The sequence below is a fragment of the Ranitomeya imitator genome, chromosome 4 (genome assembly GCF_032444005.1).
Source record: "Ranitomeya imitator isolate aRanImi1 chromosome 4, aRanImi1.pri, whole genome shotgun sequence".
NCBI classification, from domain to species: Eukaryota; Metazoa; Chordata; class Amphibia; order Anura; family Dendrobatidae; genus Ranitomeya; species Ranitomeya imitator.
The window spans coordinates 456,394,246-456,538,424 of record NC_091285.1 but is presented as its reverse complement, the minus strand read 5'-3'; the positions used below and the strand labels follow the sequence as shown (position 1 = coordinate 456,538,424).

The 144,179-nt window shown below is 41.7% G+C and overlaps 2 protein-coding genes across 4 annotated transcripts; one reads left to right on the top strand and one right to left on the bottom strand.

The window, feature by feature from the left end:
- Positions 1–26,497: 26,497 nt before the first annotated feature.
- On the bottom strand, positions 26,498–59,216 carry DUOXA2 (dual oxidase maturation factor 2). Of its 2 annotated transcripts, none has more exons than XM_069765803.1 (7): positions 59,101–59,215; positions 55,078–55,249; positions 48,108–48,165; positions 46,434–46,568; positions 43,187–43,400; positions 36,682–36,896; positions 26,498–27,067 (listed from the first exon to the last, which is right to left on the bottom strand). In XM_069765803.1, the coding sequence occupies exons 2-7, from the start codon at positions 55,222–55,224 to the stop codon at positions 26,901–26,903; spliced, it is 936 nt and encodes a 311-aa protein (XP_069621904.1). In that variant the 5' UTR covers positions 55,225–55,249; positions 59,101–59,215; the 3' UTR covers positions 26,498–26,900. The 2 variants fall into 2 exon arrangements, with proteins under 2 accessions (XP_069621904.1, XP_069621905.1); XM_069765804.1 differs by lacking the exon at positions 26,498–27,067 and adding an exon at positions 33,522–33,695 and having other exon boundaries at positions 59,101–59,216.
- A 139-nt stretch (positions 59,217–59,355) lies between these two features.
- LOC138676470 (dual oxidase 1-like) lies at positions 59,356–139,866 on the top strand. 2 transcript variants are annotated; one of them, XM_069765800.1, is made up of 35 exons: positions 59,356–59,427; positions 59,893–59,967; positions 66,150–66,216; positions 67,746–67,829; positions 69,764–69,928; positions 70,762–70,949; positions 78,346–78,547; positions 79,947–80,113; positions 81,725–81,785; positions 84,145–84,241; positions 87,695–87,785; positions 90,747–90,849; positions 90,984–91,147; positions 92,389–92,552; positions 95,334–95,452; positions 96,830–96,967; positions 97,081–97,197; positions 98,939–99,141; positions 101,110–101,295; positions 101,640–101,856; positions 104,070–104,163; positions 108,908–109,074; positions 112,437–112,518; positions 113,883–113,951; positions 114,032–114,216; positions 115,352–115,582; positions 115,672–115,771; positions 117,361–117,410; positions 120,527–120,654; positions 128,622–128,775; positions 129,847–130,076; positions 130,367–130,525; positions 131,269–131,424; positions 136,288–136,416; positions 138,343–139,866. In XM_069765800.1, exons 3-35 carry the CDS (start codon positions 66,165–66,167, stop codon positions 138,463–138,465), a joined length of 4,575 nt encoding a protein of 1,524 aa, XP_069621901.1. In that variant the 5' UTR covers positions 59,356–59,427; positions 59,893–59,967; positions 66,150–66,164; the 3' UTR covers positions 138,466–139,866. The 2 variants fall into 2 exon arrangements, with proteins under 2 accessions (XP_069621901.1, XP_069621902.1); XM_069765801.1 differs by lacking the exon at positions 59,893–59,967 and having other exon boundaries at positions 59,385–59,427.
- The last annotated feature ends 4,313 nt before the right edge of the window (positions 139,867–144,179 follow it).

The window sequence follows — 144,179 nt, the reverse complement described above, 5'->3', positions numbered from 1 at the left end:
CAGAATTCAAAACTGCATGCAGCAGCCAATGAGGAATGAATGGAAGTGTGGGCACATCCTGTTTAGCATGGTGGGCATGTAACTACTGGCAAGGCTGTGATTGGCTGCTGAAATGATGTCACGATGCACTATAAAAAATGCTGCCGCCATTTTGCGCTCACTCTGCTGTGATTTCAGTTAGGAACAGGACGCTGTGTTCTAACTGAGGGCCAGTTGAGATAGCGAATTGCTTCATTGCGCTTTTCCAAGGCTAATTTAGCAAACGCTGTGTGTTCACCTTGATCTTGCCTTGCAGCGCTGTTTTAACAGCGTTCTGCAAGGTCTCTCTTGTGTGTGTGTGTGCAGCTCACTCTGTAGTCTGTGTGCAGCCATATATCCGGTTGTATTCAGCTCAGGGGGGGTTCACACTGCCTCATACTGTTCTATCCATTGTCCTTTTTTGCTCATAGTGCAGCCTGCTGCACATTTTTTCTAAAATTTCTTAATAGTGTCTTTCCACCCGTCTCTAGCTAAATTGTGGAAAAACACTACATAGGATAACCTATAGGAGGGTTTTTGGGCCTTGCAGCACCGTTTATGGCTGTCTGCACGGTCTCCATGTGAGCGCAGCTCGCCCTGTAGTCTGTGTGCAGCCACAGCCGGTTGTATTCAGCTCAGGGTGCGTCACTGCCTCATACCGGTAAATAAGTTGTCCTTTTTTGCTCATAGTGCAGCCTGCTGCAATTTTTTTCTAAAATTTCCTATTAGTGTCTTTCCACCCGTCTCCAGCTAAATTGTGGAAAAACACTACATAGGATAACCTAGAGGAGGGTTTTTGGGCCTTGCAGCGCCGTTTACGGCTGTCTGCACGGTCTCCGTGTGAGCGCAGCTCGCCCTGTAGTCTGTGTGCAGCCACAGCCAGTTGTATTCAGCTCAGGGTGCGTCACTGCCTCATACCATTAAATAACTTGTCCATTTTTGCAAATAGTGCAGCCTGCTGCACATTTTTTCTAAAATTTCCTATTAGTGTCTTTCCACCCGTCTCCAGCTAAATTGTGGAAAAACACTACATAGGATAACCTAGAGGAGTGTTTTTGGGCCTTGCAGCGCCGTTTACGGCTGTCTGCACGGTCCCCGTGTGAGTTAAACTCGCTCTGTAGCCCGATCTGCACAAAAAAAAGTAAAGTTCACCAAACATCACTTAACACTTGTGTAGGCCATATTTTATCAATAATAAAGTCTAGTCCACACTTTACAAAATTAGTGTTTCTTACACCTGTTAGGAGGAGCATTTCAGGAATAAGCACACTAAGGCCTTAGTACTTTTCTGCTTATCTTTATCTGTCAACCAAGATGAAGAGGGCAGGGAGTAAGGCATGTGGGCGTGGGCGTGGAGCAGGGAGAGGAGCAGGGAGAGGACGTGGTGATTCTGTGCTTGCTGCGGGCACCGGTGACTCATCATCACCCAGTTTCAGCAGGGAACAATCCTTCATGCGCAGCTTTGTCGGAGAGCGCCGTGCACCGCTGCTGCGTGAAGATCAAATTGAAGCCGTTGTTGGATGGATGGCAGCTAACGCATCGGCATCGACTTCAATTAGTGCCACATCCTCTCAGGCACAGACCACTGGAGAGCAGCCATCTGTCTCTTCACCACCTGCCAAATTGGCCAGGCAGTCAGAGAGCCCAGGACAGGAGCCGTCTCTACTTCTGTTCTCTGAATCTCTTGGCTTGGAAACAGGGGGCCAGCCAAGCAGCATTGGAGAAATGGAAGAAGAGGCAGTGTGCAGCGATGCCCAACAGCTTTGTCTCTCTGACTCTGAAGAGGCGGGTGGGCCAGTGCCTTCGGTGACCACAGCACAGTACGCATCTGATGATGAAACTCAGGTGCCGCTTTCTGGTGCGTACTGTGCTGCCGAGACTACCCAGGAGGAGCAGTTGGTGGCAGAGGGTAGAGGAGATGATGAGGTCCTTGACCCATCGTGGCGTGAGGAACAGGAAGGTGGTGGGAGCAGCTCTGAGGAAGAGATTTCCCGAACGGGCCAAAGAGGGAGAGGGAGGGGGAAGACTGCGGAGCCTGTAGCCTCCACTTTGGCACCCATTAGGAGCCTGTCTCTTCCAAAAGCCAAAAAGGCCGCTCCCAAGACTTGCAGTGCCTGGTCCTTTTTTGACACAGTTGCAGATGACATTTGTTTTGTCAAATGCAAGCTGTGTCATCAGAAAGTCAAAAGAGGGAAAAGTGTCAGCAACCTCAATACCACAAATATGTGGAAACATGTGCGGACCAGGCACGCGGTGGAGTTACAAAACCACACTGAAGACCTAGGCCAACCAACAGCGGCAGCTACCACCACTTCAGCTCGTGTTGCCTCTTCCTCCAGCTCACACACAGCTGGTTCAGCTTCCTCCCAGGATCGCCATGGAAGAACCTCTGGCACTGTAGTCCAGAGACCTAGTATAATTCCACCCACAGCACCACGTTCCCAGTCATCCTCACACTCCCAGCCTAGTCTACAGCCATCGGTAGTACAGGCATGGGAGAAAAGGCGGGCATTCTCGGCAAACCACTCCCGAGCACAGGCTCTGAATGCAGGCATTGCCAAACTTCTGTCACTGGAAATGCTCTCATTCAGGCTGGTGGAGACTGACAGCTTCCGTGACTTGATGGCATTGGCAGTCCCACAGTACAAGGTGCCCAGCCGCTTTTACTTCAGCAGGCAAGCTGTCCCTGCCCTGCACAAGCATGTGGAGGGACACATAAAACACGCGCTACTGAACGCCGTCAGTAGCAAGGTCCACCTCACCACCGATGCGTGGACCAGTGAACATGGACAGGGGCGATACCTTTCCCTCACTGCCCATTGGGTTAATGTTGTTGAGCCAGGTACAGATCGTGCGAGTGGCGCAGGACGTATCCTGCCCACTCCAAGGATAGCAGGAATCCAATCTGTACGCATTGACTCCTCCTCATACACAAGTGTTGTGAATTCTGTGGCAGAGCTCCCTCCTGTGGTCACAAGTGGTACTTCGGCTGGTTCTCTCTGTGAGCTTCCGTTGGTGGAGGAAAGTGGTACTGCGGCTTCTGAGTTTCCTTCCTCAGGTGATGTGGTGAAGTCGTTAGGTGCTGCTCTATTTAACTCCACCTAGTGCTTTTATCCTGGCCTCCAGTCAATGTTCTAGTATTGGACCTGTTTCCTCCTGGATCGTTCCTGTGGCCTGCTGCTCTGCATAGCTAAGTTCTTCTTTGCTATTTGTTTGCTGTTTTTTTCTGTCCAGCTTGTCAATTTGTTTTTTACTGCTTGCTGGAAGCTCTGGGACGCAGAGGGTGTACCTCCGTGCCGTTAGTTCGGTACGGAGGGTATTTTTGCCCCCTTTGCGTGGTTTTTGTAGGGTTTTGTGTTGACCGCAAAGTTACCTTTCCTATCCTCGCTCTGTTCAGAAAGTTGGGCCTCACTTTGCTAAATCTATTTCATCTCTACGTTTGTCTTTTCATCTTAACTCACAGTCATTATATGTGGGGGCTGCCTTTTCCTTTGGGGTATTTCTCTGAGGCAAGGTAGGCTTATTTTCTATCTTCAGGCTAGCTAGTTTCTCAGGCCGTGCCGAGTTGCATAGGGAGCGTTAGGCGCAATCCACGGCTGCCTTTAGTGTGATTGGAGAGGATTAGGGATTGCGGTCAACAGAGTTCCCACGTCTCAGAGCTCGTTCTTGTTTTTTGGGATATTGCCAGGTCACTGTATGTGCACTGACCTCTATGTCCATTGTGGTACTGAATTACCTTTCATAACAGTACTGGAGGCCTAAAGTACTAATGATTCTCAATAGAGGGAAAAAAGAAGTTCTGAGACCATTTTTTTTTCTTTGCACTGTGTTTTGCCTTTTTTTTCCCCTAGACATTTGGGTGGTTCAGGACACAGGTGTAGCAATGGACATTAAAGGTCTGTCTTCATGTGTGGATCAGCTCACGGCAAGAGTACAAAGTATTCAAGACTTTGTGGTTCAGAATTCTATGTTAGAACCGAGAATTCCTATTCCTGATTTTTTTTTTGGAGATAGAACTAAATTTCTGAGTTTCAAAAATAATTGTAAACTATTTCTGGATTTGAAACCTCGCTCCTCTGGTGACCCAGTTCAACAAGTTAGGATCGTTATTTCTTTTTTGCGTGGCGACCCTCAGGACTGGGCATTTTCTCTTGCGTCAGGAGATCCTGCATTAAGTAATATTGATGCATTTTTCCTGGCGCTCAGATTGCTGTACGATGAGCCTAATTCTGTGGATCAGGCAGAGAAGAATTTGCTGGCTCTGTGTCAGGGTCAGGATGAAATAGAAGTATATTGTCAGAAATTTAGAAAGTGGTCCGTACTCACTCAGTGGAATGAAGGTGCGCTCGCAGCTATTTTCAGAAAAGGTCTCTCTGAAGCCCTTAAGGATGTCATGGTGGGATTTCCTATGCCTGCTGGTCTGAATGAGTCTATGCCTTTGGCCATTCAGATCGGTCGACGCTTGCGCGAGCGTAAATCTGTGCACCATTTGGCGGTATTACCTGAGCTTGAACCTGAGCCTATGCAGTGCGATAGGACTTTGACCAGAGTTGAACGGCAAGAACACAGACGTCTGAATGGGCTGTGTTTCTACTGTGGTGATTCCACTCATGCTATCTCTGATTGTCCTAAGCGCACTAAGCGGTTCGCTAGGTCTGCCACCATTGGTATGGTACAGTCAAAATTTCTTCTGTCTGTTACCTTGATCTGCTCTTTGTCATCGTATTCTGTCATGACATTTGTGGACTCAGGCGCTGCTTTGAATTTGATGGACTTGGAGTATGCTAGGCGTTGTGGGTTTTTCTTGGAGCCCTTGCAGTGTCCTATTCCATTGAGAGGAATTGATGCTACGCCTTTGGCCAAGAATAAGCCTCAGTACTGGACCCAGCTGACCATGTGCATGGCTCCTGCACATCAGGAGGTTATTCGCTTTCTGGTGTTGCATAATCTGCATGATGTGGTCGTGTTGGGGTTGCCATGGCTACAAGTCCATAATCCAGTATTAGATTGGAAATCCATGTCTGTGTCCAGCTGGGGTTGTCAGGGGGTACATGGTGATGTCCCATTTCTGACTATTTCATCATCCACCCCTTCTGAGGTTCCTGAGTTCTTGTCTGATTACCGGGATTTATTTGATGAGCCCAAGTCCGATACCCTACCTCCGCATAGGGATTGTGATTGTGCTATCGATTTGATTCCTGATAGCAAATTCCCAAAAGGTCGACTGTTTAATTTATCTGTGCCTGAGCACGCCGCTATGTGGAGTTATGTGAAGGAGTCTTTGGAGAAGGGGCATATTCGCCCGTCATCGTCGCCATTAGGAGCAGGGTTCTTTTTTGTAGCCAAGAAGGATGGTTCGCTGAGACCTTGTATAGATTACCGCCTTCTAAATAAGATCACGGTTAAATTTCAGTACCCCTTGCCATTGTTATCTGATTTGTTTGCTCGGATTAAGGGGGTTAGTTGGTTCACCAAGATAGATCTTCGTGGTGCGTATAATCTTGTGCGTATTAAGCGAGGCGATGAGTGGAAAACTGCATTTAATACGCCCGAGGGCCATTTTAAGTATCTAGTAATGCCATTCGGACTTGCCAATGCTCCATCAGTGTTTCAGTCCTTTATGCATGACATCTTCCGAGAGTACCTGGATAAATTCCTGATTGTGTACTTAGATGACATTTTGATCTTCTCGGATGATTGGGAGTCTCATGTGAAGCAGGTCAGAACGGTGTTTCAGGTCCTGCGTGCTAATTCTTTGTTTGTGAAGGGATCAAAGTGTCTCTTTGGTGTTCAGAAGGTTTCATTTTTGGGGTTCATCTTTTCCCCTTCTACTATCGAGCTGGACCCTGTTAAGGTCCAAGCCATCCATAATTGGACTCAGCCGACATCTCTGAAAAGTCTGCAAAAGTTCCTGGGCTTTGCTAATTTTTATCGGCGCTTCATCTGCAATTTTTCTAGTATTGCTAAACCATTGACCGATTTGACCAAGAAAGGTGTTGATTTGGTCAATTGGTCTTCTGCTGCGGTGGAAGCTTTTCAAGAGTTGAAGCGTCGTTTTTCTTCTGCCCCTGTGTTGTATCAACCAGATGTTTCGCTTCCGTTCCAGGTCGAGGTTGATGCTTCTGAGATTGGAGCAGGGGCTGTTTTGTCGCAGAGAAGTTCTGATTGCTCGGTGATGAAACCATGCGCCTTCTTTTCCAGGAAGTTTTCGCCTGCTGAGCGAAATTATGATGTGGACAATCGAGAGTTGCTGGCCATGAAGTGGGCATTCGAGGAGTGGTGTCATTGGCTTGAAGGAGCTAAGCATCGCGTGGTGGTCTTGACTGATCATAAGAACTTGACTTATCTCGAGTCCGCCAAGCGGTTGAATCCTAGACAAGCTCGTTGGTCGTTGCTTTTTGCCTGTTTTGACTTTGTGATTTCATACCTTCTGGGCTCTAAAAATGTGAAGGCGGATGCTTTGTCTAGGAGTTTTGTGCCCGACTCTCCGGGTGTATCTGAGCCGGCGGGTATCCTCAAAGAGGGAGCAATTGTGTCTGCCACCTCCCCTGATTTGCGGCGGGTGCTGCAAAAATTTTAGGCTAATAAACCTGATCGTTGCCCAGCGGAGAAACTGTTTGTCCCTGATAGGTGGACGAATAAAGTTATCTCTGAGGTTCATTGTTCGGTGTTGGCTGGTCATCCTGGAATCTTTGGTACCAGAGAGTTAGTGGCTAGATCCTTTTGGTGGCCATCTCTGTGGCGGGATGTGCGTACTTTTGTGCAGTCCTGTGGGATTTGTGCTCGGGCTAAGCCCTGCTGTTCTCGTGCCAGTGGGTTGCTTTTGCCCTTGCCGGTCCCGAAGAAGCCTTGGACACATATCTCTATGGATTTTATTTCAGATCTTCCCGTCTCTCAAAAGATGTCAGTCATTTGGGTGGTCTGTGATCGCTTCTCTAAGATGGTCCATTTGGTACCCTTGTCTAAATTGCCTTCCTCCTCTGATTTGGTGCCATTGTTTTTCCAGCATGTGGTTCGTTTACATGGCATTCCAGAGAATATCGTTTCTGACAGAGGTTCCCAGTTTGTTTCGAGGTTTTGGCAAGCCTTTTGTGGTAGGATGGGCACTGATTTGTCTTTTTCCTCGGCTTTCCATCCTCAGACTAATGGCCAGACCGAATGAACCAATCAGACCTTGGAAACATATCTGAGATGCTTTGTTTCTGCTGATCAGGATGACTGGGTGTCCTTTTTGCCTATGGCTGAGTTCGCCCTTCATAATCGGGCCAGCTCGGCTACCTTGGTTTCACCGTTTTTCAGCAACTCTGGGTTCTATCCTCGTTTCTCTTCAGGGCAGGTTGAGTCTTCGGACTGTCCTGGTGTGGATACTGTGGTGGACAGGTTGCAGCAGATTTTGACTCATGTAGTGGACAATTTGACTTTGTCCCAGGAGAAGGCCCAACGTTTCGCTAATCGCAGACGCTGTGTGGGTCCCCGACTTCGGGTTGTGGACTTGGTTTGGTTATCTTTTCGTTATATTCCTATGAAGGTTTCCTCTCCTAAGTTTAAACCTCGTTTTATTGGTCCATATAGGATTTCTGAGGTTCTTAATCCTGTGTCTTTTCGTCTGACCCTTCCAGATTCTTTTTCCATACATAATGTATTCCATAGGTCATTGTTGCGGAGATAAGTGGCACCTATGGTTCCATCTGTTGATCCTCCTGCCCCGGTTTTGGTGGAGGGGGAGTTGGAGTATATTGTGGAGAAGATTTGGGATTCTCATGTTTCAAGGCGGAAACTCCAGTATCTGGTTAAGTGGAAGGGTTATGCTCAGGAAGATAATTCCTGGGTCTTTGCCTCCCGATCTTGTTCGTGCCTTTCATATGTCTCATCCTGGTCGTCCTGGGAGCTCTGGTGAGGGTTCGGTGACCCCTCCTCAAGGGGGTTACTGTTGTGAATTCTGTGGCAGAGCTCCCTCCTGTGGTCACAAGTGGTACTTCGGCTGGTTCTCTCTGTGAGCTTCCGTTGGTGGAGGAAAGTGGTACTGCGGCTTCTGAGTTTCCTTCCTCAGGTGATGTGGTGAAGTCGTTAGGTGCTGCTCTATTTAACTCCACCTAGTGCTTTTATCCTGGCCTCCAGTCAATGTTCTAGTATTGGACCTGTTTCCTCCTGGATCGTTCCTGTGGCCTGCTGCTCTGCATAGCTAAGTTCTTCTTTGCTATTTGTTTGCTGTTTTTTTCTGTCCAGCTTGTCAATTTGTTTTTTACTGCTTGCTGGAAGCTCTGGGATGCAGAGGGTGTACCTCCGTGCCGTTAGTTCGGTACGGAGGGTCTTTTTGCCCCCTTTGCGTGGTTTTTGTAGGGTTTTGTGTTGACCGCAAAGTAACCTTTCCTATCCTCGCTCTGTTCAGAAAGTTGGGCCTCACTTTGCTAAATCTATTTCATCTCTACGTTTGTCTTTTCATCTTAACTCACAGTCATTATATGTGGGGGCTGCATTTTCCTTTGGGGTATTTCTCTGAGGCAAGGTAGGCTTATTTTCTATCTTCAGACTAGCTAGTTTCTCAGGCCGTGCCGAGTTGCATAGGGAGCGTTAGGCGCAATCCACGGCTGCCTTTAGTGTGGTTGGAGAGGATTAGGGATTGCGGTCAACAGAGTTCCCACGTCTCAGAGCTCGTTCTTGTTTTTTGGGTTATTGCCAGGTCACTGTATGTGCGCTGACCTCTATGTCCATTGTGGTACTGAATTACCTTTCATAACACACAAGTTCCTCAGAATCATCGCTGCAGGAGCCGTCACAGTCCACCTCCACATGGACCCGTGAACGTTTACCTCTTACGACCGACATGAGCACAGCCGTGGCCAAACGTCAACAGGCTGTCTTGAAACTAGTTTCTTTGGGGAATCGAAGCCACACAGCGCAGGAGCTCTGGAATGCCATCAAGCAGGAGAGCGATGTGTGGTTTGTGCCAGCGAATCTCCAGCCAGGCATGGTAGAGTGTGACAATGGCCGAAATCTGGGGGCAGCTTTGGCCATTAGCAACCTCACTCACATCCCATGTCTGGCACATGTGCTCAATTTGGTTGTGCAGAGTTTTCTGAGGGACTATCCGGATCTTGATGCACTGCTGCACAAGGTCCGCCTAGAGTTTGCTCACTTGCGGCGTTCCAGCTTGGCAAGATCCCGCTTTGCTGCTCTGCAGCGCCGATTCCGCCTTCCGGAACACCGCATCATATGTGACCTACCTACCAGGTGGAATTCCACGTTACATATGTTGGAGCGGTTGTGTGAGCAGCAGCAAGCAGTAATGCTGCACAAGGAAAAGGTAGCTCTTTTAGTTTGGCTCCTTGCACACCCAGAACTTAACACTTATAAAATGTGTTCACTGATACCGTTATACCGTTTCCGGGGCTGGGACTTTCCTACGTAATGTGACGTAGCACAGCCGTCATTCCTACCCCCTTGGTGCCGTGCGCTGCCTCCTCAGCGTTGTTTTAAGCTGTCACGGACCCTGCGCTGTTCTGTTATCCCTTGGCCATGCCCAATTTGCGCTGCCTGTCTTCTGACATAATTTGGTGTCAGGCTGGTTGCACCTGTGCGGCCGCGCTGCCCGAGATCCCGACTCGCAGTGTCTTCTGATTGAGTCACACTGCGGGCCTGGGATCCATGGGCATGCGCAGTGCATATCTTCCCCTCAGGCTCTCGCTCATCTCCCTCCGCCTTCTTCAGACTGTGCGCCGTCAGCTGATCCCTAATAGCATGCCACGGCCGTGACGCCGCACAGTCTGAAGAAGAGGGAAGGAGGGGAGTGAGAGTCGAGGATATGCACTGTGCATGCCCATGGATCCAAGGCCCGCAGTGGGATTACATTAGGCGACAGTGCGAGGTGGGATCTCGGGCAGCGTGGACGCACAGGCACTGCCAGCCTGACACGTAAATGATGTCGGAAGATGGGTACCGCTAAGTGTGCATGGTCAAGGGATAACATAACAGCTCAGGCTCCGTGACAGCTTAAAACAATGCTGATGAGGCAGCGCACGGCACCAAGGGGATAGGAATGACAGCTGTGCTGCGTCCCATTACGAAGGAAATTCCCAACTCCGGGACGGTTTTACGGTATCAGGGGACACATTTTAAGTGTTTACTTCTGTGTTTGCAAGGAGCATAATTAAAAGAGCAAACTTTTCCTTTTGCATCCTTAGTGCTGCACAAGATGGCTCTTTCAGCTACAAACGTCTTGGGGGGGTTAAAGGTTCCATTTCAACTTGCTCCAATCAGGCTTCGGCCTACACTCTGTTCCTCTGCTACTCGTGCTGTCCCTGGGCTCTAACACCGACAGTTGGTGCCTGGAACTGCTGTCTGCACAGTCAACAGTCGCTCCTCTGTTATTGGGGTTCAGTAACGTCAGCTGATCCCCAGCTGTGTGTGCGGCAATACCTCCAATCTGCTCCTCCTGCTGTCCCTGGGCTCTAACACCGCCAGTTGGTGCCTGGAAGTTCTGTCTGCACAGTCAACAGTCGCTCCTCGGTTATTGGGGTTCAGTAACGTCAGCTGATCCCCAGCTGTGTGTGCGGCAATACCTCCAATCTGCTCCTCCTGCTGTCCCTGGGCTCTAACACCGCCAGTTGGTGCCTGGAAGTGCTGTCTGCACAGTCAACAGTCGCTCCTCTGTTATTGGGGTTCAGTAACGTCAGCTGATCCCCAGCTGTGTATCCGGCAACGTGTCATGCAACCGCCACGCTGGCACAACTAAAATGTAAGGGAACCTGTCCCCCCCCCTAGGCGTTTGTTACTGAAAGAGCCACCTCGTGCAGCACTAATACTGCACAAGGAAAAGGTGGCTCTTTAAATTATGCTCCTTGGAAACGCTGAACTACACACTCATGTAATGTGTCCCCTCACACCGTCAAACCGTCCCGGAGGTGGGACTTTCCTTTGTAATGTGACGCAGCACAGCCGTCATTCCTACCCCCTTGGCTCCGTGCGCCGCCTCCTTAGCGTTGTTTGATTCTGTCATGGACCCTGCGCTGTTATGTTATCCCTTGGCCATGCACAGTTTGCGCATCACATCATTTGTTGTCGGCCTGGCTGCTCCTGTGCGTCCACGCTGCCCGAAATCCCACCTCGCAGTGTCATCTAATGTGATCCCACAGTGGGCCTGGGATCCATGGCCGTACGCAGTGCATATACTAGCCTCTCACTCCCCTTCTTCACGCTTCTTCAGACTAGGCGGTTTCAGTTGATCCCTAATAGCATGCCACGGCCGTGACGCCGCACAGTCTGAAGAAGCAGGAAGGAGGGGAGTGAGAGGCGATGATATGCACTGCGCATGCCCATGGATCCCAGGCCCGCAGTGGGATTACATTAGATGACACTGCGAGGTTGGATCTCGGGCAGCTTGGAAGCACAGGCACTGCCAGCCTGACACCTAAATGATGTCAGAAGAAGGGCACCGCTAAGTGTGCATGGCCAAGGGATAACATTACAGCGCGGGCTTCATGACAGAATCAAACAACGTTGAGGAGGTGGCGCACGGCACCAAGGGGGTTGGAATGACGGCTGTGCTGTGTCACATTACAAAGGAAAGTCCCACCTCCGGGACGGTTTAACGGTGTGAGGGGACACATTATATGTGTGTAGTACCACGTTTGCAAGGAGCATAATTTAAAGAGCCACCTTTTTCCATTTGCAGTATTACTGCTGTACAAGATGGCTCTTTCAGCAACAAATGCCTGGGGGGGCTTAAAGGTTCCCTTTCAACTTGCTCCAGTGCAGGCTTCGGCTTACACTCTGCTCCTACTGCAGACCCTGGGCTCTAACACCGCCAGTTGTTGCCCGGAAGTGCTAGCTGCACAGAGAAAAACACCCGCCAATGTGTCAGTGGGGTTCAGCAATGCCAGCTGTTCCTCTGCTGTGTAAAAATACCATCTAAACACTGTTGGCGATTCATTAAACAGATAATTACACCAGGAGAACCAAGAGTCAAAACTAGCCAAAATAATTCATAAAAATTTTTTTTTATTGAAAATCAATTACATAAATACAATAATAACCGACATAAATCAATAGTATATGAAAATGATAGCAACTGTATCCTTAAGTACATCCGGTCATCCAGGTACAGAACCGCTAAAGTAACATGACCATATAATCACAAGTGTCAAGGCATGTGTTACCCACACTTGAGCAATGTTACTGTAGATGTGTGGCAATCAACCCCAATAGTGAATTGCTGATGGCCGTACATAAAGGTAACCACACATCTCAAAGACGTCAAACAACATAATCTGAATAAAATCAGAATGGTAAATTACCCATGTGTGCAGGACGGTCCCGTATCGATCCTGGGGTACGTGATCCAGGATGTGGGGTTGATTGCCACACATCTACAGTAACATTGCTCATGTGTGGGTAATACATGCCTTGACACTTGTGATTATACGGTCATGTTACTTTAGCGGTTCTGTACCTGGATGACCGGATGTACTTAAGGATACAGTTGCTATCATTTTCATATACTATTGATTTATGTCGTTTATTATTGTATTTATGTAATTGATTTTCAATAAAAAAAAATTTTATGAATTATTTTGGCTGGTTTTGACTCTTGGTTCTCCTGGTGTAATTAATGTTCCTCTGCTGTGTAGCCGGCAGCGTGTCCAGCACAAGCCACGTTGGCACAATAACAGACATTTACCTGTCTCCAGTGCAGGCTTCGGCCTACACTTTGCTCCTCTTTGATTCCCTGGGTTTCAACACTGTCAGTTGTCACATGGAAGTGTTGTCTACACAGAAAAAACACTCGCTGATGTGTCAGTGGGGTTCCGCAACGCCAGCTGTTCCCCTGCTGTGTAGCCGGCAACGTGTCCTGCAAACGCCACGCAGACACAACAGACCTAAAGTTGCCACCAGTGCAGGCTTCGGCCTACACTCTGCTCCTCACCTCCTGCTGACCCTGGGCTCTAACACCGCCAGTTGGTGCCCGGATGTGCTAGCCGCACAGAGAAAAACACCCGCCAATGTGTCAGTGGGGTTCAGCAATGCCAGCTGTTCCCCTGCTGTGTAGTTGGCAACGTGTCCTGCAAACGCCATGCAGGCACCTGAACTGAAATTAAAGGGAACCTGTCCCCCCCAGGTGTTTCTATGTATAACAGCCACCTTGTACAGCAGTAATGCTGCATTTGTACAAGGTGGCTAACTTTGTCTCCTTGCCCACGTGGAACGCAACACTTGTGTCTCATTAGAGACCATTACATTGTCCCTGAGGTGTGACTTTCCTTTTTAATGACACGCAGCACCCCCCTTGGTAGCACTGCCCGTCTTCTGACATCATTGGCTGGCTGGCTGTGCCTGTGCGTCCGCCCTGTCCGACACAACGACCCTCGTTGTCTGATATATTTTGACTGCGAGGGTGTGATTGATGGGCATGTGCAGTGCATATATTCGCCTGACTTGACTCATCTCCTTCCGCCTTCTTCAGACTGTGCGGCCTCATGGCCGCGGCATGCGATAAGAGATCAGCAGAGGCCACCCAGTCTGAAGCAGGTGTAAGGACATGTGCGAGCGGCGAACATATTTACTGCACAAGGCCATGAATCCAAGGCCCGCAGTGTGGTTTTTTTAAAAGACACTGCGGGTCTGGGATTCATGGGCATCGGTAACCGCAACGGTCAACATGAAATGAGGTCAGAAGACGGGCAGCGCTAACAGGGCATTGCCAAGGGATACCACAAGAGCGCAGACTCCTGTACAGCAAATAACGACGCTTATGAGTCTGTGCTCACCACCTAGGTGTAAACTTTGACACCTCTGCTGCGTCTCCTTAAAAAGGCAAGTCAGTCACGCCTCCAATACAGTTTGACTGTATAATGGGCTAAATTGTGTACGTGTTTCATTCAGCGTGTGCAAGTAGAAAAATTCATAGAGCAACCTTTGACTTGTGCAGCATTAATGCTGCACAAGGTGTGGCTCTTGTACTTTGTAACACCTGAGGGGGGGTTAAAGGTTACCTTTGAAATGGGTTCTACTAGGCTTCGGCCTACACTCTGCTACTCTCTTCCTCCTGCTGACCCTGGGCTCTAACACCGCCAGTTGTTGCCCGGAAGTGCTAGCTGCACAGAGAAAAACACCCGCCAATGTGTCAGTGGAGTTCCGCAACGCCAGCTGTTCCCCTGCTGTGTAGCCGGCAACATGTCCAGCACAAGCCACGCTGGCACAACAGACCAAAAGCTGCCACCAGTGCAGGCTTAGGCCTATACTCTGCTCCTCTTTGATTCCCTGGATTTCAACACTGTCAGTTGTCACCTGGAAGTGTTGTCTACACAGAAAAAACACTCGCTGATGTGTCAGTGGGGTTCCGGAACGCCAGCTGTTCCCCTGCTGTGTAGTCAGCAATGTGTCCAGCACAAGCCACGCTGGCACAACACCCCAAAAGCTGCCACAAGTGCAGGCTTCGGCCTACACTCTGCTCCTCTTTGATTCCCTGGGTTTCAACACTGTCAGTTGTCACCTGGAAGTGTTTTCTACACAGAAAAAACACTCGCTGATGTGTCAGTGGGGTTCCGCAACGCCAGCTGTTCCCCTGCTGTGTAGCCGGCATCGTGTCCAGCACAAGCCACGCTGGCACAACCGACCAAAAGCTGCCACCAGTGGAGGCTTTGGCCAACACTCTGCTCCTCTCCTCCTCCTGCTGACCCTGGGCTCAAACACCGCTAGTTTTTGCCCGGAAGTGCTAGCTGCACAGAGAAAAACACCAGCCAATGTGTTAGTGGGGTTCAGCACCGCCAGCTGTTCCCCTGCTGTGTAGCCGGCAACGTGTCCTGCAAACGCCACGCAGGCACCTGAACTGAAATTAAAGGGAACCTGCCCCCCCCAGGTGTTTCTATGTATAACAGCCACCTTGTACAGCAGTAATGTTGCATTTGTACAAGGTGGCTGACTTTTTCTCATTGCCCACGTCGAACTCAACACGTACAAAATGTGTCTCATTAGAGACCATTACAGTGTCCCTGAGGTGTGACTTTCCTTTTTAATGACATGCAGCACCCCCCTTGGTAGCGCTGCCCGGCTTCTGACATCATTGGTTGGCAGGCTGTGCCTGTGCGTCCGCCCTGCCCGACACAACGTCCCTCGTTGTCTGATATATTTTGACTGCGAGGGTGTGATTGATGGGCATGTGCAGTGCATATGTTCGCCTGACTTGACTCATCTCCTTCCGCCTTCTTCAGACTGTGCGGCCTCATGGCCGCGGCATGCAATAAGGGATCAGCGTAAGCCGCCCAGTCTGAAGCAGGTGTAAGGACATGAGTGAGCGGCAAACATATTTACTGCACAAGGCCATGAATCCCAGCCCTGCAGTGTGACTTTATGAAAATACACTGCGGGTGTGGGATTCATGGCCATTGCTAACCGCACTGGCCGACATGAAATGAGGTGAGAAGACAGGCAGCACTCACAGCGCATGGCCAAGGGATAACAAGAGCGCAGACTCCTGTACAGCAAATAACAACGCTCAGGAGGCTGCGCCCAGCACCGAGGCGTTATTTTGGACACCTGTGCTGCGTCTCCTTTAAAAGACAAGTCACGCCTCCACTACAGTTTGACTGTACAATGGGCTAAATTGTGTACGTGTTTCATTCAGCGTGTGCATGTAGAAAAATTCATAGAGCAACCTTTGACTTGTGCAGCACTAATGCTGCACAAGGTGTGGCTCTTGTACTTTGTAACACCTGAGGGGGGGTTAAAGGTTACCTTTGAAATTGGTTCTACTAGGCTTCGGCCTACACTCTGCTCCTCTCCTCCTCCTGCTGACCCTGGGCTCTAACACCGCCAGTTTTTGCCCGGAAATGCTAGCTGCACAGAGAAAAACACCAATCAATGTGTCAGTGGGGTTCAACAACGCCAGCTGTTCCCCTGCTGTGTAGTTGGCAACGTGTCCAGCACAAGCCACGCTGGCACAACAGAACAAAAGCTGCCACCAGTGCAGGCTTCGGCCTACACTCTGCTCCTCTCCTCCTCCTGCTGACCCTGGGCTCTAACACCGCCAGTTTTTGCCCGGAAGTGCTAGCTGCACAGAGAAAAACACCAGCCAATGTGTCAGTGGGGTTCAGCACCGTCAGCTGTTCCCCTGCTGTGTAGCCAGCAACGTGTCCTGCAAACGCCACGCAGGCACCTGAACTGAAATTAAAGGGACCCTGCCCCCCCAGGTGTTTCTATGTATAACAGCCACCTTGTACAGCAGTAATGCTGCATTTGTACAAGGTGGCTGACTTTTTCTCCTTGCCCACTTCGAACTCAACACGTACAACATGTGTCTCATTAGAGACCATTACACTGTCCGTGAGGTGTGACTTTCCTTTTCAAATGACACGCAGCACCCCCATTGGCAACGCTGGCCGTCTTCTGACATCGTTGGTTGGCTGCCTGTGCCTGTACATCCGCCATGCCCGACACAATGCCCCTCGTTGTCTTACTTATTTTGACTGCGAGGGTGTGATTGATGGGCACGAGCAGTGCATATCTTCGCCTGTCTTCACTCCCCTCCTTCCGCCATCTTCAGACTGTGCGGCCTCATGGCCGTGGCATGCGATAAGGGATCAGCTGAGGCCGCCCAGTCTGAAGCAGGTGTAAGGACATGAGTGAGCGGCAAACATATTTACTGCGCAAGGCCATGAATCCCAGCCCTGCAGTGTGACTTTATGAAAAAACACTGCGGGTCTGGGAATCATGGCCATTGCTAACCGCAGCGGCCGACATGAAATGAGGTGAGAAGACAGGCAGCGCTCACAGCGCATGGCCAAGGGATAACAAGAGCGCAGACTCCTGTACAGCAAATAACGCTCAGGAGGCTGCGCCCAGCACCAAGGCGTTATTTTGGACACCTGTGCTGCGTCTCCTTAAAAAGACAAGTCACGCCTCCAATACAGTTTTACTGTATAATGGGCAAAATTGTGTACGTCTTTCATTCAGCGTGTGCAATGAGCAAAATTTAAAGAGAAACCTTTCACTTGAGGAGCATTACTGCTGCACAAGGTGTGTCTCTTCTACATTGTAACACCTGAGGGTGGGTTAAAGGTTACCTTTGAAATTGGTTCAATTAGGCTTCGGCCTACACTCTGCTCCTCCTGCAGACCCTGGGCTCTAACACCGCCAGTTGGTGCCTGGAAGTGCAGGCTGCACAGAGAAAAACATCCGCCATTGTGTCAGTGGGGTTCAGCAACGCCAGCTGTTCAGCCGCTGTGTAGCCGGCAACGTGTCCTGCAAACGCAACGCAGACAAAAAGCTGCCTCCAGTGCAGGCTTCGGCCTACACTCTGCTCCCCCTGCTTACCCTTTGCTCCAACACCGCTAGTTGGGGCTCTAGGAAGACAATCTTGAATAGGCAACGCATCTGGGTTCCAGCACCGTCAGCTGGTTCTCGGCAGTGTCTTTGTCATGGGTACTCCCTCCTGCCCAGCCTGGTTCCAGCACCGTCAGCTGGTTCCGGGTAGTGTCAAGGTCACTTAGACGCCAATACGTTATCCCATCGTGTTGCGGTCGGGTTAGCCAACTCTATGGTGCCTCCAGTTTAGGAGCTTCCTATGTGGGCTGCGGGAATTGGCATTCAAGGCTGGTTCTGTAGTGCCAGTAGGCCAAGCTCCCCCTGTAGGACTGTTGGTGTTCGGTAACTGCGGCAGCCTCACGGCCTAGCTGTTCTCTCCTCTCCTGTTGACATTCTGGTCCACATCCTGGTTCCAGCACCGTCAGCTGGTTCCGGGCCGAGCCTTTGGCTTAGGTGCCTCCTTCTGGGTATCCGAGTTCCACCAACGCCAGGCGGTCCTTGGTAGTGCTTTTAAGCGCGGGTACCTACAGCTTTGTAACCGGGTTCCAGCACCATCAGCTGGTCCTCGGTGCCATTCGCTCTTGCACACTTGGGCAACGCATCCGGGTTCCAGTACCGTCAGCTGGTTCTCGGCAGTGTCTTTGTTATGGGTACTCCCTCGTGCCCAGCCTGGGTCCAGCACCGTCAGCTGGTTCCGGGTAGTGTCAAGGTCACTTAGACGCCAATACGTTGCCCCGTCGTTTTGCGGTCGGGTTAGCCAACTCCATGGGGCCTCCAGTTTAGGAGCTTCCTATGTGGGCTGCGGGAATTGGCAATCAAGGCTGGTTCTGTAGTGCCAGTAGGCCAAGCTCCCCCTGTAGGACTGTTGGTGTTCGGTAACTGCGGCAGCCTCACGGCCTAGCTGTTCTCTCCTCTCCTGTGGACCCTCTGGTCCACATCCTGGTTCCAGCACCGTCAGCTGGTTCCGGGCCGAGCCTTTGGCTTAAGTGCCTCCTTCTGGGTATCTGAGTTCCGCCAACGCCAGGCGGTCCTTGGTAGTGCTTTTAAGCGCAGGTACCTACAGCTTTGTAACCGGGTTCCAGCACCGTCAGCTGGTCCTCGGTGCCATTGGCTCTTGCACATTTGGGCAACGCATCCGGGTTTCAGTATCGTCAGCTGGTTCTCGGCAGTGTGTTTGTCACGGGTACTCCCTCGTGCCCAGCCTGGGTCCAGCACCGTCAGCTGGTTCCGGGTATTGTCAAGGTCACTTAGACGCCAATACGTTGCCCCGTCTTGTTGCGGTCGGGTTAGCCAACTTCATGGTGCCTTCAGTTTAGGAGCTTCCCATGTGGGCTGAGGGAATTGGCAATCAAGGCTGTTTCTGTAGTGCCAGTAGGCCAAGCTCCCCCTGTAGGACTGTTGGTGTTCGGTAACTGCGGCAGCCTCGCGGCCTAGCTGTTCTCTCCTCTCCTGTGGACCTTCTGGTCCACATCCTGGTTCCAGCACCGTCAGCTGGTTCCGGGCCGAGCCTTTGGCTTAGGTGCCTCCTTCTGGGTATCCGAGTTCCGCCAACGCCAGGCGGTCCTTGGTAGTGCTTTTAAGCGCGGGTACCTACAGCTTTGTAACCGGGTTCCAGCACCGTCAGCTGGTCCTCGGTGCCATTGGCTCTTGCACACTTGGGCAACGCATCCAGGTTCCAGTATCGTCAGCTGGTTCTCGGCAGTGTCTTTGTCACGGGTACTCCCTCGTGCCCAGCCTGGGTCCAGCACCGTCAGCTGGTTCCGGGTAGTGTCAAGGTCACTTAGACGCCAATACGTTGCCCCGTCGTGTTGCGGTCGGGTTAGCCAACTCCATGGTGCCTCCAGTTTAGGAGCTTCCTATGTGGGCTGCGGGAATTGGCAATCAAGGCTGGTTCTGTAGTGCCAGTAGGCCAAGCTCCCCCTGTAGGACTGTTGGTGTTCGGTAACTGCGGCAGCCTCGCGGCCTAGCTGTTCTCTCCTCTCCTGTGGACCTTCTGGTCCACATCCTGGTTCCAGCACCGTCAGCTGGTTCCGGGCAGAGCCTTTGGCTTAGGTGCCTCCTTCTGGGTATCTGAGTTCCGCCAACACCAGGCGGTCCTTGGTAGTGCTTTTAAGCGCGGGTACCTACAGTTTTGTAACCGGGTTCCAGCACCGTCAGCTGGTCCTCGGTTGTGCCATTGGCTCTTGCACAGTTGGCTAACGCATCCAGGTTCCAGTACCGTCAGCTGGTTCTTGGCAGTGTCTTTTGCTCTTGTACCTTCTGCTCCCCATCCTGGTTCCAGTACCGTCAGCTGGTTCCGGGCAGAGCCTTTGGCTTAGGTGCCTCCTTCTGGGTATCCGAGTTCCACCAACGTCAGGTGGTCCTTGGTAGTGCTTTCAGGCACGGGTACCTCCTGCTTAGTAACCGAGTTCCAGTAACGTCAGCTGGTCCTCGGTAGTTCCATTGGCTCTTGGACCTTCGGCTACCCATCCGGGTTCCAGTACCGTCAGCTGGTTCTCGGCATTGTCTTTTGCTCTTGTACCTTCTGCTCCCCATCCTGGTTCCAGTAACGTCAGCTGGTTCCGGGCAGAGCCTTTGGCTTAGGTGCCTCCTTCTGGGTATCCAAGTTCCGCCAATGTCAGGCGGTCCTTGGTAGTGCTTTTTAGCACGGGTACCTCCTGCTTAGTAACCGGGTTCCAGTAACGTCAGCTTGTCCTCGGTAGTTCCATTGGCTCTTCGACCTTCGGGTAGCCATCCGAGTTCCAGTTCCATCAGCTGGTTCTCGGCATTTTCTCAGCCTTCTTGTACCTTCTGCTACATTTCCAAGTTCAAGACCCTAAAGACGATGACCCGGAAGACCACCCCTAAGATGACAACGACACCAGAGACGACAACCACTGAGATGACGACGACCCTGGAGACGACGACCCTGAAGACCACCCGGATGACGACGACGACGGCGGAGACGACGACGGCGGAGACGACGACCCTGGAGACGACGACCCTGGAGACGACGACATGGAAGACCGAGAAGCAGAGGAACAAGAGGCTGCAGAACAAAGAGCAGAAGAACATTAAGCATAACACTTAATATCAGAGCAAAAGATATTATCTAAATTATATGCAGAAGAAGACTAAGCAGTGTATGGGGGTGAGTCCTTTCTCCCTCGTGGTGCCCCTGGATAAAGCCTGATGCTGCAGGCCAAACTGAACGCGGACAAATGTAACTTTTGTGACAGGCAGAACGGAAGGTGTAATCTTCAAACTTTTATAGATAACAACTATGGGAATGCCTGTCACAAATGAGAATATGATGAAGAAGTAGAATAGGAAGAATAATAATAGTTGAATAAAATGAATATGAAGAATGTAATAAAAAAAAAATGTAGAAGATGAAGAAGATGAATAAGGTGAAGAAGAAGTTGATGTCAAAGATGCTGATGATGATGAAGATGAAAGTGTGGGAAAAGTAAAAAAAAGAAGGGGAAGGGCGTGGAATAGTGAAACATCAATATCTGACAAAATTAAAAAAATCTTAACATAGTCAATATCTTTGTAACTCCGAACGTCTTTAAAAAAAATTAAAATTCCTGTTATTCTATTTGATTGGGCTAAACCTCTATGCCTTTAATGTCTCCGCCACCTCCCCATCCTGCATTATTCTTAGTTGTTTTCCTTCATGTAGAATGAACCTACAAGGAATGAAAGGGTTTATTTTAATTCCGATATTTTGGTCCCATTGACTTGTATTGGGATCGGGTATCGGTATCGGCGATATCCGATATTTTTTGAATATCGGCCGATCCAATCTGATACCGATACTTTCCGATATCGGAAGGTATCACTCAACACTAGCCGTGGCACGCCTAAAATGACTCCTAGATAAACAATCTTTCAAGTTCCTGGCCCTTCTAGCTACAACCCTTGGCCTCTCTGGAATAATAGTTTTGAGTCTCGAGTCACTTAGCAGAATATCCCAGTTCTCATCCAGGATATGACGAACGTCACCGCACTGATTATGAAATTTTGTTATCAAACTTAGTTGGTTGTGAGCGGTTCTCTGTCGCGTTTCCAAGACCTCCTCCCTTGATCTCTGACGGGCATTTTTAAATGCCCCAGCTAAAATTTTATGGGGGTACCCACGTTCCTGGAACCGATTAGTGAGTGACCTTGCTTCCGTCTGAAAGTCCGACATGGTACTGCAATTCCTACGGAGACGTAGAAATTGCCCCTTGGGGATGCTGTTTCGAAGGTGGCTAGGGTGAAAGCTTGAGTAGTGTAATACATTGTTCGTGGCTGTGCTCTTGCGAAACAGGGTGGTGTTGATCCTGATGTTCCGGACCATAATCCTAAATCAAGGAAGTCAACTGTTGTAGTGGAATAATGCGATGTCAGGCGGATGTTGCATTGGTTCGTATTTAGTTCTTCCACAAAGTTCTCCAGAGACTCAGCTGTACCTGTCCACAAAACAATAATATCATCAATGAATCGGTACCATTTAAGAACATGATTTCCAAAGTACCGATTCTTGATCACTTGCGTTTCTTCCCACCACCCCATAAAGAGGTTCACATAGGGGGTGCACACCTAGCACCCATAGCTGTGCCCGATACTTGTTTACAAAAAACCCTGTTGAAAATGAAATAACTTTTCTCAAGAATGGTTCTTAGAAGGTCCAGAATAAATGAATCATGGCCCCTATTCCCTGTTGAGTATTTGTCCAGGAAATAGGTCACAGCTGCTATACCTAAGTCGTGGTGGATGTTGGTGTAAAGTGCTTCCACATCCAAAGTAGCCAAAATGATGTCATCAGGTAGTACCAAGGGGTCCAGTTGCTGAATCAGAAACGAAGAGTCTCGTATGTAGGACTTCAATCTAAGACCAAGGTTTGCAAGAAAAAGTCAAGGTAAATGCAAGATTTTTCGTACAAACCTCCGATACCCGAAATGATGGGCCTCCCCGGGGGTTCCGTCACAGATTTATGCACCTTCGGTAACATATAGAAGGTCAGAATGACCGGGTGCTTAACCGTGATAAAGTCCAGCTCTTTTTTGTCAACAATGTTCTGCATATAGGCATTACCCAGGAGTCTATCAAGACCTGCCTTAAAAACATTTGTTGGATCTGAGGGTAGGGCAACATAGTGTTGTGTATTCCCCAATTGCCTCCTTGCCTCCTTGCAATATAGATCTTTGGGCCACAACACTATGTTGCCCCCCTTATCCGCCTCCCTGATCTCAAAAAGATCATTCGATTTAAGACTGGACAAGGCATGTTTCTCTTCTTTAGAAAGATTATTCTGTCCAAACTTATCCACCTTCAATTTTTGGATCTCCTTGCTGGTTTTTTCAAAGAAAATATGAACCGCCGGGAATAAGGCGAGTGATGGAGTGGCTTGTGAGAGTATTCTACCAATAATTTTGCGCCTACCTTGGTAGTTTTCGTTCTCCTCCAACAGGTCCGTCAGATCTCTCAGCAGGAGTCTATCCGTCTCTGTAGCACCATCCATAATTGAAGGGTTCTGATGCAACAGTTTAAAAGTTAATTGCCTACATAATAAGTACAGATCGTTCGTCAGTTCAAATTTGTCCAGTGTATTCATCGGGGAGAAGGACAGTCCCCTAGATAAAAGCCTAATTTCAGCATCAGATAGTTTATATGAGGAAAGGTTAATGATATTCAACTCACCACTGTCCGGTTCTATCGTCTGCGGTTGTTGAAACCTGTCACTTGCTTGAAGCTTGGTGACCACTCTCTGTGGCGCCCTGTTCTCTTCTTGCGGCCTACTACGGATCCTTCTCCCCGGTCTGTGCCGCTTTCTCGGTCGCTGGTATCCGTGGATAAAAAATCACTCGATGCCATCTCACGATCTCCATTGCTAGTGCCATTATTCGGGAATTGTGGCCTGCCAAAACCCGGTTTCCTATTGCCATGATGTGACCATCTGAAGGCCCTGCCCTCAGCATAATCTAGCTTGTCCCTTTGGAACTTATCTTTCTTTCTCTTGATTATGTCCTTCTCAAAACGCTCGATAATCGTTTTGAGATGTTCTTAAAAGGGCACCACTTTTTCCTTTTTATCAAATGAGTCCAATTTTAACTCCTTGATCCTGATCTCCTTCTTCAAACTGGCCAACACCCGCTGATCATGTTCTATAAGTAGATCAATCAATATGTAACATTTGTGCAGACCTTTTTCCCATGCCTCTTTAAAACTGCTATCAACTTCCCATGCGGGAAAAATCTGAGCCCTCAACCCTCTCGTACATATTTGATACTAGCGCATGGCCGTGCGGTCATGAAAACCTTTTATAGCTGCAACAACTTCAGGACCTTCCCAGAAGGACCAATTGAATGCTGCCACAGAACTTGATCAGGTACAGGGCCTTCCTGGAGGACCAATGGAAGTTGCTGCAGTATCTAAGCTTGTGACCTTAGACCTCCACTGAGAGATCTTACCCTGGGCATGCTCAGTGTGTGCAAAGCAGGACTTAGTCCCAGAAAAGCCTGCTCGCCGCAGACCAGTGCAGGGTACAATAGCAGAGCCTGGAGAGGCAGCAATAACCCTTTGCACAGTATCAGATTCAATGAGATGCTGGGACCGACGTCTCCGCTGAGCAGGCTCCACTGTGGCCAATGCAGAATGGGAGACCGCAGCAGACAAGGTTCGAGATTCCCCCTGTGCAGCGGTGAGAACTCGACTCCTAACAAACCACATCCTTTTTTAAATCAAATTATTCATTTAGAATGCAGGCGCTGGCTGATGAATACTCCCATCAGCCACTCCAACTTTCGCTGTTATTAGCAGAAGTATGCATATAGGCTGATGGGAGCAGAAGTCCCATCAGCAGATGCCAGTGACCGGAGGTGAACATTTTACTTCCCATCACAGCTGCGGGCTCACGTTGCTATTTGACAGCATGGGAACTGTGTCTGTCTGATGGGCAGTAATGATTTTACCGCCGATCAGAGGCAGTGCTTGGCGCTCTGTCATGCACATGACAGCGTGTAAGCACTGGGTGTTCGAGCTGCAAGCTGGATGTTCGAGTGTTCAAGCTCCCCATTCAAGTGAACGGTTTCAAGAATTGAGTCCAGGTACTGTTCTGGTACCTGAACCCAAACTTTTTTAAATTTTTCAGCCTAAACCCGCCGGACCTGAACATTCAGGGGTTCGCCCATCTCTACTGACTGGTATATGACTGGTAACTGTCCTACCACTATTGTATTTGCACATCTGACCACTGTATATGTACCTTATAACCATTGTGTATACAGTTTATTGTCTAGTGTGCCCTTAAGGCAATTAAGTATATAATTCAACTTTGAGTTCCTCTTTTATCTCAATCCACAAATCCACATGCCTGTTTCTCGCTTTAACTTTTAATGCTACCAGGGCAGGTTTATTTCACTATATAATCTCGGTAACGTATCGGGCATATATCTAGCTAGTCCTACCAGGCTGACCAGGTGCTGTGAGAGGGGCTTCTGAGCCTTTTAGGGTTGTGAGCGAGTGTGATGTCACATCAGTGACTGCGTGGGCCACAGCCTCCTTAAATCCATGTGGACAGGGGTTGTCGGTGTTAAAGTATACTAAGCTGACCTTATGTGTCCTCATGGGGCATGGAACATCATGTTGGAGAAAGTGGGAAGACTGCATTTCGTGATCCTTCTAACATAATAGTCACATCAGGAGAGTTGTGGGTTCATCACACCGTCAACTTAATTTTAACTTCATCAATCAATATTACCCATGGAAGAAAGTAACTTTGTAATATATCTTATCAAAGAAATCTGCTTCTTTCTCCTCCTAGACTGATTAATTATTATCAAAATTTTCAATTCTGAGGTAAAATTTGTAATCAGTGACAACAGAGTTTCCCATTACTGAGATAGGAGATGACAGTTACTACTGATGAGATTCTATCCAGAAAGGAGGGAGAGGAAGGAGGAGCTTTATCTTTAGGTCTTCCTTCCTCCAGTCTAGATAGAATTGTCTGCATTGCAATTGCCATCTCCTATCTCAGTAATGGGAAACCCTGTCTTCACTGAATACAGATTTCACCTCTGAATTGAGAATTTTGATAATGACTGATTTCTCTGATAAGATGTGTTACAAAGTTGCTTGTTTTCATGTGTACAATTGATTTCTGAAATAAAAATTCAAACAATAATTTAAAATCCATTTTTTAGTAATTAGATTAATTTTTACTTTTTATAATTTAATATGCAAATTGCCTCTTCAGAAAGGAAGAGGATTAGAACTCGAGTGCCACCTATTGGAAGTAGCAATCCTAAAAATGAATATCGACCTTTTGATGAGCCGTGTCACATGACTTAAACTTTCAATTTCCAATAGGTGGCACTAGAGTTCTAGTCCCTTTTCTCTCTGATGAGGCAATTTACATATTTATTTTCCAGAGAAGAATAGAAGCATTGCAGTGATTTTAAGCCTCCTCACACTGGCATGCCAGGCATGTCACACTCCACAAGGAGAAACATTACCCCCCCAGATTTACAATTTAAGTGATTATTTTATGTATCATTCAAGTGATTACTCATCATGACTAGAATTCCAGCACATAATAATTAGGAATCCAGGCATATTGAACATAAGAGATGGTGGTTTATTCTCAACGCGTTTCAAAGTCAATTGGACTTCTTCCTCAGGAGATACCACAAGTGTCCAGGTATTGAGAATAAACCACCATCTTTTATCTTCAATACGCCTGTATTCCTAATTTTTCAGCAGCTCGGATGTTATCCACAAATTTCCATTTTTAATGCTCTCGATTTGGTCACTGGTCTGACCCGTGGATCTGCAGCAGCTGTCAGCTTTATCGAGTTATACATGCCCTATTTTTGAGAAATATCAGGTGAGTGCAATCTGATTACACACCATTGAAGATCCATTGGATAAGACCCTATTCACTCTTTTCTCTCCGATAGTCACTTTTTAGGACATAGTAACTGGAAGAATACACATACAGTTCTTAAACCTTTATAAAATGACAAAGGTGTCTTATAAAGTGCAAGGATTTGGCAAGGGATTTTATGAATAATATGTTCTACTCTTTTTATCTTAATCTTTAAATTATTTGTTCTTAGATTCACCCTTTTTAGTGACGGAACAGAATAAAGCAATATAACATAAAGTAATATGACATACATATATAATAATATGCAATAAAGTATGTTTTTTAAGTTTTGTTCCAAAAAGAACATGTATTTATTAAATTATTTACAAAGCATGACCAATATAAATAATTAGCCAAAAAATGTGGGGTTTTTTTTCAGTATTTCTTGGTCTTAAATACTTCACTTTAATCTGATATTAAATATCTATGGTAAACAATCTCCTGGCATTTAGTGCATTATGTCCTTAAGTATGAAACGTCCATATAGATCCAGTTACTACAAGTGACTTCATAGACTTGAAGATTGATGATGATGATTGGTCCATTCATTTCTTCATCTTTTTCTGGCAGCTTGTGCATAATAGGGAAATATTCCACACCAAACTTTAGGTTGCTTTGTGTGATTGCACTTAATTTTTGAAAGTTAATTCCCATAATAATAGTCCATGAAATGTTTGGCAATTCCTTGCAATCATACTTGCTCAAAAGCTAAATTATTGTGACAGTAGCCATTATCACAGGGTTTTGAAGTTAAGTCTTCTTCATCCTCCTCAATAGCATCAAAAAATAACTTCAATTTTTCAGGAACACACCAATGTAAAACAATTAATGTTATTCCAATAATGAAGCACAGGAGACCTGAAATGCAAAATAGCATATATAAATGCACAAATAGTCTTGTGACGAGTCTAGTAATGTCATGTTTCTATTGAGCAATGCAACTGTGTGTAATGGCTTGCTATAAAACTATAAACAATGGGAGAAAAGCCAATACTAACTCAATGTGGTAGCAAATTTGTTAAAATGTTTTTCTTTTTCAAACAAATTTTTACACTGTTCACACTGACATGACCCATAAACATTTGAAACACTTTAATAAGTTTAGCATCTCTAAACAAACATTTAAATGTCTCAGCCCCCAAAAATGTCAATTTCATAATATATGTAGATCTGGGGCATTTCATATTTGTTTTGAAAGACCAATCAGAACAATAAGTGACGTTCAATTTGTAGATAATAACTTGGTGAATTCTAATCTTGTCAGATCCACTCAACTCTAGTAGTTAACCCCTTCCCGACCCATGACGCCACGTAGGCGTCATGAAAGTCGGTGCCAATCCGACCCATGACGCCTATGGAAAGATCGCGTCCCTGCAGATCGGGTGAAAGGGTTAACTCCCATTTCACCCGATCTGCAGGGACAGGGGGAGTGGTGGTTTAGTCCAGTGGGGGTGGCTTCACCCCCCCGTGGCTATGATCGCTCTGATTGGCTGTTGAATGTGAAACTGCCAATCAGAGCGATTTGTAATATTTCACCTATTATAACTGGTGAAATATTACAATCCAGCCATGGCCGATGCTGCAATATCATCGGCCATGGCTGGAAACACTAATGTGCCCCCACCCCACCCCACCGATCGCCCTCCCAGCCCTCCGATCTGTCCGGTACACTGCTCCGGCTCCCCTCCGTCCTGTGCTCCGCTCCCCCCCGTGCTCTTGTCTGCTCCCCCTGTGCTCCAATCACCCTCGCCGTGCTCCAATCACCCCCCCTGCACTCCGATCCACCCCCCGTGCTCCGTTCCACCCCCGTGCTCCGTTCCACCCCCCCGTGCTCCGTTCCACCCCTCCCGCGCTCCGATCCACCCTCCCATGCTCCGATCCCCGCCCCCGTGCTCCCCCCCACCCCATCATACTTACCGATCCTGCCGGGGTCCGTACGTCTTCTACCTGGGCGCCGCCATCTTCCAAAATGGCGGGCGCATGCGCAGTGCGCCCGCCGAATCTGCTGGCCGGCAGATTCGTTCCAAAGTGCATTTTGATCACTGAGATAGATTATATCTCAGTGATCAAAATAAAAAAAATAATATATGACCCCCCCCCCCTTTGTCACCCCCATAGGTAGGGACAATAAAAAAATAAAGAATTTTTTTTTTCCCACTAATGTTAGAATAGGGTTAGGGTTAGGGCTAGGGTTAGGGGTAGGGTTAGGGGGTAGGGTTAGGGGTAGGGTTAGGGGTAGGGCTAGGGTTAGGGCTAGGGTTAGGGCTAGGGTTAGGGTTTCAGGATGTGCACACGTATTCTGGTCCTCTGCGGATTTTTCCGCTGCGGATTTGATAAATCCGCAGTGCTAAACTGCTGCGGATTTATGGCGGATTTACCGCATTTTTTCTGCGCATTTCACTGCCGTTTTACAACTGCGATTTTCTATTTGAGCAGTTGTAAAACCGCTGCGGAATCCGCACAAAGAAGTGACATGCTGCGGGATATAAACCGCTGCGTTTCCGTGCAGTTTTTCCGCAGCATGTGTACAGCGATTTTTGTTTCCCATAGGTTTACATTGAACTGTAAACTCATGGGAAACTGCTGCGGATCCGCAGCATTTTCCGCAGCATGTGCACATACCTTTAGAATTAGGCTATGTGCACACAGTGCGGATTTGGCTGCGGATCCGCAGCGGATTGGCCGCTGCGGATTCGCAGCAGTGTTCCATCAGGTTTACAGTACCATGTAAACCTATGGAAAACCAAATCCGCTGTGCCCATGGTGCGGAAAATACAGCGCGGAAACGCTGCGTTGTATTTTCCGCAGCATGTCAATTCTTTGTGAGGATTCTGCAGCGTTTTACACCTGTTCCTCAATAGGAATCCGCAGGTGAAATCCGCACAAAAAACACTGGAAATCTGTGGAAAATCCGCAGGTAAAACGCAGTGCCTTTCACCCGCGGATTTCTCAAAAATGATGCTGAAAAATCTCACACGAATCCGCAACGTGGGCACATAGCCTTAGGGTTAGGGTTGGAATTAGGGTTGTGGTTAGGGGTGTGATTAGGGTTATGGCTACAGTTGGGATTAGAGTTAGGGGTGTGTTGGGGTTAGTGTTGGAGGTAGAATTGAGGGGTTACCACTGTTTAGGCACATCAGGGGTCTCCAAACACAACATGGCGCCATCATTGATTCCAGCCAATCTCGTATTCAAAAAGTCAAATGGTGCTCCCTCAATTCCGAGCCCCGACGTGTGCCCAAACAGTGGTTTACCCCCACATATGGGGTACCAGCATACTCAGGATAAACTGCGCAACAATTACTGGGGTCCTATTTCTCCTGTTACCCTTGTGAAAATAAAAAAAAATGTTTGCTAAAACATCATTTTTGAGGAAAGAAAAATGATTTTTTATTTTCACGGCTCTGCGTTGTAAGCGTCTGTGAAGCACTTGGGGGTTCAAAGTGCTCACCACATATCTAGATAAGTTCCTTGGGGGGTATAGTTTCTAAAATGGGGTCACTTGTGGGGGGTTTCTACTGTTTAGGCACACCAGGGGCTCTGCAAATGCAACGTGACGCCCGCAGACCATTCCATCAAAGTCTGCATTTCAAAAGTCACTACTTCCCTTCTGAGCCCCGACGTGTGCCCAAACAGTGGTTTACCTCCACACATGGGGTATCAGCGTACTCAGGAGAAACTGTACAACAACTTTTGGGGTCCAATTTCTCCTGTAACCCTTGGGAAAATAAAAAATTCTGGGCTAAATAATTATTTTTGAGAAAAGAAAACGTATTTATTATTTTCACAGCTCTGCATTATAAACTTATATGAAGCACTTGGGGGTTCAAAGTGCTCACCACACATCTAGATAAGTTCCTTTTCGGGGTCTAGTTTCCAAAATGGGGTCACTTGTGGGGGGTTTCTACTGTTTAGCCACATCAGGGGCTCTGCAAACGCAACGTTATAAACTTCTGTGAAGCACCTGGGGGATTAAAGTGCTCAATATGCATCTAGATAAGTTCCTTGGGGGGTCTAGTTTCCAAAAATGGGGTCACTTGTGGGGGAGCTCCAATGTTTAGGCACACAGGGGCTCTCCAAATGCGACATGGTGTCCGCTAACAATTGGAGCTAATTTTCCATTCAAAAAGTCAAATGGCGCGTCTTCCTTTCCGAGCCCTGCCGAGTGCCCAAACAGTGGTTTACCCCCACATATGAGGTATCGGCGTACTCGGGAGAAATTGCCCAACAAATTTTATGATCAATTTTATCCTATTGCCCATGTGAAAATGAAAAAATTGAGGCGAAAAGAATTTTTTTGTGAAAAAAAAGTTCTTTTTCATTTTTACAGATCAATTTGTGAAGCACCTGAGGGTTTAAAGTGCTCACTAGGCATCTAGATAAGTTCCTTGGGGGGTCTAGTTTCCAAAATGGGGTCACTTGTGGGGGAGCGCCAATGTTTAGGCACACAGGGGCTCTCCAAACGCGACATGGTGTCCGCTAACGATGGAGATAATTTTTCATTCAAAAAGTCAAATGGCGCTCCTTCCCTTCCGAGCCTTACCATGTGCCCAAACAGTGGTTTACCCCCACATGTGAGGTATTGGTGTACTCAGGAGAAATTGCCCAACAAATTTTAGGATCCATTTTATCCTGTTGCCCATGTGAAAATGAAAAAATTGAGGCTAAAAGAATTTTTTTGTGAAAAAAAAGTACTTTTTCATTTTTAAGGATCAATTTGTGAAGCACCTGGGGGTTCAAACTGTTCACTATGCATCTAGATAAGTTCGTTGGGGCGTCTAGTTTCCAAAATGGGGTCACTTGTGGGAGAGCTCCAATTTTTAGGCACACGGGGGCTCTCCAAACCTGACATGGTGTCCGCTAAAGAGTGGAGCCAATTTTTCATTCATAAAGTCAAGTGGCGCTCCTTCCCTTCCAAGCCCTGCCGTGCGCCCAAACAGTGGTTTACCCCCACATATGAGGTATAAGCGTACTCAGGACAAATTGGACAACAACTTTTGTGGTTCAGTTTCTCCTTTTACCATTGGGAAAATAAAAAAATTGTTGCTAAAAAATCATTTTTGAGACTAAAAAGTTAAATGTTCATTTTTTCCTTCCATGTTGCTTCTGCTGCTGTGAAGCACCTGAAGGGTTAATAAACTTCTTGAATGTGGTTTTGAGTACCTTGAGGGGTGCAGTTTTTAGAATGGTGTCACTTTTGGGTATTTTCAGCCATATAGACCCCTCAAACTGACTTCAAATGTGAGGTGGTCCCTAAAAAAAATGGTTTTGTAAATTTCGTTGTAAAAATGAGAAATCGCTGGTCAAATTTTAACCCTTATAACTTCCTAGCAAAAAAAAATTTTGTTTCCAAAATTGTGCTGATGTAAAGTATACATGTGGGAAATGTTATTTATTAACTATTTTGTGTCACATAACTCTCTGGTTTAATAGAATAAAAATTCAAAATGTGAAAATTGTGAAATTTTTGCCAAATTTCCATTTTTATCACAAATAAACGCAGAATTTATTGACCTAAATTTACCACTAACATGAAGCCCAATATGTCACGAAAAAACAATCTCAGAACCGCTAGGATCCGTTGAAGTGTTCCTGAGTTATTACCTCATAAAGGGACACTGGTCAGAATTGCAAAAACGGCAAGGTCTTTAAGGTCAAAATAGGCTGGGTCTTGAAGGGGTTAAATACACCTTATGTGAATATGTGAAGAAGTGAGGTATGCCTTTAAACCGATGTTTAGGTTTGGTTAGCTTTGCATTTTTTATTTTTTTTGCACAATTTTTGCAATTTACTCATTATTACATTTGCATCTGTTTATTAGTCTTTTTCTTTTCTTTTTTTGCGCTCTAATTATGTTTGCCTTTTATATGAGCATTTTTTTAAGTTTACTTTAGATTAGGGTTTTTTGTTTTTCTTTTTAGTTTGCCAGACACTCTGGGATTGATTTAAGGATTACCAAATGTATTTTACTGATTCATCAATTGTGTCTTTTCAAAAAGTTGCAAAATTTGTAACAAATGTACTCCAGCCTGCCCCTAAAGTAATTTTATGTGGCAAATGTTTGCATCATTTTGCAAACCGAGCAACCTTTTTGCACTAAATAGTTGCAAAAAAGGTTAAAGACAAAAATAATGACTATTTTTGAATTTGCGCAAAATTTATGGACAATATGCGCTATTTTTAAGAAATTGGCAAATAAAATGGCAACAAATGCCGCAAAACACCAAAGAAAAGGGTCTTAAAAAATGCAAATGATGAAACGGGACTTGTTTGTAACAAAGTCAGATAATTAAAAATTGTCCTCAGGAGGAGATGCAGATCTCCTTTATAGTTAATAAAGTAGGAGTAATAATCATTTAATCATTAAACTAAAAAAAAGTAGACAGTTTGTAAATGGAACTGCAAACAGCCAACAACCTATGTCTGTCAGGCAACCTTTTTCCCTCTCAGAGATGAACTTTTCCATTATAAAATACAGTAATTACTAATGATGAGTGGATCATTTGGAATTCGAATTTGCCTGCTTTGCCAATTTTTTTCAAGAATTGAATGTTCTTTATTTTGCTCTCTCCACACCACAGAGTATAATAAATGTAAGATGTAGAAACAAAAATAATAATAATACTTTATCACTCATTTCTACAGAAGCTCGACTGCTCGCTGTCAGCTATTCAGTCTTCTTTCTGCTCTTGCATCCCTGTTCTTTTCACTATGGACCAGGGATTCTGGGTCGGATACTCCGTGTTGTTAGGTGGCAGCACATGTTAGCACATTATGATGACCTTACCATGCGCACTGACCACAAAGGCCTGACTGCACCAAGAAATCCTGAGTAATAGTGAAAAGCCAGGATATTTAATGGCAGAAAGAGGATGACAGCATGGCAGCAAACAGCTGGGTGGATGAAGATCGATTCACCCATCTCTAGTAATTACTATATGTTGTTATGCAAGAAACTTAAATTATGGTAAGGAATAATCACAGGAAATCATTAGTTTATTACACACACACATATAGATGCATATATTTATATATAAATGCATGTATATTATATATATATATATATATATATATATATATACAGTTAGGTCCATATATATTTGGACAGAGACAACATTTTTCTAATTTTGGTTACAGACATTACCACAACAAATTTAAAACAAAACAATTCAGATGCAGTTGAAGTTCAGACTTTCAGCTTTCATTTGAGGGTATCCACATTAAAATTGGATGAAGGGTTTTGGAGTTTCAGCTCCTTAACATGTGCCACCCTGTTTTTAAAGGGACCAAAAGTAATTGGACAATTGACTCCAAGGCTATTTCATGGACAGGTGTGGGCAATCCCTTTGTTATGTCATTCTCAATTAAGCAGATAAAAGGCCTGGAGTTGATTTGAGGTGTGGTGCTTGCATTTGGAAGGTTTTGCTGTGAAGTAAACATGCGGTCACAGGAGCTCTCCATGCAGGTGAAACAAGCCATCCTTGAGCTGCGAAAACAGAAAAAACCCATCCGAGAAATTGCTACAATATTAGGAGTGGCAAAATCTACAGTTTGGTACATCCTGAGAAAGAAAGCACTGGTGAACTCATCAATGCAAAAAGACCTGGGCCCCCACGGAAGACAAGAGTGGTGGATGATCGCAGAATAATCTCCATGGTGAAGAGAAACCCCTTCACAACAGCCAACCAAGTGAACAACACTCTCCAGGAGGTTGGCGTATCAATATCCAAATCTACCATAAAGAGAAGACTGCATGAAAGTAAATACAGAGGGTTCACTGCACGGTGCAAGCCACTCATAAGCATCAAGAATAATAAGGCTAGACTGGACTTTGCGAAAAAAACATCTAAAAAAGCCAGCACAGTTCTGGAAGAACATTCTTTGGGCAAATGAAGCAAAGATCAACCTCTACCAGAATGATGGAAAGAGAAAAGTATGGCGAAGGCATGGTCCAGCTCATGATCCAAAGCATACCACATCATCTGTAAAACACGACGGAGGCAGTGTGATGACTTGGGCATGCATGGCTGCCAGTAGCACTGGGTCACTAGTGTTTATTGATGATGTGACACAGGACAGAAGCAGCTTAATGAATTCTGAGGTATTCAGAGACATACTGTGTGCTCAGATCCAGCCAAAAGCAGCAAAACTGATTGGTCGTCGTTTCATACTACAGACGGACAATGACCCAAAACATAAAGCCAAAGCAACCCAGGAGTTTATTAAGGCAAAGAAGTGAAATACTCTTGAATGGCCAAGTCAGTCACCTGATCTCAACCCAATTGAGCATGCATTTCAATTGTTAAAGACTAAACTTCAGACAGAAAGGCCCACAAACAAACAGCAACTGAAAACCACCGCAGTGAAGGCCTGACAGAGCATCAAAAAGGAGGAAACACAGCGTCTGGTGATGTCCATGAGTTCAAGACTTCTTGCAGTCATTGCCAACAAAGGGTTTTCAACCAAGTACTAAAAATGAACATTTTATTTAAAATTATTGAATCTGTCCAATTACTTTTGTTCCCTTTAAAAACAGGATGGCACATGTTAAGGAGCTGAAACTCCTAAACCCTTCATCCAATTTTAATGTGGATACCCTTAAATGAAAGCTGAAAGTCTGAACTTCAACTGCATCTGAATTGTTTTGTTTCAAATTCATTGTGGTAATGTCTATAACCAAAATTAGAAGAATTTTGTCTCTGTCCAAATATATATGGACCTAACTGTATATAAATGAATATATATACAGAACAGAAATTTGGACACACCTTCTCATTTAAAGATTTTTCTGTATTTTCATGACTACAAAAATTGTACATTCACACTGAAGGCATCAAAACTATGATTAAACACATGTGGGTTTATATACTTAACAAAATAAGTGTGAAACAACTGAAAATATGTCTTATATTCTAGGTTCTTCAAAGTAGCCACCTTTTGCTCTGATGACTGCTTTGCACACACTTGGCATTCTCTTGATTAGTTTCAAGAGGTAGTCACCTGGAATGGTCTTCCAACAATCTTGAAGGAGTTTCCAGAGATGCTTAGCACTTGTTGGCCCTTTTGCCTTAACTCTGCAGTCCAGCTCACCCCAAACCATCTCGATTGGGTTCAGGTCTGGTGACTGTGGAGGCCAGGTCATCTGGCATAGCACCCTGTCACTCTCCTTCTTGGTCAAATAGCCCTTACACAGCCTGGAGGTGTGTTTGGGGTCATAGTCCTGTTGAAAAATAAATGATGGTCCAACTAAACGCAAACCAGATGGAATAGCATGCCACTGCAAGATGCTGTGGTAGGCATGCTGGTTCAGTATGCCTTCAATTTTGAATAAATCCCCAACAGTGTCACCAGCAATGCACCCCCACACCATCACACCTCTTCCTCCATGCTTTACGGTGGGAACTAAGCATGTAGAGTCCATCCGTTCACCTTTTCTGCTTCGCACAAAGACATGGTGGTTGGAACCAAAGATCTCAAATTTGGACTCATCAGACCAAAGCTCAGATTTCTACTGGTCTAATGTCCATTCCTTGTGTTCTTTAGCCCAAACAAGTCTCTTCTCCTTGTTGCTTGTCCTTAGCAGTGGTTTCGTAGCAGCTATTTTACCATGAAGGCCTGCTGCACAAAGTCTCCTCTTAAGAGTTGTTGTAGAGATGTGTATGCTGCTAGAACTCTGTGTGGCATTGACTTGGTCTCTAATCTGAGCTGCTGTTAACTTGCGATTTCTGAGGCTGGTGACTCGGATAAGCTTATCCTCAGAAGCAGAGGTGACTCTTGGTCTTCCTTTCCTGGGGCGGTCCTCATGTGAGCCAGTTTCTTTGTAGCGCTTGATGGTTTTTGCAAGTGCACTTGGGGATACTTTCAAAGTTTTCCCAATTTTTTGGACTGACTGGCCTTGATTTTTTTTAAAGTATTGATGGCCACTCGTTTTTCTTTACTTAGCTGCTTTTTTCTTGCCATAATACAAATTCTAATAGTCTTTTCAGTAGGACTATCAGCTGTGTATCCACCAGACTTCTACACAACACAACTGATGGTGCAAACCCCATTTATAAGGCAAGAAATCCTACTTATTAAACCTAACAGGGCACACCTGTGAAATGAAAACCATTCCTGGTGACTAACTCTTGAAGCTCATCAAGAGAATGCCAAGAGTGTGCAAAGCAGTCATCAAAGCAAAAGGTGGCTACTTGGAAAAACCTAGAATATGACATATTTTCAGTTGTTTCACACTTTTTTGATAAGTATATAATTCCACATGTGTTAATTAGTAACATAACATAGTAACATAGTTATTCATAGTTTTGATGCCTTCAGTGTGAAATTACAATTGTCATAGTCATGAAAATACAGAAATATCTTTAAATGAGAAGGTGTGTCCAAACTTTTGGTCTACTCTGTATTGTGTGTATATATATATTTATATATATATATATAGTATTTGATTTTTATTTCATGTTTCTGTAACCCACCTGTAGCCAAGGTCAGCCAGAAAGATCCCCCAAATGTAGTTTTTAGAGATTCTGAACCAAAGTTTATATTGCAAAATGATACATTCCTCACGGTGGAGAAAGAGAGCAATGAGAAGAACATAAAAGCTGATGTCACAATGATCATGTAGGCTCCATATATTAACACCGACATGGAGAAAAGAATGTTGCAGATAGTCCAGGAACAGAACGCCACCCTGTAATACAAAATTCAAGATTGCTGGCATTAGCCGACTGAATACTGCAGATGAGAAGCAAACTCTGTAAATATTACAACTTTTTTCATATTGGTATTTAATTTTCAGAGTCATGAAAACTATTCTAAATTATTCTTCTGTTGGTCAAAATATCTGTTGCTCAAAATATCTTATCCCCTTTGCTGATAAATACAGATGAAATAGAGATGTAGCATTTCCTAACATTATATATATATATATATATATATATATATATATATATCTTGATGTATATATATCCTGAGGCTTTGTTAAGGAGGTGTCTCAACACCTAAAAGTTTTGGAACTATATAGTGCTTGTAAAACAAGCAAATTTGTAATTTACCTAAAAAATGTTTCTAAGTTCTCAAGAATAGAAGGTAATTTGTTAAATGAAATTTAATGATGCCATAATGTTCTTTAAGATCCTGATTTCACACAGAGGTACAAAGATTTTCTTTTGTGTTAGAGTTTTTATGAATCCAACTAAAGATAAGAAAAAGATTATTGGCATTCAGTTCAGGTCTTTGCTCCAATGCTCTGACGCAGCCGGACTTTACTTCTGCGACCGCCATTCTTGGTCCGGCATCTCCTGGGCATCTCTGTTCCTCTAGGTCCTGAAGTTGCTTGAGGCCTGGACACTGGGTCTCACACTGCATCATGGCATGTGTCTTGGGGCTTAGCAAGGGACATCAGTGCTCAATGTATGTTGGCAAAAAATGACGGCAGCAAAATCGACGTCCAGCTACAACAGAGGACCAGAGGATCTTTTTGCTTATCTCTAAATCCAACAATGAATAGGTTGTAGCATGCTCCACTGGAAACCAACCTAAAATAGTTATTCTCTATTAAAAGCATTGTAGAGATTCTTTGTGCCTCGGTACAGACTATATAGATGTTTAGAATCAAGTTAAACTAACCATATACCTAGACAACCCCCTAAATGTCCCTTCATGCAGAAACAGGCATGCAATTTCAATATGTAAAGTTGTGCTCTATAAATAAAAGGGGATGCATTGATCACGGATTTTAACAAGTATTAAATTATACATATATTATAATTATGAAGAAAACTAATTGCGTCAGTGTCATAGATCACTACATATACATATGTCCATGCGTGAAGCATATTACCAACGTCAGATGTCGATGGTGTAACTAATACATTCATAATGTAATGTTATTTCCAAATGTAGGAAATGGTCTACAATAACAATACATGTGACCAAATTCATCACTGCGGGCATGATTCATTTATTTAGACAAAGCTAAGATCTAACAATTAATTACACACTGTATATCGGGAAAATCAGAACAGGAAATAGTTCCAGAACTGCACAAGTTTTGAGCAAATCTTTTAAAATTCAAATTCACCAGCTTTGCCAATTTTGTCCATAAAATGTTACTGTGATTTGCAAGTCCTCTAATTGTGCTGATAAGGGGTGCATAAAGCCCCCGTCACACTTAGCGACGCTGCAGCGATACCGACAACGATCCGGATCGCTGCAGCGTCGCTGTTTGGTCGCTGGAGAGCTGTCACACAGACAGCTCTCTCCAGCGACCAACGATCAGGGGAAAGACTTCGGCATCGTTGAAACTGTCTTCAACGATGCCGAAGTCCCGGGTAACCAGGGTAAACATCGGGTTACTAAGCGCAGGGACGCGCTTAGTAACCCGATGTTTACCCTGGTTACCATCGTTAAAGTAAAAAAACAAACGCTACATACTTACCTACCGCTGTCTGTCCTTGGCGCTCTGCTTCCTGCACTGACTGTGAGCACAGCGGCCGGAAAGCAGAGCGGTGACGTCACCGCTGTGCTCTGCTTTCTGGCTGCCTGGTGCTCACAGCCAGAGCAGAGAAGCCCAGCGCCGGGGACAGACAGCGGTAGGTAAGTATGTAGCATTTGTTTTTTTACTTTAACGATGGTAACCAGGGTAAACATCGGGTTACTAAGCGCGGCCCTGCGCTTAGTAACCCGATGTTTACCCTGGTTACCAGCGAAGACATCGCTGAATCGGCGTCACACACGCCGATTCAGCGATGTCAGCGGGACCTCAACGATCAAAAAATGGCCCAGGCCATTCCGACACGACCAGCGATCTCACAGCAGGGGCCTGATCGCTGGTACGTGTCACACATAGCGAGATCGCTACTGAGATCGCTGTTGCGTCACAAAACTTGTGACTCAGCAGCGATCTCGCTATGTGTGACGGGGCCTTAACACTTTAAAGACTCCTAGGAGTATATTCAACTCATTTTAATCTCTTTAAAGGGAACCTTTCAGCAGGATTGTGCTGAGTAACTACAAACAGTGTCAAGTTGGTGCAACTGATAAAATGATGCCTTAGTTGATTAAATCCGTCTTGTGGTTGTTGTTTAATCTGTATTTTAAGTTCTGAGTTAATGATATGCACGTATTTTGGGATGGGGCTGTCGGGGGGGGTCTTCATGTGGTGCTCTGATTAAGTATTCATCAGTATGGCTTCTGATAGGTCACTGATCCATCAGTTACACCTTGAATATATTATATATATTGAAAAAAAATCCCTTTCTGCAGGCAAGTACTGGTGGTGATGCCTGCACTTCAGCATGATCGCTTCTAAAATGTGTATTTAATTATTTTCTTTGATGGTATCCAAAAATTCATTTAAAAAAAAAAAATCAGTTTGAAAATGGTGCCGGCTGCACCTGTGCAGTAGCAGCTATCAGCGATCCAATGGATGATACTGTGCAGGAGGCACCATCTTGGAGGAGGCTTTTTCTTCTCTAGCAAGATGGCGCCACCTGCGCAGTAGCATCTATTGGATTGCTGATAGCTGCTATTTTCAAACTCATTTTTTTATTTTTTTTATGAATTTATGGATGTCATCAACAAAAAGTCTGAAATATATTTTATAGATACGATCATGCTGAAGCACAGGCGTCGCCGCCTGCTGCCTGCAGAAAGGGATTTTTTTCTTTCATTATATATAATACTAGATGGCAGCCCGATTATAATGCATCGGGTATTCTAGAATATGTATGTAGTTTATTTATGAAGATTTTAGAATAATACATTGAATACACAGGATTCGGCCAAGCGCAACCAAGTAGCAAAGCGTGGTTCAAATCCTGCGCCAATTCGCGGCTGAACTGCACCTGTCGCTGATTGTTCATGGCTGGCCACTTAATATATAGCACAGCCACGTAGTATATAACAGCCCACGTAGTAAATAGCACAGCCCATGGAGTATATAGCACAGCCCATGGAGTGTATAACAGCCCACATAGCATATAACACAGCCACATAGTTTATAACAGCCCACGTACCATATAACACAGCTCATGTTGTGTATAACAGCCCATGCATGCAGTATATAACACAGCCCATGTAGTGTATAACACAGCCTGCATACTGTTTAACACAGCCCACGTAGTGTATAGCACAGCCCACGTAGCATATAGCACAACCCACATAGTATATAACAGCCCATGTAGTGTATAACACAGCCACGAATTATATAGCACAGCCCACATAGTATATAGCACAGCCACGTAATATATTGCACAGCCACGTAGTATATTGCACAGCCATGTAGTATATTGCACCGCCCATGTAGTATATTGCACAGCCCACATAGTATATTGCACAGGCCACGTAGTATATTGCACAGCCCACGTAGTATATTGCACAGCCCACGTAGTATATTGCACAGCCCACGTAGTATATAGCAATGTGGGCATCATATCCCTGTTAAAAAAATAATTAAAATAAAAAATAGCTATATTCTCACCTTCCGTTGACCCCTGAATCCAGCCCAGGCGTTTACCGATGCTCCTCGCACGCTCCGGTCCCAAGAGTGCATTGCGGTCTCGCGAGATGATGACGTAGCGTTCTCGCGAGACCGCTATGTCATCATCTCGCGAGATCGCAATGCATAGAACGGTCATCGGAGCGTCTCGAGGAGCGGGAAAGGCCTGTTCTGGATCTGAGGGGCTGACGGACGGTGAGTATATAACTAATTTTTATTTTTTTATTATTTTTAACATTAGATCTTTTTACTATTGATGCTGCATAGGCAGCATCAACAGTAAAAAGTTGGTCACACAGGGTTAATAGCAGCATTAACGGATTGCGTTACACCGTGGCATAACGCGGTCCGTTAACACTGCCATTAACCCTGTGTGAGCACTGACTGGAGCGTAGTATGGAGCAGGCACTGACTGCAGGGAGTAAGGAGCGGCCATTTTGCCGCCGGACTGTGCCCATCGCTGACTGGTCATGGCTGTTTTGCCGCGACCAATCAGCGACTTGGGATTTCCGTTACAGACAGACAGAAGGACAGACAGACAGAAAGACGGAAGTGACCCTTAGACAATTATATAGTAGATTCATTATGTAAATTAAGGGGCAAGTAACTGAGGGATCAGTGACATGTCAGAAGCCATACTGGTGAATACCTAATCAGAGCACAACTGCAGACCCCTCACAGGCCCGCCCTGAATCACAAGCATATGATTAACTGAAAAAAAAAAAGATTAAACAACAACCACAAGATGGATTTTATCAACAAAGGTATTATTTTAATCAATATAATGGTGACAACCTGATACTGTCTGTAGGTTACTGTGCAAAATCCTACTGACAGGTTCCCTTTAATGCAAGCATAATTTATGTAATATCAATGACCTTAGAATATATAGCTATAGATAAATGAATATTAACTATTCTTTAATGCTGTCACACACTACCAATAATGCTTATTCAGTGTTTCATGGCTTTTTTCTCTATCTTTATTGCTAAGTTGTGAGCCGTGACATCCTCTTTTGAACCTGATTCACCAAAAAAATCACTGCTGTATTCCCTGCCTTGGCTTTTACATAGTATAGTTTAAGATATGATAGCCTAAGTGATAGCTGCAAGGCAATATGGGGAAACCTGCCTTGTGGCACCAAAGGTCATTGGTACTCTCTGGCTAATGCCATCTACTGCAAGCTGTAAAATGGTGATGTCAATTGAGGCTAGTCTTGAGAACCGAAACGCACATTGTTTGAATTTACCAGGTTGTAAAAATTCGAATTTGATTCACATGAAGTCAATTTGCTCATCTCTAGTAAGTAGTGTTCCTGTGTATGCAGAATTCATATATTTAATGTGTTAGGTACGTTATCCATTTCAGGTTCCAAGAGCATTATTTAATTAACTGATTTATTGCTTAATGTATTTTTACTGTATTTCTGTGGTGCTTATTATTGATTGACAGCATTTTATGTTTGACTGCAGCCTTCATTATTCTGTCATAGATGAAGAGCAGTGTTTCTGCCACTTTGAAGGAATAGTGAAGGTTGCAGTCAATCACCAGCTGCTGACTGGATGAATCTGTCACATGAATTTGTTTAGGTTGGGTGATCGGTAGGGGACTGCGCTGAGATCTGAGTAACAGCATTGGTCAGAATGGTAAGTGTCGGTTCTTTTTATTATATGCTGCAGAAGGCTATTAATAAGGGGTAGCCCAGCAGTGTGCCCTCCACACTTTGAATTCATAACCAATATAGTTGCAATGTTGGATACATATTGAACTGTTTATCTTGACTTCATGGTAGCTGATATGACCTAGATTGCATTCTTATACTGAATCTTTGTTCTGTAATTTATTTTCAGCATTGCCTATCATTAATTTCTATCAACCTCCTTCTGTCTAAATTCCTTATGTCTTCTGTTCAGTTGTCTGTCTAAAGAGTATGTGACAGCATATCCTAGGAGGTGGGGGTTGTTTGCTTTTGTTCAAAATGGCATAATAAATATTTTCTGCATTATGAGAAGAATATCAATTTTGTTTCACAATGGTTGTTCAGGAATATTTATTAAAATGTTTCAGCATCTCCCTCAACAGGCCAACTGGCGACTTGGCCATGCAACCTCTGATTCACGCCTATATATTAGTAAATGTGATGTGCCCAAGCCATCAGTGAAGCTCCATCTCCACCTAGTCAATCATTAAAGCATTCCAATGAATCCTCTCAGAGGTCAATGGTAAATACCTGAGTGCCTGTTGGACGTCATATTTCGACTCTGACTAACTAATAAGGAAATAAGGAAAGCTGCCAAAACTCTCTGCCAAGTGTACTACTATGTTATTTGACTCTTTCCCTGAGCTCAAGATTTATTACCAGGACACTTTGCATCTATGATTCTAAATCATTCCTCCATTTTTACCTAGACAGGTCTTTCTAGGTTTCTACCTCTGGCAGCTTACATTTTTCAATAAGTGATACTGAAGTTTCCACTTACCACATGCAAGCTGATGCATAGTGACCGGATATCCTATATTGGTTAAACATACCACATGGGTCATACTGGGTAAATTTCTCTGCCACATATAGAATTGGATTAGGGAGACCTCTTTTCAGACCATCATTGTAGTAGTCATTAAAATGTGACCCAAAACTCCAGAGAAATTGCTCATTGTAGTCAATTGTCTCATTAATTTGATGAATTGGGATACCTTTTGGAAAAAGAAATAAATACAATATCTTAGAGCTCGTTAGATGTTTGTATAATCTGTTTGTGAATAGATGGCTAGACAGACATCTGTCTAAGATGGTTTAGTGAATCCCGTTCTGAGCCGGGGGTTGGACACGATAACCCTGGAGGTCCCTTCCAACTCTAACATTCTTTGATTCTGTTTTCCCAAAAAATTACCTCTTAGAGAAGACCACTGGCCTATTCAAACCAGATATCTTGTGAACAAACTTAGGTTTCACCATATATAATATAATATATTAGGAAAACCTCCATCCTCAAATACAACTTTTTTGGATGACCATAATACAAATTTTAGTTGCATCTAAACAGCAATATGAATTTTAACGATTGGCCAAAAGTCTGAGCTTGAGTACATAGCTACCTATGTAAATGAGCGTCACTGACCGTGAATTTATGTGTCCAACAGTATTAAAGGAATATGGGCAACTCCTTTGGAAGCAAAAATCTACTTATTAGAAAGTGAGCTAATTATCTCAGGTAAATACATAGACAAGCTGAGATCTCAAAAGCAGATACTACTGTTACCAGGAGCTCTACTGTCTGGCTGATCTAGTTAACCATACACTTCTATGACTACCATTATGTGCTCTTTAAAGGCAACCTGTCATGTAAAATAATGCTATTAACCTTCAGGTATGGGATTAATCTGCAGGTTAATAGCGTTCTGATTGAGAGCTTCGCTACCGGGAGGAAATTAACTTTATTCCTCCAGGCAGCATTCAGTGCTCCATCATTGGGGTGACTGAACACCCCATGAGTGAACAGTTACCATACTCTGACTGTTGGCCTTAAAATGCTGATCATGCTGTACTTGTAAATATGAGTAGATATACTTCTTTGCATGCCTATAAACTCTATTTTGAAAATTCTACTTATGGTAAATTGAATCTGTCAGTAGGATCAACCCTCCTACGCGGTCTGTATGGGCATGAAGGTCATAGGAAGCTGAAATTATGACTTGTGCATATAGATTAAGAAATATTAATTTATTTAATTACACATGATATGCAACAAGGGCAACAAAGAAAAAAAGTATAAAAGCATTTGAAATATAAGTGCATAACAGTTAAAGAGGACTTGGATAGAATAATCCAGCATGAAGTCTCTTCTGCAGGCACAACTCATAATATGTAGGTAGCTAAAGTCCATGATATTGTAAATTAGTCTACCACATGATTAACAAACAGATATAAGTAGCTTAATACAAAGCATGTAAATAGATCAAAAATACAAATATGTAATGAATGTAGTAGCAATAAGGGAATTTACATAAATCACATATATATAGAAATACATAGTGATATTTACCAGGGGAGCTGAGAGATGCCTGCAAGGACAGGACACAATGCGTGTGGCTGCTTAAAGCAGCTTCATCAGGGATTACCAGGGGTCAAGTCCTCTTCAACTGTAATCTACTATATAATTGTCTAAGGGTCACTTCCGTCTTTCTGTCTGTCTTTCTGTCTGTCCTTTCTGTCAAGGAAATCGAAGTCGCTGATTGGTCGCGTTAAAACAGCCACGACCAATCAGCGACGGGCACAGTCCGGAAGAAAATGGCCGCTCCTTACTCCCCGCAGTCACTGCCCGATGCCGCATACTCCCGCCCAGCCACCGATAACACAGGGTGAATGCCGGCGGTAACAGACCGCGTGGGCTACATGGCTGCTATATACTACGTGGGCAGTACTATATACTACATGGCTGCTATATACTACGTGGGCAGTACTATATACTACATGGCTGCTATATACTATGTGGGCAGTACTATATACTACATGGCTGCTATATAATATGTGGGCAGTACTATATACTACATGGCTGCTATATACTACGTGGGCAGTACTATATACTACATGGCTGCTATATACTACGTGGACAGTACTATATACTACATGGCTGCTATATACTACGTTGGCAGTACTATTTACTACATGGCTGCCATATACTACGTGGCAGTACTATATACTACATGGCTGCTATATACTACGTGGGCAGTACTATATACTACATGACTGCTATATACAACGTGGCAGTACTAGATACTACATGGCTGCTATATACAACGTGGGCAGTACTAGATACTACATGGCTGCTATATACTACGTGGACAGTACTATATACTACATGGCTGCTATATACTACGTGGGACTGGCCAATATACTACATGGCTGCTACATACTACGTGGGACTGGCCAATATACTACGTGTCTGTGCTGAGTACTACGTGGCTTTGTGCTGTATACTATGTCGCTGTGCAATATACTACTTCACTGGGCAATATACTACGTGACTGGGCAATATACTATGTGAATGGGCAATATACTACGTGACTGGGCAATATACTACGTGGCTGGGCAATATACTACGTGGCTGGGCAATATACTACGTGGCTGGGCAATATACTACGTGGACATGCATATTCTAGAATACCCGATGCGTTAGAATCGGGCCACCATCTAGTGTACTCATATTTACATATATATTATGAGTTGTGCCTGTAGAAGAGGCTTCAAGCTAGATTATTCTATCCAAGTCCTCTTTAACTGTTATGTACTCATATTTTCAATGCTTTTATACTTCTTTTCTTTTTTGTCCTGGTTGCATATCATGTGTAATTAATATTTTTCAGTCTGTGCTATTTGGATGGACACATATGTCCTTGCCCTGTTTCTTTCTCTCTCTTTGCAAGCTCTTTATATCCTCATTCCCAACTACTGATTGTGATTACACGGAAATATGCCAGTGTAGGCAGAAAGCTGCCAATCAATGGTGTGGACAGGGACCTATCGAGCTTATCACTTAGAAGTCTATCAAAGCTGAAACAGACAACACAGTATCAAAACTACAGAAATAAGCCAAGGAAGTTACACAGCACTGGAATCAAAGTATCTTTCCACTCACTATGCAGCTCTCGGATGTGGCCAAAAATGTATTTAAAAAAAAAAAGCAAAGGGGAAAAAAAAAAATAAAAATATGTATATAATAGTCTCACCTTTCAATGTTATGTTAACTCCACTAAGCCCAACACGTACTCCAATGTCTGCATTCACAGTGGAATTGCTGAATGATTTATATGTAGTTACAGCATTAACTGATCCAATCTCCCAGTCAGTTGTAAAGTTTACAACTAAAAAAAAGTAGATATATCATATCATATATGTATTTGTCCAATACTTTGTCAACAATGAAGTATTTGAAAAGAAAAATTTCATTTTTATTAAAACATTTGATCAGTCACGGACTATTCACCACATTAAATCAATATGAGTTCTAATTCAGAGGTCTATGATTCACACATAGGTTCTATCTGTGTTCTTCAAGGTTAGAACAAGCACACAAATACCCTTCTGTTCACATGTCTGTGGTCATTTTACAAACTGAGTGGCCACAAAAACAGATGAAACTCAGCAATGCAAGTCTATGGGTTCCTGAAAATCACAGACAGCACACAAATACCATGTGTGTGTCATCCACTTGTCGCCCATTTCTCACTGACTGATAGTTGAACATAGCTAATAATTACTTTAGCTCAATTATGTGGATAAGATCATGTAATACATCATGTAGTTTATCATTTACACCTTTAACATTTTTTTGATGAAAAATAGAACCAGGATGGGTCATGTGTTTCGAATTTCCTTAAAGAGAATGCTCAGGATGAAAAAAACATTGGTGAATCCTTTCAAGAACAGTGCCACACTTATCGATGGAGTGGTATTGCAGGTTAGCTTTATTTTGAAAATTTGGGCAATACACAAAATGTGGCTGTTTTTTTAAAAGCACCAGTCACATTTCTTCTAACCCCAGAAAATAATTTTAAATGGAACCATCATGCTCATTGTGTACCTCAAACAAATGTCATGTATGTACAGTAGTTTTCATGCTGACTAAATCAATACCTTAATTGTATAAATTTCTTTTTCAGTTTCTGAGAAATCCATTTTTAAAATTGTATGGAAAGGAGCCATAAGTGCTTCGGACTGGAACTTTGTACTTGCAGTTCTCCTGCCATTTCTATCTATTCCCAGCCAAACGCCTGCCAGAAATATCTGACAAATAGGTCACTCTTCTTTCCGTGACCAGCTTTCTCTAGCATAATATCTTGCCAGCCCTTTCAATGCCTGTGGTGGCGCATGTGCAGATCAATACACTTTGCCTTGCAACATTGTAAGGACCCTGTACTTAAATGCCATTAGTTTGAGGTATAAATCATCATGACTGGTTCCTTTTAAGATAGAATTTCAGAGTTGTATGGGGATACAGTACGCCATTAGATAAAATCAGCATCTACTCAAATGATATCCCCACAAAATCAATGAGCCTCTAAAGCTGAAGGCCAATCCCTGAGCATTGTAGATCCTTAGTCATTTTTCATGTAATCTCTGGACATTTTTATGACTTTTACGATGATACATGACAGTGAAATTCCCTTGTAAGGTTGAACATGCAATTTTCTTAGTGTTTGCCACATTTTAGTCAAAATAAGAAATGTTGGACCATAAAATCACAAGTTTGGCCTATAGTAAGAAGAGCATTAAACATTTACATACATATCCCTAAATGATGAACCAACAATTAACCTTTATAGCTTGATACAATTGTGTTCTAAAATGATATTGGCTCTGTATCAAGATGGAAGATTGGTAAAAACAAGTTATCTACTTACCCACTGTAACAACTCCAATAAAAAGGCTTATGATAATTCGGAATGTCCATGATAGTCTCTGAAAGGAAAAAATTAAAAAATCTCATGACCTCTTTATGGTCTATAAAATGTACAGTATATTGATGCCTGTATGTGTTAGGGCGGGCGGAACACACCAAGTAAATACGGAGATGATGTAGGTGCATTCGCAGCCCGGGGCCACTGTGCAGGAGTGGAACCTGCTGCTAGTAAATGGCAGCACTATATGGCAGTACTACGCCTGAATAGACACAGGTTCCGTCACCCGGTCTGTATAGGAGCGAACTCTGTTGCTTCACAGAGTCGCCGGGATTAGAGATAATGTTGTGCTCTGTTAACCTCACAGAGAATCACAGCTCACTAACTGAGCAGGACATACAGCAGCATACAGTGGTTGTACAGTCAGCAATAGCACACAAACAACTCCTCTCCGGAGGTGCTGGAATTCTAGTGGCTAGATACCAGCCCTAAATTCACACACACAAACTCCTCTCCGGAGGTGCCGAAATTCTAGTCGCTATACAGCCGACCTTGAGCACATGCTGACACAGACCACAAAAAAGCTAAGCTCATAGACATAAGCTGATACTAGCTCATGGCTGTACGGCCATGTGAACCTTTTATAGGGAAAGCTCTCCAGGACCTTCCTAGTGGTCCAATAGGAACTGCTTCAGGACCTGAGCATGTGACCCCTGACCTCCAATGAGAGATCGTCTCTTGAGCATGCTCAGTAGCGCAAAAGCAGGACTTAGTAGCAGGAGTGTCTGCTCACTGCTGAGCAGTGCTAGTTACAATGGCTGAGCCTGGAAGATCAGCAGTAACCAAGCACACAGTATGTGACTCAGCCAGACGCTGGGACCAACGTCTCCGCTGAGCAGGTTCCCTGCGACTGAAGAAGAATGGGAGACTACAGCGGAGGTGGCTCGAGATTTCCCCTGTGCAGCGGCGGGAACTCAACACCTAACATTACTCCCCCTCCTTGGGCCTCGCTACGCTCGAAAGCAGCAATGACATGCAGAGCCCGAATGTGCTCAGCAGGCTCCCAGGACCTGTCCCCTGGGCCATAGTCCCTCCAATACATCAAATAAATTTTTTTGCCACATACCACCTTACACCCCTAGATAGCGTTCACCAAATAATCATCCGTAGATGAACCCGATGTCCCGGCAGATGACTCAGAAAACCAGGACGTGAACGGGCTTTAGAAGAGACTCATGAAAGGTCTTGGTGATACCTAGGCGTGGAGGAAGGGCCAGATGGTAGACCACAGGGTTAACCTGTTCCAGGACCTTGAAGGAACCCAAGTAGCGAGGTGCAAACTTAGTGGACTCAACTCGCAGCCTGAAGTTATGGGTGGAGAGGCACACTAATCGCCAGGAGCAAAGGTCGGAGCAAAGGCCCACATGGCATCCTGAGTGCGGTCCCAAATGTCACGCGCCTCCACAGCCCAGTCTGCCACCCTGGAATCGGTAGAAGACACAAGCATAGGCACAGGAACCCGCGGATGCTGGCCGTAGTTAAGGAGGAATTGGGTCTGTCCAGTGGAGTCAGCTACGGTGTTGTTTAGCGCAAACTCTGCCCACGGTAGCAAGGATGCCCAGTCAACCTGCATAGCAGAAACAAAATGTCGCAGATATGTGACCAAGGTCTGGTTGGCCCTCTCTACCAACCCATTAGTCTCAGAATGGTATGCGGAAGAGAGATTCAGCTTGATGCTGAGTAGACGACAGAGCTCTCTCCAGAACCGAAATGCAAACTGGGGGCCCCGGTCACTGACAATTTTGTCCGGCATACCTTGTAGGCGGAAAATGTGTTTAATAAACAACGCTGCCAAGGCCTGTGCAGAAGGTAGCCGTGGAAGAGGCACCAAGTTCACCATTTTGGAAAAAATGGTCGGTAATTACCTAAATGATGGAACAGCCACGAGACTTGGGTAAGCCCACCACAAAGTCCATCCCGACCATCTCCCAGGGCCTGTCTGCCACCGGCAGGGGGTAAAGTAACCCAGCTGGCCATTGTCGAGGAGACTTATTCTTGGTGCAGGAGACACATGCCCAAATATAGTCTCCAACGTCACAGGACATATGCGGCCACCACTACGTCTTCACCAGAAGCTCAGATGTTCTTTAGGTCCCAAAGTGTCCACCTACCCTGGACGATTGAGCCCAAGAGAGAACCATCGGTCGTAAATTTGATGGCACAAAAGTCTTGCTTGGGGGCACAGACTCTAGCCAAACCGGAGCCACGGTCCTCAGGCTCTCAGAAGGGACAATAAGCTGAGGTTCATCCTCCGCTGATGACACTACGGAGCGGGAGAGAGGATTGACACAAATGTTCTTCTCCCCTGAGAGAAAATGGAGGGTGAAATGGAACCAGGAGAAGAACAGGGACATCTGGCCTGGCGAGAATTTAGCCACTGTGCAGTCTGTATAAAGACCAATTTCTTGTGGTCAGAGTAAACTTGGAAGGGAAAGCGAGCCTCCTCCAGGACGTGTCTCCACTCCAAGAAAGCCAACTTCATGGCTAGCAACTCCCTGTCCCCAATGGAATAATTCCTCTCCGCTGGTGTGAAGGTCTTGGAGAAGCAAGGATGCTTCCGACCTTGAGCATCCTTCTGGAAGAGGACTGCTCCAGCACCGACGGAAGAGGCATCCACCTCCATAATAAAAGTTTTATCAACATCGGGGCGATGTAAGATGGGAGTGCTAGCGAAGTGTGACTTAATTGAGAGAAAAGCTCTGGAAACCTCCTCCGACCACAATTTGGGATTTGCTCCCATTTTCGTGAGGGTAGCTACCAAAGTTGAGAAGTGGAGAATGAACTGCCGATAGTAATTAATGAACCCCATAAAGCACTGCACCGCTTTGAGAGAATGGGGTTCCTGCCAGTCCATCACAGACTGTAGCTTGGCAGGATCCATAGCCAATCCCTGGGCAGAGATGATATAGCCAAGGAAAGGCAAGGACTCCTGCTCAAACACACACTTCTCCAACTTGGCGTAGTGGGAGTTTGCCTGTAGGAGGTCAAAAACATTGCAAACATGTCTCCGGTGGGAGTCTATAACTGGAGAGTAGATGAGAATATCATCCAGATAGACTGCGACTGAGGTGGAGAGCATATCCTGGAAGATATCATTCACAAAGTCTCGGAAAACGGCAGGGACATTACAAAGCCCGAACGGCATCACCAGGTATTCATAGTGCCCATCCTGGGTGTTAAATGCCATCTTCCATTTGTCCCTCTCACGGATGCGAATCAGGTTGTAAGCACCACACAGATCTAGTTTAGTAAATACCCTTGCTCCCCGCAACCTGTCGAATAGCTCTGATGTCAGAGGCAGAGGGTATTTATTCTTAACGGTGATGGCGTTAAGACCCCGGTAATTAATGCATGAACATAGTTCTCCATTCTTCTTCTGCACAAAGAAGAACCCTGCCCCTGCAGGTGACACTGACTTCCTAATGAATCCTCTTGCCAGATCCTCCTGGATGTATTGGGACATCGCCTCCGCCTCCGGGAGAGACAAGGGATAGACTCGACCCCGGGGAGGTTCTGCAGCAGGCAAGAGGTCAATAGGACAGTCATAGGGACGATGGGGTGGAAGGGTCTCCACAGCCCTCTTATAGAATACGTCCGCATAAGGCCAGTAGTGCTTGGGGAGAGAGGAAAGATCTGCGGGTACTTCAGTAGTAGCAACCTGAACGCATTCCCTCAGACATCTTCCCTCACAAAATTCAATCCATCCCAAAATTCTCCCTGAGGGCCACTCTATATGAGGGGAGGGATAATGTAACCAGGGTATCCCCAGCAGGATCTCGTCTATTCCCTCGGGGATGACAAGGAGGGAAATAATCTCCTGATAGGATGGAGACATAGATAATGGAAATGGTTGGTTCGGTGTGCAATTTGTGAGGGCAGTGTCGACCCATTCACCACTCGTACAGTCACCGGCTTGGCGAGCATCACCAGTGGTATTGCGTGGCGTGGGCCAAGGCTGAGGAGGTAAAATTCCACTCCTCCCCAGAATCCATACAAAGCTCGACTGTATGAGTGGAAGGGCCAAAAGTGATTGTCCCCTTAAAGGATAGTTGGGAGGAAAACGCCATTGTGTCTAGTAAACCTCCTCCTACGGTTACTAGACACGGCCGTTTCCCAACTGCTGGGGACATTTCTTGGCATAATGTACTGTCTGCTGTCAGAAATTACAGACCATGGGTATTCGAGTGGCCCGGGACTTAGGTCTTGCTTGAGATACCTCCATGGCCACATGGGACTCAGATGCCTGAATAGGAGATTTCAGAGGAGTGGCGAAGGTAGGAGCCAACCGGAACCTCTGCCTACACTGGGTTCACTCCAACCTTTATTAAAAAAAACGAAGGTCGATGCGGGTGGAAATAGTTATAAGCTCCTCCAGTGTGGCAGGAATCTCCCGGTGGCCAAGATGTCCTTCACATGGTCAGCCAGTCCCTTGCAAAACATCATGATAAGGACTTTATCTGGCCACTCCAGCTCAGATGCCAAAGTCCGAAATTGGACGGCGAATTGACAGACCATGGACAAACCCTGTGTAAATGCCAGCAGTTGGAGCACCATATCATGGGTGACATGAGGTCCCATAAATACCTGTTTCAGAGAGTCCAAGAAACGAGGAGCACTCTGCACCACACGATCATTGTGCTCCCACAGCGGCATTGCCCACTCCAAACGCCCTGCCCGACGGAAGGGATAAAATAAATCCCACTTTAGCCCGTTCCATGGGAAAATGTGCAGCCAGGAGCTCTATATGTATAGCACACTGACTCATGAATCCCCGACACAGCTTACTGTCACCAGTAAACTTGTTTGGTAATGGGAGGCGGGATAAAGTCGGAACAGGGGTGGATGTGGACAAACTGGCTGCAGCCACGCTAGCAGCCTAAACAGCGACTGCGGTGACATCCACAGCTGAGGTTGTGTGTTCAAGAGCCGCCAACCTGCCCTCCAGCTGCTGTATGTACCGTTGTAGACACTGATCGTCCGCCATTACTAGCCAGACCCTGACGCTAGTATACTGTTAGGGCTGGTGTAACGCATTGAGTAAATATGGAGATGATATAGGTGCGTTTGCAGCCTAGGATCCACCGTGCAGGAGTGGAACCTGCTGCTAGTAAGTGGCGGCAGTATATGGTGGTACTACACTTGAATAGACACGAGTTCCGTCACCCGGTCTGTATAGGAGCAAACTCTGTTGCTTCACAGAGTCGCCGGGATTAGCGATAACGCTGTGCTCTGTTAACCTCACAGAGGATCACATCTCACTAATGGAGCAGGTAGCATACAGTGGTAGTACAGTCAGCAACAGCACACAAACAACTCCTCTCTAGAGGAGCCACAATTCTAGTGGCTATACGACAGCCCTAAATTCACACACAAACTCCTCTCTGGAGGTGCCGGAATTCTAGTGGCTATACAGCCGACCCTGAGCACATGCTGACACAAACCACAAAGTAGCTAAGCTCATAGACATAAGTTGATACTAGTGCATGGCCGTGCGGCCATGCAAACCTTTTATAGAGAGACCTCTCCAGAATCTTCCTAGTGGTCCAATAGGAACTGCCTCAGGACCTAAGCTTGTGACCCCCTGTCCTCCAATGAGAGGTCGTCCCTTGGGCATGCTCAGTAGCAGAAAAGCAGGACTTAGTCCCAGGAGCATCTGCTCGCCGCTGAACAGTGCTGGTTACAATGGCTGAGCCTAGAAGATCAGCAGTAACCAAGCGCACAGTATGTGACTGAGCCAGATGCTGAGACCGACGTCTCCACTGAGCAGGCTCCCCTGCGGCTGAAGAAGAATGGGAGACTGCAGCAGAGGTGGCTCGAGATTCCCCCCATGCAGTGGTGGGAGCTCAACCCTAACTGTATGAAACATTATCAGGATTATCCTCATATCTGTTCTTTATACTGATTACAATGGAAATACAGAATCCAAATAGGAAGAAATTTAAGAAAATTACCATTTATTAAATCTAAATATATTATTAGAGGAAAGAAAGAAACAATGTCTAAAGAAAATAACCCAGTTGTCCAGAAAATAACCCAGTTGTCCAGAAAATAACAGAAAAAAGGCAGCACTTATTCTTCAGGTAAGAAGGCAGACTTGTGTTTATTAACCCATTGTTAGATAGGAATGTTTTGGCTCCGAATGCAATATTGAGCCTTCCTTATGCTGCTTGAGAAATGCTTATTATTGTATTTGGATGACCTCAGGTTAGCATCAGAACCTCCACTCCCGTCTCCAAGACTTTACACGTGCTGCGCCGATTCTTTGGAATGCACTACCTAGGTTAATACGATTAATCCCCAATCCCCACAGTTTTAAGCGTACCCTAAAAACTCACTTGTTCAGACTGGCCTACCGCCTTAATGCATTAACCTAACGATCCCTGTGTGGCCTATTTATATAAAAATAAAAAAAAACCAGGTTCCTCGCATCATGTTCTCATTCACTTCATGCAGTTAATAGCCCTCTGTGTCTGTACTGCTACATACTTAGGCAGTTAACTGGTTCATGCAGCTTTACATGAACACCCGAGCCTTACACTATGGCCGGTCCGAATAACTAAAGAAATTGTTACCATCCACCTCTCGTGTCTCCCCTTTTCCTCATAGTTTGTAAGCTTGCGAGCAGGGCCCTTATTCCTCCTGGTATCTGTTTTGAACTGTATTTCTGTTATGCTGTAATGTCTATTGTCTGTACAAGTCCCCTCTATAATTTGTAAAGCACTGCGGAATATGTTGGCGCTATATAAATAAAAATTATTATTATTATTATTTGGATCTAAAACGTTGCCATGATAATAAACACCCACTTTTTGGCAGGGACGAGTAGATAGATAGATAGATAGATAGATAGATAGATAGATAGATAGATAGATAGATAGATAGATAGATAGATAGACAGACAGACATAACTTACTGCTTTGCCTCTTATTCCTGGAATGATAAGGATGAAAGCTGACACAAACACCAAAAACACAACTATGACAATAATAATATCCACAGGAAACACCCATTCCCTCCGTTCATGTGGGTAGAAAGGAAACACTCCATCGTAGAAGGTCATGACTTTCCAGCTGATGAAATTGTGCCTAAACAGAAATAATAAATGCAGCATATTTTATAGTTGTGACTTAGACCATAACTCTGATTCATCAACTGCATCGCTATAAACTCAATATCATAAAATCATGTCTTTTAAAATTCTAGCAACATCCTGAAGTGTTTTGAGATCTCATGTCGTAAGACTGTCGTCATCTAATAGACTTCCGGATGCTTGTACACATAACATCTATTTATGATTTCAACATGTCTCTGGAATCAACATATAAAAACAACTAACTATACATTAATGGGTTATTCCGAAAATTAAAAGTTATCATTAATTCACAAGAGAGGTCAAAACATAAGGATTCTTGGGGGTCTGACCACTGTGTTATTTTAGCAATTGTTAATACATTTTAAAATCATTGCAAGAGGACCTCTTTCCATAGCTTGAAATATTTCAGGTAATATTTTTAATCTCCATGGAATAACATATCTGGATCACATAGCCCAGACATAGATTATAAATTCACATCCCTTAGGTACTATATAACCGAAGACAGTGAAAGGGGTTTTCCCATGAACAGCATGTTCCTGTATGGTCAGACACAGCCATTACACAGTACACAGCAGGGGCACATTTATAAGATTATCTCAGCACAGGAACTTTTTTTTTAAGTACATCCAATTCTGAAACTTATTATTATTCCTTGATCTATTGATCAAAATTATTTTTTTTTGTGTGGGAATACCCCTTTTAAAGTTGCCAGTTGGACATGATTGGTATAAGCCATACAGAAGCACTCTTTCTATAACTGAATCCAGCAGCAGGTCTGACTGATGAAGCATGACTTCTATCATTAGTGTCCTTGACTTCCTGAGGCACACACTATCCTCAACTTCATCCTCCACCATGGACCAGCACTTATCAATTTCACCATGAGCCGTTAGGCATTTAAATATATTAGGCAGGTTTGTGAATGTTCTTTGATTTGAACATTCAAAAACCTACAGTAACTAACTATACTTAAAAATTGCTGCTTAAAAAAATAATCTAAGTTGTAAAATGTTTTTCAGCCATTTGGTTAGATCTTCTGCTACACTGTGCTGAAAAACTACAATTCCCAGTATGAATGACTTCTGAAGTTGTATTTTAACAACACCTGGAAAGCAAGTCTGTGAACTATACCCCTGAACAGTAACTTTTCAATTTGTCTGAAAATTAAAATAAAAATTGAATTTAGAAAAAAATCTAAAATCTTCATAGACAAGCTCGAAAGATCAAATTTGCAAAGCCATTTCATTTGTTTAGGTCCTTGGTTTTCTGTATGACATATTATTGTTGTTTTTATTTTAACACAATTACACTCATAAATTCATGATGAGTGTAAAATTTACAACACAGATTTCTGCAATAGAAGAAAACTAATTGCTTCACCGGAAATAATCGCACTTTTATTCCATTCACTAAATGGTTGATTTATTACAAAAGCTTTTAAACACAATAAAACACTAAACTTCCCGACGTTTTATGTTGATGACGTACTCATATTCAAGCAAATTCCAATAAAATCTGAAATTAATAACCTATGTCCAGACATTTACACCATAGCTAGTAAAAGTCTTAAGACTTTATAAAAGGTGTCAATTTAAATTATTAAATATATTGTTAAAGGGAACTTGTAAAGATGAATTTGCCCCTTTTAACAAATTATACAATTCTAAAGTGTATTTATACCAGAGGTCCCAATGTGCGGCTCACATGCCCTATCTGGCTCTCAGGACCATGATGGGTGGCTCACAGCTGTCTGCCAACTTAGTGCATTAGCATCAGGTCTAGCAAACTTCTATGAAGAGCAGGTGTATAGGTGGTGACCTTGATGAGCAGGCCCTTGTAGAAAAGTAGATCTGCATGCACATTAACTGGTTTGGGGGTTGGAGAGATTAACCCCTTTCTGACCTTGGACGGGATAGTACGTCCGAGGTCAGATCCCCTGCTTTGACTCGGGCTCCAGCTGTGAGCCCGCATCAAAACCGGGACATGTCAGCTGTTTTGAACAGCTGACATGTGCCCGCAATAGCAGAAGGGTGGAATCTCAATTCACCTGCCGCTATTAACTAGTTAAATGCCGCTGTCAAACGCTGACAGCGGCATTTAACTAGTGCTTCCGGCCATCCAGCCAGAAATGCGCTCATTGCTGACCCCTGTCAGGGGGTCAACGATGCGTCGGCATGACAACCGGAGGTCTCTATGGTTGTTGATGCCGGATTGCTATGATTGCCACCCTGTGGTCAGCGATCATAGCAATGCTGTAATTCTGCTGCATAGAGGTGACTTGTGTGCATCACCTTTATGTAGCAGAGACGATTGAGTTGTGCATGAAAAAAGTAAAAAAAAAAGTTTTACAAAAATATGAAAAAAATAAAGTTTAAATCACCCCCCTTTCGCCCCATTCAAAATAAAACAATAAAAAAATCAAATATACACATATTTGGTATCACCGAGTTCAGAATCGCCCGATCTATCTACAAAAAAAAGGATTAACCTGATCGCTAAACGGCGTAGCGAGGAAAAAATTTGAAACTCCAGAATTACGTTTTATTGGTCGCCGGCGCCGCGACATTGCATTAAAATGCAATAACAGGTGATTAAAAGAATGTATCTGCACCAAAATGGTATTATTAAAAACGTCAGCTCGGCACACAAAAAAATAAGCCCTCACCCGATCCCAGATCACGACGCTACGGGTATCGGAAAATGGCACAATTTATTTTTCTTTTAGCAATGTTTGGAATTTTTTTCACTACTTAGATAATAAATAACCTAGACATGTTTGGTGTCTATGAACTTGTAATGACCTGGAGAATCATAATGGCAGGTCAGTTTTAGCATTTAGTGAACCTAGCAAAAAAGCCAAACAAAAAACAAGTGTGGGATTGCACTTTTTTTGCAATTTAACCGCACTTGGAATGTTTTTCCCGTTTTCTAGTACACGACATGGTGAAACCAATGATGTTTTTCAATAGTACAACTCGTCCTGCAAAAAATAAGCCCTCACATGGCCAAATTGACGGAAAAATAAAAAGTTATGGATCTGGGAAGGAGGGGAGCGAAAAACGAAAATGAAAAAATGAAAATACCTAGGGTCATGAAGGGGTTAAGGAAGTACTAAACTGGATATAGGATGATAAATGGAATAATGGAGTCGTGGAAGTGCTGGATGCAAAAATACCCAACTGGGATAAGGTGGGAACCCAGAGATGCAAGTATACTGCCTTGTTGTGATTTCTTTGAGGTGTATTTTACATCCCTGATCTGGGTGTCATTATTGTGGGGAAGGCAGGAGCTGGATGTCACTTTTCTAAGGGGCTCTGGATGTGGATCCTCACTTTCTCTCAGAACTGACTGTGGCTCCAGAGGTAGGAAAGGTTGGTAGAGAACAAAAACAATATAAAAGGGAAAACCTCACTAATCTCATTGACAGAAAAATTGTAAGACCACTGCTACAATATTGAGGGGAAATTACTTGCTCAAAGGTGTGTAGCTGAGTAGGAAATATTCATATTACAATAAATCGTGAGTCAAAGTGGAAACAGATCAGATGACACTAATCTGAACCGTGTGCAACATGGTGGAATATGTTAATGATAGCTAAACAATTGAGGAAATGATTAAAATGACTTGCGATATTATTAGTAGTATCATATGTTATTTGTTTGCTAGTTTTTGGCCCAAACGTAAGTAGTATAAATAACCTAGAATACCATTCAATGGACAATCAAAAAATATTTCTGTGAAATAATACATTACACGTTTAAAATAGAAAATATCGTAACAAAATACAAACCGGGAATGTGTAATAAAATAAAATTCACCTAAGATAATGAACAGACTGACCTTAAAAGTACAGGTCTTGGAAGCTTTGCGTGTCAGGTCCAGTGGCTATACAAGAGCTGAACTGGAATTTTAAGAGCTTGGTGGCCTTTTTATACCCTGCTTCCAGCAAAAAAAAAAGTGGAGAAGAGAACCTTGAGACAGGTTACTCAGCATCAAATAATGTCTATGTGTGTCTCCTATCTTCTAGCAATAAAGGACATTATTCAAATCAGGCAGATGCCCAACCCTAGTGCTACTGTACTTACCTACTTCCTTCACATTGTCACATACTCAATGATGTCTGTGTCATTAGCTGCACACGACGGACACCAGAACTGAGATCGGCAGGTAAGCTGTATATCAGTAGCTGATCTTCTCTATTATATAGAGTGTGTTAGAATATTATTATTATTTATATGTATAGTTTTTATTTATTGTATATCGATGCTGAATGAGAAGTGACCTTTCCATCAGTTACTTTCCTTTCCTGAACACATGAGGGCATCTCAGCACTTTGGTATAATATTATTTTAGGATTTTAAGAGAATTTACTTTTAAGGTAGTAGATTATTATTCTTCTTCCACATGGATGGACTATCGTTCTTCCATAAAAATGGATTAAATGCCACCTGTAGTCTGTAGGGCAGGCATGCAAAATGTATAAATGAATTATAAGGTATTGTTATATAATATTGTTCTAACTGCAGCAAAGACTGATAGGACTGTAGGACAACAATGAGAAAAGTAAAAATGAATATTAATAGGTCTGCATGAAAATATATAGTTTAATTCTAATGTCCTGTTATATAACAGAGTGTTGCGGATTTCAGTCGGGTAATTAAGGATAGATCCCAGTTAAGCTTTGCCTCCAAGCCACTAAATTGAGAGGTAAGAATATCAAGACCATTTATGGTTATTGAAATGATGATGATTACAATATTAGCAATATTAGTTAATTATGCTACTACTAATAATGATAAATGTAATAACATTCATCATAATTATATTCTGGATTTGTAAATACAGATTACCAAAATTGGACTTATGCATTTTGGAGAAACAAATGCTTAGGGGCGATCTTATTACAATGTACAGGTATATGGAGGGACTGTACAGAGATTTTTCTCATGATCATTTTACACCAATGCCTGTGACGATGAGGGGCCATCCTCTATGTCTAGAGAAAAGGATGTTTAATCATAATCACAGATGGTGATTCTTTACTGTAAGAGCAGTGAGACGAAGGAACTCTCTGCCACATGATGTAATGGTTGATTCACTACTAGTACAAAGATGCCTGGATGATTTTCATGTAAAATATAATATTATAGATTATGGGTACTAAGTTCTGTGATGAGATGCTGATCCAGGGAACTTGTCTGATTGCAGTATGTGGAGTCAGGAAGGAATATTTCCGCTAACATGGGGAATTGGCATCTGCATCATGGGATTTTTTGAGGCTAAAATGTTGCTAAGTATGGAACCATATAAATAGTTAACAAAACTGAAAAAAATTAACTGGAGTAGAAGTTGGTATGCATGCAAAATTGGAGCATGTCCACACTGGCCAAAAAACAGACAAAACCCATGACAGAAAAAAAATGTAAAAATACCCTGCTGTAAGTAAATAAGTAAAAGCTAGATGAGAAATAAATCAATGCATGGGAAATTCTTAAAGGTAGGGAATAAGTTACATCAAGCGCCATGGAAGTGCAGGTGGTGTAATACCAGAAGACGTAGGGGGCAAAAAGAAGGGTTAAAAAGCTAAATTGTGGCTGCAAGGCATATGTGAGAGGAGAAAGTTTATTAAAGAGTAGAGTAGAAAAGGCTGCTTCAATTTGGGAAAACTGCTTCAATTTGGGAAGAATAACAGTCCTCCTGAGGACATCGAGAGATGAAGAGGTTGGACAGAGTAGTCTAGTTTAGGACTGATTTGCCAGTAGATCAGTCATGTTATCTACTATATAATTGTCTAAGGGTCACTTCCGTCTGTCTGTCTGTCCTTCTGTCTGTAACGGTTATTCGTTCGCTGATTGGTCTCGACAGCTGCCTGTCATGGCTGCCGCGACCAATCAGCGACGCGCACAGTCTGGAAGAAAATGGCCGCTCCTTACTCCCCGCACTGACTGCCTGGCGCACGCATACACCCCTCCGCTCACCGCTCACACAGGGTTAATGCCGGCGGTAACGGACCGCATTATGTCGCGGGTAACGCACTCCGTTACCGCTGCTATTAACCCTGTGTGACCAAGCTTTTTACTATTGACGCGGCCTATGCAGCGCCAATAGTAAAAACATCTAATGTTAAAAATAATTTAAAAAATAAAAAATTATTATATACTCACCTACGCCGCCTTTCCCGCTCCTCGCGATGCAACCGCCACGTTCCATTGGCACAGATGGTGTGGCAGAACGACCTGCCGTGACATCACGGTCATGTGACCGCGATGTCATCACAGGCCCTGCACGCCTGCATGAGCAGGACCTGCCCTGACGTCACGGTCATGTGACCGCGACGTCATCACAGGCCCTGCGCACCTGCGCGAGCAGGCTGGGACCGGAAGCTGACGCCTGTACCTCGCACAGGCGACAGAACTACAAGTATGGTGAGTATGTTAGAACTACAAGGGGCCCTCGGATCGGAAGGTAAGTATGTTTATTTTTTATTTTTTAACCTGTGACATATGTGGCTAGGCAATATACTATGTGGCTGGGCAATATACTACGTGGCTCTGTGCTGTATACGACATCGCTGTGCAATATACTTCGTGGCTCTGTGCTGTATGCTACATCACTGGGCAATATACTACATGGCTGGGCAATATACTACGTCGCTGGGCAATATACTACGTCGCTGGGCAATATACTACATGGCTGGGCAATATATTACGTTACTGGGCAATATACTACGTGGTTGGGAAATATACTACGTGGCTGGGCAATATACTATGTCGCTGGGCAATATACTACATGGCTGGGCAATATACTACGTCGCTGGGCAATATACTACATCGCTGGGCAATATACTACTTGGCTGGGCAATATACTACATCGCTGGGCAATATACTACGTGGCTGGGCAATATACTACGTGGCTGGTCAATATACTACGTGGCTGGACAATATAATTCGTGGCTGGGCAATATACTACGTGGCTCTGTGCTGTATACTACATCACTGGGCAATATACTATGTAATATACTACGTGTCTGACCAATATAATATGTGGACTGTGCAATTTTCTACGTGGTCATGCATGTTCTAGAATACCCGATGCGTTAGAATTGGACCACCATCTAGTTTTTTATAAAAGGCTAGGGCACAAATTTTCTAATAAAAAATGGAAGATAAAAACACAATAATTGTGAGACAATATTAAAACACTATGAACAAGAAAGCACAGAGAAGATGTAAGACTATTTTTATGGTTATGTTTTAATCAATTTTCATTTACTGATGAGTGGAATATTATCAAAAGACTGTAGACAGGCAGCCTTTAAGCCCGCAAGGACAAGGCCATTTCCCCCCTCTGTACCAGTCTGTCATTGTTAGTTTGTTCACTGTAATTTATAATTGTATCTTGTATGTAACCCCTTCTCATGTACCTCGAATCATTGGTGCTCTAAAGAGAAATATTAATTAAAGAAAAATGATAACTAATAGACTAATAGTATCAGATCCTTCTGATCAGTAAAACAGAACAAATATGATTTTCATCTCAGAGTATTTTAAAATGGAACTCACTCTGTGTATAGAGCACTGAGAGGTTCCTCCACAAAAAAATAACCCCAGACACCCACCTACTGTAGTACATTCATGTTGACATCAAAACATTGGGACTGACTGATTAATTTTTCACAGTCATCACACATTGTTGCTAAAATGCCTCTATATCATGCAAAATAGATTATTTTCTCAACCCTGAATATTATTACTTGTCACCAGCACAGCTGTCATATCTATCATTTTATATCTAAGAAGTTCTGGTTACAATAACATAACCATACAAAAAAACCATAAAGAAATTTAGGGAGAAAGTCTCGTCTAAAATAGGGACCTTTGTTGTAGGCCAGGGATGTCAAACTCAAATACAAAGAAGGTCAAAATTTAAAGCTTGGACAAAGTTGCGAGCCAATCTTGATAATTATTAAAATAAAATGTCTACATTTTAGGAAGTTTTTCGGGTTCATCAAACATAACATTGAACTTTTTCATAGGGAAACAAACTTACATGGATTGTTCCACCAACAAAGTACATTTTAGTTAATAGATCTTAGCATATTGGAATAATATAATATGCTATGTAGGAGCACTAAAAAGCATATGGCCTAATTTAAATAAGTAGTGACAAAGGAACAAAAAACATTGAATAATTCAGACAAAAAGTATGATACTAACAAAGGTAAGACACTTCCACAGTGAATTCCTCTGCACTACCCTCCACATGCACGGAATGATGACCCTACTGTACACCCCAACCTAGATGGAAAGGTATGGTGACCCCATCACAGTATGATTCCCAACTGTAACCCCCACTACAGAACTTCACGCAGTATAATGGACCCCACAAAGTCCTCCATAATGGGCACCACATAGTCCTACATACAGTATAATTGTCCAACAAAATCCTCCATACAGTATAATGGGTACTGCATTGTCTTCCATACAGTACAATGGCACCACATAGTGCTCCATACAGTATTATGGGCCCCACATAGTGCTCCATACAGTTTAATAACCCCACATATTCCTCCATACAGCATAATGGCTCAAATATTCCTCCATACAGAATAATAGTCCTACCTGGCATTATGGTCCAAATATACTCACCCTGAGGGCCAGATTTTGACATGTGTATTCTAGACCATTATGGCTAAATCATAACAACTGAGCTAGTTATAAAGACTAGTAAAAAAAATTAATCTCCTCTCCCAGTCCCAATCAAACGACTCTGTTAGGCTACATTTAGGGTATGTACACACGTCAGGATTTCTTGCAGACATTTTCCTGACAAAAAACGGACATTTCTGCCAGAAATACGCATGAGTTTTATTCGCGTTTTTCATGTGTTTTTGACGCATTTTTGTGGGTTTTTTCAAATGCATAGAATAGCAGGAAAAACGCAGAAAATCCGCAAAATTAATGAACATGCTGCTTTTTTTTACCGCGATGCGTTTTTTTCCGCATGCACAAAACATGCAGAATGCATTCTAAATGATAGGATGCATAATGTATGCATTTTTAATGAGTTTTTATAGTGTTTTTATAGCGAAAAACGCGAAAAAAAATGCAAAAAAACCTGAACGTGTGCACATACCCTTACAGTAACTGATTATCCGGTATGAGCCTTGCTAGCAATTTTCTCGATAATTGTACAGTGTAAACAGGTTGCCAATCATCCAATGAATGAGCAAAGTGCTTGTAAATGATTTTTAGGCTTGCTGCTTAAAGAATCATTGTTTTCAACAGCACATAGTCCTTTATAAACATATGCTGCTGAGAACTATGATGGTCTATACGCAGAGAACGATTTTATTACCAAGTTCTTTGTGAAGTGTGATCATTCTGTTTAAACAGGTTATTGAACCGCAGCTAATCAGCTTTCATATAGGCAAATGGAGGTCATTTAATATTGTGAGTCAGCTTAACACATGTACATTGCTTTAGTCTTTATCACTATAATGTCTAGCAAGACACAATGAGAGTAAAGAAAAACACTTATTAATTATGACGCTACTGTATATGGGAAAATCTATTGGCAGAAAAATGCCCCGTCATATAAAAAAGGTAAAAAGTTAAATATTAAATTTCCTTTGAATGTGTCACTTTGAGTGATGGTAGTTTGCTCTGGACTCTGACACCTGGAGAGTCTTGGTCACCAAAAGGTAAAAGCTTATCTCTAAGATGAGGAAGACAAACACCAGAAAATGTGTTGGTACAATTGTGTCTGTGGAAGAAAAGCTCACCCACACAGTCAAATTTCCTCATTTCTCTTGCGTTGTTAGATGACTTCCTGGTCATTGACTTTCCTTCAAAGTGTAGTTTACCATTGGTGAACATGGCCATCTAGATAAGGCTTTTTCCTTTGTATTAGGGAGCTATGTGATGATAATCTGGAAAGTCCACCAGGAATCCTATTTCCCTACTGTGGCTTTGCATATTGGTCAAAGAGGCCATTTTGCCCCTTAAGTTTATTAAAGGCGTTGTCCCACGTACAAAAGCTCATTTTGATCAATAGATCTTTGGATAATAATAATTCCCACAATTGGATGTGTTTAAATAAAATGTCCCTGTGCTGAGATAATCTTATAAATGTGCCCCTGCTGTGTACTGTGTAATGTCCGTGTCTGACCGTGCAGGGACATGGTCTGATCATACCACAGCTCCTGGGCAGGGGAGGAAGCAAGATAATACGCAGACATTATAGCTGGGGATCATTCACAAATAAATATTTCTTTGAGGTAAAACATTGTTTAAAAACAGGTAGAGAATTTTTTTACCTCACAGAAAAAATCAGCTGCACTCCCCTGCTGTCTTGTCTATAAACTCTTTTGCTCTACCCCCTCTGCCCAGGAGATGTGGAATGATCAGACCATGTTCCTGTACGGTCAGACACAGTCATTACACAGTACACAGCAGGGGCACATTTATAAGATTATCACAGCACAGGAACATTTTATTTAAGCATATCCAATAGTGGAGCTTATTATCATTCCAGGATCAATTATTGATTGAAAAGAACTTTTGTACATGGGAAAACCTTTCTTAAGGAAATAAGTACAGTATTCTAAAAGATACGCATTGGAAAATTCCTGTTATGCAAATCTTAAATATATATATGTCATACTAATATGTGTCACAGGAGACCATATAATTTAATCTCCACTTAATATATTACTAGCATTCAGGAAACTGATTATTATTATTCAGAATATGTCACACAAGGAACAAGAGGTGAATTTATCTACAAGTTGAACCCAACTATAAAATATTGCATCTTTGCATAATCCAGCTCATGTTTGTAATATATAGTATTTTATATTCATACTTTACTGCCTATTTGTTTCCAAGGCTCCAACAAAAATCATGACCCCAAAAAAGATCTGGCTTTTCTTGATCCATGCCTTGATGTGCCTGGGTAGGTATATTTATCAGAAATTAATACTATACATTTTTAAACTATCCATCAAATGTGCATAGTTATCAGACACCTGCAATGTATTAAAGTGAATAACTTTTTTAGATTTTTCTTTAAAGTCCAATAACTTCTTAATGAAGTTTTATAGCTATCTTCTCATATAGTGATCTTTATTCACTATAAAGACATATTGGTTGATTCATAAAAACACTCTGGAAAAGTGGCAAAACTTTTTCGAATGAGGAGTTGCACAAACATTTTGGGACTTTTGCCATTTTCATGCCAGTTTCAAGCAGCTCAATAAAAATAGACAGACCTGGAGAGGAGATGGAACAGGGCCACCTGTTAAATTCAGGAACAGTGTTTGTGTTTCTAAGGCAGAAATGGTACTCTTCTCCCTGACTGGAGTAGCATTTCTGGTGAGGGGTATGATGGCGCTATCCAATAAGGCGTGCTGAATTCACTAAGTGGTGTGACCCTCTTAAAGAAGCACTCCTAGCAAAGTTTTTATTGTCCTAATATATTTCAAACATCATATTATAGCACTGTGTACTTACAATTGCTTATTTTTACTTTCTACCCAGCTAATTCTTCTCTTTTCTCTGCTCTATGTAGAAACAGGAAGTCTTTTATTTCCCCTGCATAAATCATCCCCTTCTTCAACTCCTAACACTACTCCTTCCAGTCAGGAAATTTTGCAGTGATTTATGATTCATGCAGGGAAAATGTATTTCCTGTTTCTACATAGTGATTAGAAAGATTCAGTTTTTAATCATGTGATGTCATAAACCAAATGGAAGAGATTAATTAACTATGTCCAAAGGCAAAATGAGCAATTGCAAGTAAACAATTCCATATAATATGATGATTGCAATATATTAAGAAACTAAAAACTTTGATGGGAGTGTTTCATTAATGATTTTGGCATACCATACTCCAGCAAGTCCTTTGAGACAGGTAAGACTTAATAGATTACCCCCATAAATATAAAACCAACATTCGGGCTGCTGTTAGCCCATGATATTTTTAATACATACAGTATATACAGACATACAGTATCTACTATAATAATCATTATGGGGTGCTGAGTAATGTATATACTGAATGTATGACTTGTGTTTTTCTCTTGAGTCCAAGCTAATAGTTATCATGCATCATTATTGTTCTCTATGCAAATAAAAAGTTCAGATATCTTCTGAGGATGATGTACCAAACAATACTTTACTGAATAGATTGAACTTTGGGCCGTTGACACGTTTCCTTGTCTTACACATGATTTCTCAACAAAGAAAGAGGTGATTAAAGTGATTTATTCTGTGCATAAGAAAGAAGAAAAGGTAGAGAATTTATATAATAGCTTAACAATTTAAGTCTAGACAAGGGACCGATGGATCAGATCTTAGGGGCCTGCACCATTATTTTTTTAAAGAACCTAGTTCTGCTACCTTTCTTTATTGTATGAGTTTTCAAATCTAAATGAAGTTGTATTCCTGATGATTAACATTATTATTCCAACTCATTTTTATAAGGTGCACAGAGTATAGTGAACTGGGAAGTTCAACGTTACGATGGGTGGTATAATAATCTGGTATATCATAACATGGGCTCGAAAGGTAAGTCAAAAGTCTATTAAAACTATTTGAAGATTTTTAAAAAAATCACAATAATATTATACAAGAAATTATAGGATCAATAACAGAAATTTTAGTTTTTTCTAAAATATTCTAAACCATTTTTTCCTTTTGACTAAGAATGAAACTATATGGAAAATCTAAGTGCAATAGAAACCTAAGGGTATGTTTTCACCGTCCATAATGATGGAGCTTTGGACGGAGGGGAAAACTCGCTCCACCCAAAGTGTCACCCCCTTCTGTACGCACAGTGATTCCGGATGTGTTCATTGCACACATCCGGAATCTCCGCAACCCATTCATAGGGCCCTGTGATTTACCTTGCAGCGACGGAGCATCGCTGCAAGGTAAAAAGACATGATGCGGTCTCAAGAGACGCTCCGCATGTCCGTAAACGTATGCCCGCCGGGTGTGTGTTCACACGCATAGTGGAGATGGGATTTTATAAAATGACCTCCACTATGCTGTAACATCTGGACGCTGCGGTTTGAACGCTGCAGTTGTACACAGCATTCAATAGGCAGCTATTCCGGATGTAATCCTGAGCGTGGACACATACCCTTAAAAAAATTCAAATGAGATATTGCAACATTCAAAAAAAAAACATTATTTGACAACATCCTTGTCAAATATGTACCAACTTAGGCTTAACCGCAATCAGACCTGTTGGACAAGTAAATGTACAAATGTAGCACAAAAATGTGGGAAAATATGGTATGTCTCAATCAAAGTCCATTTTAGAAAAGCTAAGAAAATAATTCTTCTGATATATTTGTAAACGGTTTCAAAGCCTCTACTAAGGCTATGGGACTCCATCACATTACATTAAAAATGTAGGGCTGAAACCACAACTAATTTAATACAGCTCTGGCAAAAATTAATAGACCACCATATCAAATCCCTGTCATGGCCAGCCCAATCTCCAGACCTGAGCCCCATTGAAAACCTCTGGAATGTAATCAAGAGGATGATGGATAGTCACAAGCCATCAAACAAAGAAGAACTGCTTACATTTTTGCGCCAGAAGCAGTGTGAAAGACTGGTGGAAAGCATGTCATGAAAGCTGTGATTAAAAATCATGGTTATTCCACAAAATATTGATTTCTGAACTCTTCCTGAGTTAAAACATTAGTATTGTTGTTTCTAAATGATTGGGAACTTGTTTTCTTTGCATTATTTGAGGTCTGAATGCACTGGTGTTTTTTTTTTATTTTGACCATTTTTCTTTGTCAGAAAAAAAATACAAAATTTATTGCTTGGAATTTCGGAGACATGTTGTCAGAAGTTTATAGACTAAAAGAATAATTTACATTTTACTCAAAAATATACCTATAAAGAGAAAAATCAGACAAACTGAACATTTTGCAGTGGTCTCTTAATTTTTGCCACAGCTGTAAGTAGAACAAAACAAACAGATTGGACAAAAAAAAAAGAAAAGAGAAAAAAATAAAATGGGCCAAAAAGAGATTTCTGGTAGCATGGTGAGAATCTCTGCTGCTGTTACCAAAGGGTACAACTTATTAATAATATTTTGGCTGATTGCAACCAATGTTAGGTAGAGCTTTGGTGTTTAGGCATAATTATATAATTAAGCACAAAAAAAATCACGTAACTTTATGGCTGTACAGAGTAAATAAAAAAGCACTTCGAGCACTATGAAGATATATTAACATTGATTTATCAGCACAGAATTATGGACCTAAAATTTTAACTTGTAATTCAGGTTTGTAGATTTTACCTTTTTTTCTTAAATAAACTGATTTCACATAAATGGCATATTTTGTCCCTTTTAGAAACTGATAAATGTCCACTAGCAAAAATATAGCAATTACCGAAACTCAGAGACTATTGTATGGCAAGTATTTCAGAAGACCATTCAAACTTTTGGAATTTCTTGTTCTGTTGTTTTCCACTAGGTTCTAAGCTTTCTCGCTTCATCCCAGCAAGCTACTCTGATGGAGTTTATCAAGTTGCATCAGAACCCGAGCAGCCAAATCCACGGGAAATCAGTAATGCTGTCGCAAAGGGAGAGTCTGGTTCTTCATCGTCTCGAAATTTAACAGTTATGGCAGTATTTTTTGGTGAGACAGCAAGCAGTGTATAATTTGTCGCTTTACTAGAAAACACCATTTAGCTGAGGTCTATATTTATTCTGATGCAATGAAAGACCAGATATTTAGATGTTTTATTGACTTTGGCTGATGATCGGTGCGTATAAATGTAAAACCTGTGTAGAATTATAAATTACACATTCCCTAGTAAAGCTGAAATCACACAAGCAGTATCTTGTGGCAGTTCATGATATGATTATTTGGATACTTTCCTTATTTTTGAATCCACTGTTGTGTTTGGCTTAGTAAATGCATTAATAACTGCAACAAAAATGTAAGCGTAATTCCATGCTAAGGCATTTTAATAGAGATAATGCAGATTCATATTTTACAGCTCCATGCAAATATCACTAGAACTTAATTTACCGATTCCGGGTAACTGCATTCTCAATACACTTCAGTAGAAAGGTGGCTGTGCCCAATGAATCACAGTATACAATGTGTATATATATATATATATATATATATATATAGATAGATACATATATATATATATACACACATTTATATGGTGTAACTTATTCATGGTGAACAACAGCAACAAAGATATAACAAAATAGCATCCAATATTTGTTCTCAACATGGTACATTTCTCTTCTAAGGAAAAACATGCCATGACGAAGGAATGTGGGGAAAGAGTGCTGGGGTGCAATGTTCAAGAGGCAATCAAAATACATGAAAAGTTTCCAGTTTGCTTACTGCATCAAAAGTTCCCCAGAACAACTTTGAAATTTATTTTATAATTTATAAAATATAAAAATTAGAATTACTACGTATTTACAGGGTTTCGTCTTCTTTTCTAGGTTATCATGTCCTTTCAGAAATAGTGTCTACAGAAATGCCGGCATGTCCTGCTGAATTTCTAAATCTCAATATTCCTGAGAAAGACCCAGTATTTGATGATACGGGAAAAGGTAATGTGGTTTTGCCATTCCAAAGAATGAAATGGTCTCAAGATACAGGAAAAAGTCCTAACAGCCCAAGAGAGCAGGTAATATGGTCTAAACAAACATCAGAATGCAATGAGTTATGTCATAGATTCACCAATATAGTCCCGTTTTATCTTCTATAGCTTTGGAACGATGTGTATTGTTTCGCTTCTAGCTAGCAAAGGTTGTTTGGTTTTCAAAGAGTATATGATGTAAAAATATCTCATATATATATAGTAAATAAGTGACATATGTTTTTTAATGAAAGATCAAGTTAATTCTACAGCACTCAGACAAAAGCAAAGAATATGAACTTTGACCAGTTTATAGTCTTTATCGAGGAACTGTCACCTAGTCCAAGGTGGCCAGTTTTAGCTTTTATTTCATCCCTGACACTTCAATTATTTTAATAAATCTGCCATACAGTTCTAATATGCTAATTGTATGGTGTTTACCAAGAGGAGATTTCTAACAGAGTAACTATGCCGAGCAGCCTAATGACACCCTCTCAGAGACTACTGTAAGCAACGACCCTTTGGTAAAGATCATAGAATGTTGTACAAAATAAAGAAAAAATATATCTCTGCAATTGCATGGCAGATTAAGAAAAGAAATATGCCAGAGCACCAGGAATGAATTGAGAGCAAAAAATGTTCATGATGGACCAAATGATAGGTTCTCCTTAAGCTATGATTTCCTAGAACAGATATAAGCTGAATAAGAGCTTATATTTTTGCAAGATGATTTGCATTTTACAGGTGCCATTTTGTGTGCAAAGATATATAAAAATACATTATTTTTCTGGGAGGGTGAGAAAAAACTGAAACTATGACACTGTTGTTTTTTTTCATACCATATATTTTACATTTGACTGAATCTTTTTAAATTTAAATTTACCAGATTCATCAAATTCTTCTAAAAGTGAATTGATTCATTATGAGTAGAGATGGGCAGACACCTGGATGTTTGGGTCAGGCGGGTTTGGTCGTACAGTTACAAAAAGTTCTGATTCGGGTACCAGTACAGTACCCAGACCTGAACTTGGACCCCATTCACTGGAATGGAGGGCCTGAACATCGAATTTTTGCCATGTTTCATGTGCATGTCAGCGCTGCAAACACGGCTTCTGATGTTAGGTATCGAGTTCCCGCTGCTGCACTGGGGGAATCTTAAACCATCTCCTCTGCGGCGAGCAGACGCCCCAGTGACTAAGTCCTGCTTTTTGTCTACTGAGTATGCCCGTGGGATGACCTCTCATTGGAGGTTGGAGGTTACATGCTCAGGTCCTGTAGCGGCTCTGATTGGACCACCAGGAAGGTTCCAGAAGGCTGCGACTATAAAAGGTTGGCATGGCCGCTCGGCCATGCGCTAGTATAGACCTATGTATGTGTGTAGACACAAAAGAGAATAGTAAAACCAAAAACACTGAGTTTGAAAAAAATTTGCAGTAATCCGCAAGTGCTAGTAAAAGATGTAAAAAACAGGGTATTTGGTTGATACGTTTTTTTGCAAAAAATGTATACTAAGCTGCTCTACCAAACTTCACGGTATACCCATATCAGAGCAGTCCTAACTAATGTATGCAATCCCTATCTGATGTATTTAAAAACCTGATCATCTGTATATTACCTGTGTGAACAGGGTTCAGAGAGGAAAAATCCATATGTGCATACAGAGTAGAACAGCTTTTGTGCAAGTAGCCCATGTGTTCCTGTTTCCTATGTATGTGTGTGCTGAGAGATTGATACCGGTGAATGCTCCTAAATGATCCCCATCCCCTTGGTTGTTGTCTGGGTATTAGGGTGAGTGGAGCCAGTAGTCAGCGCCTAATAGTGACTTCTCAGCTGCATTCATACTACTGGTCAGTGTAGGGTGGAAATTCCCGCTTGGTCTCAGCATCTGACTCAGGGCATCCTCAGGCGCGGGCTCAAAAGCCACCGAGGGTCAGAGCGAGACCAACCACCAGAATAGTGGGGGTGAATTTCAGTGATCCCACTAGCATGCTACTGCTGCACCCTGTGACTGCTAACAGGGCTCAGCATTTCCTTTGTTCTCTGCGACTGTGAAGCAACAGAGTTTGCATCAGTTCACACCGGATGATGGAACCCGTGCATATTCAGGCGTAGTACCACCATATAGTACCACCATATAGTGCCGCCATTACCTAACAGCAGGTTCTATCTCTGCATGGTGGACCCTGGGCTGCGAAGACACCTTATTGCTATCTTTATATTTAATTGGTGCATTCTGCCAGCCCTAACATCTGATCTGCGGCAAAATCATGCCTGCCAGTCAGACAGCCATGGTTCCCATGCTGTCAAAAGACAGCATGATTGGGCAGCTGTGATCAGAGGTATAAAGTTTACCTCCAGTCACTAGCGAAGGCTGATGGGACTACTGCTCCCATCAGTCAACACCTGCTGCCGCTAATAACAGTGAGAGCAGGAGCAGCTGATGGGAGTATTCATCAGCTAGCGCCTGCACTGTTAATAAATTAAAAGAAAAAAAACCAGCGTGGGTTCCCCTGTATTTTTCATAACCAGTCAGGCAAAACTCACAGCTACGGGCTGTAGCCCACAGCTGTCAGCTTCAGCAAAGCTGGTTATTAAGAATAGAGTATTTTTTAATTATTTAAATAAATAGTTTTAGAAAATGGTGTAGTTTCCCCCTTATTTTTAACAACCAGCCTTTAACAGCATGAGAACCATGGCTTTCTCATCGACGTTAATGATTTTACCACTGGTCAGAAAGAATGTTTGCCATGCTGTCATGCACATGACAGCACGACAAACACCTGGCGTTTGGGGAGCTGAGCACTAACACGGACTTCCTCGTGAAGTCCATGTTTAATGTCCATGCCCAAACAGTAGGTGTTCGATATGGACGCCAAACTTTATTGCTTGGGTTCACCCATCTCTAATCACCAATAGCAATATTGCAAAGCCACCAATTGCCATTAAAAGATGTGCACCACTGATGTTTCCTAGAACTGTTTCCAACCCCTTTAGGCTCTTTAAAAACCTATTTAATAACACTGTACACTGACAGACTTTTCATATTATTTATTGAAAAATGGTTAAATAAATTATTCCTCAGTCATTTGTAATCAGAGTGTTCTTTGCAGAACAATAACTGGCAATGTTGCGGTAAGCGGTAACCATATGCTTCTTCCTCACAAATATGCTTGTTTAGGGCAAAAGAGGCCAATTCTGACGTGAGTTTGGCAGTACTGATGTCTGAATGGCTAGGTCTAGTGGTGATGGTGCTTTATTGCTGCTAGTAGCTCTAACATTCTAAACCATGCCATGTATTTTTCTTTTGCTTTTACACTATCTCATTCATTGCCATTGCCATTTTTCCTTTTACCACTTATATTTTGTAGACCCCTATATTTAACTGTTGACAATTGTAAAAGATTCAAAGCACAATCTGTTTTAATCTCTTAATCACATTAGACGTACTATCCCGTCAAGTTGACCAGGGACTTAATTCCCAGGGACGGGAAAGTACATCATAGCAATCGGCCGTGCTCACGGGGAGTGCGTGGCCGATCGCTGCCGGATGTCAGCTGACTATCGCAGCTGACATCCGGCACTGTGTGCCAGGAGTGGTCACGGACCACCCCTGACACATTAACCCCCGGCACACTGCGATCAAACATGATCGCAGCATTCCGGGGGGCATAAGGAAGCATTACACAGGGAGGGGGCTCCCTGCGGGCTTCCCTGAGACCCTCGGTACAAGGCGATGTGCTCACCTTGTACCGAGCGTCTCCTTCCTGCAGGCACCGGATCCAAAATGGCCGTGGGGCTGCATCCGGGTCATGCAGGTAGGTGGCTTACCAGTGCCTGCTCAGAGCAGGCGCCGGGAAGCCTCCGTGCTGTGCTTGTGTGATCGCTGATCTGACACAGTGCACAACAAAGTGTCAGATCAGCGATCTGTCACTTTACTGTGATGTCCCCCCCGGGGCAAAGTAAAAAAATAATATTTACATGTGTAAAAAAAAAATATTCCTAAATAAATAAAAAATATATATATTGTTCCAATAAATGCATTCCTTTATCTAAATAAAAAAAAACAATAAAAGTACACATATTTAGTATCGCCGCGTCCGTAACGACCTAACCTATAAAACTGTCCCACTAATTAACCCCTTCAGTGAACACCGTAAAAAAAAATTGAGGCAAAAAACAACGCTTTATTATCATACCGCCGAACAAAAAGTGGAATAGCACGCAATCAAAAAGACGGATATAAATAACCATGGTATCGCTGAAAACATCATCTTGTCCAGCAAAAAATGAGCCACCATACAGCATCATCAGCGAAAAAATTAAAAAGTTATAGTCCTCAGAATAAAGCGATGCAAAAATAATTATTTTTTCTATAAAATAGTTTTTGTCATATAAAAGCCCCAAAACATAAAAAAAGATATAAATGAGGTATTGCTGTAATCGTACTGACCTGAAGAATAAAACTGCTTTTTCCATTTTACCAAACTGGGAATGGTATAAACGCCCACCCCCCAAAAGAAATTTATGAATAGCTGTTTTTTGGTCATACTGCCTCACAAAAATCGGAATAAAAAGCAGTCAAAAAATGACACGCGCCCAAAAATGTTACCAATGAAAACTTCAACTTGTCCCTCAAAAAAATAGACCTCATATGACTATGTGGACCAAAATATGGAAAAATTATAGCTCTAAAAATGTGGTAACGCAAAAAGATATTTTTTGCAATAAAAAGCATCTTTTAGTGTGTGACTGCTGCCAGTCTTAAAAATCCACTAAAAACCGCTATAAGAGGAAATCAAACTCCCCTTCATTACCCCCTTAGTTAGAGAAAAATAAAACAATTTAAAATTATATTTATTTCCATTTTCCCATTAGGGTTAGGGCTAGGGTTAGGGTTAGAGCTAGGGCTAGGGTTAGGGCTAGGGCTAGGGTTAGGGTTAGGGCTAGGGTTAGGGTTAGGGCTAGGGTTAGAGCTAGGTTTGGAGCTAGGGTTAGGGTTTGGATTACATTTATGGTTGGGATTAGGGTTAGGGGTGCGTTGGAGTTGGGGTTAGGGGTGTGGTTGGGATTAGGGTTAGGGGTGTGTTTAGGTTAGGGTTTCAGTTAGAATTGGGGGTTTCCACTGTTTAGGCACATCAGGGCTCTCCAAACGCAACATGGCGTCCATTCTCAATTCCAGCTAACTCTGCATTGAAAAAGTAAAACAGTGCTCCTTCCATTCCAAGCTCTCCCGTGCGCCGAAACAGGGGTTTACCCCAACATATGGGGTATCAGCGTACTCACGACAAATTGGACAACAACTTCTGGCGTTCAATTTCTCTTGTTACCCTTGGGAAAATAAAAATTTGGGGGCCAAAAAAACATTTTTGTAGGAAAAAATGATTTTTTATTTTCACGCCTCTGCGTTATAAACTGTAGTGAAATACTTGGGGGTTCAAAGATCTCACAACACACCTAGATAAGTTCCTTGGGGGTCTAGGTTCCAATATGGGGTCACTTGTGGGGGGTTTCTACTGTTTAGGTACATCAGGGGCTCTGCAAATGCAACGTGATGCCTGCAGACCATTCTTTCTAAGTCTGCATTCCAAATGGCGCTCCTTCCCTTCCGAGCTCTGTCATGCGCCCAAATGGTGGTTCCTCCCCACATATAGGGAATCAGCGTACTAAGGACAAATTGGACAACAACTTTTGGGGACCAATATCTCTTGTTACCCTTGGGAAAATACAAAACTGGGTGTTAAAGATAATTTTTGTGGAAAAAAATTATTTTTTTTATTTTCACGGCTCTGCGTTATTAACTGTAGTGAAATACTTGGGGGTTCAAAGTTCTCACAACACATCTAGATAAATTCCTTGGGGGGGTCTAGTTTCCAATATGGGGTCACTTGTGGTGATATCTACTATTTTGGTACATCAGGGGCTCTGCAAATGCAACGTGACACCTGCAGACCATTCCGTCTAAGTCTGCATTCCAAGTGGAGCTCCTTCCCTTCCAAGCTCTGCCATGTGCCCAAACGGTGGTTCCTCCCCACATATGGGGTATCAGCATACTAAGAACAAATTGCACAACAACTTTTGGGGTCCAATTTCTCCTGTTACCCTTGGGAAAATACAAAACTGGGGGCTAAAAAAGAATTTTTGTGGAAAAAAAAAAGAATTTTTATTTTCACGGCTCTGCGTCATAAACTGTAGTGAAACACTTGGGGGTTATGACTTTGTAATAATGTGTGTGTGTGCCTTTTAACCATTTCATACTATTGGATTAATAATGGAGAGGTGTCATAATTGACACCTCTCCATTATTAATCTGGCTTAATGTCACCTTACAATAGCAAGGTGACATTAACCCTTCATTACCCCATATCCCACCGCTACACGGGAATGGGAAGAAAGTGGCCAAGTGCCAGAATAGGCGCCTCTTCCAGATGTGCCTTTTCTGGGGTGGCTGGGGGCAGATGTTTTTAGCCAGGGGGGCCAATAACCATGGACCCTCTCCAGGCTATTAATATCTGCCCTCAGTCACTGGCTTTACCATTCTGGCGGAGAAAATTGCGCAGGAGCCCACGCCAATTTTTTACGCGATTTAACCCTTTAAATTAATAACTAGAGCGCCCAAATTTTGTACATACACACTACTAACATTAGTAGTGTGGAATATGCAAAAAAGAAGGGATATGAGATGGTTTACTGTATGTAAACCATGTCTCATATCATGTCGGGTTTGGGAAGGAGATAGCAAAAGCCGGCAATTGAATTACCGGCTTTTAAGCTTTCTAGAGCTGTATGAAATATTAATATATATATACATATATGTGTCTCACTGACATATATATATATATATATATATATATATATATATATATATACCCCTATACTATGTGTAGACATTTATTTTAGCTATTCTATTCTAACCTGTCAGTGTGATTTTACTGTACACCGCACTGAATTGCCGGCTTTTCTATAGAACATCGCTGCGTATTTCTCGCAAGTCACACTGCTGGTCCGTGTGTAATCCGTATTTTTGGCCCCCATAGACTTTCATTGGCGTATTTTTTGCGCAATACGGTGACAAACGCAGCATGCTGCAATTTTCTACGGCCGTTGAAGACCGTATAATATGGATCAGTAAAATACGGGTGATAGGAGCTGGGGCATAGAGAAGCATTGTACCATATGCAATCCGTATTTTCAGCACCTCTCTTACGTCCGTAAAACACGGTAGTGTGACGCCGGCCTTAGTGGCATATTTAAAGGGCCTTTTTACACATTTGCTTTTTTTTTTAAATGTATGTGTTGCAGGTGCTAGTAAACTTCATTTACTTCGTAGTATGACTTCTACAGTTTGGTTTTACTTTCTTTCGATTTAGACGCAATATCTATAAATTCTCAAGCTAGCTGATATTGCTATACTGGGTATATGACAAAGAGTTCAATCTCCTTCCAGATCAATACAGTAACAGCATGGATAGATGGCAGCTCAATCTATGGTTCATCCCATTCTTGGTGCGATGCTCTAAGAAGTTTCTCTGGAGGAAAATTGGCTTTTGGACCAGATGGGACCTTTCCACCGTATGCCACACACAGTCTCCCTATGTGGAGAGTTCAAGATCCTTCAACAAGGAAAACTGGAAATGAAGGAATATATTGTAAGTAGATATATAATAAGTGAAGTTTTTTTTTCAATTTTGTAAATGCCAGTAAGGCAACCTGTAATTATAGATTATAACTTGAAATGTCCTTGCAGATATTGAGGAATATAAAACGTTCATGACACTAAAATGTAGATAGTAAACAGCAAATGGTGATGGTATATGTAGATTTTTTTAATTACTAATTTATCATAGGTTGCCATAAGAGACAAAAAAATTAAAAAATTATTCTTCAGAGACATAAAACTCCTGGACTTAAGTGTAAAATTTGCAAAATGGTTCCAACCATTTAGCACTGTTGTCTTCTAGTGTGACATTAGGGCTTTTGGGGCATCTTAGTTGCCACTACAACCTACAGTAGTAGACACATATACCTTTAAAGTGGCCCTTTCACAAATTTAAAATGAGTACCTCCTCCAATTGGCTCTGCTCCAAGGATTTTGGAACTGTATTTATTTTTATTCTCTGCCCCCTGATTTGAAGTTATGCCCCGATGAAAAAATATGCAGATTTTCCTTTCAACCAAAAGGGAGTTTACCACCGAAAGGGAATTTGTCCATTCTCTTCTGATGCTTCCCAATGAAAACATGGCTGCTTCTACAGAGAAGTTTTGTGATACATGCCCATTTGGTTGAAGGGAAGATTGACATCTTTATTACCAGGAGGCATAACTTTAGAGTGGATTTCAGAATGAGTGGAACAGTAGCAACTAGAGGATGTAATTAGTTTAAAAAATCCAGTGTCCTGTAAAATGTAGAGACTGATTGCATCCACACACAGTGACAGTATTGTGGTCATGAAGTTGTCGAAAACCACAGCTGTAATCTGCACAATTGCTTAATATACCAGCTAAACATTTGTATATATGCTGGTGAAACAGTTATTTCCTTGCAAAATTAAAGCACCACTCCATGATTTCATCTCTGGAGTGGTGCTACTAATCTAAGGTCCCTGGCCATAGGGAGGGAGACTCTCATAGACATGCATTGAAAAGTGGCTTCCAGCTCGTTCCATCAAACACTGAAGTGATTCAGCAGGTCACAAACTGCTGGAAACTGACAGGAGTGGAGTTGATAGAGTGTGAAAATGGCAGCTGGTAAGTATGAGAGAAGAGGCAGGGAAGTTAAGTTAGAAGCACCACTCCAGGTGTAAAATAAAAAAGTGCTGGAGTGGTGTTTTAATTGATTTTGTAACATTAAAAGACTGCAGCAACTCAACGCTCTGCGTTTTTTGGACGCAGTATGGTTCCTGAATGTGAACATAGCTTCAGTGATATATCTGGTTGCATAATTGTAAGTCATTTAGCATTTTGTCGAGCAATCTTATACATTTTGTTAAAGAACAAAAAAACCCTTTGTGTAAAATTCATATGATTTTGTTTGCATCCGTACAATAGGCTTTGGCAATGCTATGGGAAATGAAAGTCCATTTTTGCAAGCACAGAGCCTTGTTTGGTTTCGATACCACAATCACATAGCAGAAAAACTGTCAAAAAATCACTCTGATTGGTCGGATGATGAATTGTTTCAAAATGCAAGGAAATGGGTTATTGCTATTTACCAGGTAAGGTTTGCTTATTATTAACTCTTCGTTACATACTCCCAGTGCTGTGCATACGATGCAAATCAATCACTGGTTCAAATAATATTTTCTGCCTTGCATATGTTAGAACAAATTGAATGATTGATCCTAAATCACAAAGGTCATTTAAAAAACTGTCTATACAATTAGTGCAAACTTAGACAAGACTCTTAAGATGTAAAAAATTTCTGATAGGGTTTCATGCTTCTCAAGTTCTCATACATTTAGTGCATTTTTAGACTGTAAAGTCTACGTTTACATCACTTATTAGCTTGCTTAGATGGCTACTATTTTTTAGAAAGATTCTAATTTCTGCCTAATAAATGATTTTAAAAGTCAGAAATAGGTTAGCCATGCTCAGTTTCAAGCAGAAAAGGCAAAACGGTTGAGCTGTTGAACTGTTGTAAAGGTTTTAGGCCATGTTCACACGTTCCTGATTTCCCTGCTGTTTTTTCTGCACTAAAAACCGCAGCTCTTGGCAGAAAACGCAGGTGCATTTTTTGGTGCGTTTTTGGTGCGTTTTTTGATGCGCTTTTTGATGCGTTTTTTAGTGCGGTTCTTTATGCAGTTTTCTCTGCAGAGTCTGTGTGTTTTCTAGGAAGTTTTTTTACGGTTAAAATGGCTGAAAATACCCTAACCCTACCCCTACCCCTAACCCTACCCCTAACCCTACCCCTAACCCTACCCCTAACCCTACCCCTAACCCTAACCCTACCCCTACCCCTAACCCTACCCCTAACCCTACCCCTACCCCTAACCCTAGTTCTAACTGTAGTGGGGGAAAAAAAATTCTTTATTTTGTTATTGTTACTACCTATGGGGGTGATAAAGGGGGGGGGTCATTTACCTTTTTTTTATTTTGATCACTGTGAGGTTATCACAGTGATCAAAATGTGCCTGGAACGAATCTGCCGGCCGGCAGATTCGGCCGGCGCACTGCGCATGCGCCCGCCATTTTGGAAGATGGCGGCGCCCAGGGAGAAGATGGCCGGACGGACACCGGGAGGCCCGGTAAGTATAAGGGGGGAGATGAGGGCACAGGGGGGGCGTCGGAGCACGGGGGGTGGCATCAGAGCATGGGGGGGTGGGATTGGGGCATGCTGCAGCGGTTCTGCACCACAAACCGCAGAAAACCCGCAGATATTTTTTTCGTCTGCGGGTTTTACTGCGGGTTTGACCTCACAATGGAGGTCTATGGGTGCAGAACCGCTGCAGTTCCGCACAAAGAAGTGACATGGTACTTCTTTTTTACCGCAGCTATTCAGCGCGGCTTTTTTAGTGCATTTCCGCAATGTGGGCACAGCGGTTCCTGTTTTCCATAGGGTACATTGTACTGTACCCTGCATGGAAAACAGCTGCGCACCCGCAGCGGCAAAATCGCGGCGGTTCCGCAGTTAAAAACGCATAGTGTGAACATGGCCTTAGGGTATTTTTACATTGAAAGTGAAACAAAGTTCATGGACCATCATGGACCAAAACTCTGGTACGATTTACACTTAGATTCTGGCGTAAATACCATAGTATGTTCCTCATATATAAATTGGTTTTGTGTGTCAATTACCTAGTTTTTATGTATTTTTGTTGTTTTTTTAGAATATTGCATTTTATGAATGGCTTCCTACATTTTTGTCAATGCGTGTGCCAGACTACAATGGTAAGTAACAAGTCTCTAATGCCAAAAAAATAAAAATTTGCAATAACTTGAAAATAACAATTAAAAGCCAAATGTGTAGCACAATGAGAAGACCTTTAGCTTTGTCATAGTGAACTGCAAACCAATTATAGCCTTTTATGTAGCGTGAAGCTCTATAATTAAAGCTTGACACATAATCAGTGTAAGTATATAAAACAAGCACAGTAAAGTTTCTTTACAACATAAAAAACAGGCAATGTTGCTTTTGATTAGGTTATGGGGCACAGAATTGAAGGAAAGTAGTTTTTCTTTAGTTTCTATATTTAACTCTTATTTTTATGAGAAAATCCAAAGTTCTTTAACAATGCGCTGCCTGGTGCCATCAAATGTCTCCCGTAACCTTTCTTGAACTGTTTTGTTTGGAGAAAAGAGCGCAATAGGGTCTAATCCGAGATACAATTGATTATAATGATCAGAATCTACTCACCAGATTTAGCCTGATGTACAATAACAATTTGTATTGTGGTACCGTGTTAGCCAGAAAAATCGATGTGAATATTTTTCTGCCCAATGATGACAGAAGTATTCTAGGAGTGATAACTTTATTGGCTAACCAGAAAATAATATGTTTGCATGCTTTCAGAGCACAGTGGCTCCTTCTTCAGGCAAGATTTTGCCTGAAGAAGGAGCCACTGTGCTCTGAAAGCATGCAAACATATTATTTTCTGGTTAGCCAATAAAGGTATCACTCCTAGAATACTTCTGTCCTCATTGGGCAGAAAAATATTCACACCAGATTTAGCCAAAAGACAGGCTCATAGAGATATCCTGCTGCAGCAGATCCACCGATCTACTCGTGATCAACCAGAGATTAAAAAAAGGGTAAAAGATGGATTTAATCTCCGTTGCTGAATGATTCAAGGTCCAGATATGTAGCCATTAATTCGTGGATTTATTCAACGCGCTTCAAAGTACAAGACTTCTTCATCAGGAACACAACAATAACATGAAATAAATAAATCATATTGTGGTGTTCCTGATGAAGAAGTCTTGTTCTTTGAAACACGTTGAATAAATCCACTAATTAATGGCTACATATCTGGACCTTGAATCATTCATCAGCGCAGATTAAATCCAAGTTTTACTCATTTTTTTTATCTTTGAACTGTTTTAAGTTATGCAACCTTTCATGATACCAATTCATTATAACCTTGTCTCCTCCAGTAAAACAAAAATTTATTATGCCTGGGTGATGGGTGGCTGATGGATGGAATCCGTCAGATGCATCAGTTGCAGCTATCCAGAAAAAGTATACTTTTTCTAGATGATTAACATTCTGGGACATGTTTCATTGATAGAAAAGTTAAAGGAGATTTCCCCAAATCTAAAGTTATTCCCTTTCTTGAGAATAGGGGGAAAGGTGCTGTTTTCTATGGGCATGACCTCAATGATCCTGAGACAGAACTTCGGTACCTAAATGGAGGAGAGCTTGAGCTTTGTTTGAATCTCTATCCATTCATTATCTATGGAACTGCTGGAGAAAGTTGAGGCCAGAACCCCAACAATCAGGAGCAGCAGAGTATATTATGGGAAGGCTATATTTATTCTCCGGAGCTTTGTGGCTGCTTCACCAATGATATGATGCAGAATAGAGGTGCTTATACTGTATGCAGCGCTCTTATTTAGGGTATGTGCACATGCTGTGGATTTTGCTGCGGATGGTTTACAGTACCATGTAAACCTATGGAAAACAAAATCCACAGTGCACATGCTGTGGAAAAAAACACGCGGAAACGTAGCATTGTTTATTCCGCAGCATGTCAATTCTTTGTGCGGATTCCGCAGCGGTTTACACCTGCTCCATAACAGGAATCTGCAGGTGTAAAACCGCATGTGAAATCCACGCAAAAAACGCAATAAATCTGCGGTAATTCCACAGGTAATCCGCAGTGCGGTTTACCTGCGGATTTACCAAAATCAGTCTGGAAAAATCTGCAGGACTTTCCGCAACGTGTGCACGTAGCCTTAGAGTTGAAATTGGGTTGCATGGGCAGTATTGAGCTTTTGCAAAGAGGGGAACAAGATTAGGAGGGCATGCTTTCCTCATTGCTGGCTTGCAAGTCAGGGCAAGGAATAAAAGGATTTTTAGACACAAGAACAAGAAACCCATGGTAGCAGCAGTAAAAACAAACAGAAATGCGTGAAAAAGGACAAAAGCCAAGAAAATAATTGTAATATTTTTTGTATTTGTGATTTCTAGATTGTCAGAATGGGGTGGGAAAGATGGTTAATCAAATGTCATCCAGGGTAGACTCTAATAATGATTTTAGATTGTGGCTATCCTGTATAGATTATCTTTTTTTTTTTTTTCATGCTTTAGGGTACAACCAACATGTGGATCCAAGCATATCTCCAGAATTTTTGTCACTAACAGCACAGATGATATATACCATGATGCCTTCAGGAGTTTATATGAGGTATTGAATTTCATTTTGGTTAAAAAAGCAAAATAATTCTTTAGTTTTATGATTTTCTATCAGCATTAGTGTATGAAGACATCATATGGAGTCCGCTCTACAAGTGCAGAGGACAAGCTAAGTAAAAGTTTCTCCGACTCTGGCTGACCATGGATTACATGCTACATTTCTTTTTCAACATGGATAGCAGTTAGACCTTTAATTATTAACCCCTTTCTGACCTCGGACGGGATAGTACGTACGAGGTCAGCTCCCCCACTTTGATGCAGGGCTCCGGCGGTGAGCCCACATGAAAGCCGGAACATGTCAGCTGTTTTGAACAGCTGACATGGGCCCGCAATAGCGGCGGGTGAAATTGCGATTCACCCACTGCTATTAACTAGTTAAATGCCGCTCTCAAACGTTGACAGCGGCATTTAACCGGCGCTTCCGGCCATCCGGCCGGAAATGAGCGCATCGCTAACCCCCATCACATGATCGGGGGTCAGCGATGTGTCTGCATAGTAATCATAGAGGTCCTTGAGACCTCTATGGTTACTTATCCCGTCTAGCTGTGAGCCCCCCCCCCGTCGTTGGCGCTCATATCTAGCCTGTTATTAAGCTACATAGCAGCGATCTGATGATCGCTGCTATTTAGCAGAGCCGATCGAGTTGTACCAGCTTCTAGCTGCCCATGGAGGCTATTGATGCATGGCAAAATTAAAAAAAAAGTTTAAAAAATTGTGAAAAAAATAAACAAAATATAAAAGTTTAAATCACCCCCATTTCGCCCCATTCAAAATAAATCAATAAAAAAATCAAACCTACACATATTTGGTATCACCGCATTCAGAATTGCCCGATCTATCAATAAAAAAATTATTAACCTGATCGTTAAGCGGCGTAGTGAGAAAAAAATTTGAAACGTCAGAATTACGTTGTTTTGGTCGCCGCAACATTGCATTAAAATGCAATAACGGGCAATCAAAAGAACTTATCTGCACCAAAATGGTATCATTAAAGATGCCAGCTTGGCACGCAAAAAATAAGCCCACAACCGACACCACATCATGAAAAATGGAGACGCTGCGGGCATTGGAAAATGGCGCAATTTTCTTTTTTTTATCAAAGTTTGGAATTTTTTTCACCACTTAGATTAAAGAGAACCTAGACATGTTTGGTGTCTGTGAACTCGTAATGACCTGGAGAATAATAATGGCAGGTCAGTTTTAGCATTTAGTGAACCTAGTAAAAAAGCCAAACAAAAAACAAGTGGGGGATTGCACTTTTTGCAATTTCACTGCACTTGGAATTTTTTTCCCGTTTTCTAGTACATGACATGCTAAAACCAATTATGTCATTCAAAAGTACAACTTGTTTCACAAAAAAATAAGCCCTCACATGGCCATATTTACAGAAAAATAAAAAAATTATGGCTCTGGGAAGAAGGGGAGCGAAAAACGAACACGGAAAAACGGAAAATCCCAAGGTCACGAAGGGGTTAAATTTGAAAAAACAAATGAAATAAAGCTAAACCTAAATATTTTAGCAGGAGCTGTTGGGGTTGATTCATAGCATTTTGCATGTTATGTTTAAACCTGGATACAGTGGAGTAAGAGGTGAGGAAGCTAATTAAGAGATATGTGCATCCTAATGCTTTCTCATCATTTAGCCACATTAAAAATGTACTATAGTCACAGATAGGAGTACTTTGCTGTCTTAGTTTGCATCACTTATGAGCTGTAAATTATGAAGAATTTGTTGGCCCATACCATATCTTATTAAAATTCCAATTTTTTCCAAAAAATGGCAGAACTGGGGTAGAAAAACAGCGAAAAACTGTAGTGCAATTATTGCAAAAACAAACGTGAAATTTCAAACAGATTTCTGGTGTAAATTGTTTGATGAAACTGCATCTATATGTTAGCATTTCTTTTTGTGCTTTCTTTATGAAGAATCTCAACTTACAGTTTAAAGGGCATAACTAGGATATTAAAATGTCATGTAGTTGCTTACAGAGGCAACTACCTACCCGTTGCACCCGATGCTGGTCATTGACCGCTCCTGCCAGATATTCAGCTATTCGGTGTCAACAGAGCAGCAGCTTCTCTTCCTGTTGACAGGGTGGGACTACTGATGTCATGCTGATTGACAGCTGGTTTCCCCAATGAGGCAGCAAAGAGAGGACTGTTAATCAGCATGACACCAGTAGTCGCGCCCTGTCAACAGGAAGAGAAACTGCTGCTTTGTTGACTGATAGTAGCTGGATCTCTGGCAGGAGTGGTCATTGACCAGCATCGGGTACAACAGGCAGCTAGTTGCCTCTGTTAGCAGCTACATGCCTTTTTTTTAAGTCCCAGATATCTTCTTTAATTTTACCAAATGTCTGAACCAGGTACTATTGATGCTACATTATAGGAATTTTACTGTGTGACGTTCAAAGAAAAGTAATTTAAGTTTTATTTAAAGCAGTACAAAAGACCACTTCCCATAAAGGACTCCTTTGTGCCAATATTTTATGGCTGGGGGTTTCTTAGCAAATGATTCATTGACTTCTATTGTCGTCTACACTAAAAACAAACTACATTAACTGTCAAAAGAAAAAACAACCAAACCAATAAACAATATTGTGTATTTCTGGACTCTAGTTCAATCATCGGGCTCAGCCTTGTACAACTAGTACAACTAAGTACTCAGGTAACTTTTAGTTTATCTACGCTGCCAGCTGATGAAGAAACATCAAATGTGAGAGATACTGTAAAATAACGTGTTTTTTTTCCAAGCGTTTCAAAGTGTAGCCCACTTCTTCAGGAAACAAAAAATATATAGTTATGATTTTTGCTTCCAAAAGAAGAAGCGGTCTATGCTTCGAAACTCATAGAAAAATAAAAAAGTTATTTTACATTATCTTTGGCATTTGACGTTTCTTCATCAGCTGGCAGCGCGGATACAGACCACAAACGTTCCATTTTTTTATATTTTTTTTTTTGTGAAATCACCCATGGATCTGCAGCAGCCACACAATGGGGGATCAGGTTAGCATACTATATATTGATAATATCCCTGATTATTATTACCGGATAAGACCCTATTTTTGCTTTTCTCCTCAGCTGCGTATAGCTCTTGTTCATAGCATGCGCAAAATTTTAATAAACCATGCTTTTTAAAACCAAAAGTAGCAATTTCAAATTAGCATCAGATGAAAATTCTGATTCTAACTGGAATTAGGGAAAATGTAACTGGATTCAAAGGAATTCACACAAAAGTATAAGAGGTAAGTATCACCTCAAAACCACAGAGATACATAGTGAATCTCCATGATGATGAGACAATACATATTGTATGAATTTCTTTAAGTGTTTTTTTTAGAAGATGTAAATAAAGTAATAAAACAGTTTGGTTTGATATTTGTTTTACTGTATATAAGCATTTATTTTATGTGCACTGTTAATCTATACCTAAATATGATTCTAGAGATAAAAGTTGTCAATTTCTTAATGTGACGAATTTGGATGGTGGAATTTCCTCTGCGCTTCGCTTGTGCAACAATTACTGGAGCAGAAAGGTCAGTGTGATGAAATATGAAAGTAAGTTTTAAATGATCTGAAAAGATGGACATGTTAAAAGAAACTATCGGAAGATGTGTTTAAGCGAAAAAAAAAGTCTGCTGACATCTGCCTTACAAGGATAACGATATCTGTGCCATTGAAATTAACAATATTTTCCTAGACAAATAGGAGACTCTCGAAAGCACTTCCATGGGATTCGACAGGTGGGCTCAGTACATTATATACTTTGTTGGGCAACAGGACCATTATGTCATTGCATTTCCTGCTGTCACTTGCAGTTATGGCAACTAGATAGTTAGATTCTACAGAAAGTAGAATGCATTTGAAATATCCATTAGAAAATTATTTTCTCACTTAAATAAGCCACTAATTTCCCCAGCGCTTTACAAACATTGATATCACTGTCCCAATTGGGGCTCACAATCTGCATTCCCCACCAGTATGTGTTTGGAGTGTGGGAGGAAATCAGAGAACCTTAAGGAAATGCACCAAAGCACGAGGAGAATATACAGTATAAACTCCTTGGAATTTAAGTCCTGGACCCCAGCTCTGCAGCTACATTGCTAACCAGTGAGCCACTGCACTGTCCACAAGTGATATATGCAAATAAAGTAGCAGGATGCTGGTACAGAAACCACATCAGTATTATTTAATTGCTGGCGGCGAACCTCCTCCTACCTGTCTGCATTCTGGTCAACTTCTTTGATAAACTATCCTAGCATAATCATGACATCATTATCGAGGGATACATGAATACTGTTGCGTCAGGCTGCTAATCAAAAATTGAACCAGGGATCATAACATATAGGACGAGATTCGCAGTGCTGCCACCCAATGGTAAAGGAATACTGTTGTGCTACAAGACCAGGGTCTTGTACAGTAAATCAATATGCTTATTGCTAATATCCATACACACCATATATACTCAAGTATAAGCTGACGTGATCATAAGCCAACCCCCCTAATTTTGCCACAAAAAACTGGGAAAACTTAATGACTCGAGTATAACCCTAGGGTGGAAAATGCAGCAGCTACCGGTAAATGTCAAAAGTAAAAATAGATAACAATAAAATTAAAATTAATTGAGACATCAGTAGGTTAAGTGTTTTTGAATATCCATATTGAATCAGGAGCCCCATATAATGCTCCATACAGTTCATGATGGGCCCGATAAGATGCTCCATATACAAATATGCCCCATATAATGCTTCATAAAGTTTATGATGGCCCCATAAGATGCTCCATATTAAAATATGCCCCATATAATCCTGCAAAAAGGTTAATAATGACCCCATAAGATGCTCCATACAGACACTTGCCCCATATAATGCTCCACAGATGTTAATTATGGCCCCATAAGATGCTCCGTAAAGATATTTGCCCCATATAGTGCTGCACAAACGTTGATTATGGCCCCATAAGATGCTCCATACAGACACTTGCCTCATATAATGCTGCACAAATGTTAAATATGGCCCCATAAGATGCTCCGTAAAGATATTTGCCCCATATAGTGCTGCACAAACGTTGATTATGGCCCCATAAGATGCTCCATACAGACACTTGCCCCATATAATGCTGCACAAACGTTGATTATGGCCCCATAAGATGCTCCATACAGACACTTGCCCCATATAATGCTGCACAAACGTTGATTTCGGCCCAATAAGATGCTCCACACATACACTTGCCCCATATAATCCTGCACAAACGTTGATTATGGCCCGATAAGATGCTCCATACAGATACTTGCCCCATATAATGCTGCACAAACGTTGATTACGGCCCAATAAGATTCTCCACACAGACACTTGCCCCATATAATCCTGCACAAACGTTGATTATGGCCCCATAAGATGCTCCATACAGACACTTGCCCCATTTGCTGTTGCTGTGATAAAAAAAAATCACATACTCACCTCTCTGTCGCTCAGGCCCCCGGCACTTTCAATATTCACCTGACTTCGTTCCGGCGCCGCTCCACTGACTTCTTCTGCACTGACGTTCAGGCAGGGGGCACACACTAGCCACGTCATCGCGCCCTCTGACCTGAGCGTCACTGCAGAAGATGCTGAAGAAGGAGTGGCGCTGGAATGGGGAGAGGTGAATATCATGCAGCGCTGCGCTCCCCTCTCCGTTAAACTCACCTGATCCTGGCGCTGTGCAGTCCCTGCTTCCCCGGCGTTGCAGCTTCTTCCTGTACTGAGCAGTCACCATTACAGCTCATTACAGTAATGAATATGCGGCTCCACCCCTATGGGAGGTGGAGCCGCATATTCATTACTTTAATCAGCGGTACCATGTGACCGCTCAGTACAGGAAGAAGCTGTAGCGCCAGGGAAGCAGGGACCTGCAGGGACCCCGCCAGGAGCAGGTGAGTATAATTAGATAGCCCCCGCTCCCCCTCCCCTGCCAACCCCTGGATATAACTCGAGTATAGGCCGAGAGGGAGACTTTCAGCCCAAAAAATGTATATACGGTAATTTATTATTTTTATGTGCATTGTAGTGATACCAATTAAATATTAAATTTAATGATTATATTACATTGTATTGTTAGTTTTAGTAATAGATGTATTTATTATGAAAAAACGATTCTGGTACATCTTTTGTTATATGTTGGGCATTATGCCATTTCTATCCTGCATCTCTTGCAAATATTACACCTACCCATGTACATGTATACCATGTACACCAATGTACATATACAGAAGTGTTAGGTTGCTGTGTATGGAGTGGACTCAGAAGCTGAGCCCACTCTATTCAGGGCAGGTTCCCATGTCAGGGACCCACATCTATCTCCACGATGGAGATCTCATATTCCGATCAACATCCAACCACTAGTGAGTAGAAATGTAGCTACTTTTTTCATTCCTAGGCACTAGCATTCCAAATATAACGAAGAGTAAATGCCTCTCATGAGAAAACTTTAATTTTATTTTCTCTATATTTTCTCAGAACCCAAACCTGAAGTCCAAAGATGATTTTAATCATTTGTTGCTGGGCATGTGTTCTCAAATAGCCGAGAAAGAAGATCACATTGTAGTGTCAGATTTAAGAGGTAAAATCTGAAGAATTGTTATTCCTACTGCAATCTGTGACTTGTACCAGCAATGTTTTTACTAATAGTAATAGGGTACTATTTACAAAAATAAAAACTGAAACTGATCTCCTGTGGACATTGCTGTTTTTTAGACTACTGGTATGGACAGATTAAATATTCTCGAACAGACTTGTTGGCTACTAGTATCCTACGTGGGAGAGACATGGGTCTCCCTAGTTATAATAAATTGAGAAAACATTATGGACTTCCCGCTATAGATTGGATCAATATCACTAATTCAAACATAAGTAAACAGGTTAGTGAACTTTTCCAATGTACATCGATTAATAATACTTGTATACATTTGCAATCATTTTGTACAAAGAGAAAAATTGATCAGATTTTTAATTATGGAGACATGAGATGGCAGATACTGTACTGATTACCATTGGATTGCTGTGAAATGTTTATCTATTTATCATCAACCTTTGAGAAAAGAGGATAAGTCACTTGTTTTGTGTGATATTATATTACTTCATTATACTGTGTGTGCTTGTCACATCATAAACAGCATTGCTTATGTCATCCGTTATTGCTTTCTAAAAAAAGAGATACTGTATGTAGTGGGAGCGCAAAGGTCACTAGATATTGCACCTTTCAATTTAATTCCTGGGTGACGTTCTCTGGTATCATTGATTAGATGTGAAAAGTGGTGAAAAGTGGTTTCAATATAGCAGATGTATGAATGAAGATGTACACAGATTTAGCAGCATCGTAGTACCGTTCTGAGAGTGACATCTCCTAATAACCCTCCCTTTCTGGAGAACTCCTTTAATAGGAGTAGTCTGTCAGTGCAAAAGTGCAAGTGGTCCCCATGTGGTCACCAACCTTTCTTACCTTGAGAGCCGCATTCACCCTTGAGAAATGATCAAGAGCTCCATTCAGCAAGACCTCTCTCACTTACACAATGGAACATCACTGTCTCGGAATGAAGACAGCCAAAACTTCCCTACTGAAACCATGTGCCTCCTTCGTTTATAGGCAATACTTTTACATCCAGGGGTTGCAAGTTTACTCCCTTTCAGTATTCTTGCATCATGCACATGTACCACACTATTGCATTTAGCCTCATGTATCCATCTATCTAGCAGAACCATCCTATCTCCAGTTTACTGTATTTACCCTCTCCTCCCCACCAGTATATATGATCCAGATCTGCTCTTCTGTGCAGGGCTGTTCACAAAAGTCCCCATCTCAAAGCTTTCTTTTCAAAGTTATTTGCTAAAGCTGGTACTAACAGACCAAGCTGGAATACAGTTGTGAGCCACACTATATGTTCTCACGAGCTACAGGTTGGGGACCTCAACTCTAGAGGGTGCTCGCTCCAGGAAATAATGGATATTTATATACAGGACCCCAAAACGTCCAGTAAAAGCCTGATTGCATTTCTAGCTTAGCTTCAAGACAAACACGTGCAATTAACTTTGAGCCTAAACTATAACTGGTTATATATAATTGGCAGATAGTTATAAATTGTCCTTTCATTCTATAAATTAGCTTGAAGAATTATATGGCAATGACATTGAAAAGTTGGAGCTTATTCCCGGAATCTTGTCAGAAATTGATGGAGGCCCAGGTGAACTTATATCCAAAATCATTCTAAGTCAATTTGTTCGAATAAGAGAAGGAGACAGATTTTGGTTTGAAAATGTAAAAAATGAGTAAGTATTTCATTAGATTGTTAACTGTATAACTTTATTGTAAAACTAGATGGCAGCCCGATTCTAAAGAATCGGGAGTCTAGAATCCATATATACTTTATTTATTCAAATGTAAGAATTAGTTCTTTGCAGGAATGCAGATATTAATAAATAGGCAGTTTATATTGCAGAGAAATTGCTGGGCAATAATGGTCAATGTCCTTATGTGGCAAATAATAGAGCAATATACCCAATGTGGCAAAGAAGAGGTTAATAAACGGCAGTCTCTCAGTATAACAGTCAGTGAATAATAGGCAGTATATGGAGAAAACACCAAACAAAAGTTCAAAATTGGTGTGAAAATGTCACTGAACCACTTCACAACTAAATATATATAGTTTTGGTAAATGGTATTATCATTTTTTTGACGAAATTCGTCAGGAGCTTGAAGAGCAACGTCACTGGGCCCGCCTCCACGCAGTAGAAACTTGCTGTGAGGTAAAAATTCAAAAATCACACCAAAATGGCGGGCGGAGTGTGTCACAGTACGGCACGTTTTTGATTGGTCGCTCGCAGCAGGCGGCAACCAATCAGACACTGGACACTGTTGACGTCACTTATCTCCGGACATTAGCTCCGGACATTAGCTCCGGACATTAGCTCCGGACATTATCTCCGCACATTAGCTCCGGACATTAGCTCCGGACATTAGCTCCGGACAAAGCCACGGAAGTTGGCACAAATTGCAGGAAGTAGTATTCTAGGCAATTAATCTCCGGACATTAGCTCCGGACATTAGCTCCGGACATTAGCTCCGGACATTAGCTCCGGACATTAGCTCCGGACAAAGGCACGGAAGTTGGCACAAATTGCAGGAAGTAGTATTCTAGGCAATTATATATTAGATCATATGCTAGTCACGTTTATAAGTAGGATATTCGAACAGGCTGCAATAATACAGCTGTTTGTCCATTATCACATGATGTCATCTAAGTTTTATAGAGCTGCTTGATAATGATCACGATTGGAATGACCGAATATGGAATAAAGTCCAGGGTGGATGATATGACCATCTAAAGACCACAGTTTTAATGACTAAGCAAATATATCACTGAAAGGTTAGGTCACATAGATACACAATACTAATAATATGCTTATACTGTTGTCTCCTAATTGCAAAATATTCATCAAAATGAGGGCGGACCTATGCAGATAGAATATATCTTTTATTAATAGGGCATTAAAATGTCATTGTATTTTCCACCTATCTGACATTACTGATGTGTACAAATAGATAAGTAAAGTGTGCATATGTTATAAAAGGCAAGAGGCGAGCATAGACAACTTTGGCGGAGGCTTATCTCCTTTGAGGACAAAGATCAGGATGCGAAAATTGATTATTCCAAAGTTTTGGCTTTTTGATCTTTATTTACTTGCATCTGCCAAACTAATGTATACCAGCCTGAGTCTAATACATATAGCCACTTTTAGGTTAGGATCATTTTACCATTTTTCTCTCATCCAAGAAAATCAGTCCAATTATGCTAATCACACTCTGATCAAACTCTGGTTAGAATTTAATCAAAGTTTACTCCAAAGTGTTATCCGATTTTTTGGGATGTCCGTGAAAATTGGACCACCCTTGGTTGTCATCCAAGTGCAGTCGGATTTTTTCCTTGAACCCATAATCATGAATGGCAGAGTGCGAGACAATAATCGGATGCAACTCGTGCATGCTGTGATTTTTTCCTCGGACAGTCTGGATCTCAGGATAAAATCACAAATGTGCACGAGCCATAGAATAACAGGGGGATAGTTACTATCTGTCAAAAACAATGATAGCACTTGTCCAATTTTATTGTTTGCGTGCACAAGCCCATAGTGTGATGATGTCTCACAGACTTTTCTCCATCTAAACTGGAGAAGATGAAGTAAGGGAAGTTAAAAATTTACAAGTGATTGATATTACTATTGGTATTATTATCATACGATCGGATGTTGAATTAATATAAAAAATTTAAATATAAGTTTAATAACACAACTATATTGGTGTGAAATAAGGACTTGCATTATTATCTGTACTTCCTTATTGCTTCACAATCACAATCATTTCCTTATGTATTTACTCCAAATCAAATCCACCACATAAGATAACCAGAATTTAACAAGAAATTAGTCACATGGATTTAATGTTAGTAAATATTACTATGACTAACAGGGCACATACAAGGGATGGACTTTCCCAAGAAATTACTGGCAGAGGTTCAAGTAGGTGAGGAAGGTGACAAGTGCTAAAACTATATTGCATAAAATATTAATATTTTGATGGATGATAAATGTTCTTAGAAATCATGTTGAGGGTAAAAACAAGTGGCTTTTTGTCTTTTCTTGCTGTTACTTTTTGTGATTGCTGAGTATTATTACTATTATTATTATTTATTACTATAGAGTATCTTTCTTCACTTCAACTCAAGGTAGTTTTAAATATTCTTATCCAAACAATGACACTGAATACTTGTATGAGGAATATTTCCCTAGATTTCCTACATTTTTATGTATCCAATTTGTCGAAATGTGACATACTATATATAAAGAAAATCCTAGAATAGAGATAAAAAACACAATTATATTTCAGAAAAATTATGGGGCGTAAAAATGTAAAAATTTTTACTAGTCATTAGTATGTAATACTCAGCTTGTGGAAAACCCTAAACATGCAACCTTTCGCAATGAGCAATCATTTCCTAACACTGTTGTTTTTGTCATTCTAACAATACGCTGATGTATGCAATTGGTGTGTAGTTTATTTACAGAGGATGAAATATCTGAGATAAGAAACACCAGCTTTCATGATGTCCTCGCCGCGGTCGCTGATGCATTGGATAACATAACGCAGAACAATGTCTTCCACTGGACAAACAGTGAGATTCTTGAAATTATTTTGCCTTGAGAAGCTATTTTAAGTGCTAATGAAATCATTCTATTACTGGTGCAATTTAAAATTTAAACATTATGATTAAGACATTGAGAAGGATTTTTTTTATCAATAACCACAATTATTCCCCTTAGATAATAAGAAATAGTGTTATTTCATTGGAAGATGAACTAAGTTAAAGTATAAAAAAGTTCTGTACTTAGATTCTGATTATTACACATAATCAGTCACAAGTGTTTGATAAAAGCTAAGTAAATCCAACAGGGTCAAAATGGGTTTCATGTTTGAAAAATGTAAAAATTGTCCACAAATTATAGCCTTCTAAGGGCTCATGGAAACGTCCATGCAAGTCGGTCTGAACACAGACCACTATCGCACAATGCACGGACTGGCCACATTCTCCCGACCGGAGCATGTAAGCTTCATATATTTTTATGAAACTGGCATGATCAAGTCGGGAGAGCCGTGACCAGTCCAAACATTGCATTCCGAGATCAGACCAACTTTCCCAGACATCTGCATGAGTAACTCCACTACACTATAAGTGACGTCACTTGCGAGGGAATTGCTTGTGGGTATATTCTTACAACGCACACTGACAATGCGCTCTGTTGCCGGCTCATTACTACTGATCTGAGCTTGAGAGGGAGCACTGTCATTGTGCACAAATAAAGTATGTTAGAAAAAAGATTAGATTATTCACTTAGGATGAAAATTAATTAGTATTTCGGACCATTCCTTTAACGTTTGACAATTTTTTTAACTCCAATTTTTAAAACCTTGCCAAGAAGAACATAACTTGCTAAGTTGATAGATACACTTACAGAAACTAAAATGTGACAGAAGGCTGCAGTATAATATCCTAGTAGTCAAATTGGACTAGTCAAATGTATGCAAACAAAGACATGCACTGTTAAATGGAAAAAAAAAGTTTTCATAGTTACATGTTTTTAAAATTAAAAAAAATTCAACCCTCTTCTTAAACAGAATTTAAAAAATGCTGTATAGTAACTCAGCCAACAATCCAGCACCTGCAAAACTTTAATTGTTTAGAAAAAAATAATATACTAAAAATATGCTTATAATTATGCTTTTTATAATTTAACTGCACATGAATAAAATTCTTCCATTGACATGTCTGTAAATATCATCAGTGTTGACATCATCTTTAACGGTTCATAGCCTCTGTTGATCTTCCTGCAGAAGATATTTTCAGATTACTTTTGCAGAAAGCTCCTTCGTCATATAATATTGCATGTGCTTACACTATAATAATATAATATACTACTCACTTCTGTATTGAAAAAGCTGGAAAATAGTTTAATAAGCACAAAAGAAAAATTAACTGCATTTCTTTACTCAGATGATCCATGTCCTCAACCCAAACAGCTACAGTCTGAAGATATGGAGAAGTGTGTCCCTATTATGGTTATTGATTACTTTGAAGGATGTGCTGTGGGATTTGGAATTACAATTGCTGCTCTTTGTTGTCTTCCTATAGGTAAAACTGTTTAAGAACTAGATATCACTATCATCACTGCATGAAGCCAATACCATCAGGTTGTTGTCACCCCAAATTGGTGTTTGACTTTCCATATATTCTATTCTTTTCAGTGAGTTTAATTATTGCTCTGTTGGTTGCAAAATATCGAAAGCACACTTTCCTCAAGATGCAGCCCAAAACTGAAGGCTGTGGATTTAGTAATAAGAATAACAGAGAAGGCTTTCCAGGTAATGAGCTGTTGCACATGCATTACTTATAAAAATATTAAAAATGTGTTACAATTATTCACTAGCGAAGTCTGGTTGTGACATAAGCGCATAATACAGCACTACCGCAAGAGAAATGAGAGTGAGCGTGATGGTGGTGCTCACCTGGAGTAGTTGTATGTGAACAAGAGCCTTAGAGTCCATGGCTTCAGCCCCGTGGCTGGAGAACAAGTTCTTCCAGATAGTAATTAACTTTAGTGGAGTGATCTTGGTACCTGGGCTGAGATGTGGAAATGAAGAATACTCGATGGTTTAAAATTAAGGCTTTTATGACACCAATGTATTTCAGCAACAAACTAGAGCCTTTTTTAAGGTAAAAAAAGTGGACATTTTAGCTTTTTTTTTAAACAGGCACCAGTCAGGCTTCACCAAGCCTTGTGTAATAAAAACCATCATTTTTTTTACCAACGAGGATTCTTCATTTACACAAGTGCAGCCCAGGTGCCATGATCTCTCCACTAAAGTGAATTATATTATTAGATACTTAGTAGTATCTGTATATAGTATAATGGACAGTGTCTGTAGAGAAGAATGGTACTAAATCCAAGATAATGATTGGTAACATTGTAGCTCTTTTACACATACTAAAGATTTTTTTTATTGAAAACTAGTGTTCATTGTTCATGAACTAGTGTACATTGATAAAGAAGCACTATCATCACATTTTTTATGCTTTTAATATATTGCAATAATCATATTATATTGCACTGTGTACTTACAAAGTTGCAATCATCTTGCCTTTCTACCCAGCTAATTCTTCTATTTTCCATTAGGTCTATGACATTTAGTCATTTAAAACTAATTAGCTGAATCCTTCTAAGTTTTATGTAGAAATGGGAGGTCAATTTTCTATGTATGAGTCATGAGTCACTGCAAAAGTTCCTGATGAGGGGGAGGAGAGTGGAGAGGAGCATGTGGGTCAGGAGTTAAAGAGGGGAATGATAAATGCAGGTACAAGATATCCTGTTTCTATGTGGAGCAAACAAAAGAGAACAATTAGCTGGGTAGAAAGGCAAAATAAGTAATTGTAAGTACACAATGACATAAAGTATGTTGATTGCAATATTTTGATAGAAGGAAAACTTTAATGGGAGTGCTTCTTTAAATAGGATGTCTCACTAAGTGAAAAGTGGAATAATCTTATTTTTTTCCTTCTGCACCCCTGAATATGACATAATTTTTATCCATAAATTATAATCTGCATTACAATTCCAGACATATGGGCATATATATTTAATGCTAATTTTATGGTCTTTGCCAAGGGTGTGTAGCTCACATAGAAATAATGCAGAACCGCCTAAAGACATGCCCCTAGATGATCCTGGGGGACACACCTCTTTAGTAAAGACATCAAGATTAGCACTAAAAAGCCTGTATATCTAGAACCAAAACGCAGATTTATAAAAAAAAAATGGCACACTCTGGAGAACTTTGGGAATGAACTAAAAGCAACAACTGGCCACTTTTTACCTGATGATAGATCCTCTGTGAGGGAAAATAGAAGCTACACATAAGTCACTGTACGTGAAGGGACACAATAGGGCCTCCACCATGTAAGGAGATGCAACAATGAAAAAAAGCACAATCGCATCAGCCCTCAGGAGTTTGTTTCTTAGTGATTGCTTTTGATAGTTTTTTTTATTTTCCATCAGTACAATTTAATTGACATTGTTTTATTTTTCTACATAACTTGTCTTTCTAGCCTCAGAATGGTGTGGTGGAGAGGAACCTTTCCAGCAAGTTTTCATTAATCTTCATCCAAACCAAATAATGAAGGTTGTTGACAGCAAGAAAACGAAGACCAGGACAATCAATTTTAAGCATCAGCAGAATGTAGAGATCACCCTTTCAAATAATGATGGTAGCAAAGTTGCTCGTGTGAAAATTCCCAAAGAGTATGACCTGGTAAGATTATGGATACCATTTCATAAATTATAAAATGCACTGTGTTAAGGGATTTTTCCAGACTTAGCAAACAGAAAAAAAATCCTTTGAATAAAAATGATCTGCAAAACTAGATGAACAGATGTGGTGCCACATTAGTAAAATATATAAATTATTTTTTCCAAAGCTGGACAACTACTTTAAGTAATACAGAATCCACCCTTTTCTCACCATAGAAACAACAAAAACCCTCACTGTCACCCTGATCCACTCCCGCCTGGACTACTGCAACGCTCTATTAATTGGCCTCCCCCTCACTCGACTTTCCCCTCTCCAGTTAATCCTTAATGCAGCAGCCAGGGTCATCTATCTAGCTAATCGTTACTCAGATGCATCTGCTCTTCGCCAATCATTACACTGGCTGCCCATTACAGGATAATGTGGCACCCCTAGGGGTATTTGCCACAAAAATAGTTACTGACAGTAAATACAAATACTAAAATAGCAAGACTACACTACCACCTCCGGCCAGAAGGGGGAGCTCCAGAGACTCCCCTTGATCCATTCTGGTCTGAGAGAAGAAATGGCAGTTGGGCTAAGGAGCTGAAAGTGAGAGGTCATACAGCTGAATTTCTAACAGTCCTGTGACTGTTTCCAGGCCTAAATCACCGGCCTGAGGAGAAGAGGGACAGAGAAAAAGGACATTGTGAGAACCGGGTAGCATTAATCACTACCCAGAACAGGCGCAAAGACGGATACCGGATCCGCGGCTGTATTCATTATATATAATACAGCATCCGGAAAAACGTGAGGTGATATCAGCTTCACTAGGGCCGGACGCAGCAACAGACACAGAGTTCAGCGGTACTCCCGGAGGGGGTAAGCCGATAAAAGGACTCGGGTTGCCCGTCGAACCAGGGCCCGGAGGGGACAGATTGGGCCGGCAGCCAGTTCACATACAGCAGCAGGGCCACACAGAAACTGCGTACAATAAGAGGCGAAGACCCCGGCAGGGTCAAAGTAACTCAGAGTTCCCATACAGACTCCGGTGTCAGGACTGGTTGTAAATCCCTTTATGTTGAAGTAAACTGGTTAAATGTTTCAGTGCCTCAGTCTTTCATTTGGACAATAGCCATCTATCCAGGATCGGGATCATCACCGCTGGGAGAACATGCTGCTGATCGAGTAAGTGCCTGTTCCCTCACGATACCCTTACACTGTGCATTGCCTGAGGCCACAGCACCGGGTCAAGCCACCCGTGACATCCCCCTCAAGAGACAGACCCCATTGGTCCGGTGCTGAGTACCCCGGTCTCCTGGGCGTCACAATACAATTCAAAGTACTTGTTCTCACCCACAAAGCTCTTCACAGTGCAGCACCCTCTTACATCTCCTCCCTTATTTCTGTCTATCGGCCTAACCGACCTCTTCGCTCTGCAAATGACTTTTGACTAACCTTTGCACTAATCCGTACCTCCCACTCCCGACTACAAGACTTCTCCCATGCTGCGCCAATCCTCTGGAATGCTCTACCCCAAGAAATTAGGACCATCCACAATTTGCATAGTTTTAGGCGCTCCCTCAAAACACATTTGTTCAGAGCGGCCTATCATGTTCCCTAATCAGTTATTTTGTTTGTGTGTGTGTAGCCCATTCACTACTTCCATCTATCCCCCACTCCCTGAAGATGGCTGGACCATCATTGTAAATACATCATTGTAAATACACACCTGTACTTTGTATCTCCCCCACCTCGTTGTAGATTGTAAGCTCTCACGAGCAGGGTCGTCTTGTGTTGCTTTAATTATTGTATTGTTAACATTGTTACTTATGACTGTTGTGTTTGATGCTGTTAAACTGTAAAGCGCTGCGGAATATGTTGGCGCTATATAAATAAATATTATTATTATTATTATTAATAAAGCAAATGTTTTTTAAAGCACATATATTTTTGCCTTTATGCTTATTTCTAAATTACATTGTACCACAGGTCCTCTTTTTTAATGACAATATGGATCGAACAGGGTTCATCCAAAAGCTTAAGGAATTTTTTGCTGAAAACGAAATTTCCTATAATGTTACTGCATTACGAGAAAGAGACCTGTTAAAAGAATCCGTTTCCAAGAAAAGGAGACAAGAAATACTGGAGACGTTTTTCAGAAATTCTCTTTCCCATGTAAGACATTTAAAGTATTCTATATTTTAGGGGAAATGTTAAAATACATGTATTAAAATAAAATCAAACAATTTAGGGAGGGAATGTAAGACACAGAGCTCTGCAGGTCACCTATCACTATAAACCACAATGACAACTTTTGTTCGTAAGTGTAAGTACAGTATCAGGAGTTTGCACCACTCTATATATTACCTACATTTTCGGGCTCTACGTTCTTGCTTATATTTAGTTTTGGTTAGAGTCCTTATAATATCCTACAGTACAGTTCAACTCCAACTTGCAGTAATATTTTAAGGCCAGTTTTATGATTAAAATTAGTATAATAATGTAATCCTTTCTCCTAGGTGTTTGACATTGAAAGGAGAGAGTCAGGGGTCATTCCCAAAAGGGACATTTCAGAAGCTCTAAAATGTGAGTTGTCAAGAGAAGAGTTTGCAGAATCATTAGGGCTCGATCCTAATGCCCATTTTGTAGAAGCCATGTTTTCCATGGCTGACAAGGATGAAAATGGCTACCTGTCCTTTCAGGAATTCTGTCATATACTGTGTATGTTACTAAAAGGTAAGAGTGTTTTTTTTTCAGAATTACTTGACAAGAACGTATTAAAGCATTTTAAAGAAGAAAAAGAAAAATTAAAATATTGATCATGTAGAAAATTGCTGATGAGAATAAACTATTCAATTACATTGATCCATGTGCTTTCCTTGTGCTGTTTGTTGTGCAAGCAAAAAGTACAGGAAATCATGCTCATCTAACCTGTCCCAAACATGGGTTTAAAATTGTACAATACATGAATTGATGACATAATTTGTGGTTTAGACTTGGCTTAACCATACACATTACATAGCAGTTAGCGAAATACTAATTTGATTAAAATTTATCTCTCCAATTGCCCATTCACATGTACTCTAGGAAGCTTGTATGAGTTTTCAATAGATGTAAATCTGGACAATTTTGGTGACAACTAGTGATCTGGAATGCAAAAGTATCAGGCATTGTAATTAAACATGTGCAATCCTTCTCTCCTCCAAGATCATCTGTTAATACTGTTATGCATTGGCTTTTCTGAAAATTTACAAAATAACTATTGCCTAGTAACTAAAGACCCCCATGCGTACTAGATTAGGGGTGGGCACATGAGAGACTGGGACTGATGTGGAGGACAGAAACAATATGCTGAAATAAAATGGAACCTTTGCCGTACTTTTCAGACTATAAGACGCACTTTTTGCCTCCAAACATTTGGAGGAAAATGGGGGGTGCATCTTATAGTCTAGATGTACTTACTATGCGTGTGGATGGGGAGGTGGTGGAGTAACAGCGGCAGAGCAGCAGCTCCTGCGGCTAACTCCTGTGACTGCTGCTAAAGATCGGTGAAAACTCACTGCTCTCTAAACACATTGGAGTGGAGAGCAGTGAATATTCATTTCTCTTTAATAGCAGATACACTGTTATCTGCAGCAGCCGGCTTCCTGCAACTGATGGGCTCTGAAGTGTGCCTGGCACTTAAGGGAATAAATATTCACTGCTCTCCACTCCCAAGGGTGTGGAGAGCAGTGAAAATTCATCGTCCATAGTAGGCAGAGTAGTCTCAGCCGCCGGCTTCCTGCAGCGGCCGGGCGATCATGTCTGCCCACTATTAAAGAGAATGAATATTCACTGCTCTCCACACCCATGGAAGGGGAGAGCAGTGAATATTCATTCCCTTTAGTAGTGGGCATATGTGATCACCCGCTGACTGCGGATAACACTGTGCCCATTATTAAAGAAGATGATTATATGCTGCATTACCCCCATAGTATCGGCATGGACAGCAGTGATTATTCTGGCAGCTGTCCTCTGTTTGTAAGTAGCTGATGATATCACTGCCAAGCACTGCTTACAAACATAAATCAGCTGCTGTGTCAGAACTGGATGCTGGGACAGAGTGCAGGGAAGTTAAGATTAATGGTTTATTTTTTTAATGTTTTTCTGATGGGGATCCTGCACACCAGGATAGGAATGAGGAGGCCATGCATACCAGGATGGAGATGAGGGGCCATGCATTCCAAGATGAGGATGAACGATATGCATACAGGATAGGGATAAGGGGACGATGCATACCAGAATGAGGATGAGGGGACTATGCATACCAGGATAGGGATGAGGGTGCCATGCATACCAAGATAGGGAAAAAGGGGGTATGCATGCCAGAATGGGGATGAGGGTGCCATGCATACCAGAATAGGGATGAGGAGGCCATGCATACCAGGATAGGGATAAGAGGCCATGCATACCAGGATTGGTGATTAGAGGGCCATGCATTCCAGGATTGGGATGAGGGGGCCATGGATACCAGGATAGATAAGAGGGGGGTCATGCATACCAGGATAGAGATGACGGGAACATGTATACCAGGATGGGAATGAGAGGACCATATATGCCAGGATAGGGGATATTAGTACAGAATTTACCACATTTTTTTGCTTCAATTTTTTTTTCTATTTTCTTCCTCTAAAACCTAGGAGTGTTTTATGGTCCGGTGTGTCTTTATAGTCCGAAAAATATGGTAATTTAATTTTAAAGGTGACTTTAGGTAAAATTAATAAAAAATAAAAAAATAAAACAAAATAGGTATTGTGTTAAATTGCAGACAAGTTAATACAAAATGCCAATTACTATAGCCATATTCTATCTTCTATATTTTATTATCCGGTGTTTCAGCATGACATTTTTTTATCAAGCTTTCTGCCTGCTTCATCCTACATTATGTGATCATAAATTTTTATTTTTAGGCTCTGTGGAAAGCAAGTTACAATTTATGTTTTCAATGCATGACGTTAATGAAACTGGAGTCCTCACAAAGGAAGAGTTCATTCAAATGCTTAGGTCTGTATATTTCAGGCATCTTGTATTTATTACTTACATCAACCAACCCAAATTCAAAAGGTCTAAATACATATTCTATCAGTAAGATGTATGCACGTCATAATATGCTAATGATATAATGAGAAGATAATACTATTATATTATTCATGTTTGCATTGTTCTCATAGAAAAAGTAATGTTAAAGAAGCACTCACATCAAAATGTTTATCCTCTTAATATATATTACAGTCATCATATTTTATAGCCAAGGCCAGCTCCAGGTTTTCATGGACCCAAGGCAAAAGAGTCTAAGTGCACCTCTTTAACACATACCACAATTCATGATGCACAGATACGCCAGTGAAATATAGGTATAGTTCAATGCCAAAGATTTCACTAACTACTTACATTACATTAGTAATATCTATAGCTCAGAATCCGGACAGTATAGACCCCCATACAGTATTATGGGCACCACATAGTGCTCCATACAGAATAATGGACCTCATATAATGCTCCATTCAGAAAAATGTGCCTCATATATCGCTTAATACAGAATAATGTGTCATATATATTGATTTATACAGAATAAAGGACCACATATAATGCTACACACAGTATAATGAGCCCCTTATAATGATCAATACAGAATAATGGACCCCATATAAGGCTACATACATAACGAGCACCATATAATGCTCCATAATTAATGGGACCCATATAATGCTCCATACAGCATATGATGGGCCCTATATAATGTTCCAGTATATGATGGGCTCCATATATTGCTCCATATATAATGGGCCCCATATAATGCTCCAGCATATGATGGGCACCATATAATGTTTCATACAGGATGGGCCCCATATGTTGTTCCATATATAATGGGCCCCATATATTTCTCCATATATAATGGTCCTGATATATTGCTCCATATATAATGAGCCCCATATAATGCTCCAGCATATGATTGGCTCATATGATGCTCCAGCATATGAGGGGCCCCATATGATGCTCCAGCACATGATGGGCCCCATATGATGCTCCAGCATATGATGTTCCCCATATGATGCTCCAGTACATGATGGGCCCCATATTATGCTCCAGTATATGATGGACCCCATGTGATGCTATATATACAGTACAGAACAAAAGTTTGAACACACCTTCTCATTGAAAGATTTTTCTGTATTTTCATGACTATGAAAATTGTACATTCACACTGAAAGTATCAAAACTATGAATTAACACGTGGAATTATATACTTAACAAAAAAGTGTGAAACAACTAAAATTATGTGTTATATTCTAGGATATTCAAAGTAGCCACCTTTTGCTTTGATGATTGCTTTGCACAGTCTTGGCATTCTCTTGATGAGCTACAAGAGGTAGTCACCAGGAATGGTTTTCACTTCACAGGTGTGCCCTCTCAGGTTTAATAAGTGGGGTTTCATTGCCTTATAAATGGGGTGGGACCATCAGTTGTGTTGTGCAGAAATCTGGTGGATACACAGCTGATAGTCCTACTGAGTATACTGTTAGAATTTGCATTATGGCAAGAAAAAAGCAGCTAAGTAAAGAAAAATGAGTGGCCATCATTAGTTTAAGAAATGAAGGTCAGTCAGTCTGAAAAATTGGGAAAACTTTGAAAGTGTCCCCAAGTGCAGTGGCAAAAACCATCAAGTGCTACAAAGACACTGGCTCACATGAGGACCACCCCAGAAAAGGAAGACCAAGAGTCACCTCTGCTTCTGACGATACGTTTATCCGAGTCACCAGCCTCAGAAATTGCAGGTTAACAGCATCTCAGATTAGAGACCAGGTCAATGCCACACAGAGTTCTAGCAGCAGAAACATCTCTACAACAACTGTTAAGAGGAGACTTTGTGCAGCAGGCCTTCATGGTAAAATAGCTGCTAGGAAACCACTGCTAAGGACAGGCAACAAGCAGAAGAGACTTGTTTGGGCTAAAGAACACTGAAGAGTCCAAATTTGAGATCTTTGGTTCCAACCACCATGAATTTGTGCAACGCAGAAAAGGTGAACGGATGGACTCTACATGCCTGGCTCCCACCGTGAAGCCTGGAGGAGGTGTGATGGTGTGGGGGTGCTTTGCTGGTGACACTGTTGGTGATTTATTCAAAATTGAAGGCATACTTGACCAGCATGGTTACCACAGCATCTTGCAGCGGCATGCTATTCCATCCGGTTTGCATTTAGTTGGACCATCATTTATTTTTCAACAGGACAATGATCCCAAACACACCTCCAGGCTGTGTAAGGGCTATTTGACCAAGAAGGAGAGTGATGGGGTGCTACACCAGATGACCTGGCCTCCACAGTCACCAGACCTGAACCCAATCGAGATGGTTTGGGGTGAGTTGGATCGCAGAGTGAAGGCAAAAGGGCAAACAAGTGCTAAGCATCTCTGGGAACTTGTTAAAGACTGTTGGAAGACCATTCTCGGTGACTACCTCTTGAAGCTCATCAAAAGAATGCCAAGAGTGTGCAAATCAGTCATCAAAGCAAAAGTGGCTACTTTGAAGAACCTAGAATATAAGACATATTTTCAGTTGTTTCACACTTTTTTGTTAAGTATATAATTCCACATGTGTTAATTCATAGTTTTGATGCCTTCAGTGTAAATGTATAATTTTCATAGTCATGAAAATACAGAAAAATCTTTAAATGAGAAGGTATGTCCAAACTTTTGGTCTGTATTGTATAATGGGCCCCATAAAATGCTTCATATATAATGAGCTCAATATGATGCTTCATATATAATGGGTCCCATATGATGCTCCATATATAATTGCCCTTATATATGCTCCAGTATATGATGGGCCCCATATATTTCTTCAAATATAAGAAAAAAAAAATGAAATACTCACCTCTCCTCGCTGGCCGCTGCTCTACTCCGGACTCCTCAGCGTCGCTGTCTTCCGGCTCACTGCACTGACTGTTTAGGCAAAGGGCACACAGACATGACGCCATTGCACTTTCTGACCTGAAATGTCAAAGTCAGAAGATGCGGAAGATGCCACAGCGCAGTAAGTATTGCATGTACCGGGGCTCTGAGCAAGCAGCGGCAGGTCCTACTCGTGAGTGCTGGCATTGGGCTCCCATAGCTTGCCGGTGTCTCGATAGCGAGTGCCCTCTGCCTCTGTCTGCTCAGGGCCCTGGCACTTTCCCGGGTGCTGACGTCAGCCCTGTAGATATCCCTGTGTACTTACAATTGCTCAGTTTGCCTTTCTACCCAGATAATTTTTCTCTTTTTCATTAGGTGTATGACATCAAGTGATTAAAAAATAACTATGTAGAAACAGAAGGTCAATTTTCCCTGTATGAGTCATGAGCCATGAGCCATGAGTGAAAAATTCCCTGGTAGGGGGGAGGAGTGGAGCAGCTGAGTCAGAAGTTAAAGAGCACAGAACAGAGAAAACAGTAGAATTAGCTGGGTAGATGTGAAAAATAAGCAATTATAAGTACACACTGCTATATAATATGATAATTGCAATATATTAAGAGGATACAAACTGATGCCAGGATGCCAGTGCTTCTTTAATTACACAGTGGACAAAATAGCCCAAATGTAAGACTTGTCCAACCAGGAGGCAAGAAAAGAGAGGAAAAAGGGTCATATATGAATAGGAAATAAACACCTATGACAAGAGCTGTAGGGTATCTCCATGTTGCGTATCTCCCTCTCAGCCTTTGTACAAAGCATAACAAGTTGTGTCAGTTTTGCCTGAAGTGTTGTCCAGCTAGAAAAACAACCTTTATATATGATATATATATATATATATATATATATATATATGTGTATATATTTATATAGATAGATAGATATCAATACATTATACAAATCATACACTAACATAATCAAATGTCTACCCATGTTCCACTCTCAGCCCTAGTCTTCCAATATTGGTTTGCCATGCTATAAGAAACAGTTTCCTATTGGCTGGTGACCAGTGATGTGTATGAAGGGGGCTGGCTCATCTTTATAACTAAAGCAACCCGTTTCTTTCTCTATGAATCACAATTGACAGATATGGATGACACCAGGCACCCCCATCTATCAGCTGCTCTTGGTGCCGGCCATTATACAGTTGATGGAGCTGTACAGTGCAGCTCAGCAACTGATCATATCTCACTGCCAACAGAACTGGAAACAGCTGACTGGTAGCAGTACCAGGCGCTACACCCTACAATCAAGTATTGATGACCAATCCCAGGGATAAAGCATCATTATAAAAGTCCCTGACAACATCTTTAACAATTCTTATAACTTTTAAAAACATACTGTACATTTGCATAATTTTTTAAATATTGTAATAATTGATCCAATATTTCTGCATTACATGGAATCACTCTAGCAGGTACTGGAGTACAATTCTGAAAAATTGGGTGACTTTTTGAAAAGTCACAAATGATGAATAAAGCAAAATCATCAGGAAAGCCTAGGGGTCACCCACAGTGGCAAACCAAAAAAAATACAAACAAAATAAACAATATAACATATAGATAGTAGACTTAAAAAATTGTGGAAATGGAAAGGTGAATTTGGTGCAAACAAAAAAAGTGAAAAAGAACCAAAACTAGACAAAATTCAGGTGCAAGTTAGTAACATCAAAGTTAATAAGACAGAATAAAAAAGTGTTGAAGAATAATACAGTTAAAGTCTCAGGAATTGGGGGACATATTATAATGAGCAAATATTAAAATATTTTGAGCTTTTAATGTTCAGTTCTTTTCATTTTAAGGTCTTTCAATCAAATATCTAACTTTCTGTCAAGAGATCAAACTGAAGAAGTTATTGAGAGCATGCTTATTGAGGCCGGTCTTCAGTCTACGCAGGAGATCACATGGGATCAGTTTTATTCTATGTTTAATGAACATTCCAATGTTTTAAACCAAATAACATTTCAAGGTAAGGTAACCATGACCTTTCCACCAAGTATATTACTATACTTATCCACTAAAAGAACCAATTATAGTATATACAGTCTTGTTTTCAATGTTGAAAAGAATGAAACGAGCTAGAAAAGTATATAAACCTGTTCACATCATGTTTGTAAAATATTTCATACATTGTCCAGGGTCAGAATACAGAAAGACATGATCAGCAATTCAATAATCAGGATTTGGGTCTTACATTTTTATGATACTAATTTAAGTTTTTTCAGTGATGAGCTTCTGATGTTAACTCATTGCTGGTGACCAATGGATCTATCTTGGTAATATTGATTGTGTTTGATCGTAATTCTGTGCCAACAGCGAATCAAGCCGTATTAAAACATATTTTATTCAGCAGAATTGCAGAAATCAAAAAGATTCACTGAAAATAGATCCTAAGATCCAATGACATCAGGAACACCAAGAGTCTAATTAATTATAGTTATATCTGTACGCATCAAACATGGAGTAAGCTGATCAAAGCTTGCATCTTTTAAAGAGAATGTACAGTATTAAAACAATCCATGGGATAAATCATCAATATGAGATTGGAGGGGAGGTTTGACACAAGGCATCTCCATGAATTAGCTGAAAACTACTCTGTAAGTGGACCATTCACTCCCACTTGAATGGGTGATAAAGAGCACTATGCAACAGCAGCTAGTAAGCAATCTGTGGGACTACTGTGCTGCCCAACCAATATATCATTTGATCCACAAAATTAAATACCAGTAGTATAATGTCGTACACCCATATACAGGGCCACTCGCTATACTATAAACAATCACGGAGAAAATCGAGTTTACATAGCTAATAAAATTAGATCAAAATGTATTTATACAGAGAAAATATAACGCCAATACATAACAAATTGACTAAACAAATACAATGGTACAATACATGGGTTTTTGAAATCAATAGGTGATTAAATCCACAGGTGTGAAAAACTAAGGCCGAAGAAAGGTCAGGACATATATATATTTGGGGTGCAGCTGCTAAGTATGTATAATATGTCACCGTGGACTGCAGCATATCATATCAATATAACTGTGCTCAAACTGATCGCCATAACAAGTGGTACAACGATCACCACTGCTGCCCCCAACATCAATGTGAAAACATATTTAAGTAAAACAATAGTTACCCATAATTGTGATTGGTCCTGCCTTCACCTCGGCCACTTACCCCGACGCGCGTTTCGCATTCAAAATACCACTTCCTCAGTTTTTAGCGGATAAGTGGGTGTCCCAGGTTTCTTACCCCCACTGATCTCATCCATAGGTTCTGGACAGCCTATTTAAAGTAAGGTAAGTAATATAACCTATATGTTGCATAAATATTGCAGTAATGGAATCTGTTAATGCAGTGTTTCTCAAATGGTGAGATCCCCTATAGTTGTTGATGAAGTTGAGCTTGTGAATCAGTATTCACATGTCCTTTTTCTGACTGTAGAAATCTTTAGGTCACAGAATAATTGACATATTTGGCACTTATTTTCATGTTATGAAGAATTCACAATACAATTTGTTATTGTACATCATGAAGAATTCAGGAAATAAACAAACTTAAATTGAACACTAATTTTTATTTTGATACAACTTTGCTCCACTAATGATGAGGCAAAGGCACCATCATGATCTATCTGGTGAGCCTTCAAAAGAAGAAGGTTGTGTTACATTATGTGATGTACAGTGGGGCAAAAAAGTATTTAGTCAGTCAGCAATAGTGCAAGTTCCACCCCTTAAAAAGATGAGAGGCGTCTGTAATTTACATCATAGGTAGACCTCAACTATGGGAGACAAACTGAGAAAAAAAAATCCAGAAAATCACATTGTCTGTTTTTTTATAATTTTTTTTGCATATTATGGTGGAAAATAAGTATTTGGTCAGAAACAAACAATCAAGATTTCTGGCTCTCACAGACCTGTAACTTCTTCTTTAAGAGTCTCCTCTTTCCTCCACTCATTACCTGTAGTAATGGCACCTGTTTAAACTTGTTATCAGTATAAAAAGACACCTTTGCACACCCTCAAACAGTCTGACTCCAAACTCCACTATGGTGAAGACCAAAGAACTGTCAAACGACACCAGAAACAAAATTGTAGCCCTGCACCAGGCTGGGAAGACTGAATCTGCAATAGCCAACCAGCTTGGAGTGAAGAAATCAACAGTGGGAGCAATAATTAGAAAATGGAAGACATACAAGACCACTGATAATCTCCCTCGATCTGGGGCTCCACGCAAAATCCCACCCCGTGGGGTCAGAATGATCACAAGAACGGTGAGCAAAAATCCCAGAACCACGCGGGGGGACCTAGTGAATGAACTGCAGAGAGCTGGGACCAATGTAACAAGGCCTACCATAAGTAACACACTACTCCACCATGGACTCAGATCCTGCAGTGCCAGACATGTCCCACTGCTTAAGCCAGTACATGTCCGGGCCCGTCTGAAGTTTGCTAGAGAGCATTTGGATGATCCAGAGGAGTTTTGGGAGAATGTCCTATGGTCTGATGAAACCAAACTGGAACTGTTTGGTAGAAACACAACTTGTCGTGTTTGGAGGAAAAAGAATACTGAGTTGCATCCATCAAACACCATACCTACTGTAAAGCATGGTGGTGGAAACATCATGCTTTGGGGCTGTTTCTCTGCAAAGGGGCCAGGACGACTGATCCGGGTACATGAAAGAATGAATGGGGCCATGTATCGTGGGATTTTGAGTGCAAACCTCCTTCCATCAGCAAGGGCATTGAAGATGAAACGTGGCTGGGTCTTTCAACATGACAATGATCCAAAGCACACCGCCAGGGCAACGAAGGAGTGGCTTCGTAAGAAGCATTTCAAGGTCCTGGAGTGGCCTAGCCAGTCTCCAGATCTCAACCCTATAGAAAACCTTTGGAGGAAGTTGAAAGTCCGTGTTGCCAAGCGAAAAGCCAAAAACATCACTGCTCTAGAGGAGATCTGCATGGAGGAATGGGCCAACATACCAACAACAGTGTGTGGCAACCTTGTGAAGACTTACAGAAAACGTTTGACCTCTGTCATTGCCAACAAAGGATATATTACAAAGTATTGAGATGAAATTTTGTTTCTGACCAAATACTTATTTTCCACCATAATATGCAAATAAAATTATAAAAAAACAGACAATGTGATTTTCTGGATTTTTTTTTCTCAGTTTGTCTCCCATAGTTGAGGTCTACCTATGATGTAAATTACAGACGCCTATCATCTTTTTAAGTGGTGGAACTTGCACTATTGCTGACTGACTAAATACTTTTTTGCCCCACTGTATGTCATATTCAGATGTGTGTGCTTTGTTTTCTGTTAAAGGATTAACTTTTCCGGTCAACAAGAACAATCTTACCAGCAGGATTTCATTCATAGACAGAAGAACCACCAAACATGGTGACAGGTAACCACCAGGTTTATTCTTGAAACTTGAAAATCCTCTGGAGAAGATTTGTCAAAACTGTCAATTTTTTTAAGCAGTGTAAATTAAGACCAGACAGTCTTAAAGAAGACCAGTCACTTCCTAAAACAAAATTGAGTTAAAAAAAACCCTTCTAATCACCCTGAGATCCCCTGATTCTTCTGCTCTTTTCCTTCTTGTGTGGTGGCACTCCATTGCAGAGATATTCACATTTGTTGCTTTTGGAGTGCACTATGTAAAATTTCTACTTTGAGCTCAACTTGGGGATCAGAATGTTTTCTGGGGGGTGCGCTCTCACCCCTCATTACCAGATGCAGCCAATCACAGCTCGGCAATGACTGTGACTGCTACACAACTAGTGCTGTGATTGGCTGTTTTTGGGAGGGAGGGGTATCCATTGCCCCAGAGAAAATTCTGAAGAAACTCCCAGTTGAACTTCAAGGAGAAATTTCACATCATATGCTCCAAAAGTAACAAATATGAATATTTCTGCAATGGAGTGACTCAGTGAAAAATTGAAACAAGTGTTAGAATTAGAGAATGTCATGGATTTTACAAAGTATTTAATTTTTTTTTAGCAAGGTCCTCTTTAAAATATGTCAAATTTATCATAAATTTATCATTCTCTCATGCTGCTTGATAAATCTAGAGTATTTTCTGACTGTCTAGTACAAGTTTACATCACCTATTAGTTTGCTTACTTTGTGCACAAGGTTGAGGCTCATTTTTGATAAGCCACAGCCTTTACAGAAAGGTCTTGACAGATAATGTGAAAAAAGTATCGAAAACTCATAATAAATATGGTGCATATCACAAAAGACAGGTTTTAGGCAAAAGTAGCTCTGGAATTCTGTCTTATTTAGTGACATAAATTTCTCCCACTGTGTCTAAAGTGTCTTTTCACTAAACATAGACAAATCAAAGACATATGTATTAGCTCTTTTACGCATGTCCAAATGCAAGTGGTACATTAGACCCTTCCCTGAAGACTAAACTATACTAATTTTTTTACGCTTTTAAGCCAAATTTCTAGGCAGACCATCAGAGTTGCAATCTGTATGAAGTATTCAGCAAGCTTTTTGTTGAATACATCACCTTAGGTAGTGACTGTTGCAAGAAAAACTGACAAACTTCATATGATTTGAAAAAGAGGTCAAATAAAGATACCGTAACTCTAGAATCTTCTTTTCCTATTGTAGCTATATTTAATATAATGGAAAAAATACATTATCTTAAGTAGGTATGATTTTAGTGCAGATTTACTGTATGTTTTTGATGTATTGTAAAAGCAAAAAAAATACATTAATTTAAACAATCAAAGAAGCAATAATTGTCTATCATTACAGTAATGTTGAAAGCAACGTGAACATATCAGAGTCAGACGGCTGCGACGTTCGAAACAGACATGGTAGAATGTGAGTGCAGTTGGAATATTATATTATTACATAGTGTAATAGCATTAGTCTCAATATCCATCTTATAATTTCATCATTAGGAATAATCATAGGACAAATCAGCCACGTGTATTTACTAAAGCAAGAAGAGAAAAATACGAGTCAAGCAAAATTCGCCAAAAAATACAGCAATTTAAAAGATTAATTGAAAACTACCGGCGTCATATTGTATGCTTAGTAATCTTCTATGGAATATCAGCTGGACTGTTTGCAGAAAGAGGATATTGTGAGTATAATACTATCTCATTCATGTTAGTGTGTGTGTATGGCAAAGCTAAAAAAAGGTAAATTTGATTGAAATGTTTGATTTGCTAAATTTAGTTTACCTTTAAAGAAGCTATTTCATCACAAACAACTCCTTCCAGATTAGAGGTTATATCAGTATGTACCTCAGAGGTAGCTCTAGTCAGTCAGAGTAGGAGAACTCTACTGTCCACTCTTGCTTACGGTATGTAGTAGGATTTTCAGTTAAAAACACACTATTTGTAATCTATAGGCCTCAAATCATCATATAGACAGTAGTTGCCTTCATAAGTTAACCCTTTTATTATTTAAAAAAAATGTTAATTTGTCATATTAGATATCTGTTTGTCAAATGTCTTCCTAAAATTCCCACCGTCTGTTGATTCTGTCCCAGTCTATACAGCACAGCTAACAAGTGGTCTGCAGAGAACATAAAACATACACATATTCTGTTCTCTCCAGTTGACAATGTGAAAAATGTAATAATTCAAGATATATTTTTGTACATGATTAGCTGCCACCATCAATTAAAAATAAATTCGGAAAAAATAAATTAAATTATAGACACTGTATATTTCTAATTATAGATTCCTTTTTTAATGTGGTTAATAGCAATGTTATTTCCAAAAAAGGTAGCTCATTGTGTACTATGCTGATATTATTACAGTACATGTTACACTGTCGCTTAAAAAAACCCATTTGATATAAAATTGTGTGGCACACCATGGGAGTATTGAAGAAAATCCATTTAATAAAAGGAAGACCTGCAATCTCTCTCTTTTCTGCTGTGAACTACAGTGTTTAACTCCATACCTCTGTGTTGCACATGTAATTAATGAAATGAAAACAAAAAAATTAAAAATATTAGGGAAAGCTATGTTTGAGCAGACATTTAGATATAAGGGTATAAGGGTGCCGAGCAAGCTGTTGATTTCTGGCCCTGGTACCTTATGCATTGTGGCCCAGCAGCAATAGGTTGGCGAGAATGTTTTGCGGTGCAAAACTCTGTAAAACAATCAGTAAGAACAAGAGAGTGATATATTGTATGCCAGTGGTGAATATTATCTGTGAGACTTGCATCAATATCTGACACTTCTGAATGTTTCTGCATTCTACAGATTATGGCTTTGCATCGCCAGGAAATGGAATTTCTGACACTACATATATTGGGCTGATAATTTCTCGAGGTTCAGCTGCCAGCATTTCATTTATGTTCTCCTACATCCTTCTGACGATGTGCCGAAACCTAATTACGTTCCTGCGAGAGACATTCTTGAATCGATATATCCCGTTTGATGCCGCAGTAGATTTCCACCGTTTGATCGCCATGAGTGCACTTGTCCTTACCAGTAAGTTTGTCTCACTGTAGAGAAATGTGAAAATGAAACCAAAATGTTGAGTAACTGTTGAATTTGTTCAATACTTTTGTCTTCTTTAGTTTTCCATGCACTTGGCCACTTGGTCAATGTCTACATCTTCACCATCACTCCACTAAGTGTCCTCAGCTGCCTCTTCCCTACTGTGTTTTCAGATAACGGGTACGTTAAGCTGTAGCATTTGAGTCAGAAGCATTTAAACTATAAAGGGATGTCTAACATGGGACATTTATCACTTACCTGCATTTGCTCTGAGCCCCACTTATCATTACCATATTACCATACTTAACCATTTCTGTCAGCGCTATGACAAAGACAATATATGAAGCAGCATAAATCAATCATGACCCACTGCTTTATTCAAACTTCTGCTCACAGTGAACATCTAGAGGAATAATGGAAGACTTGGGAACTCTGTTTTAGTGATTGGTGGAGCTATCAGCAGTTTGACCCCTAGTGATCAGTCATTTATCCCCTATCCTGCCTATAGGTGATTAATGTTCTTCACGGGACAACCTTTTTAATGCAGTCAACAATGTGAGTGTGAAACACATAACATTTCTAGTAGCTTACAGGGGTATTACCAAGTTTGACAGTTAGATCATGGATAGGGAATAACTTACTGATCATTGGAGATCTGTCTTCCAGGACCCCCATTGATCCTGAGAACTGGGCAGTGCAAAACCTGATCTGAATGGAGTGGAGGTGCGCATGCTTGAACTTCACTCTATTCATTCTCTTTCTTCTGTAGAGAAAGCCTAGAACATAACTCGGCTATTAATGGTGGTTCAATAAACAATGAATGGAGTAGAGTTTGAGCATGTCCCCCTCCATTCAAATACAGCTCTGTAATCTCAAGATCAATGTCATCCTTCTCTGAATTATAGGGAACCCAAGAGGTTGGATTCCCATTCCCAGAGATCAGTAAGTTCACCTTATTCCTTGGATAGGTGATTACATTAATGGCGGGAATATGCCATTACAACACCTAAAAAGCAGTCAGACACCAAAATAAGCTTTGTTCTGACAGTCAAAAGAAAAAGCTGTGATATTTTAGCTCTGAAGTCTGAAAAAACTCTGAATGCTGCTTTGAACCATATTATAAATTATAACTAAGGTATAAAGCAAAATATATACAAGATATATTATCTAAAATGTTTAGAATAATTCTAAACTTATATTGAAAAATGGTTTCAATTTGTTTCAATTATAGCTATGAGATGTAAATTGGAAAAATATATTTGACTCTTCGTTCCCTTTTTGGTGAATTAGATTATCAAAATATTACAATTTGAGAGTCCTCAGTGGTTGATACCTTTTTAATGGCTAACTGAAAATATGGTACCAAATTGCAAGCTTTCACGACTACTCAAGTCTCTTCATCAGGCATAGATGCTATGCCTGATGAAGAGACCCAAGTAGTTGTGAAAGCTTGCAATTTGTTACCATCTTTTCAGTTAGCAATTAAAAGATATCAACCACTGAGGTCTCTCAAATTGTATTTTTCTACCTACTGGCTAACACGGTACAAAGATATATATTGTTCCTGTATTCGATTAACGAGGCAGCATATGAATGCTGATGGGTCCACAAGAACGTTTCTGAGAACTTGAAATGTCTTTTCTCTGCATCTCACCTTGATAATTAGAACAATCTATTTTGAGAATGTTGAAATTCCGATAATAACAACTCATATTAGAATTTCTTTTTATGCAACATTATGCTAATCTGAGATTCCTTCAAATCCTTAGATCTGAGTTTCCAGAGAAATATTATTGGTGGTTTTTTGAGACTGTGCCAGGTAAGCAGCCTTGGGATCTTATTGTGACTGCTGAGAATTTACAATACAAAGACTTTAATGTCTGAGATGTGATATAATAACAGAGACTTACTTCAGAATCCTTGACTTGGCAACTGCACGGTAGTAAAAGGAAAAATGAAATACACAAAGTAGTGTAGTATCAATTAATCTTCTAACGATAATAAACTAGTGAGACTGGCATTATTTCATAAAACATGTAAGTGGAAAGGTTTAGTCTCAATACTCACAGGCCTGGAGCTATTTTGTCACTGAATAGCTTAAAGGGAATCTTTCAGTGGGTTTTTTGTTATGTAATCCAAGAGCAAGATGAAGTAGGGGCAGAAAATGCAACAGGAGAAACTGAAAAAAGACCTCAGCACTATCCATTGTGCATATACGGAGATTACATAATGTTAGGACTGGCAGAATGCACCAAATAATAATATTAAAGAATATGAGGTGTGTTCGCAGTCCGGGGTCCACCGTGCAGAGATGGCACCTGCTGCTGAGTAATGGCAGATGGACGCTTGCTCACAAGTGGGTTAGACCTCACCCAGTGTGAATGGAAGTGAACTCTGTTGCTTCACAGAGTTGCTGTAATTACGCTGCGCCCTGTTAGCAGTCGTAGGGTGCGGCTGAAAGGCACTAGTGGGATCCCTATGAATCACTCCCACTAAACTGGTGATTGGACTCACTCTGACACTTGCAATAGACACATCCCACAATGGACAACAATAAGATGGATCTCACACACATACTAATAGTATAGTGTTAGGGATAGTACCCGTACTAGAAATCCTTCAAACAAGTCTAGGACACTCCAAAATAGCATAGAGAAAACCCGAGAAGAAACACATGGAGTACATGTCCCAAAGTGTAAAAATACGTTTTTATTTATAACAATATTAAAAACACAATTATGAAGTCATAACATATACAGAACACACAATAGGGGAAACTGAGGATAGCACTGAAAGTGTTAAAAAGACGGAAGACCCCCATACGCCTCTAATACGGCTTTCTAATGTAAATGCCATTAAGTGCAGGTTATAAGGTAAAGACGCCACCACATCCGACAGTCCGCAGGTGAGCAACTACATCTCCCCAAGTGGGGTGCCGCTAACCACAGAACGGCCTATATCACATTTAAAGCGGTTTAATGGCTCTTACCCATATAGTCAGTCTCCGGTCTTAGGGGGGTCACCGCCGCAGCCCCAACGCGCGTTTCGCGTTGGCTTCGTTGGCCCCCTGACGAAGCCAACGCGAAATGCGTGTTGGGGCTGCGGCGGTGACCCCCCCTAAGACCGGAGACTGACTATATGGGCAAGAGCCATTAAACCACTTTAAATGTGATATAGGCCATTCTGTGGTTAGCGGCACCCCACTTGGGGAGATGTAGTTGCTCACCTGCGGACTGTCGGATGTGGTGGCGTCTTTACCTTATAACCTGCACTTAATGGCATTTACATTAGAAAGCCGTATTAGAGGCGTATGGGGGTCTTCCGTCTTTTTAACACTTTCAGTGCTATCCTCAGTTTCCCCTATTGTGTGTTCTGTATATGTTATGACTTCATAATTGTGTTTTTAATATTGTTATAAATAAAAACGTATTTTTACACTTTGGGACATGTACTCCATGTGTTTCTTCTCGGGTTTTCTCTCGCTCTGACACTTGGTAGATTTTGAGCCCGCGCCTGAGGATGCCCTAAGTCAGATGCTGAGTCCAAGCGGGAATTCCCACCCTACTCTGACCGGCTGTCAAAAAAGCACACTGATTGTGCACGGTGCCATAATGATGGGCACTCCAAATAGATACTGAAATGTGTGCTTAGTGCGCAGGTAGCACTGTTGGGAGCTAGGTAGCTTCCGCCATTCACAAGCAGTCATCAACACAAGGAATGGAAATGATTAAGGAGCTTTCATCCCTGAAACGCCTGCTTGCTGCTGATCAGTACTTGCTACAAAGGCAGAGCCTGGAAAAGCAGCAGTAACCAAGCGCACAGTATAAGCTTGAGCCAGACGCTGGGACCGACATCTCTGCTGAGCAGTCTCCACTGCAGCTGGAGGAAAATGGGAGACCGCTGCAGACATGGTTCGAGATTCCCCCTGTGCAGCGGTGTGAACTCGACTCTTAACATATAACGACCAATAAACCAGTGGAAAAACAATGGTGTGCTGTTCAAAAGTTTCCACAACGGTGATAAAAATGCAAAAATCAAGAAGCAAACAAGGCGGCACTCACCGTGTAAAAATATTCCTTTACTGAAGTCCTTCTAAAAGCATTCAGTCAGGGAGAGGGAGCAGGTGTGGCTGGTCAGACAATGGCCATATCGTATCCTGTGGAAGAGTCTCGATGCGTAAAACAACCCTTGTCCGATTAGCCACACCTGCTCCCTCTCCCTGACTGCATGCTTTCGGAAGGACTTCAATAAAGGATTATTTTTATACAAACAAGTGCCGCCTTGTTTGCTACTTGATTTTTGCCTTTTTATCGCCTTGGAAAACCAAGTTGCAAAAAATTTTTTTAACTTTTTTACCCAAAAATACTTACATTTAAGTAGTCAAAAAATTGTAGCTGTCATCCTTAGGAGCCCTAATTTTTATATAACTATTTTTCTTTTGCAAAAAAACAAAAATAGCTTATTTTTACTAGATAATTTAAAAGAATAAAAAAAATCTAGGGCCAGGGTTAGCAATTAGCACATTGGGATCTACTGATGGAGGTTCACTGTGGTCACAATACCTTAAATAAAGATAAAAAATAAAGAATGTAGCAAAATTAAATAACTTATATTCACCTGGTGAATTCCCTGCATTGGCGTAGCTCTGGTGATCCTGCTGATTTCGTAGTTGTGCCCTGTAATAAAGAAGTGTCACGCATATATGCATTAGTACTGTAGCCAATCACTGGCCCTAGTGATGATGCCTGATTGACTGCAGTGGTTACTTGTTTATGATTGGCGCATCATCACTGCTGGACAAGTCATGAAGAATGGTGGGGCCAATGCCGTGGTAGCACTGGGATAGCAGGAATTTTCAGGAAGGCAAAAGATTTTATATTGTATGTCACTGACACTACACAAGACGTTGAGTTACAGTACTCATTCTAATTACAGGTATAACTGGAGTCCTGCTCCTAGCAGTCATGGCTCTGATGTATGTGTTTTCTACCTATCATTTTCGACGGATCAGTTTCCGTGGATTCTGGATCATTCATCATCTATATGTGTTATTCTATGTTCTGGTAAGAATGTAAAAAATCTACCACATAAATCACCAGTTTGCTGTAATTGGGATAAAATGGATCATATTATGATACGGAATCAATGTTACGTTCTGATAGATACAGTATATTGCTAAACAATCAGTTTCTCATTTTTAAAACCAACTTTTGAAAGCTGTAAGGATTTTATGGACTATACGGATTTTATTACACTACATGTTTTTCTGAAAGGGGATGTTACTTATGAATAACCCTTCCTTAGAATATTGTTTAAACTGTTGTGGAAATGAATTAATACAACCTCTCTAACTCCCAGTGATACGCTGATGTAGCTGGGTATTTAGGATTACATGACTTCCATATAAATGTATAAACCACTATATAACACCTCCTTGCTCTGGTTAATAGAGGGATGTCTTGAGCCTTAAACACATCTTTATTATGTGCATATTATCTATAAAAATTTCCAGACATATACTGTAGTTACGTGCAAAATCATAGGAGTGTGTTTAAAACAACTGAGGAAAAGCTCAATCCTTATAATTAGTGATGATCGAATTTGTTCGGATTCGGTTCCAAATACAATTGGCAGCGAATATTGTTTTTGCAATATTCATAGAACACAGCTGAATGTCATTAGAATCAATGGGAGTAGAAATTACCGAATATGTTCGGAACAAACATACATTCGGCAGCACGAATAAGAAAACAATATGGCAGGAATATGGCAAATTCAGATTCGGTGACCGAATCCGAACAAATTTGCTCAACTCTACTCATAATAGCATATATTTCCTTATACACAAAAACTCTGGGAACGCTGCACATTCCTTTGAAAACAAGAACAAAACATATTTTTTTAACTGAAAATGAAGAAAAATAAATAATAGGCAACATTAACCCCTTCATGACCCAGCCTATTTTGACCTTAAAGACCTTGCCGTTTTTTGCAATTCTGACCAGTGTCCCTTCATGAGGTAATAACTCAGGAACGCTTCAATGGATCCTAGCGGTTCTGAGATTGTTTTTTCGTGACATATTGGGCTTCATGTTAGTGGTAAATTTAGGTCAATAAATTCTGTGTTTATTTGTGATAAAAACGGAAATTTGGCGAAAATTTTGAAAATTTCGCAATTTTCACATTTTGAATTTTTATTCTGTTAAACCAGAGAGTTATGTGACACAAAATAGTTAATAAATAACATTTCCCACACGTCTACTTTACATCAGCACAATTTTGTAAACAAAATTTTTTTTTGCTAGGAAGTTATAAGGGTTAAAATTTGACCAGCGATTTCTCATTTTTACAACGAAATTTACAAAACCATTTTTTTTAGGGACCACCTCACATTTGAAGTCAGTTTGAGGGGTCTATATGGCTGAAAATACCCAAAAGTGACACCATTCTAAAAACTGCACCCCTCAAGGTGCACAAAACCACATTCAAGAAGTTTATTAACCCTTCAGGTGCTTCACAGCAGCAGAAGCAACATGGAAGGAAAAAATGAACATTTAACTTTTTAGTCACAAAAATGATTTTTCAGCAACAATTTTTTTATTTTCCCAATGGTAAAAGGAGAAACTGAACCACGTACGTTGTTGTCCAATTTGTCCTGAGTACGCTGATACCTCATATGTGGGGGTAAACCACTGTTTGGGCGCACGGCAGGGCTTGGAAGGGAAGGAGCGCCATTTGACTTTTTGAATGAAAAATTGGCTGCACTCTTTAGCGGACACCATGTCACATTTGGAGAGCCCCCGTGTGCCTAAAAATTGGAGCTCCCCCACAAGTGACCCCATTTTGGAAACTAGACGCCCCAAGGAACTTATCTAGATGCATAGTGAGCCCTTTAAACCCCCAGGTGCTTCACAAATTGATCCGTAAAAATGAAAAAGTACTTTTTTTTCACAAAAAAATTCTTTTAGCCTCAATTTTTTCATTTTCACATGGACAACAGGATAAAATGGATCCTAAAATTTGTTTGGCAATTTCTCCTGAGTACACCGATACTTCACATGTGGGGGTAAACCACTGTTTGGGCACATGGTAAGGCTCGGAAGGGAAGGAGCGCCATTTGACTTTTTGAATGAAAAATTATCTCCATCGTTAGCGGACACCATGTCGCGTTTGGAGAGACCCTGTGTGCTTAAACATTGGAGCTCCCCCACAAGTGACCCCATTTTGGAAACTGGACCCCCCAAGGAACTTATCTAGATGCCTAGTGAGCACTTTAAACCCTCAGGTGCTTCACAAATTGATCCGTAAAAATGAAAAAGTACTTTTTTTTCACAAAAAATTTATTTTCGCCTCAATTTTTTCATTTTCACATGGGCAATAGGATAAAATGGATCCTAAAATTTGTTGAGCAATTTCTCCCGAGTACGCCGATACCTCATATGTGGGGGTAAACCACTGTTTGGGCACACGGCAGGGCTCGGAAGGGAAGGCGCGCCTTTTAACTTTTTGAATGGAAAATTAGCTCCAATTGTTAGCGGACACCATGTCGCATTTGGAGAGCCCCTGTGTGCCTATGCAATGGAGCTCCCCCACAAGTGACCCCATTTTGGAAACTAGACCCCCCAAGGAACTTATCTAGATGCATACTGAGCACTTTAAACCCCCAGGTGCTTCACAGAAGTTTATAATGCAGAGCCATGAAAATAAAAAATAATTTTTCTTTTCTCAAAAATGATTTTTTAGCCTGGAATTTCCTATTTTGCCAATGGTAATAGGAGAAATTGGACCACAAATGTTGTTGTCCAGTTTGTCCTGAGTATGCAGATACCCCATATGTGGGGGTAAACCACTGTTTGGGCGCACGGCAGGGCTCAGAAGGGAAGGCACGCCATTTGGCTTTTTAAATGGAAAATTATCTCCAATCATTAGCGGACACCATGTCGCGTTTGGAGAGCCCCTGTGTGCCTAAACATTGGAGATCCCCCACAAATTACCCCATTTTGGAAACTAGACCCCCAAAGGAACTAATCTAGATGTGTAGTGAGCACTTTGAACCCTCAAGTGCTTCACAGAAGTTTATAACGCAGAGCCATGAAAATAAAAAAAAAAAATTATTTTCTCAAAAATGAATTTTAGCCCGCAATTTTTTATTTTCCCAAGGGTAACAGGAGAAATTTGACCCCAAAAGTTGTTGTCCAGTTTCTCCTGAGTACGCTGATACCCCATATGTGGGGGTATACCACTGTTTAGGCACATGCTGGGGCTCGGAAGTGAAGTAGTGACGTTTTGAAATGCAGACTTTGATGGAATGCTCTGTGGGCGTCACGTTGCATTTGCAGAGCCCCTGATGTGGCTAAACAGTAGAAACCCCCCACAAGTGACCCCATTTTGGAAACTAGACCCCGAAAGGAACTTATCTAGATGTGAGGTGAGCACTTTGAACCCCCAAGTGCTTCACAGAAGTTCATAACACAGAGCAGTGAAAATAATAAATAAGTTTTCTTTCCTCAAAAATAATTTTTAGCCCAGAATTTTTTATTTTCCCAAGGGTTACAGGAGAAATTGGACCACAAAAGTTGTTGTCCAGTTTCTCCTGAGTACGCTGATACCCCATGTGTGGGGGTAAACCACTGTTTGGGCACACGTGGGGGCTCAGAAGGGAAGTAGTGACTTTTGAAATGCAGACTTTGATGGAATGGTCTGCGGGCGTCACATTGCGTTTGCAGAGCCCCTGGTGTGCCTAAACAGTAGAAACCCCCCACAAGTGACCCCATTTTGGAAACTAGACCCCCAAAGGAACTTATCTAGATGTGTGGTGAGCACTTTCAACCCCCAAGTGCTTTACAGAAGTTTATAACGCAGAGCCGTGAAAATAATAAATACGTTTTCTTTCCTCAAAAATAATTTTTTAGCCCAGAATTTTTTATTTTCCCAAGGGTTACAGGAGAAATTGGACCACAAAAGTTGTTGTCCAGTTTCTCCTGAGTACGCTGATGCCCCATGTGTGGGGGTAAACCACTGTTTGGGCACACGTGGGGGCTCAGAAGGGAAGTAGTGACTTTTGAAATGCAGACTTTGATGGAATGGTCTGCGGGCGTCACGTTGCGTTTGCAGAGCCCCTGGTGTGCCTAAACAGTAGAAACCCCCCACAAGTGACCCCATTTTGGAAACTAGACCCCCCAAGGAACTTATCTAGATATGTGGTGAGCACTTTGAACCCCCAAGTGCTTCACAGACGTTTACAACGCAGAGCCGTGAAAATAAAAAATCATTTTTCTTTCCTCAAAAATGATGTTTTAGCAAGCAATTTTTTATTTTCTCAAGGGTAACAGGAGAAATTGGACCCCAGTAATTGTTGCGCAGTTTGTCCTGAGTATGCTGGTACCCCATATGTGGGGGTAAACCACTGTTTGGGCACACGTCGGGGTTCGGAAGTGAGGGAGCACCATTTGAATTTTTGAATACAAGATTGGCTGGAATCAATGGTGGCGCCATGTTGCGTTTGGAGACCCCCTGAAGTGCCTAAACAGTGGAAACCCCTCAATTCTACCTCCAACACTAACCCCAACACACCCCTAACCCTTATCCCAACTGTAGCCGTAACCCTAATCACAACCCTAACCCCAACACACCCCTAACCACAACCCTAACCCCAACACACCCCTAACCCTAACCACAACCCTAATTCCAACCCAACTCTAAGGCTATGTGCCAACGTTGCGGATTCGTATGAGATTTTTCAGCATCATTTTTGAAAAATCCGCGGGTAAAAGGCACTGCGTTTTACCTGTGGATTTACCGTGGATTTCCAGTGTTTTTTGTGCGGATTTCACCTGTGGATTCCTATTGAGGAACAGGTGTAAAACGCTGCGGAATCCGCACAAAGAATTGGCATGCTGCGGAAAATACAACGCAGCGTTCCCGCGCGGTATTTTCTGCACCATGGGCACAGCGGATTTGGTTTTCCATATGTTTACATGGTACTGTAAACCTGATGGAACACTGCTGCGGATCCGCAGCGGCCAATCCGCACCGTGTGCACATAGCCTAATTCTAAAGGTATGTGCACACGCTGCGGAAAACGCTGCGGATCCGCAGCAGTTTCCCATGAGTTTACAGTTCAATGTGAACCTATGGGAACCAAAAATCGCTGTACACATGCTGCGGAAAAACTGCACGGAAACGCAGCGGTTTACATTCCGCAGCATGTCACTTCTTTCTGCGGATTCCGCAGCGGTTTTACAACTGCTCCAATAGAAAATCGCAGTTGTAAAACCGCAGTGAAATGCGCAGAAAAACCGCGGTAAATCCACGATAAATCGGCAGCGGTTTAGCACTGTGGATTTTTCAAATCCGCTGCGGAAAAATCCGCATAGGACCAGAATACGTGTGCACATACCGAAACCCTAACCCTAGCCCTAACCCTAGCCCTAACCCTACCCCTAACCCTACCCCTACCCCTAACCCTAGCCCTAACCCTAGCCCTAACCCTACCCCTAACCCTACCCCTAACCCTACCCCTAACCCTAACCCTAACCCTACCCCTACCCCTAACCCTAGCCCTAGTTCTTACCCCAACCTTAGTGAAAAAAAAAAAAATTCTTTATTTTTTTTATTGTCCCTATCTATGGGGGTGACAAAGGGGGGGGGGGGGGGGGTCATTTACTATTTTTTTTATTTTGATCACTGAGATAGGTTATATCTCAGTGATCAAAATTCACTCTGGAACGAATCTGCCGGCCGGCAGATTCGGCGGGCGCACTGCACATGCGCCCGCCATTTTGGAAGATGGCGGCGCCCAGGAAAGAAGACGGACGGACCTCGGGCGGCCAGGTAAGTATAAGGGGGGGGAGATCAGGGCACGGGGGGGGCGTCGGAGCACGGGGGGGTGGATCGGATCATGGGGGGGTGGATCGGAACACGGGAGGGAGGATTGGAGCACGGGGAAGGATTGGAGCACGGGGTGAGGGATCGCTGTGTGGGGGGGGTGGATCGGAGCACGGGGGGTCGCTGTGTGCGGGGGGGGGATCGGAGTGCGGGGGGGTGTGATTGGTGCACGGGGAAGCGGACAGGAGGACGGGGGAGCGGAGCACAGGACGGAGGGGAGCGGACCACAGATCGGGGGGCTGGGGGGGCGATCGGAGGGGTGGGGTGGGTGCACATAAGTGTTTCCAGCCATGGCCGATGATATTGCAGCATCGGCCATGGCTGGATTGTAATATTTCACCAGTTTTTTAGGTGAAATATTACAAATCGCTCTGATTGGCAGTTTCACTTTCAACAGCCAATCAGAGCGATCGTAGCCACGAGGGGGTGAAGCCACCCCCCCTGGGCTAAACTACCACTCCCCCTGTCCCTGCAGATCGGGTGAAATGGGAGTTAACCCTTTCACCCGGCCTGCAGGGACGCGATCTTTCCATGACGCATATGCTGCATCATGGGTCGGAATGGCACCGACTTTCATGACGCAGCGTATGCGTCAAAGGTCGGGAAGGGGTTAAAAAAAATAAACGGTGTCTTCATTTCATTTACAAACCTCGAATCTTTACAGTATTACCTGAAATTTATTTACAGACGTTGCGTTCTGTTAATAACTGAACTAATATTTCATTGAAAAGCCTTTACTTCTGATAACTGCTTTATATCCGTGTAGCATGGTGTTGAGTAACATCTGACATCTGCGAACAGATATTCCAGCCCAAGCTGACTGGCCCACATTCCACAGTTCTTTTGCATTTTTAGGTTTTGTATCAAAAATAGTATGTTTGCTGTAACGCCATAAATTCTCAACCAGTTTAAGGTCAGGGGATTGGCTGGCCACTTCATACTGGAACTAGTATGTTGCCCGCTTCCTGGTGTTTTTGGGGTTGTTGTCCTACTGAAACACCCATTCCAAGGAAATTTTATCTACATAAGGCAACATAACCTTTTCCAGTATTTTGATATATTAAGACTGGTCCATGGTGGTATGTGATAAATTGGCCCAACTCCTTAGTATGAGAAACAACCCCATACCATTATATTTGCACCTCCATGTCTTACAGTCTTCACAGTGTACTGTGGCTTGAATTCAGTGAGTCACAAACTGCTGCCTTTAGACCCAATAAGAACAATCATCTTCTCATCTGTCATTAGAATGTTGCGTCACTTCTCTCAGGTCAGTTATTGTGTTCTTTGGCAAACTGCAACCTTTCCAACACACCTTTTTCAGTAATGGTACTTTACGAGGGTTTCTTGCAAATAGTTTGGCGTCACGTAAGTGCCTTCTGATGATTGCAGGACTCACAGGTAATTGAAGATTTTCTTTGATCTCCCTGGAGCTAATCATTGGATGCTTCGTACCATTCTCGTAATCCTATGATCTATGCGGATGGTAGTATGTCTTTTCCTACAACATTTTTTAGGTTTTGTTTGGCATTTTAAAGCTTTGGTAATGTTATTAGTTGAGAAACTAATTACTTTATGCACTTCTTTATTTGTTTTCCTCTCTCAAATCAACTCCTTGATTAAAGTTATTTCTCTTTTGGTACAATGTCTAGAATGTCCCATTTTGCTCACAGAGCTGGGGCTAAAGCCAGCAGGTATACCATTTGCTACCCTCCTTCTAAATGTAAGGCCATAATTGACACCTGTTTCTTTACAGAACTCCATACTGCTATTAATTAGTACACCTCCCTTTCATTAAATGAATCAATTACACCCAATTAACAGTGTCAATGTCACAAATGTTGTTTCTGTTGGTTGCCCATTACGCGCCTACACCTAGTCATGAATTTTTTCCCATGTTGTATGATCTTTTCTGCCAAAAAACAGTAATTAAACATAATAATGATGTTAGACTGCTATTGTTTTGCACATAACTGTAATGCGTACTGTAAGATCTTATGGGTACTGTCCTTTGGTTCCATTTTTACTTTGAGTCATTATGTCATGCAGTACAATTACGCAATGTGAGAAGATAATGGCCATGATGCCCAAAGACTTTGCTTTCTATGGCTTCTCTCTTATCACTTTGATCTGTTTATCACAGACTATCATTCATGGCAGCTTTGCACTCATCCAGCAACCAAGATTTCACATTTTTTTTATTGCCCCGGCTATTATCTTTGTGGTTGATAAACTGATTAGTTTGAGGAGGAAAAAGATAGAGATAGAAGTTCTAGAAGCAAAGCAACTTCCCTCAGGTATGTAATAGAATATATTTGCTGCACATTCTTGTACACATATTGCAATAAAACGAATACTTGATAGAAATCTTGTTTTCTTCACTTAATGAATAATTCACGAGTCAAGACACTAGTGTCTTGTAAATGATGCTGTTCAGAAGATAAGAAACCTTAGGCAATTGGCTGTTATTGCATGGTAAAAGGTCTTGTGCAGATGACGGTATTTTTGGTCTGAATGCGATCCGACAAAACACTCTACTGCACTCTGATCAACGTGATTCTATTTTGCCAGGAAAAATATTGCAGCATGCATGATTTGCAATCAGTATTCAGATCATACTCAGCCATGCAAGTCAGTTAGTCCGTGGAAAACATGGGACTGCACTCAAATGATACTTACAATTTTCATGGACTGACAGAATGGACAAGATGGAGAATTTTTTTTAATCTTATCTACATCCCTGAGAAGTGAATCTTACTATGGGCACACTTTGATCAAACTCGGATCATAGTTTGATCAGTGTGTGATTAGCATAATCGTCCCGATTCTCTCAGATGGGAGAAAATACGATGGTGTGACCCTAGCCAAAAAAAAACTAATGCAAAGGGTTACTGAACAACTAGGCCCTTGTAAGATTATCTTATGTACAAAGAGTTTTTTAGTGATACAGTCCTTTTAATACCATAGCGAACAGATCAAATGTTGCAGTATTTCTATACATAATGATTCTCACTTTTGTGGCCCAGAATCCTTTTCTGATTGGCATTATAAACTGTATAATGTGACACTCAAACCAATAAACTTTAATGCTTTGAAGGCACCAGCTCTTGTCTAATCAATTCAATTTTGGTGCAATCTGTGTAGCACCACAGGGGCCCTCGAGGTTAAGGGCCCACTTCCACTTTCAATGCATCAAGCAGCTTCTGTCACAGACACGTTATGTGACTGCAAAGTGCCCACATTCAAAGGGACAATCTTAAGTCTGGGTTCACCCATCAACTAGTCTGTAAATAAATAGCAGGAAATCAAGTTCATCAGTCTATTCATGAATATTAAATAACCTTTACTGCATTTACTTTAATTTGTAGGTGTAACATATGTGAAGTTTCAGCGACCATCTGACTTTGACTACAAGTCTGGACAATGGGTTAGGATTGCCTGCTTGACTCTTGGTACAGATGAATACCATCCCTTTACACTGACATCTGCTCCCCATGAAGAAACATTAAGTTTACATATAAGAGCAGTAGGGCCATGGACAACAAGCTTAAGACAGCTTTATTCCTCTTCCAGCACAGCAGAGATGAAGTTCCCAAAGGTATATAAAACATTTTGCAATTCTTCCATTGTAAGCTAACAAAATGTTCAGATTTAGTATTAGAACATTTGTTAAAGTATCATAAATGTCAGAGTGCCATATTTTCAGGGATTTCGAAAAATGGAACCACCAATGTGGTCCTTGCATGCATTTTAAATGAGAAATGACTGTATAACCACTTGAAAATATTTGGACATGTGGAAATTTTCCATTTGGTCTGTATTGTACATAAAAAGAATTCTCTATTTTTTAAAGATATTTTTATGCTTCCTAATTTGTCTTTTATTTAGCTATTCCTGGATGGACCATTTGGAGAAGGGCACCAGGAGTGGAACAAGTTTGAAGTTTCAGTCTTAGTTGGTGGTGGAATTGGGGTTACACCATTTGCTTCAATCCTTAAAGACCTTGTCTTCAAATCTTCAGTCAACGCACGGATACAGTGCAAGAAAGTATGCCTATAGAATTTATCTTTAATTTCCATTTATGTATCATTCCACCATGCTTGAGTGAGAATTTTTAAATAAAATAGTATAATAACATTTTCTTCTTTACTCTGTGACAGGTACTGGAGGGGAGATATGTTTCACTGAGGCTATTAGCTTCAGTGATTTGAAACCCAAAAGTTTGATCCATCATACTAAGTGCTGAGAGGGGTTAATCGGCCATTTTAAGGGCTCGGTTTTATGTGAACAACTAAAGAGTGGGTGGGAGGTTGTTCATCATATCTTCACATCAGGGTATGGTTTAGAAGGTAAATAGTCAGTCTTCTCAGTCATTAGACGTTGAGTATCTCTGGAGAGGCTAAGTCCAGAGTGGTGCTCATATTTGTAGCAAGCTTAACTGTGTGTTTTGGGTAATCCTGAGCAAGCAGGTTTCCGAGGATGTATGAATTAGCACAAAAGGTAAAAAAATCATTATAATATATAGTCCAGTCATTTTTATAATAAAAAGGGTTATGCATGTAAGGCTTCATAAATCGTTCACAAGCCGATATCATTATATGTTCAGACAAAAAGTGCTACTAAGTGAATGAAGAGTGTGTAGGAAACTGAAGAGACCAGCTTCTGAGCAAACATGTAGGAAGGGAGAACAATGCCTATTTTACAAAAAAATGTACAAGTATAATTATTTTATAGGCTGAATATTTACAAGTTTGGGTTGAAATGTAAATAACTATTGGGTTCTCCTTCAGATTTATTTCATTTGGGTAACACGCACTCAGAGACAGTTTGAATGGCTGACGAACATAATCAAAGAGGTGGAAGAGAATGACATAAACAACCTTCTGTCGGTCCACATATACATCACACAACTTAGTGAAAAGTTTGACTTCCGCACAGCCATGCTGGTAAATATGTAGCTCTTTATTTTCCTTTCTGTTCCTCACGTTAATTACGCTGGAGTTGAATTTGTTCCTAAGAGATAACAGATAACCTTCATTAATGGTTATGTAGCAGTGGCACTGTTTTACTCTAGATTGGCTTAAGTGGGTATTCATAAGCTTATGGCAGAGCATGTTCTCCTCCTTGGTGAGAAGCAGAACTGTAATATTAATAGAACTGTAATGCCCAACACAATTTCAGCTGCAACATATTAAGCTATCAGTGGATTATTTTGAGTCCACATTGTTATCTCTGTACTTATACATAAAGAAAATAAGGCATTAGAACAAGCACACAGCTCAGAACAGGGGTAGAAGAGGGACAGCCAGAGCAGAAAGATGTGATTAGGACACCTGCTGTGAAAGCTGTTGGGCTGGTGATTTATAATGTAACGGCATCTCTTCAGAAGATGACAGGAAGAGGAGGGAGGGAGGAAGAGATATTACCTGCGTTTATTTGCGACAAAACAGAAATTTGGCAAAAAATTTTAAAATTTTGCAATTTTCCAAATTTGAATTTTTATGCAGTTAAATCACAGAGCTATGTCACACAAAATACTTAATAAGTAACATTTCCCACATGTCTACTTTACATCAGCACAATTTTGGAACCAAATTTTTTTTTTGTTAGGGAGTTATAAGGGTTAAAAGTTGACCAGCAATTTCTCATTTTTACAACTCCATGTTTTTTTAGAGACCACATCTAATTTGAAGTCATTTTGAGGGGTCTGATAGAAAATAACCAAGTGTGACACCATTCTAAAAACTGCACCCCTCAAGGTGCTCACAACCACATTCAAAAAAGTTTATTGACCCTTCAAGTGTTTCACAGGAATTTTTGGAATGTTTAAATAAAAATGAACATTTAACTTTTTTCACAAAAAATTTACTTCAGCTCCAATTTATTTTATTTTACCAAGGGTAACAGGAGAAAATGGACCCCGAAAGTTGTTATACAATTTGTCCTGAAAACGCCGATACCCTATATGTGGGGGTAAACCACTGTTTGGGCACATGACAGAGCTCGGAAGCAAAGGAGCGCCATTTGACTTTTCAATGCAAAATTGACTGGAATTGAGATGGGATGCTATGTTGCGTTTGGAGAGCCCCTGATGTGCCTAAACATTGAAACATCCCACAAATGACACCATTTTGGAAAGTAGACCCCCTAAGGAACTTATCTAGATGTGTGGTGAGCACTTTGACCCACCAAGTGCTTCACAGAAGTTTATAATGCAGTCGTAAAAATAAAAAATCATATTTCTTCACAAAAATGATATTTTTGCCCCCAATTTTTTTATTTTCCCAAGGGTAAGAGAAGAAATTGGATGCAAAAAGTTGTTGTACAATTTGTCCTGAGTACGCTGATACCCCATATGTGGGGGTAAACCACTGTTTGGGTGCTTGGCAGAGCTCAGAAAGGAAGGCGCGCCATTTGACTTTTCAAAGCAAAATTGACTGGAATTGAGATGGGACGTCATGTTGCATTTGGAGAGCCACTGATGTGACTAAACATTGAAACCCCCCACAAGTGACACCATTTTAGAAAGTAGACCCCCTAAGGAACTTATGTAGGTGTGTGGTGCGGACTTTGAACCCCCAAGTGTTTCACTACAGCTTATAAAGCTGAGCAGTGAAAATAAAAATTATTTTTTTCCCCACAAAAATTAAATTTTAGCTCCCAGTTTTGTATTTTCCCAAGGGTAACAGGAGAAATTGGACCCCAAAAGTTGTTGTCCAATTTGTCCCAAGTATGCTGATACCCCATATGTGGGGGGGAATCACTGTTTGGGCGCATGGGAGAGCTCGGAAGGGAAGGAGCGACATTTGGAATGCAGACTTAGATGGAATGGTCTGCAGGCGTCACATTGCGTTTGCAGAGCCCCTATTGTACCTAAACAGTAGAAACCCTCCACAAGTCACCTCATATTGGAAACTAGACCCCCCAAGGAACTAATCTAGATGTGTTGTGAGAACTTTGAACCCCCAAGTGTTTCACAACAGTTTATAACGCAGAGCCGTGAAAATAAAAAATCCTTTTTTTTCCACCCAAAATATTTTTTAGCCCCCAGTTTTGTATTTTTCCAATCGTAACAGTTGAAATTTAACCCCAAATGTTGTTCTGCAATTTGTCCTGAGTACACTGATACCCGATATGTGGGGGGAACCACTGTTTGGGCGCATGGCAGAGCTCGTAAGGGAAGGAGCGCCATTTGGAATGCAGACTTAGATGGATTGGTCTACAGGCGTCGCGTTGCATTTGCAGAGCCCCTGATGTACTTAAACAGTAGAAACCCCCCACAAGTGACCCCATATTAGAAACTAGACCCCCAAGGAACTTATCTAGATGTGTTGTGAGAACTTTGAACCCCCAAGTATTTCACTACAGTTTATAACGCAGAGCTGTGAAAATAAAAAATCTTTGTTTCCACAAAAATAATATTTTAGCCCCCAGTTTTGTATTTTCCCAAGGGGAACAGGAGAAATTGGAGCCCTAAAGTTGTTGTCCATTCTGTCCTGAGTACGCTAATACCCCATAATTTGGGGTAAACCCCTGTTTGGGCGCACAGGAGAGCTCGGAAGGGAAGGAGCACTGTTTTACTTTTTCAACGCAGAATTGGCTGGAATTGAGATCGAATGCCATGTCGCGATTGGAGAGCCCCTGATGTGCCTAAACATTGGAAATCCCCCAATTATAACTGAAACCCTAATCCAAACCATAACCCTAATCTCAACGGTAACCCTAACCACACCCCTAACCCTGACACAATCCTAACCCTAATCCCAAACCTATTCCCAACCGTAAATGTAATCCAAATCCAACCCTAACTTTAGCCCCTACCCTAACCGTAACTTTAGCCCCAACCTAACCCTAATTTTAGCCCCAACCCTAACTGTAGCCCTAACCCTAGCCCCAACCCTTACCCTAACCCTAGCCCTAACCCTAATCCTAGCCCTAACCATAGCCCTAACCCTAGCCCTAACCCTAACCCTAGCCCTAACTATAATGGGAAAATGGAAATAAATGCATTTTTTTAATTTTTTTAATTTTTACCTAACTAAGGGGGTGATGAAGGGGGGTTTGATTTACTTTTATAGTGGGATTTCTAGCAGATTTTTATGATTGGCAGCCGTCACACACTAAAAGACGCTTTTTATTGCAAAAAATATTTTTTGCGTTACCACATTTTGAGAGCTATAATTTTTCCATATTTTGGTCCACAGAGTCATGTGAGGTCTTGTTTTTTGTGGGATGAGTTGATGTTTTTATTGGTAACATTTTCAGGCACGTGACATTTTTTGATCACTTTTTATTCTGATTTTTGTGAGGCAGAATGACCAAAAACCAGCTATTCACGAATTTCTTTTGGGGGTGGCGTTTATACCATTCCGCGTTTGGTAAAATGGATAAAGCAGTTTTATTCTTTGGGTCAGTATGATTACAGCGATTCCTCATTTATATTTTTTTATGCATTGGCGCTTTTATACGATAAAAACTATTTTATAGAAAAAATAATTATTTTTGCATCGCTTTATTCTGAGGACTATAACTTTTTTATTTTTTTGCTGATGATGTTGTATGGCAGCTCCTTTATTGCAGAACAAGATGATGTTTTCAGCGGTACCATTTTTATTATATCCGTCTTTTTGATCACGTGTTATTCCACTTTTTGTTCGGCGGTATGATAATAAAGCGGTTTTTTTGCCTTATTTTTTTTTTTTTACGGTGTTCACTGAAGGGGTTAACTAGTGGGACAGTTTTATAGGTTGGGTCATTACGGATGTGGCGATACTAAATATGTGTACTTTTATTGTTTTTTATTTAGATAAAGAAATGTATTTATTGGAACAATATTTTTTTATTATTATTTATTTAAGAATTTTTTTTTTTTTACTTTTTTACTTTGCCCCAGGGGGGGAAATCACAGTAAAGTGACAGATCGCTGATTGAACACTTTGCTGTGCACTGTCAGATCAGCGATCTGACGTGCACTCCTGGAGGCTTCCCGACACCTGCTCTGAGCAGGCGCTGGTAAGCCACCTCCCTGCAGGACCTGGATGCAGCCCCATGGCCATTTTGAATCCGGGCCTGCAGGGAGGAGGAGGTAAGAGACCCTTGGAGCAACGCGATCACATCGCGTTGCTCCGGGAGTCTCAGGGAAGCATGCAGGGAGCCCTCTCCCTGCGCAATGCTTCCCTATGCCGCTGGAACACTGCGATCATGTTTGATCACAGTGTGCCAGGGGTTAAAGTGCCGGGGGCGGTCCATGACTGCTGCTGGCACATACTGCCGGATGTCAGCTGACACCTGGCTGCGATCGGCCACGCTCCCCCCGTGAGTGTGGCTGATCGCGCTGGATGTACTATTCCGTCCTTGGGATGTAGGCCCCACCCCACATGGATGAAATAGTATGTCCAATGGTGGAAAGGGGTTAATCAGTGGTGAAAAGGAAGTGAACACCTAATTATTAAAAAATATGTCCTGCAACAGCTGAGTTGTGCAAAAAAAGTGGAATGTACAAAGGTAATGTAATGTATAAATGTTCCCTGATCTTTATAAATGCACTGGTTCTTTGGAACTTCTGAGTGACTTGGAATATACTTATTATTTATAGTAGGGTTATATCATCTTTTTTATTATGTTATTATGATAACTTTAATTATACTGCATTCCAAATTGCTTATCATTTTTTTCTGCTCAGCAGCAGTTATTAACACAACATCAAATTAATTTGCATGATATTGATCAAGTTTCTTTTAAAGTACTCTAAATTAATAAATACAGTATTCACCTGGAGATAATGAGATATATAACCCTTAATTTTGCAGTACATCTGTGAGCGACACTTTCAAAAAGTTCAAAACAGGAGCTTAATGACTGGACTAAGATCATACACACATTTCGGAAGACCTCCCTTTATGGGGTTTTTGAATTCCTTACAAGACGCCCACCCCGAGGTATGGTTTAATATTAAATAAAGATATAGTGCAGTCAGCCAGAGAAATTTCAGTCCATGATTTGACGCAATCACTCCCTTCCAGGAAAAAAAGACTTTCAGACCCTTGTGCGATAGGTTGACATCACATTTTTGCCACACATCAGTGGCTCTCTCTGGGAAGCAATTAAAAATGAGACTCAGGCTTATCCACTGAAAGATCAATTGACTTAACTTAGGCAGATGTATTCTGTCTCACCTCATTTTCGGCAATGTCCGCCTTTATGATTTAGCCACAAAAACATGATCATCTGTACTTTTGTGACCAACTGAAACAGGCCTATACTGCTAAAAATTATGGTTGAGCACAAAGTGACTCTGCCTGTTTCATTAAGGTCAATGGTCCTACCAGCTGATACATCTGAATCCTGTTTTCCATAGCTTTAGATGGATGGCTGGACGGAGTCATTGATGGTGGCTAAAACGTGATGTGAACCCAGCTTGAGTGCTTCACAAATATCCATAAAATCTTACTCTTTATTGTAATAAAAGGTCCATCAAAACATATCATCATGGGCATATTTAGATAAAGAAGAAAAAGTATGACAGCTTTACTCACCAATAATTATGATCCAGTGTGAATGGAAAGGCACAATCTGACCTTTGATATGGCAAAAAGGGGAAAAAAAACATGGGGAATGTATTGCAACTATTGGTAAAAAAGTATATTGTTTTTATTTCTCACAAATGTTTAAAAATTTAATCCAAGGCAGATAAATGGAAAGCAACGCGTTTTGAATGCATTCTTTGGATATTGGAGTACATTTGAAATGTGTCACTTTCCATTTATTTACCTTGAATGTAATTTTTAAACATTTGTATGCAATAACGAATTTTTTTTTACAAATGTGAAAAATTAAGTTGTGTTCGTTTCCTAATTCATATTGCTTTACATTGTACTTCTAACATTGGTTTGAAGGGAACTTGTCAAGGGGATTTACTCCATATAATGTATTAGGAACAGTTTTTTAGGCTCTAAATAATGTTTTTAATCATGCCTTTATTATAACTCACTGTTTCTGCAGTTTTTGAAAGAGAATGTTATCTTCTTACAATGAGCACTGACAGTGCGCTCTGTTGCCGGCCTGTAATTTCTAATTAGAGCCAGCAAGGGAGCACACTGTCACTCTGCACTCAGAAGTATATTTCACAGTAAGAAGGAAACTCGTACTGAGTATCCGTTAGAACCAATGTCTGATTCATGCTCAGTAGAGTATAAACTAGCCCAACCCCTGAAAAGGTCATCACGGATAGCGCTTCATTTCAATTTACTGTAAGTGATATTTGTATTTTGATGTAACCCTGTTTTCATGTACAGCACCATGGAATTAATGGTGCTATAATAATAATAATCCCAGGGTTAGATAAGAGGTTGTGGCAGTAACCATAGCATCTTCCCCCTGATGAAAGCTTATATGAGTATCCCAGCATGCACAGGGGATTCTCAAACAAAATGTAATTGAAGCAAAAATAAAGTAAATTAGAGAGGGAAGGGTAAGGACTTTTTAATTAAACCATATTAGAAAAATATTATATTATTAAGATAAATAGAGAGGCAATTAGAATGAAAATCAATAATAATTTTGGTCCACCGCTTTAATCCTAGCACGCTTGTATTCGGTCTAGTCAAAAGTGCTCTGCCACTCATCACTGAAGTTCACTGCTACTATGCTCACAGTGGTGTGATTAACTTATGATAATGTTCTACACCAGATTTCTGGCAAAAACACCGAGGATGGGGCCACAGTGTCTACATCATGAACATTGCAGCAGGCGAGCCTTGTGGCGGTACACACAATCATTGGTCTATGATACATAAGGAGAAGAGTACAATGTTGTATGCAGAGTAAGAATATGTCAGTAACATTTAGTTTATCTTTCTTTAAAGGTGAAGAAAATTGGTGTGTTCAGCTGTGGCCCTCCTGGAATGACTAAAAATGTTGAAGATGCCTGCCAGAAACTGAACAAAAGGGACCAGGCTTATTTTCTGCATCACTATGAAAATTTTTAACTTATGATTACATAAGCAAGCACTGGCTGTTGCTATTATTATATTAGCTACTGTTATAGATTGCCATTAACCATATGTTTGCAGACAAACTTCAAGTCGCAATGTTCTAAAATAAAATTCTAAATTAAAAATATATAGAGAGACAAACTTAAAGGGAACCTGCCAGCAGGATTGTGCACAGTAAACTACAGACAGTGTCAGGTCGGCGCCTGATTACAATGATACCTTGGTTGATTAAATCCGTCTTGGTGTTGATCTTTAATCTTTTATTTTCAGTTTTGTGCTAATGATATGCTTGTGCCCTAAGGCGGGTCTGGAGGGGAGGTCTGCATGTGGTGCTCTGATTAGATATTCATAATGCAGACTGCTGAAAGGTCACTGATCCCTCACTAACCTGCCCCCTAGTTTGCATAATGAATATCTATCTGTTGGGACTCTGCTGCCCGACTAATCCACCTGTCTCCCCGTTATTCCCCAGCCTCTCCTCTCTGCTAGGCCCTTGACTGGCTTCCTATTGCCCAGAGGCTACAGTTCAAAACACTAACAATTACATACAAAGCCATTCAAAATCTGACTCCGCCATACATCTGTGACATGGTCTTCTGTTACCTACACGTAACCTTCGATCATCTCATGATCTCCTACTCTACTCCTCTCTCATTTCTTCCTCCCACAACCGCATCCAAGACTTCTCCTGTGCTTCCCCCATACTCTGGAACTCTCTACCCCAACACATCAGGCTCTCACCTACCACGGAAACCTTCAAAAGGAACCTGAAGACCCACCTCTTCCGACAAGCCTACAACCTGCAGTGATCCCCAGTCTACTGAAGCGCCACATGACCAGCTCTACCCTCACCTAGTGTATCCTCACCCATCCCCTGTAGACTTTGAGCCCTCGCGGGCAGGGTCCTCTCTCCTCCTGTACTTGTGTGTGCCTTGTTTTACTCATGTTTATTGTACTTGTCTATATTTGCCCCATTCACATGTAAAGCGCCATGGAATAAATGGCGCTATAAAAATGAATAATAATAATAATAATAATATATGCTAAAAAAAAAAAACCTTCTGCAGGCAGGTGCCGGCCAAGGCACCTGCTCTGCGGCATAATCACATGTTTAGTGTGCCAAGAATACATTTTCTTCATGTTATTCAGCTTGGAGAAAAAAAAATAATTTGAAAATGGCGCCCACCCTCCTGCAGCGACTAAAGATTAAAGAACAACCATAAGACAGATTTCATCCACCAAGGTTTCATGTTAATCAGTATAATGGCGCAGATCTGACACTGTGTGTAGGTTACTACGTACAATCCTGCTGACAGATCCCCTTTAAGATCCATTTGTTATGCATTTAATGATTTTCTACTATAACATTCTAATAAAGAAATTTGTTTTTATAAACAGGCGTAAGTTGCTTTTACTCTAGAGTTTTTAGTAGGCAAATGGGTTGTTTTAGCAATTATTAAAAGGGTAAAGTAGGGGTCTAACAGAAGGTCACTGAGCAGGGAAATATGTTTCTGCTTTATGCCCATATGCAAAAAATAACTACTTATAACTACTTTAAAAGTTAAAAAATTTCAACATGGACTCATGCTCACATTCACGAGGATTTGTTAAAAAATAACACAAGATGGTATAGAGTTCCAAACTTTATTCCCCAGAAAGCCCTCATGAATACTGGTAAATGAAGAGGTGTGAAATACATGTATATAGGCATTACCCCAAAATCTAATTTAACTAATATTTATTCAAACAACCTCACACACGCTCCAAAGATTATGTTAAACACAGCATTTTTAGGTAATGTTTAATGTATTTGCTCATGGGGTATAAATCTAACAGTGGTCCTAGTCTTCATAGTGTCATAATTTTTAAGAATAAAAGTGGACAAAAGTCCATTGAGGTCAACCTCTAACCTAACGTGCTGATCCAGAGGAAGGCAAAAACCCATTGACTCTAAATGTGGCAATCACATTACAGTAGTGTCATGGTTCAATGTCCCATCACAGAATCTATTACCATAACCTCAAATATTATCTATCTATATAATCGTCTAAGGGTCACTTCTGTCTGTTTGTTTGTGTGTCACGGAAATCCCGCGTCGCTGATTGGTCGCGGCCACAGTCCGGCTGCAACTTCGCCCTTCTCTACTCCCCTACAGTCAGTGCCCCCTCCCTACTGCCCTCCAGTCTGTGCCCCATAGTGGTTTAGTAGTCCATTAAATGGAATGCGTTATACCGTGGCATAACGCGGTGTAACGCAATCCGTTAATGCTGCTCTTAACCCTGTGTGACCAACGTTTTACTTTTGATGCTGCCTATACAGCATCAAGAGTAAAAAGATCTAATGTTAAAAATAATAAAAGAAAATAAAAAAATCATTATATTCTCACCTTACGGCGCCTTTCCGCTCCTCGCAATGCTCCAGTCCCAAGAATCCATTGTGGCAATGACCATAGATGACGTAGCAGGCTCGCGAGACTGCTACATCATCACGAGTTACTGCTGCAATGCATACTTGGGACTGGATCGTCGCTAGGAGCATCGCTAAACACCTGGGCTGGATCCGGCAGCCGCCGGAAGGTATATCACTATTTTTTATTTTAATTCTTTTTTTAACAGGGATATGGTGCCCACATTGCTATATACTACATGGGCTGTGTTTTATACTGCATGGGCTGTGTGATATACTGCATGGCCTGTGTTATATACTACATTTCTGTGCTATTTACTATATGGGCTGTGCTATATACTCTTGCCACCTCCTGTCGCCTCCAACTCAAAAATATTGCCAGAATCCGTTCGTTCCTCAGCCCACAATCTACCAAAACTCTTGTGCATGTCCTCATCATCTCCCTCCTCAACTACTGCAACACCCTCCTCTGTGGCCTCCCTGCTAACTCTCTTGCACCACTCCAGTCTGTCCTCAACTCTGCTGCCTGGCTAATCCACCTCTCTCCTCGCTAATCCCCTGCTTCTCCCCTCTGCAAATCCCACCACTGGCTCCAAATTCTCCAATGAATCCAGTTCAAACTACTAACACTGATCTACAAAGCCATCCACAACCTGTCCCCTCCCTATATCTCTGAACTAATCTCCCAATATCTTCCCTCACATAATCTCCAATCCTCCCAAGACCTCCTACTCTTCTCCACACTTATTCGTTCCTCACACAACCGCCTCCAAGATTTCTCCCGAATATCCCCCATCCTCTGGAATTCCATGCCTCAACACGTCCGACTATCGACCACCCTCGGCTCCTTCAGACGGAACCTGAAAACCCATCTCTTCAAGAAAGCCTACAGCCTGCAATAACCATTCTGCCGCCTCTCCATCGCCAAAGCCGCCGCTTCGCCATCACCAGAGCCGCTGCCTCGCCCCTACCTTCTGCCTCTTCCCCACTATCCCATAGAATGTAAGTCCGCAAGGACAGGGTCCTCTCCCGTCTGTACTAGTCTGTCACTGTAAATTTGTTTACAGTAAACTATATCTATAACTCTGTATGTAACCCCTTTCTCATGTACAGCACCATGGAATTAAACAAATAATAATAATAATAATAATATACTACATGGCTGTGTTATATGCTACGTGGGCTGTGCTATTTACTACGTGGCTGTGCAATATACTATGTGGCTGGGCAATATACTACGTGGCTGTGCTATATACTACGTGGCTGTGTTATATACTATGTGGGCTGTGTCATATACTGCATGGGCTGTGTTATATACTATGTCTCTGTGCAATAGCAATACATGCAGCCTCATGCTCCACTCCAGAGAGACGGCGGCAATGCCGGGTATTACCATGCGAGACTCGGACGTATTTCTCGCATGTGTGATCCCGGCCTAAGACAAAGTTGTGGGCCAATCTTGATATCCCCTTTACACCCGAAGCCTGTTTTCACCTTAATGACCAGGCCAAATTTTACAAAGTTGTCCAGTGACATACACTTCATGATAGCTGTAAAATCTGTTCAATATGACGTCTGTTTATTTGTGAAAATATCGGAAATTTAGCAATTTTCAAACTTCTAATTCTTATGCCCTTAAATCAGAGGGATATGTCACAAAAAATGGTTAATAAATAACATTTACCACATGTCTACTTTACTGCATCATTTTTTAACCCCTTCCCGACCCATGACACCACGTAGGCGTCATGAAAGTCGGTGCCAATCCGACCCATGACGCCTATGTGGCGTCATGGAAAGATCGCGTCCCTGCAGATCGGGTGAAAGGGTTAACTCCAATTTCACCCGATCTGCAGGGACAGGGGGAGTGGTAGTACAGCCCAGGGGGGTGGCTACGATCGCTCTGATTGGCTGTTGAAAGTGAAACTGCCAATCAGAGCGATTTGTAATATTTCACCTATTAAAACTGGTGAAATATTACAATCCAGCCATGGCCGATGCTGCAATATCATCGGCCATGGCTGGAAACACTGGTCTGCACCCCCCGCCACCGATCTCCCCCCCATTCATCCGATCAGTCCTCTACACAGCTCCGCTCCCATCCGTCCTCCTGTCCGCTCCCCCCGTGCTCTTGTCCGCTCCCCCTGTGCTCCAATCCACCCCCCCTTCACTCCGATCCACCCCCGGTGCTCCAATCCACCCCCCCGTGCTCCAATCCACCCCCCGTGCTCCGATCCACCCCCCGTGCTCTGATCCACCCCCGTACTTCCATTCCACCCCATCATACTTACCGAGCCTCCCGGGGTCCGTCCGTCTTCTCCATGGGCGCCGCCATCTTCCAAAATGGCGGGCGCATGCGCAGTGCGCCCGCCGAATCTGCCGTCTGGCAGATTCGTTTCAAGTGCATTTTGATCACTGTGAAAACCTATCATAGTGATCAAAATAAAAAAATACTAAATGACCCCCCCTTAGTCACCCCCATAGGTAGGGACAATAATAAAATAAAGATTTTTTTTTTTCTTCCACTAAGGTTCGGGTAAGAACTAGGGTTATGGTTAGGGTTAGGGTTTCGTTATGTGCACACGTATTCTGGTCCTCTGCAGATTTTTATAAATCCGCAGTGCTAAACCGCTGCGGATTTATCGCGGATTTACCGCAGTTTTTCTGCACATTTCGCTGCGGTTTTACAACTGCAGTTTACTATTGGAGCAGTTGTAAAACCGCTGTGGAATCCGCAGAAAGAAGTGACATGCTGCGGAATGTAAACCTCTGCGTTTCCGAGCTGTTTTTCTGCAGCATGTGTACAGCGATTTTTGTTCCCCATAGGTTTACATTGAACTGTAAACTCATGGGAAACTGCTGCGGATCCGCAGCGTTTTCCGCAGCGTGTGTACATACCTTTAGAATTAGGCTATGTGCACACTGTGCGGATTTGGCTGTGGATTCGCAGCAGTGTTCCATCAGGTTTAGAGTACCAAGTAAACCTATGGAAAACCAAATCCGTTGTGCCCATGGTGCGGAAAATACCGCGCGGAAACGCTGCGTTGTATTTTCCGCAGCATGTCAATTCTTTGTGCGGATTCCGCAGCGTTTTACACCTGTTCCTCAATAGGAATCCACAGGTGAAATCCGCACAAAAAACACTGGAAATCCGCGGTAAATCCAGAGGTAAAACGCAGTGCCTTTTACTCGCAGATTTTTCAAAAATGGTGCTGAAAAATCTCACACGAATCCGCAACGTGGGCACATAGCCTTAGGGTTAGGGTTGGAATTAGGGTTGTGGTTAGGGTTGTGATTAGGGT

Excerpts from the sequence above, each read along its gene's own strand:
- LOC138676470 (XM_069765800.1), top strand. The coding sequence starts at position 66,165 with ATGACCCCAAAAAAGATCTGGCTTTTCTTGATCCATGCCTTGATGTGC. Across the intron at positions 97,198-98,938 it reads TAACAGAGAAGGCTTTCCAG|CCTCAGAATGGTGTGGTGGA; the intron begins GTAATGAGCTGT and ends TTGTCTTTCTAG. Across the intron at positions 99,142-101,109 it reads TTCCCAAAGAGTATGACCTG|GTCCTCTTTTTTAATGACAA; the intron begins GTAAGATTATGG and ends ATTGTACCACAG.
- DUOXA2 (XM_069765803.1), bottom strand. The coding sequence starts at position 55,224 with ATGACCTTCTACGATGGAGTGTTTCCTTTCTACCCACATGAACGGAGG. Across the intron at positions 36,897-43,186 it reads TATGCATCAGCTTGCATGTG|GGTGGCGTTCTGTTCCTGGA; the intron begins GTAAGTGGAAAC and ends TTTGTATTACAG. Across the intron at positions 27,068-36,681 it reads CTGGCTGACCTTGGCTACAG|GTCTCCTGTGCTTCATTATT; the intron begins GTGGGTTACAGA and ends TTTGCATTTCAG.